This window comes from Rana temporaria, chromosome 3, assembly GCF_905171775.1.
Source record: "Rana temporaria chromosome 3, aRanTem1.1, whole genome shotgun sequence".
Classification (NCBI taxonomy): Eukaryota; Metazoa; Chordata; class Amphibia; order Anura; family Ranidae; genus Rana; species Rana temporaria.
The window spans coordinates 217,847,669-217,991,847 of record NC_053491.1 but is presented as its reverse complement, the minus strand read 5'-3'; the positions used below and the strand labels follow the sequence as shown (position 1 = coordinate 217,991,847).

The following is a 144,179-nucleotide window of genomic DNA, read 5'->3' as shown; positions in this document are numbered from 1 at the left end:
ACCAGTGATGGTGAACCTTGGCAACCCATATGTTTTGGAACTACATTTCCCATGATGCTCATGCACTCTGCAGTGATGTTGAGCATTATAGGAAATGTAGTTCCAAAACATCTGGGGTGTCGAGGTTTGCCATTACTGCCCTACACCATAAGAATGATCATAGCGGCAGATCAGCCGCTTGATCGTTCCTACCGGCGATGGGAGGCGACATCCCGTGCGATCGGGGTCCCAGAGAAAGAATCCGCCGGCGCCCCCGGAAGGAAGTCATAGAAAAGACCGAGGGACAGATGGTCCCCGGCAATCTCTATGAATCTCGGAGGCCCGGGCACGAGAATTAGGATGTCACATCCGGGCAACCGGAAGTAAACAAAGCCGAGATCTCGGCTAGAAAGCATCAGATCATTATTTTATGTTTTCCAGCCTGGAGGAGAAATGGGAGGTCTTATAGACCCCACATCTCTCCACAAAGAGGACCGATCACATACTAAAGGGAAAGTGTAAAAATAAAAAAAATGAAAGCGTCCCTGCGACCTCACACGCAGAAAAAAGTGCATACGCAAGTCGTGCCCGCATACGTAAACAAAGTTCAAACCACACATGTGAGGCATCACCGTGAACTTTAGAGTGAGAGCAATAATTCTAGCCCAAGACCTCCTCTGTAACTCTAAACATGTAACCTGTAAAAAAATGTAAATAGTTGCCTATGGAAATTTTTAAGTACTGAACTTTGGTGCCATACCACGAGTCTGAGAAATTATAAGGCATGACATGTGAGGTATCTATTTTCTCAGCGTAACATCAGCTGTCACATTATACAAACAAATTGGGCTATCTTTACTGTTTTTTTTTCATGAAAATGTTTTTCCAAAAACATTGCGTTTGAAGAATTACTGTGCAAATACCGTGTGACATAAAAAGGAGCTTACGATCGAAGGTCCCTAAACTCACATTCATCTACTAAGGCCAATTTAGACAGAAGCCAATTAACCTATCAGCATGTCTTTGCCACGAGGGAGGAAACCGGAGTACCCGGAGGAAACCCACACAGGCACAGAGAGAACATGAAAACTCCAGGCAGGTAGTGTCGTGGTTGGGATTGGAACCAGCGACCCTTTTTACTGCTAGGCAAGAGTGCTACTCACTACACCACTGTGCCACCCATATATGTGTGTCCAGTAATCAAGCATAACGAGAAAGCTAGTGTAACTGTTGGCAGACATAAGTGACTGTACAGAGTCCATACATATAGAATAAGAACACAACATCCATACAAATACAAACATCCCCTGAAATGTAGATCTGGAAAGGTCCTACCATTTGTAGAGGATCACCTTCTTCCTTGCTTGAGCTGAGCAGATTCATCCAACTCTTCTGAGGGAACATCCCACCTTCTCCTCCAGCCACTGATGAAGGAAGGTTCTATTTGGGTCCCTGGAATGTGTTCTTATCAGAGTCCCCCCTTAAATCAGGTGCCCCCTTAAATAAGATGCTCCCATCAGAGTGCCCCCTTAAATCAGGTGCTCCCATCAGAGTGCCCCCCCATAAATCAGATGCTCCCATCAGAGTGCCCCCTTAAATCAGGTCTTCTTATTAGAGTCCCCCCTAAATCAGGTGCTCCCATCAGAGTGCCCCCCCTTAAATCAGGTGCCCCCATGAGAGTGCCCCCCCTTAAAACAGGTGTTCTTATCAGAGTCCCCCTTAAATCAGGTGCCCCCATGAGAGTGCCCCCTTATATAAGATGCTCCCATTAGAGTGCCCCCTTAAAGCAGATGCTCCCATCAGAGTGCCCCCTTAAAGCAGGTCTTCTTATTAGAGTCCCCCTTAAATCAGGTGCTCCTATAAGAGTGCCCCCCCCTTAAAACAGGTGTTCTTATCAGAGTCCCCCTTAAATCAGGTTTTCTTATTAGAGCCCGCCTTAAATAAGGTGTCCCCATCAGAGTCCCCCCTTAAATCAGGTATTTTTAAAGCCCCCCAAAATCGGGTGCTCCAAGCAGTCCCCCCTTAAATCAGGTGCTTCCATCAGAGTTCTCCCTTAGATCAGGTGCTTCCATCAGAGTGCCCCTTAAATCAGGTGTCCCTATCAGAGTGCCCCCTCAAATCGGGTTTCCCCATCGGAATGTCACACAATCATTACCGGAATTCTCCTCCTCCTCGATCACTAAAAACACGGCACAGACTCCGCCCACACACAACACGTCCGTCCCCTCTCGGCTCTCCCCTCCTCTAAGATAAGAGCCGTGCGACGTACAGAAAGGGGCGGGCCAATCGTCATCGAGGAGGCGGGTTCGCTCAGAATGGACGGTTGACACTGCGCCCCGCTCTGCAGTGTTGACATTGGGTTGCTAGGTAACCGGCACGCTGTGCCTGAGGTGCCGCGCGGCGCTGAGAGGCCTGTGATTGGCCGGAACAGCCGATTTTTGCAGTCTTTCAGAAATTGGACAGCGGTGCTGCTCCTTTAGCCCGCCCTGTCCATTCAATGTACTGCGTGCCGGGGGGGGGGGGGCGGAGATTAGAGGTCAGTAGAGAGCGAAGGGGAGGAGCTTGACAAATACAGCGTCTGTAACCATGACAACAGCTTGGGGGCGTCTCTGTCACTAATCCACCCCTCGTCTAACATGTCCATTGGCACCTTTTTACCAACACCGCCTCTGCAGCGTCAGGAGTGGAGAGAAGGGTTGTGGGTGGGAGGCACAATTGAAATCTGGGATGGGGGCGCAGCCGTCCTAGATCCGCCCATGGTTTCCTCCCATCCTTTAGTAAAAATCCCGCCCCCTTTCTCTCCAAATCTCCCCTAGTTACAGTCTCCGCCCTCTGACCGGCTAAAAGGCGTTCCTCCAGGAAGACATCAAGGTGGGCGTGACGGAGAGCAGGCGAACTGTGCGGCTCCTCTAGCTGGCTAGTCGCTCTCTGCGCCTCCCTCAGAGTGACGTAGCAAGGTAACGGCCTCTCGCCGCGCGCTCGCACCTGATTGGCGCTCTCCGTAGCAGGCTCCTCCCCTTCGGTTCTGCTGTCTATCAGCTCTTGACCCGCCTCTCACCAGTAGGCGTGGCCTGTGTTTTGCATGTATTTGTACATGTCATTGATGTGCTGCAGAATGAGGAGAGGGAGGGGCGCCAGGCAGAAGAAATACACTGTGTGACGTTCCTTTCTGACCCCTCCCCCTCTCTCTTTGACCCTTCAATCACCAGTGCTGAGAGACCAGGGGGGCGGAGCTCACTGTACATACTGTCTGCTGCTGATCACTCTATGTGCAGGGAGGAGGAGGAGGAGGAGGGCTGACTTTTATTTTCCTAAGGAAAGTTTCAGGAGGATTTCTATTGTATAATTAAAGTGATCGGGGAGGGGGAGTTTACAGCCCAATCACAGATCTCTCCCATAATGGAACTCATTTCTGTATACAAACATCCCCAATCACTCAGTCCACATTATGTGACATCATTTCTGACCATTCACTGACCCCCTGTGTGTATGTGGTGATTGTACAGATCAGAGCCTGGATAACACCACAGGGTTACATGATGGTCACAGATCACCTCCCCCATCATCTGGTCTGACAGAGTGTTATCTGATCACAGCCCCCAACTCCCCCCAGATTGTATCATCCCCCGACCAGATTACATCCACCCCCCCAGATTGTATCATCCCCCGACCAGATTATATCCACCCCCCCAGATTGATCCACCCCCCCCCCCTCAGATTGTATAATTTACACAGTAATCAGTGCATTTTTATAGCACTGATCGCTGTATAAATGACAATGGTCCCAATATAGTGTTAAAAGTGTCCAATCTGTTCACCATAATGTCGCAGTCCCGATAAAAAAAAATCGCAGATCGCCGCCATTACTAGTAAAAACATAAATAATAACAATAAAAATGCCATAAATCTATCCGCTACTTTTGCGCAAACTAATCAATACTGGCCTAAACTAAGAAAAAACAAAACATTTTTATATATTTATTATAGCAAAAAGTAAAAAATATTGTTTTTTTTTTAAATTGTCCATACCACCAAAAGAAAGCTCTATTTGTGGGAAAAAAGGACATCAATTTTGTTTGGGTGCAACATCGCACGACCGCGCAATTGTCAGTTAAAGCGACGCAGTGCTGTATCGCAAAAAGTGCTCTGGTCAGGAGGGGGGTAAATTCTTCAGGGGCTGAAGTGGTTAAAGCGGTAGTTCACCCTCCTTCACCCCATTATTCCATTACTTTCGGCATCGTAGCGCGAGCTACGGTATGCCGGTCTTAAATTTTTAATCCCCGTACTCACTGTGCTATTGTTGATTGAAGAATCCGACTCCCGCGGGGAATGGGCGTGCCTATGGAGAGGGAGGATGATTGACGGCCGGCTCTGGCACGTCACGCTCCCCGAAGACAGCCGGAGTAGGTCTCGGCTATTCACAGCGCCTGCGCACAGGCTATGCGCAGGCGCCGTGAATAGCCAAGCCTATTTCGGCTATTTCCGGAGAAGCGTGACGTACCAGGGCCGGCCGTCAATCACCTTCTAGGAACGCCCATTCCCCGGATTCTTCAATCAACGATAGCACAGTGAGTACGGGGATTAAAAATTTAGGACCGGCATACCGTAGCTCGCGCTACGATGCCGAAAGTAATGGAATAATAAAAAAAAACATTTTTTTTTTTTTTAACAGGGTGAACCCCCGCTTTAAAGAGACAGTACACTACTTTCAATCTAATACTATTTAATAGTCCTTCATGAATATTGCACATTAGATATTGGCAAGCGCCACTCATATATCTCTCTCCTTATCCACTTCTTTGTCCATTCCACTTTTGGCAGCAGCCATATTATGTACTCATAGCGTGAAATGTAATACTTTATCTTGGCATAAAAATTTGCAACGCCAACCAATTAATTCTCTAGGGCCTCTTCTAAAAATATATATAATGTTTGGGGGTTCCAAGTCAAGGGGTGCCCAATCTTTTGAAGAGTGACTTGGTAACCGGTCGCAGCCCACAATGAGTGGAGCGGGTGGATGACAGGTCTGTGTCCACTCCGTATATGCAGAGCAGACATGGACACAGCCCGCTCTACTCTATGGGCCCTCCAATTCTATCTGCCGAGGTGGAATGGGACGGTTCCCTTTCTGTATTGCAGCTGTAAATGGACACAAATCTGTTTACACCTGATGCTCCATAGAGGTGAATGGAGGGTTAGATTGGGTCCGCCTGAAAAACAGACAGATGGACCTGATTGGACGGATTGTGTAAAAGGGCCTAAGGCTGCGATCACACTGATGTGTGTGGTTTACCCGCACCGCAGGTGTAGCGCAGTGCAGCTGGGGCTTTCCTGCGGGTTAGCTGCACTTTGCCATAGAATTGTATTATATCTTGCAGGTGTGGTGCACTTTATGGAAGCGTACCAAACCCGCAGGAAATAACAGAAGTCTATAGCTCAGTGCAGGTAACCCACGGGTGCACTGCACGCCACCTGCGGATCAGTTTGAAAGCAGCCCAGTGTAGCTAGTGTACCAGTGTAAAGAACAGCTATGCCAATTGATGTTTAATTAAAAACTGACCTTAATCTTCACTGGCTGGTGCTGTCCCCCCAGGTGGGTATGGCTGGCTGCTGCTGTCCCCCAGGCGGGTATGGCTGGCTGCTGCTGTCCCCCAGGCGGGTATGGCTGGCTGCTGCTGCTGTCCCCCAGGTGGGGATGGCTGGCAGCTGCTGCTGTCCCCCAGGGTGAGTATGGCTGGCGGCTGCTGTTGCCCCCAGGGCGAGAATGGCTGGCGGCTGCTGTTGCCCCCAGGGCATGTATGGCTGGTGGCTGCTGTTGCCCCCAGGGCATGTATGGCTGGTGCTGTCCCCCAGGTGGGTATAGCTGGTGGCTGGTGCTGTCCCCCAGGCGGGTATAGCTGGCGGCTGGTGCATCTCCCAGGGCGGGTATGGATGGCCGCTGGCACTGTCCCCCAGGCAGGTATAGCTGGTGGCTGATGCTGGCTGGTGCTGTCCCCCAGGCAGGTATAGCTGGTGGCTGGTGCTGTCCCCCAGGCGGGTATAGCTGGCAGTTGGTGCTGTCCCCCAGATGGGTATGGCTGCTGTCCCAGGAGGTGGAGTGCATTTGGTATCACTACACCTGTGACTGAAGCCAGCGCTATACTGGAAGTATAAACTATGCTCTCTACTGCAGCCGCATGCTTCCTCTACCACCGGCTCTATTCGTCACGCTGATGCTCTGGTATGGCGGTTTAGAAACCCACAAACTGGTCTTGCCAACCCACCATCTCAGAGCAGGAGGTCGTCGGCCACATCAGAGGGTTCCACGGGCCACAAATTGGGCACCCCTGTCTTAACCACTTGCTGACTGTATTTAGTATATATACATGGGCAAGGCGGCTCTCCAGGTCTGGGGTGCACACGCGTGCCGGCAGGGGCCCGCTCCGGCTGTTATTGGACACAGCACGAGCCAATCAGTGGGTCTGGTGGACTCCATGTCCGCCGATTGTTCCTGAGAGAAGCAGAACGGCGGTCTGCCTATGTAAACAAGGCAGATCACTGTTCTGTCAGTAGGGAAGGTTGTGATCCTGTGTTTCTGACAAGCAGGAACATGGATCCGTGCCTTCTTACAGTACAAGCACCTCCCCCACACAGTTAGTAAGCACTCCGACGGTATTAGAATGATATCCCCGTCAAAGATTCCCTTCTCCCCATAAAAGAACATCGCATCCTTGAATCGCCATAATAAGCCACACATGGGTCACGCTTACTGCTGGAACAACACACTTTAATGGCAGCTTGCTGCTGGTATATATACACAGTTTTCAAGCTAAATCCTCAATCAAGGAACAATGAAATCTCCACCCCCTTCTCACACACAGTGGGGGGCTTCCATACAGATGATAGGCAGACTTTTCGGAGTCGATCCTGAAAACACATTTTCTTTAGATAATGACATCAGTGAAGGTAATTACTAGTTGTACAGAATACATTACATTATCTAGACGGCCTGGCCCCGCACATAGAAGGGATAATTACCACAATGAAGCAATCAGAATAATTAACATGAGCCACTTAGCTAATCACAGTAAACAATAACCACAGGGCTCCTTCACACACACAATTACCCTTTGAAATAGTACTGGCTGAGGAAGGGTCATTAACATTTCAAAAGCCTGTTACACTTAACCCACACACAATATTACTTAGCAGGGAGAATTTAAACTGAAGCATCCTTCACAACTCCCTAGGAACACATTTAACCCTTTGATTGCCCCTGATATTACTGCTTCCCTGCCAGTGTCATTAATACAGTGACGGTGCATATTTTTATAGCACTGATCACTGTCTTAGTGTCACTGGTCCATAAAAAAATGTCACTTAGTGTCCTGTTTTGTCCGCCGCAATGTCTCAGTCCCGCTATAAGTCGCTGATTGCCGCCATTGCTAGTAAAAAAATGTTTTTATATAATTAATTACAATTCCATAAATATATCCCATAGTTGGTAGACACTATGGGGCAGATCCTCGTACAATTGCATTGGCGCAGCATATGTGAGATACACTACGCCGCTGTAACTTACTTTTTTAATCTTTGAATCCACAAAGAAATTGCGCCGTAAGTTACGGTGGCGTAGTGTATCTCTCGCGGCGTAACGGCGCATAATTCAAATCGGCGAGTAGGGGGCGTGTTTCATTTAAATGAAGCGCGTCCCCGCGCCGAATGAACTGCGCATGCGCCGTCCCTAAATTTCCCGCCGTGCATTGCGCTAAATGACGTCGCAAGGACGTCATTGTTTTGACGTGGACGTAAATTACGTCCAGTCCCATTCACAGACGACTTACGCAAACAAAATATTTTCAAATTCGACGCGGGAACGACGGCCATACTTAACACTGCGTACGCCACCAAATAGCAGCTTTTACTATATGCTGAAAAAAGCCAAACGGAAACGACGTAAAAGAATGCGACGGCCGCTCGTACGTTCGTGGATTGTTGGAAATAGCTAATTTGCATACTCAACGCGGAATACGACGGGAACGCCACCCAGCGGACGCCGAAGAATTGCATCTAGGATCCGAAGGCATACGCCTGTCGGATCTAACCCAGATGCCGTCGTATCTTGTTTTGAGGATTCAAAACAAAGATACGACGCAGGAAATTTGAAAGTACGCCGGCGTATCAGTAGATAGGCCAGCGTACTCTCTTTGTGGATCTGCCCCTATAACTTTTGCACAAACCAGTCAATATTTGCTTTTTATACCAAAAATATGTAGCAGAATACATATTGGGCTACATTGATGAAGAAATTTGATGTTTTAAAAAATGTTTTATTGGATGTGTTTTATAGCAAAAAGTAAATATTTTTTTTCAAAATTGTTGGCCTTTTTTTGCTTATAGCACAAAAAATAAAAATCGCAGAGATGATGAATTACCACCAAATAAAAACTCTATTTGTGGGGAAAAAAATGACATACATTTTATTTGTGTACAGCGCCACATGTCCACACAATGGTCAGTTAAGGTAACGCAGTGCCGTATCGCAAACAATGTCCAGGTCATGAAGGGGAGTGGTTAAAGTGTAAGTTCATTTTTGAAAATGTGAACTAACAGACTACACCAGGGATATGCAATTAGAGGACCTTCAGCTGTTGCAGAACTACAAGTCCCATGAGGCATAGCAAGACTCTGACAGCCACAAGCATGACACCCTGAGGCAGAGGCATGATGGGACTTGTAGTTTTCAACAGCTGGAGGTCTGCTAATTGTATGTCCCTGCTCTACACCCTCCCCCGGTCTCCACTGTACTTACCCCCGTGGGTGCTGAGCTGTCAGTGCCCACACAGCTGGTGTAGTGGTCCAGAGATGTGAAATCCCCGCTCTTCTCCCTTTTCTTTCTGTAGGACTTCCAGGATGGATTAGAGCGGTTTTCATCAATCAGAATGGCTCTGATCTATCCAGGAGGCCTACAGAAAGAAGAGGGAGAAGAGCGGGGATTTCAAACCTCTGAACCGCTACACCAGCTGTGTGGGCACTGACAGTTTATTTGGTTTTAGTTCTGCATGGCGTGTGGAAGGGTTAGAAACCCTGTCAGGTTTTTGATGCTGTCTCTTTCGCCCTCACAACTGGTCACCATGACAATTGTCTCTGGAACAGGAAGGTATGAGTTGTCACCAGAAAGAGAGGTTAGGGGAAATATCGGACACCTAAGACACTTCTCTCAATGTTGACATTTTCTTTCACTTCCTGCTGGGTTTTCATGACAGGAAGTGAAAAGAAATCTCCCTATTGGGACACAGCAGAAAAAAACTGATGGAGGAATTAACCATTTTTCATTAACCACTGGGTGACTGGCCCATTGTAGCTTTACTGCTACAGGACGGCCGCTCTGCTACAGGACGGCTGCAGAATCACGTGTGTATTTATATGAAATTCTGCTCTTCTGGTTAAAAGAGGAAGTATACCCTGATGGGTTTCCCCTGCAATGTAAAAGCATAATGGGCTAGTGTGCATCGCATACTAGCCCATTATGTGCCACTTACCTGCAGATGAAGCCTGCGCTGTCCCTGCATCCATATTTTCCCTCTTCCTTCCGGGGCCATGGACTCCGGCTCTGTGACTGGACTGAATCACATGCACGTGGGAACCATCAGTCACGCCACTTGCTAATGCAGAAATGGCACAGAGGGCCACTTCTTCACAGCGCATGCTGTGGTTGAGCTATAGCAAGTGGATCAAAGGGGTACACAAAACTCTGCTCCTCCAGTCGAAGGAATCTCAGACGAAAGGATTGCATCCCCAGACGCGCCGCCGCCCGTCAGAGCGCGGTACATTACGGCAGTGCAGCGTCTCTATAGAACGGGCGATGACTTGGAGCGCAAACGAATACATCTGCGCTCCAGATGCTGTCGCGCCGGAATACAACGTCATCAGCAATGGCCCGCTCGCCTGGCGTGCTGCTAAGGCTGTGTCAGGCGGCACACTGCAGGTCAGATATAACACAGAGACTCGGTCGCCGCCATTGTGGTGGAGACCAGGCCCTGGTGGGGGGGGGGATGTTTGTGTAAAGCCCGGAGGATAAAATTAATAAAAGAACAAAAAACGATAAAGAAAAAACAAACCAAAAATAGTATTGAATAGAATGGAGGATAGTTCTAGATTTGAATATAAAATAAAAAGAAAATACAATACAAAAAAGTATCTGTTGTTTGGATGTTTGTATTAGCACATCGTGTGGTTGTATTCTAGTGTCACATTGTAAAACAAAGGATCCTCCCTAAAGGGGAGAAGAAGATAAAAAGAAAGGGGTCATTTATAAAAAGTCTGGTCCCTGACAGATTACCTCACGTGGCCCGCAGGGGGTGCGCACCGGCACACATACATACAATTACAGGGAAATGGCTTATCACACGTAAAGTAGCGCTTCAGTAACATTTGCATTTTGAATGAAGGACAAAGTGACTGAGAACCAGCGCACTGTACAATAACAGAACTGTAACAGTATATCTGTACAAATGACTATACAGTCGTATAGCGCATGCACATGCCTACAACAGGCTAAAATGAATAAATGAATACACACACACATATATATTCATTTATTCATTTTAGCCTGTTCTGATAGCCCTTCCCTTTCACACGTAGCATGCCGGAGGTTCAGGCACAGTATTTCTAATTCGAATTTATGACCTGCGCATATGACTATTATCATCTAGTTTGGTGCAGTGCACTGCACTTAGCAGTGTAGAAGCATGTTTTAGAACAGACCTCAAATTTTCCACTCGCCTACTCGCATTTTGCGAGTGGAAAATGAGGTCTGGCGAGGAGCTGGGCTGCCTGGGAGTGGGGGGGCGAGCACTGCCGGCGGGGTTGATCGGAGCTGTTCTCCTACTGTTCACCCCGTGGCAGAGAGCATGAAGGTAGAGGAGAGCCGCGGTATCACTGAGCGATATAGCCCGCTGTAACCGCCTTTCATTGAACTTTCTTCCGCTCTGTTCGCTCTCACACACAGCCCCGCCTCCTCCTAACCCGCGCCTGTAATAGACAGAATGCGGATCCAATGCTGGGAGGTGTTCTGTCTATTACAGGCGTGGGTTAGGAGGAGGCGGGGCTGTGTGTGAGAGCGAACAGAGTGGAGGATCGTGCGACGTGGCTCCCAAACAAAATTGGCATCCTTTTTTCCCCCACAAATAGAGCTTTCTTTTGGTGGTATTTGATCACCTCTGCGGTTTTTATTTTTTGCGCTATAAACAAAAATAGAGCAAAAATTTAGAAAAAAAATCAATATTTTTTACTTTTTGCTATAATAAATATCCCCCAAAAATATACAAAAAACTTTTTTTTTTCCTCAGTTTAGGCCGATACGTATTCTTCTACCTATTTTTGGTAAAAAAAAAAAAATCTCAATAAGCGTTTATCGGTTGGTTTGCGCCAAATTTATAGCAATTACAAAATAGGGGATAGTTTTATTGCATTTTTATTATTTATTTTTTTACTACTAATGGCGGCGATCAGCGATTTTTTTCGTGACTGCGACATTATGGCAGACACTTCGGACAAATTTTTGGGACCATGACAAAAATGACAATTGCAGTTTGGTTTGGGAGTTAACCACAAGGAGCGCTGAAGGGTTTATGTATGACCTAATATGTGTGTCTAACTGTAGGGGGGTGTGGCTGTAGGTGTGACATCATCGATTGTGTATCCCTATAAAAGGGAACACACAATCGATGACAGAGCCACAGTGAAGAACGGGGAAGCTGTGTTTACACACAGCTGTCCCCGTTCTTCAGCTCCGGGGACCGATCACGGGACTCCAGCGGCGATCGGGTCCGCGGGTCCCGCGGTCCCGGAGCTACGCGACCTACGGCTGGGTACTAGCACAGGACGTACCTATACGTGCATGTGCCCAGCCGTGCCATTCTGCCGATGTAAATGTGCAGGAGGCGGTCCTTAAGTGGTTAACGCGGGGTTCCAACCACAATTAGCATTTTTTAAATGTATGTTCTTTTCATCCTGCGTTTTTATAATATAAATCCGGTCACTTACTATTTTACAATCCGCCGCCGATCCGCATAGATATTCAAAAAAGATAGTTCATAAAACTATATCTACACCGTTGTCATTTTGCTTGTGGGCATTGTGAAGCCCACAAGCACTTACTTCCTGGAAGTCTTGGATGGGGAGTGATAATTGGGTAGCGCACTGCATCCTGGGAAATGATGACACACATTTCCCAGGAGCATTAGAGGGAGATGATGTCAGAATCATAGGTGATTCCAAAGGCAGATTTTGTGCGACCGCATAGCAACAGGCATTTCCAGATAAGTAAAAAAAAAAAAAATTTTTTTCTTTTTAAGGTCTAATGAGCACAATAATGAAAAAAATTTTTTGGAATGGAAACTCCACTTTAAGGGGCGTGATTTGTCACAGCAACTGCCAATCAGCGGGTTCTGACCACAGGATGACAACCGGCACACACTGATCGGCGGGGAGACACACTGGTCGGAGTTCTATCCATGTAAACAAAGCAGAGCTCCGTCCAATCAGTGGGGATTTGCTGGGTTTTGTGTTCCTGCAAACTGAATAAAATCCAGCACACCCCTCAGTGAAAGCAGCACATAGTACACACACACACTGGTCAGGTACACATTTAACCCTTTAATAGCCCTAGATCTTTAACCCCTTCCCAGCCAGTGTCATTAGAACAGTGACAGTGCATATTATTATTACTGATCACTGTATTTGTGTCACTGGTTCCCATAGTGTGTCAAACGTGTCAGTTAGTGTCCGATTGTCTGCCGCAATATTGCAGTCCCATAGTAGGTTGCTGATTGCCACCATTACTGTATAAAAATACACAAATTCCAGTATATATACCATGGTTTGTAGATGCCATCATTTTCAAGCAAACCAATCAATATACGCTTATTGCAGCATAAATAAATTTATGAAGAAATTCGATTTTTTTTTTATAAATCTTTTGACAAAAACCATGTAGCAGAAATTAGATTTTTTTATTGGATATGTTTCATAGCAGAAAGTAAAACATATCGGCGTTCAGCAGTGAACGATAAATAAAAAGAGTGCGCCCGAGTCCATATTTTGGGTGGTAAGGAACACTGTACACATGTATATGTTTGTGATAAGCTTTACAAATGTATGAGATTACAGGACTCATGAAGAGGAAGCCCTGGTGCCAGCATAAAGCTGGACAGCCACCCTAGGGTGCCAGGATAGAGGGGGTGGTAAAATGCACATTCATCTGTGTGGGCAAGAATCCTTCCTCTGGCCCTGATCTCCATCCAGCGCTGTGCCTGAGAGCAGAGGCTCTCTCCCTTCTCATTGGCTCAGACACAGCCATGGGAGCAACTGGCTTCCGCTTCTGTCAAGGGGGGAGAGCTAAGCCGTGCTCTGTATGTCTTATGTACCCACAGAGAAGGGCTTGGCATTGAGCAGGAATGAGTGTCCCCATAGCAAGTGGCTTGTTATGGGGGCACTTGGAGAGGCGGGGGACCCAAGAAAAGGAGGATTGGGGCTGCTCTATGCAAAACTATTACACAGAGCAGGTAAGTTTAACATGTTTGTTATTTACACAAATTGTACCTTTTTAGTACCACCTTAACCACTTGCCGCCCGCCAATGACTGATTGACGTCGGCAAAGTGGTTTCAATACCCTGAGTGGACGTCATATGACATCCTCAGGATATTGAGCCGTGGCGATCGTTGTTGCAGGGTGTCAGTCTGACACCCCGCAACTCTGATCTAGGTAAAGAGTCTCTCACAGAGACTCTTTACCACGTGATCAGCCGTGTCCAATCACTGCTGATCATGATGTAAACAGGAAAAGCCGGTAATCGGCTTTTCCTCACTCGCGTCTGTCAGACGCGAGTAGAGGAGAACCGATCGGCTGCTCCGCTGACAGGGGGGGGGTTGTGCTGATCGATTATCAGCACAGCCCCCCCAAGGATGCCCACTGGACCACCAGGGATGCCCACTGGACCACCAGGGATGTAAAACAAAGGTATGCCACTAGACCACCAGGGATGTAAAACAAAGGTATGCCACCCTAGACCACCAAGGATGACACAAATAATGGATGCCAATCAGTGCCCGCAATGGATGCCAATCAGTGCCCACAATGGGCATCACTGATTGGCAGGCATTGTTTGGCACTGATTGACATCCATTAGTACAACACATAAATGCCGCCCATCAGTGCTGCATATCAGTGCCCATCTATGCCCATTCGTGCCACCTATCAGTGCCCATCCATGCCGCCTATCAGTGCCCATCCATGCCGCCTATCCGTGCCGCCTATTAGTGGCCATCATCAGTGCCCATCAATGCCACCACATCAGTGCCACCTCATTGGTGCCCATCAGTGCCACCTTATCAGTGCCCGTCAGTGCAGTACCATCAGTGCCCATCAGTGAAGGAGAAAACTTACTTATTTACAATGTTTTATAACAGAAACAAAAAAAAATGTCGGTCATTTTTTTTTGCAGAAAATAAAAATGCCAGAGGTGATCAAATACCACCAAAAGAAAGCTCTATTTATGGGTACAAAATGATGAAAATTTTGTTTGGGTAAAGTGTAGCATGACCGCACAATTGTCATTCAAAGTGCAACAGCACTGAAAGCTGAAAATTGGTCTGGGCGGGAAGGTGTATAAGTGCCCTGTATGGAAGTGGTTAAATCAGGTGTCTCCATCACAGTGCCTTAACCACTTCCAGACCTTAGGTGTTTTTCAGATTTGGTGTTTGCAAGACTAAAACAGTTTTTTCTGCTAGAAAATTACTTAAAACCCCCAAACATTATATATATTTTTTTCTAACACCCTAGAGAATAAAATAGTGGTTATTGCAATACTTTTTCTCACACCGTATTTGCGCAGCGGTCTTACAAGCGCACTTTTTTGGGGGAAAATTCACTTTTTTGAATTAAAAAATAAGACAACAATAAATTTGCCCAATTTTTTTATATATTGTGAAAGAAAATGTTACGCCGAGTAAAATGATACCCAACATGTCACGCTTAAAAATTGCGCCCGCTCGTGGCATGGCGTCAAACTTTTACCCTTAAAAATCTCTATAGGCGACGTTTAAAAAATTCTATAGGTTGCATTTTTTGAGCTACAGAGTAGCTCTAGGGCTAGAATTATTGCTCTCGCTCTAACGATCGCGGCGATACCTCACTTGTGTGATTTGAACACCGTTTTCATATGCGGGCGCTACTCGCGTATGCGTTCGCTTCTGCGCGCCGAGCTCGTCGGGACGGGGCGCTTTAAAAAAATTTTTTTTTTGTTTTCTTATTTATTTTATTACTTTTTACACTGAAATAAAAAAAAATAAAAAAAAATGATCACTTTTATTCCTATTACAAGGAATGTAAACATCCCTTGTAATAGAAAAAAGCATGACAGGTCCTCTTAAATATGAGATCTGGGGTCAAAAAGACCTCAGATCTCATAATTAGACTAAAATGCAAGAAAAAAAAAAAAAAAAAAAAATTGAAACTGTAATTTTTTCAAATGACAAAAAAAAAAATGTCTCTTTAAGACGCTGGGCGGGACTGACGTTTTGACGTCACTTCCGCCCAGCAAAGCTATGAGGACGGGTGGGGGCCATCTTGCCCTCACTCAAGTCCTCACCACTCAGGCTGCAGCATCCGATCTCCTCCGCCGCTACCGACGGCTACGGTAAGCGGCGGAGGGCGCGGAAGAGCGGCGGGAGGGGGGGGGCCCTCTCCCGCCACCGATAACGGCGATCTTGCGGTGAATCCGCCGCGGAGACCGCCGTTATCGTTTACACGGCTGCCCGCTGAAAAGATGGATATCTCAGTTGTGGCAGCAGCTGCTGCCGTTACTGAGATATCCATGTTTAAAAAGAGGACGTACATTTACAATACACGGGTCGGGAAGTGGTTAAATCAAGTGTCCACATCAGAGTCCCCCCCCTTAAATCAGGTGTCCCCATCAGAGTCCCCCCCTTAAATCAGGTGTCCCCATCAGAGTCCCCCCCCTTAAATCAGGTGTCCCCATCAGAGTCCCCCCCCTTAAATCAGGTGTCCCCATCAGAGTCCCCCCCCTTAAATCAGGTGTCCCCATCAGAGTCCCCCCCTTAAATCAGGTGTCCCCATCAGAGTCCACCCCCCTTAAGGTGGTTGTAAACCCACTTTTTTCATATTTACCTACAGGTAAGCCTATAATAAGGCCTATAATAAGGCTTACCTGTAGATATAAAGAATATCTCCTAAACCTGTACGGTTTAGGAGATATTCCCCTCGCAATGCGCCGGCGGCGCATGCGCAGGGGGAATCCACGGCGAAAGGACCGGCATCCGCGGGACCCTGCCGATTTGAAATCGTGACGTCATCGCCGCTCCAGCCAATCACAGCGCTGGAGCGGCGATACCCGGAAGACACGCTCGAGCAAGATGACATCTCGCTCGGCGTGGACCAGGTAAGTGTTCTTCACCTCGTTCCGAGGTAAGTATTTCATAATCAGCTAGTATGCGGTGCATACTAGCTGATTATGCCTTTTGCCTTGCAGGTTTGAAACAAAAAATAAAAATGTTTATGCGGTTTACATCCGCTTTAAATCGGGTGTCCCCATCAGAGTCCCCCCCTCTTAAATCAGGTGTCCCCCCCTTAAATCAGGTGTCCCCATCAGAGTCCCCCCCTTTAAATCGGGTGTCGCCATCAGAGTCCCCTCCCCCATTAAATCGGGTGTCCCCATCAGAGTCCCCCCCATTAAATCGGGTGTCCCCATCGGAATGTCTTGCAATCATTACCGGAACTCTCCTCCTTCTCGATCACTAAAAACAAGGCACAGACTCCGCCCACACACAACACGTCCGTCCTCTCTCGGGGCGGCCAATCGTCATCGAGGAGGCGGGATCGCGCAGAATGGACGGTTGACGCTGCGCGCCGCTCTGTAGTGACATTGGGTTGCTAGGTAACCGGCACGCTGTGCCTGAGGTGCCGCGCGGCGCTGAGAGGCCTGTGATTGGCCGGTACAGCCAGTTTTTGCAGTCTTTCAGAAATTGGACAGCTGGGCTGCTCCTTAAGCCCGCCCCGTCCATTCAATGTACTGCTTCCCGGGGGCGGAGATTAGAGGTCAGTAGAGAGCGTAGGGGAGGAGCTTGTCAAATACAGAGCCTGTAACCATGACAACAGCTTGGGGGCGTCTCTGTCACTAATCCACCCCTCTTCTAACATGTCCATTGGCACCTTTTTACCAACACCGCCTCCGCAGCGTCAGGAGTGGAGAGAAGGGTTGTGGGTGGGAGGCACAATTGGAATCTGGGTTGGGGGCGCAGCCGTCCTAGATCCGCCCATGGTTTCCTCCCATCCTTTAGTAAAAATCCCGCCCCCTATCTTTCTAAATCTCCCCTAGTTACAGTCTCCGCCCTCTGACCGGACAAAAGGTGTTCCTCCAGGAAGACATCAAGGTGGGCGTGACGGAGAGCAGGCGAACTGTGCGGCTCCTCTAGCTGGCTAGTCGCTCTCTGCGCCTCCCTCAGAGTGACGCTATAAGGTAACGGCCTCTCGCACCTGATTGGCGCTCTCCGTAACAGGCTCCTCCCCTTGAAATCTGCGTCTATCAGCTCGCGGTCCTCCTCTCACAAGCAGGCGTGGCCTGTGTTCTGTAAATATATGTTCATGTCAGACCTGATTGGCGCCCTCCGTCATCACTTCCGGGCTCTGCCAGTGGCTGGTAGTGATGGGAAGTTCGATTCTTTTAACTGAATCGGTTCATTTCGAGTCACTCACTGAAATGAACCGATTCAATGAATCGATTCTTCGATTCACTTGCTGAGTCTACTGACAAGCAAGTGAACCAAAGCTCTCACTCAACCTTAAATGATTAGAATCAGAAGAACGATTCTTCACAGAAGGTTTGCAGGTCCCAGGGGGACATTTACTTGTATTTAGCTCCTTGCTCAGAGCACAATCCTATTGTATCAGACCACAATTTGTCAGATTAGACAGCGTCATCAATTTTGGTGACGCACAAAAAGCTGTGTAAATTAAAAGCAGGTTTTTGTGCATGTGATGGGCCAACTTCAGTTAACATTGCTAGCCATCATATTTTTCCGTAGTCTTCACAGCGCATGCCCAGGGAAAAATTATCGCATTTTACTAGCGTGGGCGGGCAAAGTACCCACGGTAGTAAAATCCAATCGTTCGGCTCCTTTCACGCTTGTGCGACTTGAAAGTTGTGCAATTTTTGCCACAAATTTTACAGTGACTTTGATGCGATTTTGATGCGACTTGAAGAAATACGTATATAATGTTGAGGTTTCTGCCTCAAGTCACATCAAATTCGGACCAAAGTAGTGCAGTGACTACTTTGAAGTCGCTGCGACTTGAAGACACACAGATATGGATGGCACTCATTGGAAATCATGGGGTACCACTTGTCATGTGACTTTGTAGTCCCAAGTCGCACAAGTGTGAAAGGGGCCTCATTATGCACTGTAAAGACTACGGACAAATCTGATGGCTAGCCATCCTAACTGTGAAGTTGGCCCATCAGAATGCAGTTCACATGCACAAAACCCCGCTTTTCGTTTACACAGCTGTTTGTGCGTCACCGTAAGTGGCAATATTGGCTGATCCTATAGATTGCTTGATCTGACAGAACACCTGCTACCCAGGTTACTGAGCACAATCCTATACTCATATGATCATATAACAGACCCCAAAAGCAATAAAGAGAACCTGTCACTTTAAAAAAAACTATCACATAGTGCATGGATGCTCAACCTGTAGCCCTCCGGCTGTTGCAGAACTAAAAAGCCCCATGAGGCATTGCAAGGATGTCTCACAAAGGCAGAGGGATGATGGGACTGGTAGTTCAACAACAGCTGGAGGGCCACGGGTTGAGCACCCTTGACATAGGGGCTTGTTAAGTGAAAAAATAAACAAAATAACTAAAACCATCCCCACTGACCCCGATATCTACATATGAATAAACGTGCGTAGGGCATGAATGTGTACATAAACGATAATTGCTTCACACGTTAGATGTCACCACAAACATCAGAGTGACTGCAAAAATTCTAGAAATAAAATTTATGGTTAATGAATGTCCTGTACTACCTGTTATGACTACCTATATTACAAAGTGCCCCAAAGGGGTTTCTTTATTGTGTAATGAAAAAAAAAAAATCAGTTAAACAGCTACTAAATTAGACACATGTCCCAGAATGGATGTCTGTCCCTTTTAACATACACATCTCCTTTAGGATAAGCCAACTGAATACTAAAGGGTTAAAGAATGAATCTGAATGAGGAGATCTTCTTATCCTGACTCTTTGTCCTCTCTGTATTTAAAGCAGTCTGCAATGTATTTTTGCTGCCTGATCATTGATTTACTGGTGGTGACTCCTGGTATTTCAGTGTACTGTATTCTAACAACTCATATGATTCTTCAACTCAGTAACTCCTATGGTTCTTCAACTCACTCAGTAACTCGTACGGTTCTTTAACTCATATGATTCTTTAACTCGTTTGGTTCTTTAACTCGGTGTACTGTGTGTACTCATGACTGACTTGTATGCAGTTCCCGAGTGTCTCTGAGCCTTGAGCTGATTGGTTGCAGGGAGGGGCCGAGCTCTCTCACTCTAGGATCATATTACCAGGCCTGCTCTGCTATGCTTTGTATTGAGTGCAGAGAACCAATCCAAACGATTCAGTTCACTCAGATGAATCGATTCACTCAGTTCACTGAAAAGAACCGATTCAAAAGAACGATTCGTTCATGAACTGGACATCACTAGTGGCTGGGAAGTTGTAGGCTAAGCTATGTAGAGTTTATAACGCACATCCAGCGGCCTCACATGTTGGCCGTAACAAACCATGTATAGTATATAAAAAGCTGCAATTCGGCTTTCACCACTTAATTGCTGGGCACTTAAACCCCCTTCGTGCCCAAACCAATTTTCAGCTTTCAGCGCTGACGCATTTTGAATGACAATTGCGCGGTCATACAACACTGTACCTAAATTATATTGTTATCGTTTTTTCCCACAAATAGAGCTTTCTTTTGGTGGTATTTTATTTTTTGCGCTATATACAAAAAAATAAAAAAAAAAAAACACAATTTTTAACTTTTTGTTATAATAATATCCCAATTTTTTTTTAAAAAAATATTTTTTTCCTCGGTTTAGGTCAAAACGTATTCTACATATTTTTGTTAAATCGCAATAAGCATATATTGATTGGTTTGCGCAAAAGTTAAAGCGTCTACAAAATAGGGGATAGATTTATGATTTTTTTTAATTTTTTACTAGTAATGGCAGCGATCTGCGATTTTTTTTTTTTTGGTCAGGCCTGCGATATTGCGGCAGACACATCGGACACTTTTGACACAATTTTGGGACCATTCACATTTATACAGCGATCAGTGCTATAAAAATGCACTAATTACTGTATAAATGTGACTGGCAGGGAAGGGGTTAACACTAGGGGGTGAGGAAGGGGTTAAATGTATTCCCTGGGTGTGTTCTAACTGTGCCGATACGCCGGGCACAGTGTTTCCCCGCTGCGCTCCCCCAGCTGCGCGCACAGGGAATGTAAACAACAGGACGTCCACCCGGCACTTGAGAGCCGCGCTGTGGACGTCTTTCGTCTTTCCAGTACTTCCAGGTATAGAAACAAATGCATTTTTCCTGCTTTCCCACAATGCATTGCTTGCTATGGTGAGAATGCTATCACATGGGGGGCAATCCTGGCGACCTGTATTTGTATAGTCTGCAGCGGATTGGATCAGCAAGACCTACTGTAGGTGGTGAGCAGGCAGGAAGACACCTGAGTGGGTATAGAATATGTGAAGGTGGCAGAAAGGGAGATATTAAAGTGAATGGCTATAGACCGGTGTGATGGGGGAGGGAAGAAGATGGTAGAATAGATAGACTGTCTGGAGGTGATGGGCCGGCAGGAAGATGCTAGAAGTGCTACAAGCTAAAAAAAAGAAGCAGCTTTTAACCACTTCAATACCAGGAACTTAAACCGCCTTCTTGCCCAGGCCGATTTTTCAGCTTTCAGCGCTGTCGCTGTCTAAATGACAATTGCGCGGCCATAATGCACAGTAGCCAAACAGAATTTTTTATCATTTTGTTCCCACAAATAGAGCTTTCTTTTGGTGGTATTTCATCACCTCTGCGTTTTTTGTTTTTTGCTAAGCAAATAAAAAAAAAGACCGAAAATTTTGGAAAAAAATAAGTTTCCGTTTATAAAAAGTTGTAAATAAGTTTTTCTCCACCGATGGGCACTGATAAGGCCGCACTGATTGGCATTGATAAGCAGAACTGGGCACTCATGGGTAGCACTGATAGGTGACACTGGGAACTAAAAGGCTGCATTCCAGCGATGTCTCGATCTCCACTCCAGCGATGGAATCCATTCTTGCTATCCAGCGATGGGTGATCTCCACACTCCAGCGATGATGTCCAGCGAGGAACACGCACACGATCCTTACTCCACTGGACTCCACCCGTCACATGACCCCACCCCCCTCTGACGCAAGGGGAAACGCCAGGCTTTCCCAGTGAGGTGGATGGTTGACCCCACCCCCGTCTGATATAATGGGAAAGCCCAGTGTTTCCCCTTCCATCAGAGGGGGTGGGGTCACGTGACAGGTGGCCCCGCCCTCAGATACATAAGCGCTGTCACATCATCGATGGAATGTGGAGATTACCCATTGCTGGATACCAGGAATGGATTCCATCGCTGGAGTGGAGATCGAGGCATCGCTGGAATGTTTTTATTTTTAATAAAGGACTTAAAAAGCGGTGTCTGTGTCTGTTTTTAACAATTTGACTTTTTTTGTGGGGGGGCCAGGATCTGGGGGTCCCCTTTGTTAAAGGAGGCTTCCAGATTCCAATAAGCCCCCTGCCCACAGACCCCCACAACCACCAGCAAGGGTTGTGGGGATGAGGCCCTTGTCCCCATCAACATGGACCCCAAAGCATCCTCCCCATGTTGAGGGCATGTGGTCTGGTACGGTTCAGGAGGGGGCGCTCTCTCGTCGACCCCCCCTCTTTCCCTGCAGCCTGCCAGGTTGCGTGCTTGGATAAAGGGTCTGGTATGGATTTTTGGGGTGCTTAACGCCATTTTTTTTATTTTGGCGTGGAGTTCCCCTTAAAATCCATACCAGACATGAAGGGCCTGATATGGAATTAGGGGGGACCCCCACACATTTTTTCCTTTCATTTTTTTTAATTTTGGTTCCCTGCACAAAATGTCATGCTATTAATGAATTGTCGGGTCCCGGAAATACAGATAAAAGTAATTGAAAAAAATGGCAGGAATTCCCCTTAATATTCAGACCAAACCCAAAGGGCCTGGTAATGGACTGGGGGGGGGGGGGACCCCTGTCATTTTTTTTAATTACTTTTCTCTGTATTGCCGGGACCGACAATTCATGAATAGCCGCTAGTCGTTTTAAATGACTCTTTTTTCCTTCAGAAATGACACTTTGTGCAGGGACAGTTCTAAGCACGGGAAACAAGCGCTACTTTACATGCATACTTTAGACACCCCCCAGGTAGGAAATTTAAAAGGAATATTTCACTTTTATTGTTTCACTTTAAGCATTATTATACTGCTTCCAAAAAAACTGCAGTTTTTAAAACTTTTTTTGCATTGATACATGTCCCCAGGGGCAGGACCTCGGTCTCCAAACACTTTTTAGGACCTGTGTGAAGTTGGCACCCCATGTTTGTAAAACCTGAATAAAAATATACCATTCGTTTGTGCTGGTTCTGTTTCTGAGGTATTAAACATTCAATGCAATGCAAGCCCCACCCACTTTGCACCCCATGTTGCTGAATTTTAAAAACAAATGAGACATTCGTTTGTGCTGCAAAAATAAACGCTTGTGCCGCATTGGTTGCAGAGATATTGTGCGTTAAAGTTGCTGAAACCCTGTGACCAGAGGATCTCACTGCACAGATAGCAACTTTGATCCCCATGCTTTCCCAGCTCAATGCGGAGGGGGCATCCAGAGGAGCAGAGTGGCTGCAGTATCAGCTCTCATCTGTCCTGTGAGATTGAGCCTCTGGGTCAGGGACAGGGGGGCAGGAGTCCGTAAGAGCTTGGAAGTCTTAGCCCCTGGTGCGCTTCTCTCCGGACTCCTGCCCCAGAGCTCGTGTCACATCGGGAGTCCCGTGCAGGGCCCTTCAGGACCACCTGCAAAGCGATCGGGTGTATACACGGGTTGCGCACCTGGAAGGAATCCCCTTTATCGGCGGGCGGGGTTTCTGCGTCTCAGGAACAGGCGGACTCCTCCCCGGTGATAAGTCAGCAGGGGCAGAGCCTCGGCAGGGGAATCGTGCTGCTACATCCGCCAGGTCCTCTGATACCAGCAGCGAGCACGGTGACCTGGAAATAGGTGGGCAGAGCCGGTGAAAGGAGGCCGGGCCAGCATCCGCACGGGTCCTCCACATCCAGGGCCACTACTCCTGGGGTCCTGCCGGAGAGGGAAGACATGGAGAGATCGGAGGGTGAGTCGCATGGACGCCCTACATCGATGGAATCAGGACCTGTGGCTGGTGGGATCCTTCCTAGGCAGCCTGGTAAGTCTACTACTTCTTCTAACACGTCTGTGTTTTCTGCTGTTGATGATAATGTGTGTCTAGGGGGGAGGGCCCTGTCCTGCACAGTTGGTTGGAGTTGGTGGCTCCGCGGTCTGATTTGCCTGCGCTTTCTGCCCCTTCTAGTGCGCGCCGTGGTCACGCCATATCTAGGTCAGATGAGGGGTTGCAGGGGTTCCTTTTATGTTTGAGGGAGCTGGGCTAACCATTTGAACCAGGAACAAGTGCCCAAGCCATGCCGTCGTCGGCATGGATCCCGCTGGTGAGTGAGTCAGTGGCGAGAAGCCTGGCTTCGATGTCCGGGGTTGACCCCACTGCGGCCGTGGCAATCGCAGTGCCGGCCAGTCTGCTGTGGGGCACAAGTTGGCATAGAGGGACAAGGCTGATTAATCGGGGAGGCCGTTACCAAACAGGATTCAGTCAGATTGGCTGACTGCGAAATGTGAGGTTTACGTTTGTTTTGAGGGGCCTCTGGGTGCGCACCTGAAGCTGTAAAATCCACAAAATGATTTGGAAGGGTGAGTATGTGGAGATATTCTCTCTGCTACCCCTGGAAAATGTAGATATGGTCAAGCCAGAGGAGAGCAAAAAGTAGGATTAAGAAATACAAATGGTACAGGCTTATCCCACGGACTTTCCCCAAGACCCCTTTCACACTGGGGCGGTTTGCAGGCTCTATTGCGCTAAAAATAGCGCCTGCAAACAGACCTTAAACAGCAGCTGCTGTTTCTCCAATGTGAAAGCCCGAGCAGGACTGCTCCAAAAGTCCTGCTAGCTGCATCTAAAACCGCACCGCTAGTGGCCAAATACTGCCGCAATTTCTATGGTAAAGCACCACTAAAAATAGCGGCGCTTTACCGCACCTCCCGCCCTAGTATGAAAGGGACCTAATTGGCTGCAGACTTTTGCCATTATGGCAATTGTAGTTGGAGTGAAGAATCCAGAACACTGTTCAGCGCTCTTCTGTTATCTTGATGCCATTGGTGAGGCCTACAGGGTCTACGGGGGATCCACATGGTTGAGGTACGACGATCAGTTCCAGCAGCAGAGATCTATCCGCTTGTCCTTGCAGTGGGACCACAAGGACATTAGTTTGTAGATGCGACTTATGACCTTGGTGCGGCCCCTAATTAGTTTTTTCTGGGGGGGGGGGGGGGGGGTCGGTTGCACATCTACCCCCAGACTACCGGCCTCAAAGAAGAGGGGTGTCTGCTTGCAGTATAATGAGGGCTCCTGCAAGTTTGGGGGGCTTACAGTTACCAGCACAAGTGTTTCGGCTGGCACAGGCAGAGTATTTTGTCAATGGCTGTCGGCAAGTACGGCCGGGGGCAAATCACCCACTCAACTTTACACGGATGCGGCCAGGTCGACTGTTTATGGGGCACTCTTTCATGGTCGAATTTGTGGAAAGAAGCAGGTTTTCTCCAAAATTTGGTGCTCCTGAAATTGTTTCCGGTGGTGCTGGCCATGGAGGTCTGGGGAGAGTCTTTCAGGGACCTAAAAGTACGTTTTCATGGTGACAATCTTGGGTGGTAGAAGATTTTCACCGCTCCAGGTGAGCCCTATACACAATCAGGGACGGTCGGATTACCAAGGTGCTGGCAATGCACGTAGCAATAGCAATAGGAGGAAGGAGATGGACAGCCGCACTCCGAAATAACTTTTCAAAAAAGTTGTCTTTTATTTTCAAGCAGGAACAGGCATAATCACCACAGCTGTCCTGGTTTATGGTTGTGGTGATCATGCATGTTCCTGCTTGAAAATAAAAGACAACTTTTTTGAAAAGTTATTTCGGAGTGCGGCTGTCCATCTCCTTCCTCCTATTGCTAATCTTGGGGTGGTACTGGTCATCAACCATGTCACAGCCTTGTCGCCATTTGTTAGACTTCTTCAGCACCTAGTGTTATGTTGTCTACAGTTAAATGTTTTTCTTTATGCTGTTCACCTCCCGGGAGTTGCGAACAGATTATATGACGCATTATCTCGCTTTCAGTGGGGCAGGTTCTGGGAGTTGGCACCGACAGTGGAGCAACACTGGGTCCCTTGTCCCGAATGGCTGTGGAGGATTGTCTTGGGGTCATCTGACACGACGTGGGTGGCCTATAATAAAGTATGGCAGGAGTGGTTGTGTTTTCTGCAGCAGGCTGAGGTGGAGCAAGAGGGCCCAGAGGTGAGGTTGCTGGTCCTTTACTTTATTTTGCAGAATCCTGAGGAGGTGTCGAGGTCAGTCGTGGAGCGGAAATTGGCAGGATTAGCATTGCGCCCAGTTTTATTTGATATTCTACAAAATGTTTTAACCCAGTTGGTTTCCCTGTGTTTCTCAGCCTGAGGTCTCTGTTTAAAATGGCCTTCTCTCTACTAACCACCGATTACTCTTTGAATAGTGCTTTGCATTGGAATGTACATGCAACATTAAATCCTGGCCAATAGTGTTCAACATTCCAAGTATGTGTGGATTTTTTTTTTTTTGGGGGCTTTTCGGATTTGCGAACAAGTCAGCCCTTCCAAAAGGTTCAATGGGGGCATGTTGGATTGGGAGGTCACCTGTGGGGAAGACAGGGTATCCTTGCTTTTGCAATGGTCCAAAACAGATCAGGCTGGCAGGGCCAGAAAGGCGTTTAGATTTTTGCTGTGCCGATTCACCCAAAGTATTCTCCTCGCACTCATTCCGAATTAAGGTTCAAAGAAGCCACCAGGTGTGGGTTGGATGACGAAGCAGTCAAGCGGTGTCCGATTGGGGGGGGGGGGGTAGGTCATTTGTGACTGTTCTGTGTTGGTAAGCTTGTGTTTGCATGCTTGTTTGGTGTTATTGGTGGTGTTCGGGACCCATCAGTGGTATCAGTCCCTCTGGTGTATTCCAGGTAACGGTGGTTTAGCTGGAATTGGTTAATGGGTGCACTGCGGTTAGTGGGTTGTCTCCAAGTCAGTGTGTCGGCTGGAGGCCTAGTATAGTAAAAGGCACCGCAGTGCATTCTTGAACATATGATAGTTTGGGGTTCCTGCAAAGATCAATGCGATTAGTTGCAGATGAGTTTTTGGTTTAACAAATGTTTTCTACGGTTTATGTTCATTTAAGTTTATTTGTTAATAAAGAGGCTGCCAAGGCCAATTTTTTACTTAATTTATGGTGTGGCCTCCATTAATGTTACGGATAGGATGGAGTTGGTCTGGCGGTTATTGGCTAAGGATGGAACATCTGTTCAATGGTCATGCCTTTTCCAGGGTACAGTATAAAATGCAGTATCCGGTACAGTGGGAGGCGCATTACATTAAGGAAACCCAAGCTGAGTATAAGTTCTGTATGTAAAATTTAATAACGAGGTGTAAAGTCAGTGAGGTTTGCCAACATACAACGCACAATATATCCGCAACCAAAGTAGCTCAAACGTTTATTTTTGCGGCACAAACGAATGGCACGTTTATTTTCAAAATTCAGCAACATGGGGTGCAAAGTGGGCAGGGCTTAGATTGAATGTTTAATATCTCAGAAACCGAACCGGCACAAAATGCTCATTTTTGCAGCACAAACCAGCACAAATTAATGGTATATTTTTATTCAGGTTTTACAAACATGGGGTGCCAACTTCACACAGCTAGGGTTGCTGGATTATTAGAACTATGTACATAAAACGGATACATCTTCTGCATTGTTTCCACACTACCAAATTCCATTTTACAATAAACATACAGGATTTAAGACTTTTGAGATAGTAGAAATAATTGAACATGACAGACACTTAAATGATTAGCAGGTTTATGAAAAACTCCAGTAAGGTATAAAAATAGAATACATTTTACAGTTATTGGTCATTGTTATTTACAAATCAATTTCTATGCATATTATAGTGCAGACATGGCCAGCTGAATTCCCAACAAGTGCAGAATTACTATTGATGGTATGAACATTTTTGTGTACATCTAATGTGAATTACAGGCATTTCTTTTTTTAGGTTTGGATAGAATGGGAATGGTCAGATTTTTGTATTTATTTTTTATTGCTGACAGCAGGCTCCTCTTGGTCTTCCCCTTATCTTTTACAGCCATTTACACTGTCACTGGGACAGACAGTAAGTGTGAGGAAATCTACCCAATTGGAACACAAACAGCAGTCCAAAACCACTTGTGTGCTAAACCCAGGGGGTATACTTTCCAACATGCTCATCAAGGGTGCCACCCTCCTTCCGACCAGGAAATACTTAGAACCAACTGCAAAAAAAAAAAAAAAAAAAAAAAACACACAGGAGTTTGTGACCACCTTATGCATTATCATAGCCAAATTTAATTCACGTAGACAAATGGATACGCACATGCAAGTTTAATCATCAAGCAACACAAATCTGCTCATGCTGAAACGTAACACAGTTCGTTCTGGGAACCATTCCCAGGACAAACTGTATTGCGCTCCAGTGGGAGCAGATATGCGTTGCTTGATGATTTAACTTGCATGTGGGTATCCATTTGTCTATATGGATCAAATAATATAGTAAATGCACAAGGGGGTCTTCCCCGCCTGTGTTTTTTGCAGTTGGACACAGACAGCAATATGACTACTTACTCTGCTAAAAGTGTAAGCTCAAACTTCTAACACTAGGACAGACAGTGAGGGGGGGGGAAGAATCTCCCACCGAGCTGGATGGCAGTAAAACCTGACAGGGGTTCTAAACCTTCCCTACTCTACCAAAAAATAAAAAAATAGATATGTCTGGACACTACACATCTTAATATTCTTAACTGCTTTAGAAAGATTTCCCTTTTAATTCCTGTCAAGTGACCAGAAGTCATTCCGGCTGGGTATATGGGCACCAAAGAAGTTCTAACCATTCCCCACACTTGGCATATATTTTGGGCAAGTTAATGTTCAACATGAACCTGGCAACTGAAACTGAGCATATGAAAGAAAATTCTAAAGGAGGTGGTTGACCTAATAGAAGTAAAAAAATTATACTCACCTAGGTGGATGCAGCATCAATCAGATGCTGCATCTCCCCCCCCCCCCCCCACCAGCTATGCACTGAGCAGTCTTACACCTCTGATTGCTGAGTTCTCACCCTGTGACAGTCAGTCTCCGGCTCCCTGCTCTGCCTCTTCAGTGCTCACTGGAGTGCTGGGCTGTGGTGGGAGCAGGTGGCTCAGCAACTCGCAGAGAGGCCGAGCCAGCTGCAGGCATCTGGGCCTTTCCTGAGCCTGTACTGGGACAATGACGTCAGCCAACAGTGGACTTCAGCCCGCTGTTGGCTGAAACCGGGACACAGGAGTGCAGAACGAACTGCACTCCTGAGACCTACAGGAGAAGTACAGCCAAAATAGCTTTCTCCTTTAACCACTTAAGGACCCCTTCACACCGATTTACGTCGGCAGAATGTCACAGCTGGGCACATCAACGTATATGTACGTTGCCCTTTAAGCCCAGCCGTGGGGGCACGTGCACGCGACCTGGTCCGAAGCGCCGTGGAACTCGCAGACCCGATCGCCGCTGGAGTCCCGCGATCGGTCGCTGAAGGAAGGGGAGAGCCGTGTGTAAACACAGCTTCCCCGTTCTTCACTGTGGCGCCGTGATCGATCGTGTGTTCCCTTATATAGGGAATCACAATCGATGATGTCACACCTACAGCCACACCCCCCTACAGTTAGAAACAGACATGGAGGTCACACATAACCCCATCAGCGCCCCATTGTGGTTAACTCTCAAACTGCAATTGTCATTTTCGCAGTAAACAATGCATTTTAAATGCATTTTTTTGCTGTGAAAATGACAATGGTCCCAAAAATGTGTCAAAATTGTCCGCCATAATGTTGGTCACGAAAAAAAAAAAGTCGCTGATCGCCGCCATTAGTAGTAAAAAAAAAAAAAATATTAATAAAAATGCAATAAAACTATCCCATATTTTGTAAACGCTATAAATTTTGTGCAAACCAACCGATAAACGCTTATTGTGATTTTTTTACCAAAAATAGGTAGAAGAATACGTATCAGCCTATACTCAGGGAATTTTTTTTTTTTATATATATATTTTTGGGGGATATATTTATTCTAGCAAAAAGTAAAAAATATTGATTTTTTTTTCAAAATTGTCGCTATATTTTTGCTTATAGCGCAAAAAATAAGAACCGCAGAGGTGATCAAATACCACCAAATAAAAAAAGCTCTAATTGTGGGAAAAAGGACGCCAATTTTGTTTGGGAGCCACGTTGCACGACCGCGCAATTGTCAGTTAAAACTACGCAGTGCCCAATCGCAAAAACTGGCCGGGTCCTTTAGCTGCCTAAAGGTCCGGGTCTTAAGCGGTTAAGGTAAAACACGCAGTAATAAGGGCGGCTGAATTCACATAAAAATCAACTAGTAAATATTGTATTATGCTCCATCACCATCTAAGTAAAAGAAAATCAATTTTTTGGGGTTGTCACCAGAACCAAAAGTAGAGAGAAAATCTTCCAATGGTGACACTAGTTCTGGTGAAAACCAGGAAGTCCCTCAGTTTGGAGGCATTTCTCACTTTCTGTTTTGGCTCTGGGAAATCTCCCCAGTTGACCTATGGGCAAAAAAAACAAGCTGACAGGCTTTATAACTCTCCCTTGCGAATGAAATATATATATTTTGCCATTAGCACTACTTTAGGAATGATTAGATACAAATCACAGCATATTTTAGAACCAAGAATATTTTCTTTGATTGATAAAGCAGATTTAACCCTGTATTCAATAAAGAGTGTCAATTATTAAGAGCAGTATCCCATAGAAACCACTCAGAATTCATCCTGCTGAAGTCATATCAGGACAAGATGAATTCAGACTGGCTGCAATACTTTAGTTGCACTTAGAAATTGGCATTTTAAGGAAATAAGGTCAAAACAAGCTATCATTTGATAATAAAACATATAAAACTAACAAAAAAGTGTCACATGAAGATGGCCCTCCACAAGGAGCCCTAGAAACCAACAATCACTGTTTGCACATAGCAAAGTGGTCTGCTTGAGCTGCCAATACCAAAATAAACACAAATACATTTCTTCATATTATATATCATTTCCCATAGAATGAACAAATAATGACTTGCATCTAAATATTATCCACATGCACTTTTTTTAAACTTGGATTTAGTGTGTTGTCAGGAGAGATTCTTTTAAAAGTAAGTCCATTGTGGTTATTTAATATTCAAGCATCACAAAGCTACAATATTGTGTTGTACAAGTTGTTAAGCAAATGAAACTGCAAAGAGATACAAAGAGGAGTCATTTGTTTTCTGCCTGTGTAGCTCCGGCCTTGCACGATCCACTATGTAAAGCTATTAAGAATCACACATATGAATCATCTCTATTGAGTTATTGTTTCACGGTACACTTAGTTACCCGGATTAGGTTGCCTGTCCACTTGCAGGCAGAAAAAATGTAAACACTGGAGTGGGGTCATTTTAGAGTACTCAGAGTGAATAAACATGAAAACCTGTATCGGGCATCAAGCGTGGCCTTCACCAATGACTCATTAATCAATGTATCCAATTTTTTCTCATTTCAAAGAAAATATCTAAAATTGTATGGTGCTGAAATAGACACAGTATACGCTTCATATGACCAGACCTCAGGGAATCACATTGGCTTTAGCATAAGTGTTTAAGGAGGTCTGCAGCACATAAGGAAAATAAAACATTTGTAGGTGGATCCATTTTAGTGCCTGTTCACACTACCGCAACTTGGGATCTGACTTGTGTCGTCCCAAGTCGTGCGACATGAGAAATTACATTAAAGTGAATGAGAACCGTCTTAATGCACACTACTGAAGTCGCTCCGACTTCAGAAAAGTTTCCTGTACTACTTCAAGGTAACCTGTACCCATTGATTTCAATGGAAGTTGCGTCCAAAGTCGGATCTGTGTCTTAACTGAAGCAACTTTACAGAAAGAGAAAATAATTTTCTCAGGCAAACCCCTCCCTCCCTCCCACAGAGCTGATTGTTTGATTGGCCACTGGCAAAGTTGCCTGTCCTGGAGGCGACTTGAAGTTGCCTCAAGTTGGCTCGCAAAGTCGTGCCAACTTTCATGTCGCTGTAGTGTGAACCGGCACTCAGCATTACAGTATTATTTATTGTCTTTTGTCAAAAGTACTCAAAGATGTGCCGCTACATAAACAAAATACCCATTTGATTGAGCCTAGGTTCACATTGGCGCGATTGGTGGCAATCTCTGAATTAGTGCGACGCCGCACCGATTCCCAAAAGTAGTAGTAGTAGTACACCGATTCTGTACTACTTTTGGTGACTTCGGATGCGATTTCCATAGACAGCTGTGCAGCAAGCCGCACAGATGTCTCTGAAATTGCCCCCGAAGTCGGGACGGACATGCGGGAATGAAATTGTGCGAGTTCATTCCCACTGTCAGTGTGAACCTGGGCTCAAAGTAATAAGCGCAGATATAGGATCATATAGTTGTCATGCAAAGAAAAATGGGCACAAGTGTTAATTTTTGGGTATTGTTTTCAGAAAGGAGAGGTTAAAAAAAAAAAAAATATTTGCTGCATCATCTCTTCAAAATGATAAACAGGACTACAAATATTAGGGGGGGGGAAGCTCTTCCATATGCTCCAGGAAAGGTCACTGTCATTTATACCCTATTCATGTTCTATATGTAAACATGCGTTCCTTATTGATAAGGCTATTTAAAAAAAAAAAAAAAAAAAGCACATCCAAAATTTGCACTTAGGGTTTATTGGGCAGTAAGGAAGCAGGGCCATCAAGTACACACATATTGATGGTGGACAGCACTTCGTATTGTGTATATATCGATCAATACTAGGAGCTCACAAGGCATACGTCCTATACACATGAAAAGACCAAAACATAAGAGATGATGAATTGTGGGCATATCACACCTATTGTGTGCATAGCTACATTTCATTCCATGGATAAAATAATCCATGAGCGCCTGGAATCTTTTCATGCATAGCAGCCTTCTAGTTAGTCTACCTCTGAATAGAATGTGTACAGTGCTGATACCCTGAAGCTATGGGAAGGCTGCGCAGTACCAGCTGAGCACCATTCCCCCTGTGAGGAGCAATACTCAGATCAAACCACAAACATGGTATCCAAGCATAAAATGATTATGGCATTAACTGATCATAAATGAACTATTGATAAGGCTAGACTTGCTGGGATCATTTTGTGTGACTTACATTAGTCTAATTCAATTGTTCTGCTGACCCCACCAGATATACAATACAGACCGTCACAACTGGTATACAATCTCTTATATTGATAATTGAAAATTACCATCAGCATAAAAAAAAAAAAAAAAGAAAGTGTTTCAGCCTTGAGAATGTATAGAAGGATTGCAGAGATGCTGTTTAAGCTTCAGATTCTAGCCCTTCTTCACATGGTTGAATTTCCTCACTGTCTTCTGACTGGACATTCAGAAGAACGAACTTGCCATCATTCGATAGGGGAACTGACGACATTAGTTGTGCCAATGCTTCTGGGTCCTACCAAGAAAATATTGTTAAACCACAACTTATACAAACTAAAAACAGAAATTAGATTCATAACACAAATAGTAAGCTCCTTCCTGTATATGTAGTTTGTACAGTTATGCAAAACTGTGTAAAAAGCACAAACAGAGCATTAGCTATTGTGAACTGTAGTCCAATAGTCACACTGTAATAGCATATGCATATTCCACAGTCAGAAGTAGAATGGAGCTTTGCTTGTACCACATGCGTTTCCAAATCTGTCAGCCACACATTTCAATACTTGACCACATAAAACCAAATGCTCTTGGCATCTTATGATCTCAAATCCAGTCACACTGTTTGTTTACAGTTGTCCTGCACTGTAACATATGGAATTTACAGGCAAGTCAAAATTCCTCTGATCTTAATCATACACTACAGGACACAGGCAGCTTCTTCATGCACCATGGGATTTTCCCAAGTAATCAATACAAGGGTGGGCAAATGTAACTATGCCAACAGGCTCAAACAACAACAGGGATCCAGTTTAGAGTGTGGTTGCAAGAACCTTGTGGCCAAAAGCTGCATCTGCAATGGACTTGACATCCACCTGGTAATTTTTTTTTAAAGGGTATGAACAGAAGACCATTTGGCAGCCATACAGAGTTGGTGCCTAAAAATGTCCAGGATGCTCCAACAGATCTCCTGCAGTGGGTGCATAATAGCACAAGAGGAGGTTTTTGTTGTTGAGCATAAGCTGTTGTATTCAAATTCCTTATTCACTGTGCAATGGGGTTTTATGAAGCAGGGGTCTGCGGGTGTGAGGTACTGAGGAAAGAAAAACAGGGATAACGTCCAATGGAAATTGTGGCTCTTATCTACACTCTAATGGTTCTAACTACATCCAGCGCACAAGGATGGCTGGACAATGTCCTCACTGAGATGGAACATTAAAGCCAGCTTCAGAAGACAGGATGTTCTAGAGCATAATACAATCTTGTCGCTGTGAAGTATGAGGAAGGTCTCTTTACAGAAAAGGACCACCAGAGACACATCTGACAGAGTTACTGGTGGCCACCAGAAAGGCCATTTTACTGGCAAGAATCTTAAAGGGGATATGCCTAATGGGTTCAAAAGGTGGTTTCTGCAAGAGCTATATTCTGGTCATGACCTGTTTGTAGGAAGGCCAGAATGCGGGGCACAAAGGAATGAATGACTGCCTTTACACCAGGTAAAGTAAGAATTCCAGGTATGATAATACATCTTCCTGGAAAACGCTTTTCTAATTTCAGAAAAGGTATGAATCACAGACTCAGGGACCCCTGTTATCCCTTAAGACCTGGGTTTCAAAAGCAATGCGGTTAAAGCCGCAGATTGTGAAGCAGGGTGGAATAGAGGGCCTGAGACAGCAGATGTGGCCTAAAGGGGAGAGGCCAGAGGTCTTCTGCAAAAAGTCGGAGTATGTTTGTGTACCAGATTCTTCTGGACCAGTTCTGTGCCAGAAGAATCACCATCTTGCCATTTTGTGGAGAAGGCGAGGCAGAATGCTCAGTGGAGGGAAGGCATAGATTAGCCTGAACTGAGAGCAGGGGATGCCTAAAGCATCCAAGGCCAAAGCTAGAGGAACCTTGGTCCTTGATACAGAGGGAGTTTGGATGTTGGCATCCTATCCTTCAGATATAACAAAGTTCCCCATTTTTTATAGAACAGATCCAACTCATCTAAATGAAGAGACCAGCCCCCAGGTCCAAACAGTGACATATGAGATCATATGTTTGCCGTTTGTCCACTCCTGAGATATAGACTGCAGAAATTGCTGGACAGCGAGTTTATTTCCACAAGAGAATCAGATTTGCTTCCTTGCATGCAGCCAGGCTCCCCTTCCCCCATTGATTGTTGATATATGCGTCTGTGGTGGCATTGTCTGACTGCACCTAAACTAGGTTCCTTTTAGAAGGGGGTCCAGTACTGGAGAAACAACCAGACAAGCTCTGAGCTCCAAGACATAGATGGAGTGTTTTGGCCTGTGGTATTGACCATGTTCCCTGAACCGTCAAGGATTGGAAGACTCCTCCCCAACCAAAGAGACTTGAATCTGTTGCAAGAACATTTCGATTATAGGGAAGGAAAAATTTTTCCTTCGTTAGAAGTGAAATGGTGATCCAACAGAACAAGGAATTTCCTGTTCGGGAAGATAAAAATATGGGTACATCCATGGAAAAAAGCCTGTTTTTTCCATGCTGACAGAATGTTTAGTTGTAGTTCTAGAAAGGAATTGTCTGAAATGTACTGCCTCGAAAGAGGTCACCATTAGACCCAGAACTCATTGCAACCCTCACTGTGGGATTTTTTTTCTCCATAGAACGGACCTTTGCCTGGGATGGACCTTTGCCTGTGATGTACTAGATTGTAAGCTCTAACGAGCAGGGCCCTCTGATCCCTCCTGTATTGATTGTATTGTGACTGTACTGTCTTCCCTGATGTAAAGCGCTGCGCAAACTGTATAATAATGTATCTAGGATCAGAGAAGACTGGAGAGCAGATTGAAGCAGATTACTCAACTAAAAGCTTGAAGCAGCTGAATTGTCTTTTGGTATTTGCTGAGAGTCACAGGGGAGGAGAAGGTCACCTAGATAGCCTGTCATCTGAATGCCCCGAGGTCTGAGAATCTTTTTATGGTGTAGGAGCACTGATCCTTATTGTTATATGTTGTTATAATGTGAGCGTTCACCAGCAAGTGTGGTGTCTTGCTGGGCCCATGGCACAAATTAAAGTGCATGGGAGCAGCACAAAGTTTTTCTCTTGCAACAACCAGCTCAGCAGGGCCCCCTTTCATCAGGGCTAAAAAAAAAAGGGGGGGGGGGAAAGGATCATGCAAGCACCTGGTTTGAAACAGTTGAGGCCGAGTTCTGAGTATGCAAGGATGCAATGAACTTTGTGATCACATGGGAGCAGAGGACGGGCCAAAGGGCAAAGTGATATACTGGAAGTCGTCGTTTGCCACTGGAAAGCGTAGAACTTTGCTAAAGAGATAGATAAATGGGTACAGGAAGATGGTCATGTTGGATGTCCAAGGTTACTATGTGTTCCCCCTTGCCTCGGAAAGGTAATTGCTGACTTTTCAGATTCCATATAAAGTTTTGGAATGTGAAAGAATTTGTAAAGGAATTTTAGGTCCAGGATAGCACAGATACCTCTGTTGAGATTTAGTATCATGAACAGGTTTGAGTAGAACCTTTTGAACAACCTGTCTTGGGACAAGAAGTGGTTCAGGGCCTTTTGCAAATCTGACTGACCTTGGACAATTTTAAGTTGATTTGAAAGAAGAAAGCGTGAGAGGGTAGAATTTTGAACTCTATCTTGTACTTATTTTTTAAACCACCTACAGGTATGGGATGTCTGCGATTTTTTTTTTGTTGGGGGGGGGGGGGTTTCTGTGTGTTGTGTGGAGAGTGGGGGCGCTGTTTGCAGACTCGGATCTCCCTTGGGATGATCGAGCATTAGTTACTGGTATATGCCGTTCTCTGAGTGGGTATCCAGGGGGACTATTTCTGGGTAGGTCCACTACATTATAGGGGACCTGAGTTTTTATACCTGATATACATGTGTTTTTTCCTTTTGATACTGTGATATTTATTCTAATACATTTTTGTAGTTAAACTCTTAAGGGTGTGCAGCAGTCTATTTTGTTTTTTGTTTTTTATTTTTGTATTACATTGTACCTTGGATTGCACCCCCCAATAATATCGGTGAGTACTACTATACTCAATATTAGGTGGGAATCCCATATTCTCTCCCCTCTTTTCACTATATGTCTGTGATCCAGAGAGATGCAAACTTTAACCCGTTTGATGATCTGGTCACATGCCTCAAATACATATCTTCATTGAAAGGACAGACAGCGTCCTGCTGTCCTAGCCTGTAGCCACCGGATTTTGTGCATATGAATGCAGATTAGGGTCATTATTGATATTTGTCTCAAAGCTGTCCAGGCCATCTACACTGAAAACAAGAGTAAAAAGGAAGCTGTAATTGCTCTGCAACAGCACAATCCTAAAAGACACGGTCATGTTGGTTAGTCATTGACCTAGTCCAGTTAAATGCAGTTTGACATACAGAAATAGTGACAACAGCTGGTTGCAGGGCTGGGCCTGCTAGGTTATAGAGAGCTTTTAAGACTAAAATTTTCAGTCAGCAGAATCTTTAAAAAACGAAACATCTTCATTAAGTAAACCGAGATCTTTGTTTAGGACAGAGACAGCAGGGTCAACCACAGGATTTGCTCACTTTTTTGGAAAACTTTCCACTGGGTAGGGTTCAACAAATATTTTTGAGGGGGTGAGCATCCTTTCAGGAGTGACTCCATCAGAGTGCATATTCTATCTCTATGAGAAGGGAATTGATTTGTAAGTTTTAGTAGGTTTCTTTGTGCCCAAAGGGGTATGAGAAGACAGAGGTGAGCCAACCTGCACAATGCCTCGGCTTTTATGGACAGAAAAAAATAGCTTTCAAACATTAGCAAGCATGTTTGAAAAATGTATTGACATTGTGGGGGGAGAGAAATCATCTGCAGCTACCTCCAATGCCCTCCTTCATTCCCCTCTGATTCAGCATCCTCTAGGACCCATATATCAGGATCTGACACTTGTTGACAAACTTGAGTAGAAGAGTTTTTGGACTGGGCAAAGATGGCTGAATAAAGGCAGCAATTTGTTCTAGAAATTGTGACATGGATGCAGAGAATTCTGCTTCTTTTAGGTAGATCGCTTGTTGCGTGAGCTAAAATAAGATGCTGGGACTGGCATAAAGCGGGTTCCAGCTCTGGTGCAAGGGTTTCATCATGTGCGGTTGAGCAGACCTTCAGCAGAGTGAATGTTCACCTGCTGTTTAGAAGTGGCTCCCTTTCACCTAGTCTCAAACATAGATACAAGGTTATTACCCTGTGGGCTACTCACAGAGTAGAGTTTGGAAGATAGGATAAGCATGTCTGCTAGGAGTACACTGTAACCCACGTGTAGAGCATCCTGAAATGAATCCTTGTGCCCAAGCTTAAGAGGAAGCGCCTGTGTACTTTAATGCCACTGCCACCTGGTGACCTTATAAAGTGTGCAACCAGTGGTGTGATGCAACACCTAGTCATCCCCCTGAGACTGAGCGGTTGAATTTTAGTGCCAAGTTTGAAAAGTTTACACTGCAAAGTGAATACATACCTATGTTTTTTAGAACACAACAGCTCAGCGGGGGAGATCGCTGTACTAATGTCGTATGGCTAGTACAATCGGAGCTGTCAGGCTTTTTTTTGTGCAACCCAGCTGAAACACATTAAAATTGTTATGCCGCGTACACACGGTCGTTTTTTGTGATGAAAAAAAACAAAGTTTTTCAAACATTTAAAAAAACGACGGAGCATACACACCATCGTTTTTTCAACAAGCTCTAGCAAAGCGCGGTTACGTTCAGCACCTACGGCAGCACTCTGTTCTATTCAAGCTCGCGTCCTAACTTACTTCTGAGCATGCGCGGGTTTAAAAACGTTGTTTTAGCTACACACAGTCATTTTTTATGACACAAAAAACGACGTTTTGAAAAACGACATAAAAAATTGAAGCATGCTCAAATTTTTTTTTTTGTCGTTTTTCAGAAGACATAAAACAACGTTTTCCCCCACACACGGTCATTTTAAATGACGTTTTTAAAAATGTCGTTTTTTTTTCATCACAAAAAATGACCGTATGTACGCAGCATTTGTGTGTACCTGGCTTTAGACTTCAGAACTACTTTATAGTATCGTTCCGATCTTAATCCTAAAGCTAATCTTAATCCATGTAGTTAAAAAAAAGCAATCTTACCTTTTCTGCAGCAGCAATTTCTTTTCCAAAACTGATTGAGAAACAAATCTGTGGAAAACAAACATATATTATAACCCTAACCTTTTTTTTTTTCCCTGTAGCTGGGTGTCGGCAATTGCAATCGGTCAATTTAAATGCGATTTATTTTTTCTTCAGAAATTACATTTTTGTTGCAGCATGTTCTATGCATGCTACATATGCACCACTTTACAGGCAGACTAAGGGGACCCCCCCCCCCCCCCCCCCAGGCACTATATTTAAAGGAATTTTTAATTTTTAATTTTTGCATTTTAAGCATCAATAAAATCACTCCTCCTGAAAAAATGGTTAAAAAAAAATAAAAAATTTGCATTGATACACGTCCCCCAGAGCAGTACCCAGAACCCCCATACCCCTTTTATGGCCAATTACTTGTATATGAGCCTTCAAAATAAGCACTTTTTAATTTTTCCTGTCTGGCTCCCAAAGACTTCAATGGGGTTTGCCGTTCGGGTTAGAACTTTTCCCCTGTTAGGAAGTTCTCCTGCAAACTGAACAGGGGGGTGTTCGTCCCATCGCTACTGATCACATGTGCAGCACCATGGCAACTGCAGATTAAACAGAGGTTAAGATGTCAGCTTCCTTGACTGCAAAGCATAGGAGGGTTTAATTCAATTTTCAAACATTTGAAAAGTTCAAGTAAAAAAAAAAAAAAAAAAAAATCAGTGGGGAAAAAAAATAATAATAATGGGAAGGAGGGAGTGAAGTCGATTAAACAAATTTGGGTTTACTAGGCGTTAATAAAAGATAAAATATAAAAAGTGGTTCTTTTAAACACAACTGTAATTCATGATTGAATAATACAATAGTAGTATTCATAAATGGATTCAGAGCAGGACCATAGCTGTGAAACGGATAGCTCAGTCTTGCAGATTACACAGGGAGAACGCACCTCTCACTGTGTAATCAGAGCTCCATGACAGCTGGGTGATGTGCTCTGTGCAATCTTAAAACCGAGCGGACAATTGTCAAAATGACAGTGGCGCAGAGTGCCGCTGGTTACACAGGGAGAGTTCTGACCTTCCAGTGTAATCTACAGAGCTGAGCTGTCTGTTTAACAGCCGAGCCCTGCACAGTGCAAGAGATCCCCGAGTAATGCAGAGGCTCACAGCTGTATCCCCCACAGCTCTGCGCCCAAGCCAAATTCACCTTCTGCTTTGGCCAGGCCCTGCTGTAAAATCAATGATACAGATTCAGACAGCCTGTCAATGACGAGATGACAGATTACGGAAATCTAAGTTGAGCTTAGTTGCAAATAATATTCAAATGATTCTGACTGAGAAATGCAAAGTCTGTGCTATTATTCAAAGTATCTTTCTTATTCCAGCAATGGTTAACATTTAAGTAACCACAATGCAGCAGAACTCTTATAAACACTAAAAGGGATTTGAGATCTCAGGATATGTCAATGAATAACAGGCCTAAGATTAATTCTTAGTCTATGAAAATGTTCTCTTCCGAAAAATTCCTGTACAAAAAAAAAAAGTTGGACCTCTTGGTTCTTCCGATATATGCCGACTTGTCTTAAAGCGGGGGTTCCGCGGATGTCACATGACCCGCCAGACGTCACGTGACCCGCGAGATATCGCGGGATTTCGACACTGCGCGTCTCCTGGAATTCTCAGGAGACGCTCCCAGGAGGGAGCGCTGATGGGGGATATTCGAAGACCACGCCCACTCCCGCGGGGAATAGTGAGTGACAGCTCACAAAAGGGCCTTGTTTAAGGTAAGGAGGCCAATTAAAAAAATTAAATAAAACGAACACATTGTGTACCATGGCAGACGTTTTTAACAAGCAGAACTTGTAAATTAGGGTGAACCACCGCTTTAAGCTGGCCATAAATAGTAGATTGTCAAACTAATACACACAGTCTCATCAGTACTTTCAATGACATTACAAATGTTCGAAAAGTACTTAAAACAACTGTTGCTTTTAACAGTCAAGTTTGAAGTCAATGGCAACGCCATTCCAAAATACCATGAATGCTTTCCACCATTTTAACAATACTTTTCACGCATTTGGAGTGTGGTAGTCTCTCTAGCCATATATAGATGGCTACGCAAAAGGTTGCAGTGCTTCAACCCCATTCCCACACAAATAAGAGTATCAGATGCCTGTGCCCAGAGACACTCTGTACATACTCTGTCCATAAATTCAATAAAATATAGAAGACCAGCACTAAAGTACAAATTGCAGACTTTATTTTAATCTGTCAAAATATAAAATGGAGTCAACTCCTACAAAAGATTGATGCTTTTCAGCCACCTGTATGGGTCTTATGATTAAGGCAAATTAAAATAAGACAGATTAAAATAAAGTCTGTATTTTTTTACTTTTGCTCTGGTGTAAGGTTTCTATTTTTTTACATATATCAATACCTACTGACCCACAAAACATTGGGCCAGATTCACAGCCAGCGGGCGCAACGTAACTTTTCTGATTTAAGTTACACCGCCGCAAATTACACAAGTTAGTGCCCGATCCACAAAGCACTTACCTGGAAATTTGCAGCGGTGTAACTTAAATCCGTCCGGAGCAAGGCGGGCCCAATTGAATGGGGCGAGTCCCATTTAAATTAGGCGCGCTCCCGCGCCGGACGTACTGTGCATGCTCCCGACGCTATTTTCCCGACGTGCTTTGCGCGAAGTTACGTTGCGCCGAGTTTTGTGAATCGCGACGGGTAAAAAAGAGTTGCGGCGGGAAAAATAAAAGATTTAAAAAAAAAATTCAAAACCGACGCGGGAACGACGGGTATACTTTTGCATGGTAGAGTACCTTTACACTTTTGTAAAGGTACCCTATCTTTGCGACGGCAAACTAACACTTACGGAGACTTAACGAAGGGAAAAAGCTTTGTGGATCTCCGTAAGTGCCAATTTGCATACCCGACGCTGGATTACGACGAGAAATGCCCCCAGCGGCGTCCGCGGTACTGCATCCTAAGATCCGAGAGCGTAAGTCCATTACACCTGTCAGATCTTAGGACTAGCTATGCGTAACTGATTCTATGAATTAGCCGCATAGTTAGAAACAGAGATAGGACGGCGTATCAGTAGATACGCCGTCGTATCAGTAGATACGCCGTCGTATCAGTAGATACGCCGTCGTATCTCTTTTGTGAATCTGGCCCATTGTCCTTGGCTAGCTACCGTTCTCCATGGCAACTTAGCAGACTTATTGGTAGCATGGCAGTCTCCTGGCAACTTCCAGCTAGCTCTGATAAATTCTAGCTTGTTTGCCAATCTATCTGATAAAATGGTAGACCTTTCTGATATCATTAATAATAAGGAATAGGGTGGGACTTTAATTGAGGCATGCACCCCGGGATTTGGACAGGTAAGTGATCCAGCAGAACCGAGCAAATAACATGAAAGCATTGCACAAAAACAATAAACAGTCACTGGAAAGCGTCTCCATGATAAATGAATATTGATACGTTGGTACACTCCACTGGTGTAAAGGGAAAATTAATTGGTGATAGATATCATATATAAAAACCAGAGGGGCTTCTAATGGCTCCTAACAGTATATGTTAATGCATACTATAAACATTGAATGAGATCAAATTCGTTGGAATAACTCCATAGTAGTAGTGACCATAGTCGATCATATAATCGATATGTATGATAATAATTAGTACATTAGCAACGGGCATGGGGGGGGGGGGCATCTGGTGGCTCCTCCATAGTAATGACACCCATAGTTGAAAAGTATATATAATACAATCGGTATGTAAAACGTTGGTAAGGGTACAATGGCAACGAATGAGAGGGGGGGCATCTATTGGCTCAATGCGTTTTGTGGCTAGTGCCACTCCTCAGGAGCAGAGTGTGAGGTAGATGTGGGTGTGTAAAAACCAAGGGTACAGACTAGGAGGGCAGAAACGTAGCCGGGAAGGTAACAGTCCACGGGAGCGGAGGTGGGCCAACCCCACCACAAGGATGGAAACAATCCAGTAAATAGCTAGGTGCCAAGGTCCTTACGGCGGTGTGTCCCGTGGTCCTGGTCGTTCCTTAGCACTACCCTATTCACCTTCAGACCATCATAATTATGCAAGATACACTAACCTCCGTGTATCCATGAGGCCGCCATCTTGGACACCTAGCTATTTACTGGATCGTTTCCATCCTTGTGGTGGGGTTGGCCCACCTCAGCTCCCGTGGACTGTTACCTTCCCGGCTACATTTCTGCCCTCCTAGTCTGTACCCTTGGTTTTTACACACCCACATCTACCTCACACTCTGCTCCTGAGAAGTGGCACTAGCCACGAAACGCGCTGAGCCAATAGATGCCCCCCCTCTCATTCGTTGCCATTGTACCTTTACCAACGTTTTACATACCGATTGTATTATATATACTTTTCAACTATGGGTGTCATTACTATGGAGGAGCCACCAGATGCCCCCCCCCCCCCCATGCCCGTTGCTAATGTACTAATTATTATCATACATATCGATTATATGATCGACTATGGTCACTACTACTATGGAGTTATTCCAACGAATTTGATCTCTTTATACTATGCATTAACATATACTGTTAGGAGCCATTAGAAGCCCCTCTGGTTTTTATATATGATATCCATCACCAATTAATTTTCCCTTTATACCAGTGGAGTGTACCAACGTATCAATATTAATTTATCATGGAGACACTTTCCAGTGATTTGGCCTCTCTTGATATCGTTTCCAGCATGAACCTATTATATTTATTTATTTTATCATTGTTACTATGAACTGTTGAAATGTATGCAATTTTCACTGATTATTGTAACAGATCTACCATGCCACTATTGTATCTATTGTATATATCATTTTTATACTATTAAATAACTGACTGTTTATTGTTTTCGTGCAATGCTTTCATGTTATTTGCTCGGTTCTGCTGGATCACTTACCTGTCCAAATCCCACTGTTATTGTTGCTCTCCCGGGGTGCATGCCTCAATTAAAGTCCCACCCTATTCCTTAATTGTTCAAAATACCGGGGATGGAAGCACTTGGCCCTATGCCTTGCACCTCATTTAAAGTCCCACCCGTTTACTTTCTGATATCATAGCATGGTAACATGTGACACTATATGTAATATGGTGGCAACCTGCAAACAAACCTGCTCTTAAAATTTACCAGCTGCAGGTAGAACTATTTAAAGCAGAACTCCAGGAATTTGGTAACTTTTTAAAATGTGCTAGGTTATAATGGGTTGGGTCCAAATAGGTATAGGCTACTTCATGGACTACAATTTACAGTTTTACTGGGTGTCAGGAGTACATCTATTGCTATACTCTTGGGGTTCCGACAGGTGTGATGCTGCATTCCCGCACAGCTGCTTCTCTTTCCGCCCATCCCCTTCACTGTCCATTGCTGCTTCTCTGCCTGCCCATCCTTCACTGTCCATTCACAGAAGGCTTTGTATTTTGTGAATAGGTTCACATAATACATAGCGTTCCATGATTGGGCAAGAGGAGAGGCGGGCAGAGTGGCTGCACACGGCTCTGCAGCTGCAAGACCTGAGACCCGAATGTTCAGTGTCAGACTGCCAGAAGTATAGCAATAGCTATACTCCCTGTGCTCAGTAAAAAAAGTCAATCGTAAATAAAAGAGATAAGTCCATGAGGTGGTATGCAAAAGGCATCAATGTTCAAAACATGTGATACCTCAATGCAGTATGGGAGTTAGCGCAAAATGAATAGGGTAAATGGGCTCTTAATTGGCTTTCACATTTGCTTCCTTATTTCCTGCCAGCTACAAAGCAAATAAAATGTAGTTACACGTAAAAATTCTTATATAATTGCATACTTCCTGTGTACTTGTAGTACACAAAAGTTATCCAAACAGCAGGTTATGTCTAATTGGCACACCCAGCTCCTAATACAAGTGAATGCAAATGATATATTCCAAGTCCCAACAAAAGCACACACGTTAAAACAGAGTTAGGACCTTTTCACCCTCGGTGTTACTCTCCAGGACGTATGCGCTCAGCGACTCCCCTCCAGATGCTTCAGGGGTACAAACCACAAACCCCACCAGGCGCTTGTTCTCTTGATGGGCAGCAAATTGTGTGATGTTTTCAAGGTCGAACTGTAAAAGCCACATATTTTCATTATCAACCTATTTGACCCAACTCATACAGTAATGTTGGTACATTATATAAAATGATACACTACAACCAATTTTGTTATGGTTGGAAGAATATTAGGATTCCCAATCATACAGACCCTTTTTCAGCTGTTAAAAAAAAATAAAGTGTGCGTGTGCCCCCCCCACAGAGAATAGTGCACAAATACAAGAAGGAGCAACTTTTAAATCTTACAAGGCTATATACACACACACATACATACATACTTTGGATGACCTGCATGCATGGATAGTCTATGCCAGTGATGGCGAACCTTGGCACCCCAGATGTTTTGCAACTACAATTCCCATGATGCTCAACTACACTGCAGAGTGCATGAGAATCATGGGAAATGTAGTTCCAAAACATCTGGGGTGCCAAGGTTCGCCATCACTGGTCTATGCCAAGAGGTACATCTACACCAACAAAGAGCTATAGCTATGGTGTGGCTATAAGAAAAGCACTAAAAGACCAGAAGAAAACTTTTGTGATCTAAAGCTGATCTTTATGGAGCTATAAAATATATAAATTAATTCAACTCTGTATGCATTCATAAATCATAAAAATTATATTTATACATGCAAGCAGTGTTAGCAAGTTATCTAAGCACCGCTTGGGGCAGGGACAAGACCTAGTTGTATTACTTAAAGTGGTATTAAACTCAAATTTTAAAGTCTGCCCTACAGGTAAGCTTATGATAAGTCTTACCCTTAGGTACCTTGAAAAAAAAAAAAAAAAAAAAAAAAAAAAAACCGCCTAAACTGGCCCGGTTTAGTAGATATTCACATCAACTCCAGCCGATGATGTTACTGGCGCATGCGCACTATGCTCTGCATTCATGATTACAGAGAGTGCCATGCTGAGATGGAGAGTGACCAGTAGCAGTTATGGCTCTGTTTTACATGCAAGTCTGTCATATTGTGCCAGTATGCGGTGCATACTAGTACGCTATAGTATAAACCTGCAGAGGGCCCATTTTAAAAATACAATTTTTGTAAAGTTTAATACCACTCTTAACTGCAGCAGAAAAAAAGTCCGGTCCCTTGCACTGCTGTGTGGCAGAAATACAAACCTTTTGGCCAGTAAAAGAGCAATCCATTTCAGAAATCAAGCAAACTATTAGTGACAGCGTGATTTGACTAAACAAAGTCCCATTATATTTTAGAGCCCTTTCTATTCAAATAATGCACCAGAGACGTTTATAATTAAAACAGCTGGCGATACGGTTTTATACTGCTGTGCATGTGCAAAATCAGATGACTGATCATTCTGACTGTACAATACGGACTCTACAAAGAAATTACAACCCGTTAGAAAACCTCAAATACATTTTTTTCCCCCCACTTTCCCATACAATCTAACATCCTGGTGCAGCAAGAGTCCTAAATCTCCTTAGTGGAAAAAAAACACCTATGGGATTCCTTGTAAAGGTTGCAGCAGGTGATAGTTTTATACTTACACTTATTCTTGTAACTTGTGTTTGTGGATCTATGAATCTAGAGGTAAAAAGAGAATTATCAGTTAAACCTTACAATTTAAAAAAATAACACAAATTTCATGATTACACAAGCTCTTGATAAACCTCATAGATCCGTTTTCTTGTTTCTAAATTATAAAATGTGTGTACAATACACTGCTGTATTTAACTCTGCACAACACACAACTGTCCACGATACCTTTTTTTGCACTAACAGCTAAATTTTCAGGACGTGCTTCAGAACAAACTTTTAGGGCGTTCTTTGTTCAAACAGTACTGATAAACAAAGTTTTAGCAAAATGTTAAAGTGTTTGTTACCCCAGAATTTCATATTTCTATGTGCCTGCTGTACTATGTACTTGTATGAAAAAGCATCCTGTTCTCTTTGCATTGCTTCCGTTATGTGAAATCCCTGGTGTTCTTGCTATTAAAAACTGACCACACTAAGAGGGGGAGAAAACACTGGGGTCAGTTGTGCTGGGAACTCAGCCTGCTCTTCTCCAACGATCAGATTTGCCCTGATACACCCACCCTGCACAGCCTTTCACTGGGAAGACCAGTGTACTGCTGCTCCTCCTTCCCCAGCTCCTATGCAGCTAAGAGCAGAGGGAACAGGGTGATCACTTACAAAAAAGGGTATTATTTTTATATCTATACACACATGTTTTGCCCGATAGGTAATCCGGGCAAAAAAATCTTTTGGTTGGGGCACCAATGATGGTTTACCCACATTCTCCAACATTGGAGGCAAAGTTAAGCACGGTGTGAGGTACATGTATAGTAGGCTCAACAGACACCAATGCCAATGATCACAAACGGTGTTAAAATTTCTTTAAAAATGTTATTTTAAATAATGAGCAAAAAAAAAAACATTGTAAGATACAACACGGGAGATGCAAAGCCGTATTCTCCCACAATCAAAAGGCACTACAGAAAATGGAAAACAACAAAAGTCATTCATGTTACATATCTTCCAAAAATACTGCTATAGTAAAAGTCAGCTGGATCAATCAGGTAGCCACAATGACTCCTTTATTATACATCTAAAAGACAACAGGAGTAGAATATCATAGCGATTAGTGAGGGAATCAGCTAAAAGGCTCAGCTCACATACTATACTCAAGCTCCCTCACGAGAACCACTCAGAGGAGGGAGGCCTTGCAACCCCAATAAAGGGAGTGAATGTCCAATGCAATGTGGGGATGTCCCAACACAAAATTTGAGCTAAATGCGAAGAAAAGAGGAATACGGTATACAGCCACTTGCCAACCCTCCAATCCGGGAATGCTGCCTAAAAAGGAATTATCCCAGGAATCATCCATCAGGTATTTAAATCCAGTGGTTCCAGGATTTCTCAAAAAGTTTACCTTTGTCATTCAGTATTGCTAAGACACTAATTTACTATGAACCATGACAGTTTAGTCTTGACCAAGTCAAATGGTATCGTGGCAGACATCCAAGATCTGGCTTTGGCTATTTTTGCTGTTACCAAAATGAAATGAATCAGTCTTCTCAGACCGATTTCACATTTTACAGCATTTTATGAAAGGAGGTTGATAAACTTGCCAAGGTAACACCCACAAAGATGTTTCAGGAACCATTATTCTTTGCTATGGTTGAGCAGCTCTTGAACCACCCGTTGAAGGTGTGCAGGTGTCAAAGAATCTATTGATGCCTGCAATTAATATTTTTTAATAATTAGAGATTACAGAATCCATCTATCAAATTAGAAATTTTACTCAAATCTGACAAAGGTGCACAGGTGGATATCCATAAGCTTAAGTTATCTTCTGGTTGATTGGCCAAGCCCAACCTGTCAAACAACATGGAGTCTCCCACACATAATATGGAGCCAGAAAAGTAAGAGACTACTAATGGACCACAAGCTGGTAGCGAGGTAGATAAGAACACAACGACGAAACATGGAGTCTCCCACACATAGAGCCGGAATAGTAAGGGACTGATGGACCACAAGTTGGTGGAGTGGCAGACGGGAACCCAGTGGTTCAGGCCAATTATTCGAGGTGTTGATTTCTAACCATTCTTTAACCTATGCTACTTATTGTCTATTACTTTTTACAGTGAGGTTGTTGAGAAGATTCTGCCTGATCCATTTTATACAAAACCGCAATTCATGTGTGGTACAGAAGCTGCTCAGTGATCGCGAACAAACAACACATTAAATCAGTGAAAATCCAACATATTCAAAGTTGGGTAGCAGATTATAGCACGTGTAGAAAAAAATAAATAAAAAAAAGAGACACACACTATACCTAATGCTTTTACTGGTTACCATCAAGTGAGATTCTGTCATCCGGAATATATTATGAATAGCTCGAGCCGCTAACACTTGTCGCATGGCCTCAAATATGACCTTGTTGGTGTGATCCGATTTTACCGCCATTGATCCTAAGAAGCGAACTACAAACATCTGTTGCAGAAGTAATCCTGAAAAATAATACAATTATTAACAAGGAAAAAAAAAACCCTGCCCCAAAAAATTCCTTCATAATCAAGAGGTTAGCTGGATAGTTATTAAATGATCCTTACCATCCTAACAATATACAAAACCCAAATTAAATTCCACATAGTTACCCAGCAATTGTACCTCTAGAAACAGGAAAGCATTTGCTTTATTGTATCACTATGTAGTAAAACTTTGGCCAAATTGCTCTGCATAACTATGGCCACACAGAACATCTGTGTATTCCTAGGATGACATTTTTTTCTGTTTCAATTGTTATTAATGGTTTTGAAAAAACAAAAAGATAAGGATCATTTGGCAGAACAATCCTTGCACGCTCCAGACATGTAACAAGAGAGGCTAGGATGACATTTTTTACAAAATATTATAAAGAATTTAAAGTTCACCTGGTCATCGACAACCTGAGCACTCCACCTGCCCTTTCCCAAACATGGCGCTTAGCCAATATCCAATTCCAAGAGAACTAAGAAACACGTTTTTCTAACCCTGGCAGGGCTACATGTGATGTCTTCCCAAAAAAGGCCCTCCAGTTGAGTAACTCTACCCCAAAGCCCCACACACTTGAGGTCTGGCAAAGGTTTACACAACAGTGGCTCAGCGATTACCTCATAAACAAAGACAAGCTGTGCTTCTCTCTATATGGAAGCACAGTTGAAACATACTAGGCCAGGTACTGGAATGCATACCTACAACCCTAAGTTGCCGACTTGCCCATAAAAATTGTATAACACCAACACTATAAGTACTTCAAGGTGTAAAACATAAAAAAAAAAAAAAAGGAATTTGAACGAAATTTACAATAGAAGTTGTATAACAAGTTGTAGACTCATACTACATCAACATAAAGATGATGATATACAATTGCAGTAAAAACTCGACAAAAAATACAATAGTCCTTGACCATGGCAGAATATATTTGTGAAGATGTTGCACTGCATAATAAAAGCAGTGAGAGTAAACAGCCAGTAAAGCGTTATGGACCAGGTGGAAAATGAGGCTCCAAAAACCAACTCCACACGGAATTAGGCAGGCTGTCCAGCTGCATGTGTGGTTTTCACTGTATATATTACCTGGACCATGGGATCACTTCGTATCACAAGGAACTTTATATTCGAGCACTGTGCTCCACTTCATCATCTCTTATGCATTCACAGTTTATTTTTCAGTTTTATTTCTTGTTGCTTTTGGAGATTGGCAACTTTTTTAGCCACTTCTGTCGCCCCAGTTCTATTTTTCATCTACACTAGGTGACACCTTATTAATTATACTATTAGCCAGATTCAGGAAACTTACGACGGGCGTATCAGGAGATACGCCATTGTAACTCAGAGTCTGCGCCGTCGTACATTTAAGTGCATTCTAAAATTGAGATAAGCTTAAATGTAGCCAAGATACAACCTCCTACGCCGTCGTATCTTAGCTGCCTATTTACGCTGGCCGATAGGGGCGTGTACGCTGATTTAGGGGCGTGTACGCTGATTTATGCCTAGAATGCGTAAAACAGCGTGATACGCCTATTCACGAATGTACGCTTGCCCGTCGCAGTAAAGCTACGCCGTTTACGTAAGGCGTTTTCAGGCGTAAAGATATTCCACCAAAAAGATGGCGCAGCCAATGTTATGTATGGACGTCGGTCCCGCATCAAATTTTTAAATTTTTACGTTGTTTGCGCAAGTCGTCCGTGAATGGGGCTGGGCGTAATTTACGATCACGTCGAAACCAATGAGTCTTTGCAGCGTAATTTGGAGCATGCGCACTGGGATACATCAATGGACGGCGCATGCGCCGTTCGTTAAAAACTTAATTTACGTGGGGTCACGCTTTATTTACATAAAACACGCCCACCTCTTCACAATTTGAATTAGGCGCGCTTACGCCGGCACATTTACGCTACACCGCCGTAACTTAGAGAGGCAAGTGCTGTATTCACAAAGCACTTGCGTCCTAACTTATGTCGGCGTAGCGTATATGAGATACGCTATACCTGCCTAACGTTAGGCAGGTCTACTTGAATCTGGATAGATAGATAGATAGATAGATAGATAGCTAGATAGATAGAATAGATAGATATCTTGGTGTTTCTATGGTCCTTATAAACAAGGGCTATACTCCATCACTTTGTGTTGGCAGCAATGGATCTGTCACATTTATACACATTAATTTACTTTAAAGAGTTTTTCTTTTTGAAGTCAACATGCGGCCCCATTATCTAACACTCAGGGCAACCTGTATGCTGCTGGGGATAGCTTTGTGTGCACCCGATGCTCCCATGGACCTCTGTGACCTCTGCTCCCAGGACAGACATTTTTGGTGGCCCCTTTGCTCCAGTATTGCATAGGCTGAACTTGATATTGCATGTGAGTCACTGCTGGTTGGAAAACCATTTTCCTCACGATTTTTTTTTATCATTTGGTTTGATTACAATGTCAATATGCATTTTTTCAGATCTGCTCAGCATACACTCCTGATGAGTGGAATATATCCACAAAAATGCATTGAGCTCTATAGGATGCAGTTTTGATCCCCTACAGGGTTTCAACAATATATGTACAAGTTTTGACTCTAATATGTGATTATACCTCAGACAGGAGGCTCATATCTTATGCATTATCTTTCTTTAATAATGCCCATAGCAGAAATACAGTAAACATTTATTGTAACTTAAAAAGAAAAAATTCAAAGAACTACCCTTCCCAGCAGTCCCTGGGCCAGCGTAGCCCCTCCCAGACCGTAATCTATATAAGGGACTGTCTGAGGTAACCTATTCCTCTTTCTTTCTGCTCATGGCAGAGCACACAAGATAGGTATTTCATGTACCTTTATTATTTACAAGATAGGTGTTTCATGTACCTTTATTGTTTGATTGTATATATGGTCTCTGATACCATGTGCCCCGGTGTCGGGTGATTTTATTCAGTCTTGACTGATATGTTTGAGGTATTGTGGAACATGGGGAGTTTCCCTGGAATTCCTCCCTGATACCGAATGCCCCGGTGTCAGGTATTTTGTCGGAATTGATTGTTCTGTAGTTTTTGGAAGATGTGGAATACTGGGGGTTCTCCCTGCTATCCCCCGTTTCTGCGCTTTATTTCTGTCTGCCTGACACCGGAGCGGTGTCAGGCAGATATGTTTGAGAGGCCACGTTTGTTTGTTTCCAATTCTTTGATTCTTTGCTGGGGTTTTTTCCCTTTCTTTGACGCCGGAGCACTGCGGCGTCCGTGCGGGATCCGCGCTGTTTTTCATTCGCTCCCTCGGCGGGCGCCATGCCTGGGCAACTGTCACCCCCCCGCCCCCTCCCTCGCTCGCTCAGGTGGGGGGCGGGGTCTCCGCCGCGGCCGCTCCTCTCCTCCCTTTCAGTGCCTCTCTCGGTATCGAGAACGAGACGGGGGAGAACGGTTCTCATCGACCGTTCCGTCCCTCACAACCTCGGACCAATAAGAACTCCAGAGGCCGTAGTCTCGCGAGACTTCGCCTCTGGAGTTAGAATCTCGTCAGGCTCCCCTCACACCGCAGGATGTCCTTCCCAGCGGTGTCGTAGCCAGGAACCTGCTGCTGTTTCACCATGCTTTCAACCACTAGATGGCAGTACATCTTTTCAGATAGATATATATATAAATATATATATTTCATTCCAATGAATCAATATCTAATAAATAAATAAATAAATAAATTAAATAATTTAAATAACCGAATCTACAATAAATAATTCAATATATACTCAAATTATATTTCTGGGGAATTTATTCCCTAGAACATATACCTTATTTATCCTAATAAATAAATAATCAATATGTAGATAGATCAATAAATTAAATAAAGAAATTATAGCATGTTTATCTCCGGGGAATTTATTCCCTACAACATACTCCTAATAAATAATGTATTAAATAACTATCTAAGGATTGAATGAATAAATACATTTATTATTAATGATATTATTATTAATATATATTATTACTTATAATATATAACTAAATCCATTATTCAATTTTACAAATAATAAATTATAGATGGATTATACAAATTATATATTCTTTATATAAATAAATTATACAAATATGTATAAAAGGCCTAGTTAGACTTACCGGTGACGGTATTTCTAAGAGCCTTTCAGGACAACCTTGGAGAGAGCGCAGCTCCGCCTCTTCTGTAGGAAACACCCACAGGCTTTAAATCCCTCCTCTTCCACCATGGCTTCAGTTATTGTGTGGCCTCCGGCACTGGAAAACAAAGCACAGAGAACCACAACACCATGATAGATATATACTTTACTTTTTTATACACATTTAGGGAGGGAAATAGCGGTTGTCCTGAAAGGCTCTTAGAAATACCGTCACCGGTAAGTCTAACTAGGCCTTTCTCAAATCGCCTTTCAGGACAACCTTGGAGAGGATAACCAAGTAACTTACCCTAGGGTGGGACTACTGCCTGCAGTACCTTCCTGCCGAAGGCTTGATCTGCGGCCGACAGCAAGTCCAACCTGTAGTGCCGAATAAAAGTTGAGAAACTGGACCAAGTAGCAGCCTTACAGATCTGATCAGGCGTAGCACCGGCCCTTTCGGCCCAGGAAACTGCGGTTGACCTTGTCGAGTGAGCAGCGATCCCAGAAGGAGGAACTTCTCCTTTTGCTTGATAGGCTTCAGAAATTGCTTGTCTAAGCCACCTACCGAGCGTACTCTTAGAAGCTTTTTCCCCTTTTCGGGGACCGGAGAAAACCACAAAAAGAGCGTTTGATTTCCTGAACTCCTTGGTGACGGAAAGGAATTGTAACAGACATCTCCTTACATCCAGTGTATGGAAAGCTTCTTCTCCTGCATTAGCCGGAACTGAGGAAAATGTTGGTAGAATTATTTCTTGCGACCGATGGAAAGTTGAGGCCACTTTCGGTAGGAAGGCTGGATCCGTTTGAAGGACCACTCGGTCTGGCAAAACTCTAAGGAAGGGTTCCTTAATTGCTAGAGCTTGGAGCTCACTGATTCTCCTTGCTGATGTAATGGCCACTAAAAAAATTGTTTTGAGAACTAAATTTTTTAACGATGCACTCTGTAAAGGTTCAAACGGAGCTCCCGTGAGACCTTGCAAAACAATAGATAAGTCCCAACAAGGGAAAACTTTGAGGGCTATCGGTCTATTTCGAGCCAGAGCCCTAAAAAATCTAGAAATTAAAGTTTCTTTGGATAAAGATCTTTCAAGATAAACTGAGAGAGCCGCTACCTGTGTTTTCAGGGTGCTGGCGGCTAGACCTTTCTCCATTCCTTCATGGAGAAATTCCAGAACTGAAATAGTACTCTTGATTTCGAAACTTTTGGAAGAACACCAAGAGTTAAATTTCTTCCATACCTTGAGGTAGATGGACCTAGTTACCTCTTTTCTACTTGATAGTAGAGTTTTAACTACTTTATCAGAAAGTCCTTTAGATTTTAGAAGGTCTTCTTCAGAAACCAAGCAGTTAGATGTAGCCTGCTTGCTTCCGGATGGCACACAGAGCCCTGTGTCAATAGATCCTTCCTGTATGGTAATCTCCAGGGAGGTTTTGAGGCCAGGTTCAAAAGTGTTGCAAACCAAGGCCTTTTTGGCCAAAAAGGAGCGATCAGGAGCAAGTTGGTGTTCTCCTCCCTGAATTTCCTTAGGACCAGAGGGATTAGTGGAAAAGGGGGAAAGGCGTAACACAGCCGGTAATTCCATGGGTGTGCCAGGGCATCTATCCCCACTGCCTGATCCATTCTGTGAATTGAAAAGAATTCCTGGACCTTCGCATTTTGTTGACTTGAAAATAGGTCCACTTGGGGATGTCCCCATTCCTCCGATATTATATCGAACACCTCCTGGTTCAGACTCCATTCTGCTTCCACCACTCTTTTTCTGCTTAGCAGATCTGCTAGGAGATTTTGTGATCCCTTCAGGTGGACTGCCGATAGGGAGGCCACATTTATTTCCGCCCATGACAGAAGTTGATTGGCCAAGTCCATGAGCCCTTGGCTCCTGGTTCCCCCTTGCTTTAGCACATAGATCACTGCTGTCGTATTGTCTGACAGAATCTGTACATGATGTCCTTTGACCTCCTGTTGAAAAGCTATCAGACCCAAATGAATGGCTTTCAGTTCTCGCCAATTTGACGATTTTCTTGCCTCTATTTTTGACCACTTGCCTTGAGCGGTTTGACCCTCCAGGTGGGCTCCCCAACCCCAGGAGCTTGCGTCGGTTGTTAGACGCTTGTCCAGGGGAAAAAACCATGGGAGACCCTTCGTTAGATTGGAAGGGTCCCTCCACCACCATAGTGCTCGTTTCACTTTCGCAGAAAGTCTGAAACGCCTCTCGAACGGCACCTGGTGTGACCAGACCTGCAAGATGTTTTTCTGAAGTGGTCTGGAGTGCAGTCTTGCCCACTGGACTGCCGGAATTGTAGCTGTAAGAAGGCCCAGAACTGACATAACTGTTCTGACTGGTACTGAAAGGTTCGTCTGGATCTGACCCACTGCTGAAAAGATTTTGTCTATCTTTTCCTGAGGCAGGAACACTTTTTGCACTACTGAGTTTAGGGTGTAGCCCAGAAACCTCATTTCCCGAGAGGGATCTAGATGCGATTTTTCTAAGTTCAAAATCCAACCTAGATTTTTGAGATGAGTCTGTGACGTTTGGAGGTTCGTCACAAGCTGATCCCTGGAATCTGCGAAGAATAATAGGTCGTCCAGGTATGGCACGACCGAGATCCCCCTCAGTTTTAGAGGCTCCAGGGCTTCCGCCATAATCTTTGTGAAAACTCTGGGGGAAGATGACAGGCCAAATGGTAGGGCCCTGAATTGGAGATGCCATACTGATGTTCCCAGATTGATGGCTAGGCGAAGGAATTTTTGTGAGGCTGGTGCTATTGGCACATGTAAATAAGCATCCCTTAGGTCCAGGGATGCCATGAAGCAACCTGGAGACAACAGTTTTGTGATGGAGTAAATTGTGTCCATACGGAAGTGTTTGTACCGTATTGATCTGTTCAGGATCTTTAGATTCAGAATCAACCGGTATTTGCCTGAAGGTTTTTTTACAAGAAATATATGGGAATAAAACCCCCGACCCTCCTGCTGTTTCGGGACCTGGATAATGACTTCTTGTTGAATCAGATCCTGTAAAAGGTTCATCATGGCCGAAGCCTTTTCTTGGTCTCTTGGAAGGGCTGTAATGTAAAACCTGCTTGGCGGACATTCCGAGAATTCCAGTTTGTAACCTTGTGAAATGATGTTCTTCACGAAAGGACTTGTGGATATTTGACTCCACTGAGGGAGAAAGGATGACAGTCTTCCCCCTACTGGAGTAGTTACGTCATTTGTCTTTAGGGTTTTGATCTGGAGGAGATCTGAAGAGAACCCCACCTCTTCCCCTACCCTTTTGAGGAAACCAACGTTTTTTGTTGACATCTTCTCTATTTTTGTAGGGTTGTTGAACAGCACGAAAATTCTTTTTAAACGTCTGTTTCTTCTTGGCTGGGAAAGCCTTCTTTTTATCGGCCGTTCTATCTAAGACTGTTTCCAGGTCTGGCCCAAAAAGAAAATCCCCTGAAAAAGGGATGCCACAAAGTTTAATCTTTGAGGCTGTATCCCCTGACCACGTTTTTAGCCAGACTGCACGCCTAGCTGAATTGACAAGTGCTGAGGATCTGGCTGCCATTTTAATTGATTCGGCTGATGCGTCAGCCATGTATTTAATTGCATTAAGGATTAGAGGAAAGGAGTCTAAAAGGTCTTTCCTATGGGTGCCTGCTTCAATGTGGCCCTTCAGTTTCTCTACCCAGCATTCCAGGTTTCTTGCTACCACCGTGGAAGCCATGGCTGGTTTAAGGCTGGCGGATGCGGAGTCCCAAGCTTTTTTAAGGAGAGCATCTGCTCTTTTGTCCATCGCATCTTTCAAGACCCCCATGTCTTCAAAGGCCAGATCTGTCCTTCTAGAAACCTGTGAAAAGGCAGCATCCACTCTGGGTTTCTTATTCCAAACCTCAGTTTCTTTGTTTTCAAAGGGAAATCTTCTCTTAAGAGATTTAGGAAGGAAGGGACCTTTTTCCGGGTCTTTCCATTCTTTCTTAACTGTGTCAGATAACACTTTATGGACAGGAAAAACTCTATGTTTGGAGTCATCCATACCCTGGTACATTTTATCATGGACTGATAGTTGTACTCTTTCCTCCTGAATGTCAAGGGTAGTGTAGATTGCACCTAAAAGTTCATCCACATCCTCCAGGGATAATTTATATTTAGAGGTTCTGCATGCATCCTCTTCTTCCTCTTCCTCAGAGTCTACAAGTGAGGGAAGAGTACTTGTCCCCTCATCCCCAGAGTCCACCACTACCGGCCTGGAGGTGGAAGCTCTTGGGCTTGCTGGTGGTTGCTGGGGCTCAGTATGGACCGCACTCTGCACTAGCATGGATTTCACTGAACTAAGTGAGTCCGAGAGTTCCTTGACAGATGAAAATAATTCTTTAATTTGTTGAGAAGATTCCTCTTCAACTAGGTCTTTAATACATGATCTACACATGGCTTTCTGCCAAGAGTCTCTCAAAGGGTTTTTACAGGAAGGACATTTCCTTTGGCTTGGTGGATTTGCTGGTTTAGATTTACTAGCAGTTTTCTCCTGAAACGAGAAATTAAACTGACTTAAATCAAAGCTCTCTTAGCTAAGCAAGGGAAACCACCACCGTGCTAATACCACCAGAGTGAAAGAATGTCCCCTTTAAGAAGAAAGATAGAACATAGCAACCACCAGAGTTTCTGCTAGATGGCCCAGCATAGGCTTCCATCAGAGCAGAGCAGGCTCCCATAAGGAGGAAAAAACAACCAAACACAATAGAAAGCCCATAAGGATAAGAATAAAGGCACCATTGTACCCCTCTTACCTGGGCCTGACCGGTGCTGACGGCGCCTGCATCCGCCATCGCTGTAACTCTTTCCTCCATTGCAGAGAGACAGCTGTAGAGGAAAACGCTGGGCTTTTGAATTTCCCGGGCTCCGCGTCATCAATAGGAGCCGGAAACGGAAGCGCCGGTCAGAGAACCCGCCCTCTAGTCCCTGCGTTCCAGGCGCCAGGAGCCACGAGCGCCACGCCTCCACAGGAAACGCCGCGTCGCCGGCGTGACGTCACCCGCCAGACCGGGACCCGGAACCGACATGCAGGACATGTTTCTTGAAAGAAACGGTACCTGCCCGACCACCGGGGTCAAAACCTGCGGACTCCGGGCACCAGACGCAGCGTCCCCTATGGATCCTAAAGCTCCCGTGAGCAGGCGAGACCAGAGGACTCCGGAGCATCCCCCCTTAAAGGTACAGCGGAGGAGCTGGGATGGTTCAGTCACCACCTAAAAGGTAAATCAATGAGGGAAAAGCCTGTCTCCAGCCTTGGAGAGAACGCAGCTCCCTGGCTCCAACCTGATGCTTCCACCATGGCGGAGGAAACACAATAACTGAAGCCATGGTGGAAGAGGAGGGATTTAAAGCCTGTGGGTGTTTCCTACAGAAGAGGCGGAGCTGCGCTCTCTCCAAGGTTGTCCTGAAAGGCGATTTGAGAAAAATTGTATTGAATTGTACAAAGATTCTACAATTTAATGAATATCATGGCATTGTTCATGCCGGTACCCCGGATAGGGTGGACACAGTCCTAGGAGGCCAAATCTCAACAGTGTTACACAGTTGCCAAAACTGATCGGTAAACCAATCTTTACGACCATGGCGTCGGTTACCCCCGCCTGCACACCATATGCCCCGACCATCCGGCAACGGTCTACCGCCCCTGAGAAGGGCTGGGCGTTCCAAAACGCTGCCACGTTTCTGTGGCCCTTGACTCTCCGACAGGGGAAGTAAATAATATGTCCCAGGCAGTACCCTACCCGGACTGCCGACCCACTGCCCTCCCAGACTCCGACCTACCCCCGAGCCTCGGGGAGATGCAGAGGCAGCGATCCGTTAGACGGACTAAGCCAGACCCATTCGTGGACTCTTCCAGAGTTGTCCGCGGAGTCTGAGGCGGCTAACACCTTGAGTCTGAGGTTGTAGATGATGAGAATGATGATGAGTGTTAGGGCAGTGGGCACATGGCGCTCTATGACGACGCCAACCCTGTTCCCAGGGTGACACTCTATGGATTCTCGTAGAGAGCCATTATAGATCCGGGGGCGATATGCCATCCACACTCCGATGACTGGGCACCTCCGCCCAAAATGATCCAATATATCACATAATGGACCCGGAGATCGGTCGAAAAACTCACCGAATCATTTTCAGGGCGTAACCCCCTTCCTTTACCATTTATGGCTGTGCACACTCCCAAGGTGAACCCCATACCCTGGGGGTATCCCACCATACACGGGAAATCTCCCAAGCTGGGAATAGAGAGGTCCTTTGGATCATACAGACCAGGGCCACGCCGCTGAACAGCCGACTGACCTGTCCCAAATCGGGGCTGGGCCCAACGGGCGGTCGCCTCCTGGGATGCGTGGACACTACGGGTCCGACTGGACACCGCCGCTCGAATCTTAACGTGACTTGTTCCCCAGCTGTCTCACCTAGCCGAATCAGACCCCGGTCCGACCACCGAGGGCAGGCTAGTTGGGATCACGCTGATTAAAATATTCCAAGACGGTAGGGCTCTATTCCATCCCGGATGAGCCCAAACGTCATCAAAGTCTAACACGGTACAGTGCCGGTCTATCAGGATTATAGGACCGGAGATGGACCTAGTCCCTCTTTCCTCGGTCTTCAGACCTGAACACCGCCCTAATAGACAACGAATTGCAGGGCCTCTGGTTCACCCAAACGATAGTGGAGACGGACCCGCTCTCCCCGGGTTTCCCCAACAACTTCTTCCTGGTCAGGAAAGGAGGGCGGTTATCGCCCGATAGTAACTTGAGAAATCTCTCGTAATTACTGTATACAGTGACGACATTCTGCGACACAAAGGGTGAGGTTGATTATCTACTTGGACGACCTACTCTTAATGGCTCGTACCCCTGGCCTGGCGAACGAACACGCCTCCGGGACAGTTCCCCATAGATCACGGGGAATCTATCCTCTCCCCATCTCAGGAGGTAGAGTTTTAGGGTTCTTGGTGGACACCAACCTAGTGATCCTTCAGCTACCCATGACCACTTGGCCGCCATCTGCACGAGGTCAGTATCGTGCTGGGCTAACGACGGGTATCCTTACGCGGACTGGCTCGCCTGGTCAGCCTGTTTCCGGCGTTAATCCAGGCCATTTGTCCAGCTTCTTTTCACTATCGAGACCTTCAGAGTCTCAGTCCCTACGTCTTTGCCAGGGGCTTCACTGTGCAGACGTCGTCACTCTGGACACGGAAGCCATAATTGAACTACGGTGGTGGCTACGTCAGGTCGACAGACGGCACGGCAGGTCCACCTGCAACTCCACGACGGATTCATCTTGGAATAGGTTGCCAACCACCTCGGTTGGGGTACTCGATGCGGTCCCTCGTCCACAGGAGGGGCGTGGCCCACAGCGGAGTCTCTGCTGCACGTTCACACGTGGAAATCCTGACGACCGTCTTGCCATCAGGACTCTAATGCCACACACGTCCACCTACGGTGTGTTCTTGCGTATGGACACCGTATCCGCGGTCCAGTACGACCTTCGCTTGGGGGGTCCTTGACCCAAAATCCTAACGGATCTAGCAAGATCTCTGACATTTCTGCCTGGAACGCGACATCGTTCCAGCTGCAAAATGTACCCCAGGCACTTCCGCTATGGTGTTAGATTGGAATTCTCGTTACCCGCCCAATTCCATCGACTGACGACTGCACCGGTCAGTGTTCCTGGCCCTTGCTCCCTTATGGGATCCTTTCTCTCCCCAGTCTGTACGGGGATCTGCACCCTCTATTCACGACGCACGTCCTACTTCTCTTCGCATGGTTGGGTTTTCGGGGTGTCGCTCACGGACAGCGACCTTTTCTTTTATAACGGGGGTTCCACTTGCCTTGATCTAGGCCTTGGGACTAGATATACATTTCGATCATCCGGAGGACTCTGGGTTAGTTGGTGATCAACGACAAGTTAACCTCATGAAGGTGTTCGTCTGAGATGACCAACTACCTGGTGGACTCGTTTGAGTCCGGGAGGACCTATAGCTCCCCTGCGCCTTCCGCGCTGCGAACTCGGACTACCGCTCCCTTGTAGACTTACTACCGGTGGGATAACACCCATGGTGTACCGACTTAGTAAGCGTTAAGTTTCAACGCCCATCACACCCAGGGTATCAACGCTCTTGGGAGGTGATCAGTGGTCCTGACCACGCGCCAGGACTGGGGGGACAATCTCACTCTGTCGGAGGTTATTGTCGTTTGAGCTACTGCCCCCGCGTGTCTGATTCCGTCAGACGCATATCGGGTGTCACGATGTTGGCCATTCCAGGCGTCGGATCCCGCCTCGGAGAGTCTGGGTTTTTCCGTCGTGCGTAGGACAGCGGCGGGACTTCATCGGTTTTTTCTACCCGTTCTTCCCCGCACATCGTACTCCGTTGTCTACGGATTTCTTAGTCCTTCACGGTCCCACTGCGATCTTCGCATCTCTTCCTACTCCTCATTCCTACGCTAAACCTCAGTTTCCGGTTTCCTCAGCTACGCTAGCCAGAGGGGTACGATCAATCATGGAAATGGCAGGGTCTTACGTAACCCCGTTGGGCGCCCACCCCTCCAGAGGAGCGGTGGCTCCTAGGTCATCACCCCGGGCGGCTCCCTATAGGATTTACGGCTAGCGGCGGACTGGTAACCACGATTGCTTTCCGCCAATTCTGCTTGGATCGGAGGAACACATATCTTTATCAATTTTGTAGTTGTTTCATTTGTTATCATCTATATATGCATTGTTATAGCTTTGAACTTGCATAAGATATGAGCCTCCTGTCTGAGGTATAATTCGAGATTTTCCTAGCTTGTGACGGAAAATATTGATTATATGAAGACAGGAGGCGAGTATCTTCCCTCCCGACCCAACCCTGTCACGAGGTTGTCTCTCTCTCGTTCTAGACTGTTGAACCACACACCCTGCAAGTCGGAGGCTGGTACGCCCCGGGAGTTCGTTTTCACTAACCCCGTCGGGATTGCTGTTCCGTTTCGATCCATGGGTCTAGTTCACCGCAGATGGAGGCTCCTACTACGTTCCGGAGTCGGGATGCCGTTGACTAAATCCGTTGGTCCATGTTCCTGAAGACGACTGACCGGTCGGCTCCGAATGGTTTTGGTTTTCCTATAGTCCCCGTTGGGATGAAGTTGGTCCGTGTTGGCCTTGTCCTTTCGTTTCCTCCAGATTCAGATGTTGTGTTCCGGTCGGAAGGTTCCCGGCAGCCGAGATGTCTAATTGGACTTTCGGTTCCTGTTTACACTAATTCGCATGAAGAAAGAGGAATAGGTTACCTCAGACAGTCCCTTATATAGATTACGGTCTGGGAGGGGCTACGCTGGCACAGGGACTGCTGGGAAGGGTAGTTCTTTGAATTTTTTCTTTTAAGTTACAATAAATGTTTACTGTATTTCTGCTATGGGCATTATTAAAGAAAGATAATGCATAAGATACTCGCCTCCTGTCTTCATATAATCAATATTTTCCGTCACAAGCTAGGAAAATCTCGAATTTGATCATGTTGTGTACAAGGTTTATTACATTTCAGACCTCGTGATACGTTACCAATTACTCTATGAGGCGCAAACCTCATAAAAACAAAGAAAGAACGTAATTTACCTTCCTTGACCGAGCAAAACTCTTCATGATTTGTGTATAACATGTTCCTTCTCCCAGACACTGTAGCTCACAGTTGAGTGGGGGGGATGTGTTAACAACAGAGACCAATGCTGTCAAACCAGGAAGCAGTTGTCAGGACTATGAGTGGCCAGGTGATGATTGATAGGCTAGAGCAGTGATGGAGAACCTCGGCACCCCAGATGTTTTGGAACTACTTCTCCCATGATGCTCAACTACACTGCAGAGTGCATGAGCATCATGGGAAATTTAGTTCCAAAACATCTGGGGTGCCAAGGTTCACCATCACTGGGCTAGAGGCTTGTGAATCAGCAGTAACAATGCTGATCGCTACGCTTCCTACAACATTTTCATTTATTTCATCCCACTGTAGTGCAAGTGTCTACACGACAGTAGTAATTCTGTCAATTCAGGAGCAATGCAGCATAGTTGCCACACCATCACAGGAAGCTGCAATAGGTGGACATTACTGGCACATATTTGTGGGACAAAAGGAAATAAGAGAAAACTAAGTGCAGATGCACATATAGCACAATTAGTTCTTTTAATGGGAAGCCATAGTTCTACTACATTAATACTCCCATTACAGAGCATTGTTGAACTCCAAACAGAAAAGCCAAGTGGCTCAATACAATTGTCCTGGATAACCTTTCAGTCTCTGCAGCATACCGCCACTCCCAGAGACTCCGGTGCAGCCATTATATAACAACTGGCAATGTCTAAAGATGCCATAATACCACCAATTATAATTTAAGAATATTAAAATACATACACAGAAGTGGATCTGTTTATAAAGGTTTTTTGCAAAAAGAGTCCCAAAATGGGGACATATTTTCTAATTGGATGCAATTGGAAAAACTGTTTGAATCTTGGATAAAAAACAACTATAAAGAGACCCATGGACATGTACACAGGAAAGCAACGCAATTGGAAGCTTCTTGGGGAGTTGAGACACCATCAAATCTGTGTTCTGTCAATGCTTCTTAAGCTAGAAAAAAAATTACTCAATACTTCAGCTTTACTTTAGCATTTTGTAAGCTGGTTTCTGACCTGGTCTATTAATATTGATAATGTACATGTATTACCTTCCTCTGCCGGGTTTTCACCGGTGTCTTCAGATTCTCCAAATGGATTTGTGCGCCTGAAATTACAACAATTTGTACAATTTGTACTACACAGCACTTCTATTATGGAGGCTTTATTGTATACTTCATGAAACACTTTAAGTAAATTGTCGCTGCATGATATTGTACCAACTTTACTGTATTATCATGAAGATTTTCTGCATCACTGACCTGTAAAAATGTCTAGACAATTTATAAACTATAAATGGCATGCCTCTCTCAAATGAAAATTTAGCACTTAAAGTAGAACACTGAAAAGAGGGAAACCCACAGAGTGCCTCTAATTTTTTTTCTGTAAGAAAAATGAAATTGAAGCACCACTCCACTGCTTAGGGGTCCAGATACAACTTTACCGCCAATAAAAGTGAGGGGGACGATTCAAAGAGTAGCCAACCAGCTGCCGACAAGGCCTTTACTTGTAATCACATTGGAAAGAATATTAAAAGTTCTAGTTCACCTCTAGTCTATTCTCACTGTTTTCAATGACCCGACGAAGGGGGTATTTTTGGATCCTCAAATGCATTGGCAACTTATGGATAGTCCGTCTGTCTTTATTGGGAATAAAGTTAAATCTGAACCTCCAAGCAGGAATGTGGCACTCTAACTTATTTTATTACATTACACTACAAGCCAAGAAGACCGTTGAGCTCCCCTGGGATATAGAAGCCACCTGCCCCGGAAACCAGATTATTTGCATCAACATCAATTATGATAGCAATAACAATTTAACCTTACTGGTCCAGTGCTATTTTTTCCACTTTGCGCATCTAACTTTTATTCTTGCATACATGACATTTACCCTGCTGTCCCACTATTACTGATAGTACTATTCGCTTTCTGTATTGACTTAAATCTGAGTCTGTATAAATGACAACCAGCGTTACCTAGTTTAATCACTACCTTTTCTTTGAGCCTACTCTAGTCTTGTCCACCCTCACCAAAGTAATTTCCCAATATAGATGGAGTAGAGTTTTTCTTCTGAAATTACAGTTCTCATCTAGAAGTTAAACTGTTAAGTAGAGAAAGGTGCACAGTTGTGACAGTGACAATTTATACCGGTTTCCTCTGTTTTGGTCCTGGAATTCAGTGGCTGGCAGAACAATGTCAAACTGAATAGGTGTGCCCGGAACTATTAACTGCTCTGGTTGCAGTTCCTCTGTGCCATCTTCAGTCACATGGTTAGTAGGCTCTCTTTGTGGTACATCCTGTCTTAAGCTTTCACTGCACAGATAAAATGAACAAGCACAAGTCATCAAATACTGTATATTTAAAGTCAGACTCCAGTCTTTTCTAAAGTTTTGAAAAGACTTGAAAAAGGTAAATACTTCTGCCGAATTATTATTGCGGTACATTATCCCTTGGAGAGATATTACCTCTCTCCTATTACCTCTCTGTAAGGAGCAATCGTCAAGGGGGCAAGAAGTCACAGACTATAATAATAACGTGACAAACGTTCTAATTACCGTATTTATCGGCGTATACCGTGCACTTTTTTGCCCTGAAAATCAGGGCAAAATCTTGGGTGCGCGATATACGCCGATACCCGCGCCGAGTTTGAACACTGCGCCGGCATATACCGAGCGCAGTACACTCGTGTATAGTCGGGCAGGCTCGGCTCCTCTCGCGCTCACGTCCTGTACGTCCAGGACGTGAGCGCGAGAGGAGCTGAGCCTGCCCGACTATACACGAGTGTACTGCGCTCGGTATATCCCCGGCTGCGGGGATCGAGCGGGGAGGACACCGCAGAAGGACGCCGGACCCGACGAGGCCGCCATGCAAGACACTAAAACTGTAAGTACTAAAATGTTTTTTTTTTTTACAGGAATGCGGGTCCACTTTAGGGGTGCGCGCTATACGCCGGAGTGCGCAATACCACGATAAATACGGTATTCCCCATTTTACTATAAAATTTAGTTATGTAAAAGTCTGTATTGACACTGGGAAGATTTACCCTTGCCTTCTTTCCCAACAAGTAGTGAGGGGAAATATCCCAAATGGGGACATCGACCACAATAAAAAAAGATAGACATTCTGTGTCTTCCCCACTCTGTCCAAAACTAAAAATAGGGGGAAAATAGAAGATACACACTGAGCAAAATTAGCAAAAATGCAACACTTTTGTGTTTGCCCCCTATTTACCATGAGCTGAAATCAAAGATCTAGACTTTTTCTATGTACACAAAAGGCCCATTTCTCTCAAACATTGTTCACATTTCTGTCTAAATCTGTGTAAGTGAGCACTTCTTCTTTGCCAAGATAATCCATCCACCCCACATATGTGGCATATCAAGATGCCGATTAGACAGCATGTTTATTGCACAGGTGTGCCTTAGGCTGGCCACAATAAAAGACCACTTTAAAAATGTGCAGTTTTACCATATTGGGGGGGTCCAAACAGTCAGTATTTGGTGTGACCACCATTTGCCTTATGCAGTGCAGCACATCTCAGTCACAGAGTTGATCAGGTTGTCAATTGTGGCCTGTGGAATGTTGGTTTATTCCTCTTCAATAGCTGTGCGAAGTTGTTGGAAATTAGCAGGAATTGGAACACGCCGTAGTATATGCCGATCCAGAGAATCCCAAACATGCTTAATGGGTGACATGTCCAGTGAGTATGCTGGCAATGCAAGAACTGGGATGTTCTCAGCTTCTAGGAATTGTGTACAGATCCTTGCAACATGGGGCCATGCATTATCATACTGCTACATGAGATGATGGTCAAGGGTGAATGGCACAACAATGGGCCTCAATATCTCATCACGGTATCTCTGTGCATTCAAAATGCCATCAATAAAATGCACCTGTGTTCGATGTCCACAGCATATGCCTGCTAACCCCACTGCCACCATGGGCCACTCGATCCACAACGTTGACATCAGCAAACCACTCACCCACACAAGGCCATACATGCTGTCTGCCATCTACCCTGTATAGTGAAAACCAATTCATCCGTGAAGAAAAGACCTCTCCAAAATGTCAGACGCCATTGAGTGTGAGCATTTGGCCACTCAAGTTGGTTACGATGACGAACTGCAGTCAGGTCAAGACCCTGATGAGGAGGATAAGCATGCAGATGAGCTTCCCTGAGACGGTTTCTGACAGTTTGTGCAGAAATTCTTTAATCTTGGAGGTGAAGATGCTGGATGTGGAAGTCCTGGGCTGGTGGGGTCAGCGGTTGTGAGGCCAGTTGGATATACTGCTGAATCCTTCGAAACGCCTTTGGAGATGGCTTATGGTAGAGAAATGAACATTCAAATCAAGGGCAACAGCTCTGGTGGACATTCCTGCAGCCATCATGTCAATTGCACTCTCCCTCCAAACTTGCAACATCTGTGGCATTGTGCTGTGTGATAAAACTGCACATTTTACTCTATAGTGGCCTTTCACTGTGGCCAGCCTAAAGCACATCTGTGCAATAATCATGCTGTCTAAATAGCGTCTTGATATGCCACACCTGTGAGGTGGATGGATTATCTGGGCAAAAAATGCTCACCAACACAGATTGAGCCCTGGTTCACATTGATGCTACCTTAAAATTGCGCGATTTCAGGTGCTACTTGATAGACATCTGTGTGGCTTCATACACAGATGTCTATTGAAGTTGTACCTGAAATCAGCAAAAGTAGTGCAGGAACTACTTTTGCAATTCGGTGTGGCGGCGCAAAATCAGTGTTGCACCGATTGGAACAGTGCCATTGCCGCCTACGGCTGCGTCTTTTCATGCGATTTGATCTCTTAAATCACATGACAAATCACTTCAATGTGAACCTAGGCTTAGACAGATTTGTGAACAATATTTGAGAGAAATATGCCTTTTGTGTACGTAGAAAAAGTCATAGATCTTTTAGTTCAGCTCATGATAAATAGGGGTAAACACAAAAAAGCATTAAGACTGTTGGAATGTAACAAATACAATGCATATAAAAAGGGTTTTACCTGTTCTGTGTATTTTCAAGTCTCTTGTCAAAACTGGTGATGGGAGTAACTGCCTCTTGAGCCGTCTGGTTTAACCTGATAGCTACAGCCTAATAGAGAAATTGATAACAGTCAGACCATTAAGGCGAACTCACAGCGCCACCAGAATATTCCCTCATGAATGAATTACCTCTGGATTATCTGTCAAGTAGATCTGTCTTGAAATGTTATTGATAGCACAAATCCACTAAACCAAAAGAAAAAAAATATATAAATATAAATATATGCAGGTGGTCTAATAACTCAAGCATACATCTCTCCAACTACGTCCAGTTATTTTGAATGCAATTCAAGATACAATAAAGGCATTTTCAGTATACCATGGTTGGGGATCCCAGGGCACTCTGGAATGTATAAAAACATATGAGCTGGCATCTTGAATAATCTGCTTTATATTACAAAGAATAGCGCAGCGCTAAATATCACAATTAATACATCTACTAATCCAATATATTAATACACAAATATATAGTCATCGGAAAGGAAAAAAATCATAAAAAGTTCATATAGAAATCAGGATTCCAAAAAGTGACACTGGGGGTTATTTACGAAAGGCAAATCCACTTTGCACTACAAGTGCACTTGGAAGTGCAGTCTCTGTAGATCTGAGTGGAAGATCTGAAATAAGGGGAAGCTCTGCTGATTTTATCATCCAATCATGTGCAAGCTAAAAGTTTTTTTTTCTCCCTTGCATGTCCCCCTCAGATCTACAGCAACTGCACTTCCAAGTGCACTTTCAGTGCAAAGTTGATTTGCCTTTCGTTAATAACACCCAATGTGCATCAACGAAGACTGAAAATTGGTGCCAGAAGTTTGACCTCTGCCATAAGACACGCTTTGCCGCTCACCTCAGTTATAGGACTGTAAACGGTCATTGCGGCTCCAGCCAGTTACACAGCCAGAGTCCGTGGTGAAGATGAAAGCGGTCTCCAGTGGTGACATTGCATCACTAGAATGCTTCGTTTTAAGGCAAGTTTCACATAATGCAATGTACACCAGCACATGTTGCCTTTACACGTAAAAAAAAAAAAAAAAACGAAAAAAAAAAAAAAACACCTTCCTCAGCGGTTTACAACCGCTTTAAGAAACCTGCTAGCAGCTTCTTTAAGTGACACTCATTTCTGTGTTTACCCCAAATTAGAGGCCGAAGACTGTTTTGCATTTCCTGTTTATAATTCAGATAAATTATATTTTTGTAAATAAAAAGGTAAGGGAAGAAAGTTGTTGAGAATGACAGCCAGCAGCAACTTACCTCTTCATATTCCCTCTTCTTCTGCTTGGAGGATGATGCTCCTAGAAAAGTACACAGAACAGCGATTCTTTAAAGGAATATGTCACAAAGCGAACACCTGTGTGAAAAGGCTTTGATGCAACTAAGCCACATCCAACTTGCGTCTCAACATTAGTTCTAGCCACTGGACCCAAACCACCAGAGAATCACTGCCTGGAGCTAGCAAGTGGTACATAAACTGAAAATAACGGCTTCCATCAGAATCTTCTCAAGCATGACAGTCCTAATTACCATACCCATGTACGACAAGCAACATATCTAAACCAGAAGCAGATGACATGCTCTGTTTGTTGGGTAGAACTTGAAAGAGCTCTTTCCACGGGACACCTAGGCTTGAAATAACTGTCAAGCTATACAGAATTACACAACATTTTCCAATTTCGTGACCAGTGATAGGCTTTGACAAGCATGACATACCCATTCGGAACACACCACTAGTTATTACAAACTTGAATGAAAGACGATCGCACCCATTTTTTTTTAAGTGTATTTTGTGCATGTACTCGAGAGAGGAGCCGACTGCAGAGTTGGGAGTAGGCAGGCCTCCCCCAGAGGCAATCTGCCACCTTTCTCCAAGCCCCAGGTGGCAATGTTGGGTGTGTGAGGGGGTCCTCCCACATAGCCGCCCCTCCTACCTGCTCCACTTTGAAGCCCAACGGGGCAGAGGGACTCCCTATAAGGGAGTGAGAGGATCTAGCCCGCTCAACCAGCCCCTTTAGTCCATTCGCCTCGCTTTTAGAGACTGCGTGGTCAAAGTGCGTGCATGTTAACCCAATTTCGAGTGCGTGTAAGTGTGGTGGTTTTTGTGGGAGGGGGGGTGGGCGTACTAAGCGCAGGCTTACCTCGCATAGCACACGATCGCACCTATTTAAAAAAGTATAATTTTGGCAAAAAGCAAACTTTTTTTTCTTCCTCTCAGGCGATAGTAAAAAACGTGCCCACAGCCCAAAAATTACACAGGATATGTCAAAGTCATGTGATGGAACTACAACCACAGCTGTTCACTTTACTGAATGCAGTATAACCGTCTTACCCACTATAGTCATGTAGTACATTTTTCTAATTTTTATGGAAAATATTAAAGAAAATCTGCAGAGAATCACATAATTAATGAAATACGATTATCTGGAATACCTCAGTTATGTGATTCTCTAGAGATCAGACAGATCTAGTTCAAAATATTTTGGAAGTATAAAAAAATTCAAAAAGCACACTTTCTCAAGCCCCACTAAAATACAATCACATTTCTCAACTGTGAGCAAAACCAGACATCTCTGTAAGTAGACCAAAGGCTCAATTCAATCATTTATAATGCATGTGGCATTTGCTGTAATTTTCAGCCATGTGACAGTCGCAGTCTACTGTCTGACACAACAAAGAAGCATCAGCGATGTGCATACCGGGATATTTAATATAGTGTTCATTTACAGTAAAAGATATCTATCATTACAAATTCACCCTTTCCATTATTACTGGGACAGAAAGCGATTCTAGATCAAATTTTTTTCACCAGAAGAAGAGGTAAGGGACACCAGTTCCAATGGTATTGTATAAGTGGGGAATTCCCATCACCAGAAATCACCTCTTATTTTTGTTGCGTGAAACGTGAGAAACGTCTCAATAGAACAGATTGCAAAAAAAATAATTAAATTTACACAGGTTTTAGCTCTTCCCTACTCCATCCACAATAAAAAAAATAAAAAAGTTTCGGATATATACACATACACACACACACACACACACACACACACACACACACACTTTCATTTATGCCACATTGTGTATTTCTTGGAAAAGTGAGAATATTTTTGGGGTTTGTCCACTCAAGTTAATTACACGATTCTATTACTCACGTCTTGCCACTGGGAGCAGTGATCTGGAAGCAGTATCGCCTATCCTCACAGTCCACTGCCATGACAGAACAATTGTCCAAGTCTTGAATAAGGCCCCCAGCCACCTCACCTCGGTGCTGACACATTAGGTTTCCGCCTTGTGTAAAGAAATATAGTCTCTCCCAAGTTGTGGTGACCAGGCCTGTTTTACTGAAATGTTTAAAAATTGTGATTAATTTACAAGTGGAAATTACAGAAAATAAACAGCACTAGGTTGAGGTAAACGGCATCTCGAAGTCTAGCTTAAATGAGAAAGCAGGGCCAAAGCTCTCTTTTTGTTCTACTTCTCCTGTGGGTCACAGGAGTGCACTTAGTTATGCGTGTCACTTTGCCGGACCAAACTTTTGAGGAGATCCCGACCTCAATGTCAGATCTCCACAGATGCCTGGACCATTAGCTGGCTCAGACTCTCAGCACACAACTGAGAGCCTGAGCCAGCTGCTCCTGCCGTTGCGAGAGAAACAGGAAGCAGCGCCTTCTAAGCGTAGCAGATGAGAAGCTTTATTTAAAAAAATGGTAAAAGTACAAAAGAACTACTCACAAGACGAGCGTTAGATAAGACATAGAGTCGTTTTTAAATAGCATCCGCGGAGGTCCTGGTGGGAGCGGTCATCACTCTAGCAGGTGTGTGGTGGTCTCCTTGCCACAAGCGGCGGCGACAGCTGGGAACCGAACGCCCTCGGAACCGACAAGAAGGGGACAGGTATCCACAATGTACTGCGTGTATGATGTCACATCCGGGCGCGGGACGGTGCGCGCGTTCAGGACATTTGTGTCCTTTCATCAGACATTCGTTCACAGTTCTCGGCTCACTGAAGACTGAGAACGGAGCGATCAGCGGTCATTGATCGCTCAGCTCTCAGTCTTAGAGGCAGCAGGGAACAGATGCAGCATCAGACCAATGCTGCATCCACCTAGGTGAGTATGTAGGCTTGTTTTTTTAATTCCCATACTTCTCTTTTAACCATTCTTTCATCTACCAAAACTGCTGTCAATTAGAATTTGGTTTCATTACTAAAACTTGCTTTAAATTAAACACAATGGAGAATACCAAATGGCAGCACTAAATATTACGCTCATTTATTATCAGAAGTCCTACAATAAGACGTGGATAAAATTGCAGTCTCAAATTCAAACCACCTGAAAAACGATCTAGATAGATTTGGAAAAACGGCCAGATGCTTGGCATAATTCAGTCAACATCTGAAAAACCCTGGACAGACATGTAATGCATTTGACAAGAAACATCTCCTTGCTAATTCTGGAACATTTAGCATACTATGACATACAAGTAGTGACGGTTAAAGGGGTTTGTAAAGGAAATTTATTTTTTCCCTAAATAGCTTCCTTTACCTTAGTGCAGTCCTCCTTTCACTTACCTTATCCTTCCATTTTGCTTTTAAATGTCCTTATTTCTTCTGAGAAATCCTCACTTCCTGTTCTTCTGTCTGTAACTCACCACCGCAACGCGAGGCTTTCTTCCTGGTGTGGAGAAAGCCTCTTGAGGGAGGAGGGGGCGAGCAGGCAAGTCAGGACACTCTCTACTTTGCAGATAGAGAAAGGAGCTGTGTGTTAGTGGGCGTCCTGACACTCCTGCTCGCCCCCTCCCCCCTCAAGAGGCTTTCTTTACACCAGGGAAAAAGCCTTGCATTACTGTGTGTAGTTACAGACAGAAGAAATAAGGACATTTAGAGACTATATATATTTATTGAGTGAGATTTATATATATATATATATATATATATATATATAAAAATCTCACACACATACAATAGTGTGTGTGTGCGCAAGATTATTTAGTATATATATATATATATATATATATATATATATATATATATATATATATATATATTATATATATATATATATATATATATATACACATACATACATACACACACATATATTTTGTATTGCCAATTTAAAACTGGTTTATCTATATTACATTTTTTGAACAATTGACCAGCAGCAGCAGCTCCTACTGCTTTTGTTTCTCTGCAAACACAGTGTTAAAGATCTGGGTCATGTGACAACTATTTATTAATTAGAAGAAAAAAAAATGTACTTTGATTTATTTCTTTATTATTAAATTACAGCACCATCAGCCACATACAGAAATAAAAGGAACAATGTAAATTAAACAGTGTGTGTTTAGAATCACTTTCATTTATTTCTCCAGAGAAAACACCACATTACCTCCTCATGTTGAGATAACCAGCCTTTTGAATCAGGTTTCGGTTGATGATCGGTGACGTAACATCATAATCTGGAGTATACATGGCATCATTACCAGACAGAAGTTCTTGCTGAGAAATCCTCATGGCATCTGCTTCTGTTTCTAGTTCTCCTTGTATCCTGCAAGGTGGGTCACATTACTTCAAATAGGACTTTTAGTAAATGACAAATCGTTTTAATACCGACACCATGGGGTGTTAGTCTGCTTTTATTTTACCTTCCTTGGTTCTTTCCATATTACTCTGTTACTCTATGCAATACAGGCAGACTGTGGCTGGTAGCAGGGACCATCAGGATGCTGTACATAGCTTCCTGAAAACATGACAGCACCCTGCCTTAGTACTCCTATAAAAAAGCCCTTAGCCCCGATAGATAGTCAACTCTTGAAAGGAGTTATGCAAATAATAAATTGCCTTGATGAGTGGGTGTTAACCTGGGGGATTGGGCATTCCTAGGCAGGCTGCATTTTCCTGCAGACCAGTCTAGGTAATGCCTGCATTTAAAGCTGCACCTCCATAATTGAAAGAACTGAAATCTTATGAATAAAAGAGTGCGCCAAGAAGAGTCAGACTGAGACAGAATGGGCTATTTCAGGGTTTACCAACCTCATTTGTTAAGTATTCCTAATGGACCATGTTCTGGGAATTTCCCATGAAAAAAACCTTAGTTAGACTTACCGGTAACGGTATTTCTATGAGTCTTTCAGGACAGCACCTGGAGAGAGCGCAGCTCCACCCACTTCCCAGGAAACACTGCAGTCAATGCTATAACTTCCGCCCCCTTCCACCATGGCCTCAGTTGTTCACGAGTACCTCCGGCCACGCTGAAATTAGAGAAGCAGAACATAGAAACTACACACATTAGCATATATATTATCTTTAATAATAAAAGGGCGGGTTATCGGTGCTGTCCTGAAAGACTCATAGAAATACCGTTACCGGTAAGTCTAACTAAGGTTTTCTCACCTCGTCTTTCAGGACAGCACCTGGAGATGATAACCGAGTACTTACTCTAGGGTGGGACCACCGCTTGCAGGACCTTCCTGCCAAAAGACTGCTCTGACACCGAGAGCAAATCCATCCTATAATGACGAGCAAAGGTGGAAAAGCTCGTCCACGTTGCCGCTTTACAGATGTGTTCTGGTGAAGCTCCAGCCCGTTCTGCCCAGGAAGTTGCCACCGCCCTAGTAGAATGGGCCATTACTCCCGGAGGGGGATCCAAACCTTAGCTTTGTATGCCTCATGGATAGCCATGCGTACCATCTAGCCAGAGTACTTTTGGAAGCCCCATGCCCCTTGCGGGATCCTGAAAACAGAACGAAAAGCGAATTCGCCTTTCTGAACTCGCTAGAGACCTCTAGATAGCGTCTAATGCATCTCCTAACATCTAAGGAATGGAATTCCCTCTCCTTCTGACAAGAAGGAGTTGGACAAAAGGTAGGTAACACTATTTCCTGCGTCCTATGAAATACTGACACTACCTTCGGAAGAAAACTCGGATCAGTTCTTAATACTACCCTATCAGGGAAGATTGACAAAAAAGGCTCCAAAACGGAAAGCGCCTGAAGCTCGCTAACCCTCCTCGCTGAGGTGACCGCTACCAAAAGCACCAATTTTAAGTCAGAAACTTTATAGGAGCGTCTACCAGTGGTTCGAAGGGTTTTTTAGTCAAACCCCCCAGGACCACTGATAAATCCCACTTGGGGAAAAATTTAAACGGGGAAGGCCTAGCCCTGGCTAAGGCCTTAAAAAATCTGATGACGTAGGGCTCTAGAGATAAACGTCTCTCTAGAAACACTGACAAAGCCGCCACCTGCGCCTTCAAGGTGCTGGCTGCCAGACCCTTATCCATACCGTCTTGTAAAAACTCCAAAACGGAACAAGTATTCAAAGGAGAATAATTTTTACCTTCACACCAAGAATTGAAAACCTTCCAAGTCTTGAAATAGATGGCCCTTGTGACCTCTTTCCTGCTACTAAGTAGCGTATCTACCAAACGTTTGGACAAACCCTTCCTGCTAAGAATTAGCTCTTCAGTAACCAGGCCGTGAGTCTTAACCGACTCACGTCTGGATGAAGTAGAGGGCCCTGAAAAAGTAAATCTCTTCTGACTGGCAGAACCCAGGATCTTCTACTGTCAGTTCCAACAGACTCGAAAACCAAGGCCTCTTGGGCCAGTACGGGGCTATCAGGATCAGAGTAGGTCTTCTCCTCCTGAAGCTTCCGTAACACTAAAGGGAATGATCTGAACTGGGGGGAAGGGCATAGCACAGGCGGAAGGGCCAGCGTTGAACTAACGCATCTAGACCCTCTGCCTGGTCCCATTCTGTTTAGAGAAAAATAAGCCGGAACCTTGGCATTGGACTGGGCCGCGAACAGGTCTATCTGAGGGGTTCCCCACCTGTTTACTAGCTCTTGGAAGACCTCCGGGCATAAACACCATTCCGATTCCAGAACCCTCGTCCGACTTAAAAAGTCTGCCAGCAGGTTTAGGCTGCCTTTTAGGTGTACTGCCGATAGGGAAGCCAAGTTCACCTCTGCCCAGGACAGAGTCTGTAAGGCCAGATTGAGGAGTACCTTGCTTCTCGTGCCCCCCTGTCTGGAAACAATACGCCACCGCTTGGCGTTGTCCTGACAGAATCTGGACATGTTGGTCCAGAATCAGCTCCTGAAGGCCCTTAGCCCTAACTCAAATGGCCCTGAGTTCCCTCCAATTGAGGACCTTCTGGACTCTTCCCTCGTCCAAGATCCCTGTGCCATCTGCCCGTTCAGGTGAGCACCCCATCCCCACGAACTCGCGTCCGTAGTTAGGACCCTTGTAGTGGGGAAGGACCAAGACAGACCTAGGCGCAGATTTGCCTGGCCTCTCCACCACCAAAGTTTCCTCTTCACTGAAGACGGAACTCTGAAATCTCTTCTCTAGGGATTCCCCATGGGTCCAATTTCTGAAGGATCACCTGTTGTAGGTCCCTGAATGGAGACGAGCCCACTGCACCGCCGGAATGGCGGCCGTGAGTAAGCCCATTTGTGGGACATGGCTGAGCGCACAGAAATCGGCACATTCGTCTGAATTGTCTTCACCGCAGCCCTGAACTTTCTCTATCTTTTCTTCTGGTAGAAAGATCTTCCCCTGAACAGAGTCTATAGCGTATCCTAGAAAGACTATCCTCTGGGAGGGCACTAGAGTTGATTTTTCTTGGTTCAGGATCCAACCCGAGCCCTTCCAAATGAGCCTGGGTCCTCCTCAGGTCCAGGAGAAGCTGCTCCTCCGACTTGGCGAACACCAGGAAGTCGTCCAGTATGGAATTATAGAAATCCCCTGAGCCTTAGGGGTGCTAAGGCCTCTGCCACCACCTTTGAAAAGACTCTGGGAGAGGAGGAAAGGCCGAATGGGAGGGCTCTGAATTGAAAATGTCTCACTCCGCTCTCTGTTCTGACGGCTAGGCGCAGATAGCGCTGGGAGGAAGTCCTGATCGGGACGTGCAAATATGCATCCCTTAAATCTATTGATGCTAGAAAGCACCCCAAGGGAAGAAGCTTTCTCACCGAGTATATAGAATCCATGCGGAATCTCTTGTACCGGATAGCTAGATTCAGGACTTTTAGGTTTAAAATTAACCTGAATTTGCCCGACGGCTTCCTTACTAGAAAAATATGGGAATAACAGCCCTCCCCCTGTTCTCTCTGGGGTACTGGCGTAATCACCCTCTGTTGGAGAAAATCCTCCACTAATGCCAGCATAGCCCGAGACTTCTCTTGCTCCCTGGGCAATTGGGTCACATAAAACCGCGACGGTGGTTTTCTCCCCCGAGAACTCCAGTGCGTATCCCTCTGCAATCAGTTTGAGGACCTACAGACTGGACGTCGCCTCTACCCACTGTGGAAGGAAGGCTTGGAGCCGACCTCCAACAGCTGGGAGACCGTCACTGGGGCTTAGCGGGCTGGCTGGGGGAGCGAAATAACACCCCAGGCTTCCCGCGGCCCCTCTGGGACCGCCAGGGTCTACCACCCTGGCCTCTTTGCGCCTCCTTAGGACCCTTGGTTTGGAAAAAAGGACGGAAATTTTTCTTGGGCCCCGAATCTAACCTTTTTTAAGGAAGAGCCTTCTTTCTATCCGCCGTCCTATCCAGGACGGTGTCTAGCCCTGTGCCAAACACCAAGTCTCCTTCAAACGGTAACACCTCTCAGGTTTCAGCTTAGGAGGGCTGTGTCCCCCTGCCAGGTCTTAACCCATAAGGCCCTTCTGGTTGAATTTATCAACGCCGAGGGATCTGGCGGAGAGCTTCAACGGATTCAGCAGAAGCATCTGCTATATAGCCTACCGCTTTCATAAGGGACTGGAAAGGACTCCAAAAGCTCTCTACGAGAGGTACCAGCCTCGATGTGACCCTTAAGCTGATCCAGCCAATGTTCAAGGGGTTTCTGGCCACCACAGTGGGATGCCATAGCTGCTTGAGATTAATCAAGGAGGTATCCCAGGCTTTTTTGAGCAGGCTATCTGCTCTCTTATCCAGGGGGATCCTTAAGGGCACCTGTATCCTCAAAAGCTAGGTCCGTATTGCGAGAAACCTTGAGAATGCTGCATCCAGCTTAGGCCTTTTATTCCAGGCCTGCGTTGGATCCTCATCGAAAGGAAATCTCCTTTTCAGAGATTTAGAAAAGAAGGGTGCCTTCTCTGGGTCCTTCCATTCTCTTTTAATAGTTTCGGACAATACTTTATGTACCGGGAAGGTACGATGTTTTACCTCATCCAAACCCTGGTACATCGTTCATGCAAGGACACAGCTGAGGTCGCATCTTCCTTAATGTTTAGGGTAGAATGAATTGTCCTTATAGGTCATCAACCTCCTCTATGGACAGTTTATAGCGTGAGGAAGAAGTATCCCTTTCTTCTTCATCCTCCGCCTCTGATCCTGAAAAAACTTTTTCAGGTTCCTCCTCCTCGGACTCACTGTCTAACCTTCTAGATGTTGAGGGGGTACTGGCCCTGGGCCTTAGATCCCTTAGTCGGACCCCTTGTCCAGGAAGGGAGCGAAAAGACTGGAAAGTCTGGTGCAACACCTCCCTAAATGAAGAGAGCAACTCCCCCGTTCCCTTGACGGTGGGCTGCTCAGAGGCCGAACTAGTAGAGGCTTCCCCCCTGACAATCTCCGCAATAACAAGTTTTGCATAAAGGTTTGGTCCAGGTTCCCTTTAAGGGAAGCTTTACAAGTAGCACACCGCTTCTTGGAAGGAGGGAGGTTCTACCACTTTATGTTTTTCTTTAACTTTCTGAAACGACACAAAGGACAACAACGCTATGTTTAACCTTTGTGTGCCAGACCAGCAAATCAACAAGTGCACACAGCTAGTGATCAAATAAAAAACCAGAACCCTTCACCGCTGTACCAGAAAACTACACACACCCACAGAAGTGACTAGGGTGAGTGAGGCAGGCTCCCCTCCCCCCGAAGGGGCAGAAAAGAGGGACATAACACCCAGGTACATTGACCACCCGCTGGGTCTCCTACCTGTGCCGGGCTGGTGCTTGTGGCTCCCTGCTCTCCGCCACCTCCCTGCGTCTTCTGGCTCCATGGTCCCCAGAACGCTGCGGGCGTGCGACAGCTTTTTAAATTTCCCGGGTTCCTCTCGCCGCTGCAGACCCGGAAATAGCACCGCCGAGGCTCACTCCTCCTCTCTGCGTTCCAGGGCGCCGTAACCGGAAGCCGCCGGAAGTCCCGCCTCCACCCGGAAAGGACGTCACTACGCCCTCCGCTCCGGAGCCTCGTAATGCCGAAGAACGGCACCTGACCGCCCCCCCCGCAAGCTACGATGCCCGGACTAAGGGAGCGGGACCTCCCAGCAGCCTCTGTCCTCGCCGGACCGAAGAGGAGAAGTACCCAACCTTCACCCGCGCGTCAGGGGGAGAAGTCGAGTCAGCCTCCTAGAGGATCACCTCCTAAAACCTAAAAACACCGGTATGTCAAACAAAAACCACCTTCCCCGCCTGGGGAGAGAACAGCACACCCCTGGTTCCCTGCAGCGCTTCCACCATGGCCGGAGGAAACACTAAAACTGAGGCCATGGTGGAAGGGGGCGGAAGTTATAGCATTGACTGCAGTGTTTCCTGGGAAGTGGGTGGAGCTGCGCTCTCTCCAGGTGCTGTCCTGAAAGACGAGGTGAGAAAAGTAGTGGCCAAGCCCTTGACTGATTTAGAGGACCCACACAAGGTAAAGGAAATCCTGAAAACATTAATTGTTAGTGGTACTCAATGACTGAGGTAGGGAACCATGGAGCTAGATGATGCTGGACATTCTCCAGTCTGGTAATGGGATCTCCATCTTGCTGCAGCTTCTAATGCACACTGTGAGAAGGTCACTGTGTGTTGTAAAATCAGGGTAAGCAATATCAGTACAGTGGAGGAGTCTATACAACTGTGCAAGACTGAAGGTCAAGTTGGGATCACCTATAAATCTGATTCATTCAGAAAGTCATATTTTAGTCTCAGAATCTTCATGCTAAATACAGAACTGTAAATTCTCTTCTGCATACAGGATAACACCTATTCCCACCTACAGAAACAAGAGATGGCACACATGGGTATTCTGAAGAACAAAGCACCATCTGCACTAAACCATGTGTGCATTACAGTACAATAATTAAATATTTACTATGCAAGACATAATAAAAAGGGACCTTTATATCAGACATACTACAAAAAGGAAAGGTGTACATCAACCTATGCAAACCAACCATTGAGATATCAGCTGTGTGCTCTGTAGTGCATGCGATTTAATAGAATACCATGTCTGACTTTTTGAAAAACAATACTGTGCTTTTTCATGTGCAGTATTTCCTAATTAACGGAGATTTGAGCTTCATGATAAATGGCTACATGTGCATAGGACAATTGTCTTTGTGGACTATGATTGTGGACTAGATTCACAAAGCACTTACGCCGACGTATAACAAGATACGCCAACATAAGTGCAAATGTGAACCGTCGTATCTGTGTGCCAGACCCACAAACAGATATGCGCCTAAAACCAGGCTACACCCCGCCGACGCAGCTTGCTTACGCCGGCGTAGGGTGGGGCGCACATTTAGGGCTGGGTGCATGGTGCCGCTCCCATTGATTACCATTCAAACATGCAAATGAGGGAAATATGGCGATTCACGAACCTGCGTGCGCCCGACGCAGGCTACGAGAGGTGCGCGTAAGTTGTACGTCCGGTGTAAAGTTATTCCCCATAAAGGAGGTGCAACCCAGCAGCAGACATGCAAAGGTCTGCACCAGGGAACACAAGCCGGCTATTTTACTTGGACGTGGTGTCTGGCTGGGCGTAGGTTACATTCACGCCATACGCAGTGATCCGGCGTAGTTTAGGCAGTTGTTCCGACGTGGTTGTGAGCAGGCGCAGGGGGATGCGTCCACGTCATGGCGCATGCGCAGTTCGTGATCCGTATCTGTCTGGCGCTCGGCCCATCATTTGCATGGGTCACGCCCACTTCCACCTACGGCGGCGTACGCCTTTGAATCCCACGCCATGCTGGCGCAGCGTTGGGAGCACTGGCTTGCTGAATTCAATGCTTGCCTCTCTGCGCTATGCTGGCGTGGCGTACTGCGTTTGCGCTACAGCGGCGTAATGTGCGCCCACACTCTGAATCTGGGCCTATGTATATATTGGAACCTGAAATTTAGTTTTGACTGTGTAGAATGCCAGAAGACCTGTTTTTTTCTGATCAGTTTCCCGGTCTCGTGCCACAAAATAGGCTAAAGTACAGAGATACTCTTTCTGACTCTTTGATGGCAGCCTTCGGGGAACAATACAGTAACTGAACCCAAGCAATATATTCCTCTCCTATAACAAATTTGTGGAGGATTTTCTGATCAGTTTAGATTGATGGGAAAGTATAGAGAAGAGAAAATACATAGGTGTATAAAGAAAAACAAAAAAGGAAGAAGATGATAATGAGCCAAATAATTCAGGCCAAGTTTTTCAAAGCAATGAGTCACAGACCATCTTGGGCTCAACAGTAACAGTTATTGCCGCATAACTTACCTCTGAATCATGTTTGTTACAGATGACAGAAATCCGTCCATTTTTTTGGAAAACATTTCAAATCCTTTTTTAAAAAAGTTAATCTGCAAAACATTGTTCAAGAGAAACACCAGTCACATATGAGATAAGCACAGAACCTCACATCACATCACATAATTTTTGCAATAAAAAAAAAAAAAAAAAAAAAAAAGATGCCAACTATGTTCTGGACATTATCCAACACCATAGTGCAGCCTTTTTGCAACCAGGGTACCCAGGCACTCCGGGGCACCTTGAGGCTTCGGGGGGTGCCTTGGCAAAATGCCTAAAAATTGCCCAAAAATTGTATACAAGCCAGCGAGTGGAACAAGCCTGCCTTTTAGTTACACAAAGTCAGATTTTTATTGTGCACCATTACGACCTTCTAGCTGCCGGAGTCCTAACAACCAATGACATCAGTTAATAAGGGGGATGATAATTGCTGGTGCAGAATCCTTGTTTGACCCTTTCCTGCCCCTCCCAATTAGCATTGGGGTCACATTAGCTGAGTGATGGAGAAAAATTGAAGGAGAAGAAAAACATTGGGCTACTAGTCAGTACCAGTGTGCAAAAGTGTATTTGCATTGAGAAGTTGAGAAACACTGCCATAGTGTATAGGGCAATGGCTGACATGACCAATCTCAAAATTAGCTGCCAGTCCATTTATTTACTGAAAGCTTGTCTAATTTGTAAGTAAAGGTAAATAAAAAAATTCACTCTAATATAGAGTAAGCCCTAAAGTGTAAGGGTTCTTTCACACAGGCGTTCCCGTATGTCTGTTTTTCCTCTATCCATTGGCTGATGAAAAACAGACACACATGTATGTCTATGGGCTAGCGGACATTGGTAGATGATCATCCGCCTCCATTAAGTTCTGTTTTTTGAGACGGAAGAAAACCCTATTTATCAGAACAGATGGAAAACAGATGTTAGCGGACTATACAGGACCAGCTTTGCAGGGGCAACCCAAATTCTGATGATCTTGACAAAGATTATATGGGTTTTATGGACAATTATAACTGCAATAAAAATAAAAAAATAAAAAAACAGCATAAATGTTTACACTGACAGCATAAAAACCTGTCCTCCGAACGTTTAATGAAATTTGATAGGTTAATAGAAATGAAAACAATAAAAACATAACATGTACCTGTCCTTGGGTGTAGCCAAGTATAGGATCCAGCATTGCTGTCCTCTTTCTGTATTGGAGGGCATTTAATGCACAGTAGTACTGCAAGGATGAAAGGTGCTGCTTTCTTCTAGCCCCAGCAACTTCCTTAGCAACCTCAGCCTTTAGCTACAGAAAAGACACACTTTGGTTGATATTTTTAAGCCAGTTGAATACGAACACAATCATTTACTGATGTTTATACTCAGAAAAAGAAAAATCCTGGAGTAAAATGTTCTGTAAGCCTAGGTTCACATCTGTGTGGGTGGTTCCCACTGTGGGTCTGTACCCGTAGCCATAGCCGCAACTACCCGCACAAAAAACACGCTAGAAGCATGCGGGTACCATGAATTGCACTGGCACACCACATGCACTACACTTGCTGTTCCTGCGTGGGCTGCGATTTCTAAGGCCCTGTACACCTAAGCGGCACAAAGTGATGCCGCCGCATCACTTTTTTTGCAGGAATTTGTGGTGTATTTTTGAAACGGCACCATTTTGAATGGGCCTTCCTCCGCTTCCTAAGATGCGCAAAAGAAACGCATGCATCAAATTTTGGCGTGGTTTGTGCGGCAATTTTGGCACATTTTGACGCAAGACAATCATGGCAAAAATCGCACTGTGTTAGGGGTGCCATTAAGAAATAATGGTACCAAAAACACATCCCAAATTTTGTTACAATTTTTGGAATTGCAGGCAGAATCGTGTGATTCCAGTACACTCAGGTGTAAACGGGGCCTAAAATGCTGCAGGGACCTTTTCTCTGTGTTTCAGGGAGGCACAGCAGCTCATTCAATTGAATAAAATAAGTTGCCGTGCAAACGCAAAAAATGCAGCTCAAAGAGCAGCATCTTGGCCTTAAAGGGATATTAAAGTCACACTTTTTTTTTTTTTAACAAACATGTTATACTTAACTGCTCCATGCAGTGGTTTTGCACAGAGCAGCCCCCGATCTTCCTCTTCTTTGGTCCCCCACTGGTGCTCCTGGCCCCTCCCCCTTGCCAAGTGCCCCCATAGCCAGCCACTTGCTATGGTGGCACTCATGTGTGCTCACTCCTGAGCCACCTCTGTGTGTCCATAAGACATTTTTCCTATACTCACCGGGGATGTGGAAGTGTTAGACTGTCTGTAGATACTGTATATTTTATATACAGGATCTGTTAAAATATCAACAGTTTTGTACATGCAGGATGTATATACCAGTTTGTTTAATGACACTTTAACCCTTAGTACTGTAATATTGTTGGCCTTGCCAACAAGATGGGGGTACCATGCTACATATTTTCTGGACATGCCCTAGTATCTGCCCCTTTATGAGACTCGATTCATGATCTAGTTTTCAAGTTGACTGATATACGCTTGGAGAACAGGCCAGAAATGTGACGACTTCGCTCTCACGGCATAGATACAAGAGATCTATTTTGATACACCTACTGAATGCAGCAAAAATCTGCATCCCTCAAAAATGGAAATGTTCAGATCCCCCGACGGTGGGCCAGTGGATCGCTGTAGTGAACAAAATAGCCAAAATGGAAGGTTTAGCCCAGGTTCACACTGGGTACGATTTGAGACGCGATTTCACATGTCAAATCGGTGGCATTTGCCGGCAATGGCACCGTCCTAAATCAGTGCGACGCCGCATCTGCGGCGCTGCACCGATTTCAAAAAGTAGTTCCTGTACTACTTTTTGCGATTTCGGGCCGCGATTTACATTGAACCCTGCACAGATGTCTCTTAAATCGCGGCACAACCGCAGCCGCGAAATCGCAGTAAAATCACGATTTTACCGCGATTTTGAATTCGCAGCAGTGTGAACCTAGCCTTAACTGCAGTTATGAGACAGAAGGAGCCGCAGCAACAGCACAGAAAAACACTATTCCAGAGACTACAACACCTATGTGTCCTCTGCGCTTATTTAGATCATTCTACCGGAGAACGAACATCAATAGAGATGCTGGAGTGGATTTGTGTAGGTCATGAAGCGATGGCCCGGCTTCTAGTGTCCCAGCTAAATTAATATATTTAATCTCTGTGTTCCCCACACCCCTCATCTCCCATTTTTCTCTATTCTGTTATTCCTACTGGCTAATATTTATGCATATAATGTAGGACATGCTATCTGATGTGTGTCAGTTGACAAATATTCTGATAGTAATTCAGATCACTATTGTAGTACTACGGACTTGTGTTCTTTGTTGGGTTTTTCTTTCCATTTTCTTCTTATACATTTAAGTTCTACCCTGGAAAATACCAAGTACATAAGAAAGGTCCTGCTTAAGAGGTATCGAAATCTTATGTCTACATCCTTGAAAAATGCCTATGGCAGGCATTTACATTAAAGGGATTCCCCCCCCCCCCCCCCCCCAATAGGTAGATATTTTCGGTCCCATTGCTACACTTGTATTGTTAGGCCTCGTACAGACGAGCGGACCTGTCCGATGAAAACGGTCCGCGGACCGTTTTCATCGGACATGACTGCTAGCAGATTTTGGTCGGATGCTTGTACACACCATCAAACCAAAATCCCCGCAAACAGAATACGCGGTGACGTGGCGGCGACGTGCGCGAACCCGGAAGTTCAATGCTTCCACGCATGCGTCGAATCACTTCGACGTCATGCGCCGGTTCTCGGGCCAGCGAACATGTCCGATGAGTCGTACTGACCATCGGACATGTCCGGCGGACAGGCTTCCAGCGTACATGTTTCTTAGCATGCTAAGAAACATTTGTCCGCTGGAAACCTGTCCGGTCGGCCGGAAAATTGTCCGGTCGGCCCTACACACGACCGAACGGACCAGTTTCAGCGGACATGTTCGGTCGTGTGTACGAGGCCTCAAACTTGTTAGTTAAAGGCGACACCTCTGAGTATTGTATCATTAATCCCTTTTTGTTAGATTTCTTGTCTTGCTGAAGTACACAATAAAAATGTAACTTGGAAAAAAAAAACTGGGAGTAGTAGTGTACTGAAAAAAACAATAATTTTTTTTTTTTTATTGATTTGTTTTGCATTTTCTTTTGTCAGAAAAAACATAGTCAAAAACAAAAATAATTATAAATTGCATTTACAACAAAAACAGGAGGATGAAATGCGTGCATACGCTGAGGATGGTAAATAAAATAATTACCTTTTTTTTCTAGTAGATGAGACCAGGACAAAATGTTTTACACTGACAACATGACAAGAGATAATTTTGTAACTAACAATTTTCAGGGTCATGACCATTCCATTTTGTAGAACATTACATGCTCAAAGTAAGTGGTAACTGACCATTATACTTAAAAACACATTTACAAAGTTCATTCCACACCCTTCAAATCACATCCACATTCCGGATGGGCATTGGGTTACTAATCAGTAAATATTACCAAAGCCTACAGATTTTCACAACATAAAATCTACTATCCATTTGCTTTCCAGTCCTCATAGCCTTCATAATCACCCACAGTACTCAACCTAGGGTGCTTGAGGCATATTTTTTCTTATTAGTAATAATCCCAAGAACTGATTTAACCAAATATTAGTTACTAGATTTTCATATTATACCCATACTGATGCCATTTAACCATGGTAAATCCATGCTATACCCCTGTTCTGCAAAATTATACCAAAGTCTCTTAATTTGCATGCCAATCTCAATTTCCGAAAAAACAAGGTCTAAAAAGATTTTGCTAGATGTGGAAAAGCGAAGTAACAAGAACAGTATCCATCGCCAGAGGCATTATTTTCTATGGTAGGCGCAATTTTTACAGTGAAGCAGGAGGTCTCAATTGTTGTATTGCTTACCTTTTCATTTTCTCTCTTTTTTGGCAGTCTGCTGTACTTTGCCATTGATAAATCATGTTCTAAAAAGACACAAAAAAGGCTTTTAAATAATGTATGGCTATAAAATGTCTCAAGCATATGATGTCAGGTCATATATACAGAACAGCATAACCGTGAGAGGGATTTAGTACAAGAGCAAACATACCATTTGCTAGAAAGTAGGAAAAAGATCTTTTAACGTGCTTACTTCTGCAAAACAAAAAAAAGGTATAAAATTAAATGGGAATTAAAAATAAAAATAAATAATGCCAACGCATAAAAATGTAATTTGACCAAAAAGTGTCTTTAGAAAAAAGCAGGTACTTCTGGGACAGTGGGGGTCGAGTCAGCAGTAAGGAGGATACTGAAAGTATGTCAATGGAACTGGGAACTATGGAAGTTGAAGAGTAGACACCAAAATGTATTCAGGTTATTAGCAGGGACATGTCATGGGGCCCAAGCCAAGTGGAGGTAGAGCCGGGGACATGACAGATGGAATAGGACTTTGTTGTCAGGGATTGTTTAAAAAAAAAAAAAGGAAACAGGTCAATGGAGCAGAGATTCCCACTTGACTAGAGTCAGTGGAGATGAGACAGATATTTGGCATGGTGCACTTAAATAAATGTGAGGGATTATCACACATGCACTGGAGATGGGGGCTGAGGGGCTAAAGCACACGTGGTAGGCACAAAAGGATTTTTACCTGCAGTATGTACCGTGTGAGTGTGTAAATGCAGACTGAGAAGGTGGACAACCTGAGACGTGTGAGCTGGAGAAGGAATACAATGGAAAAAGCAATGCGTGTGTGTGGTAGGATCTCACTGGGGAAAGACAAATATGTATGCTGAAGAGGTGATGTCACTTGGAAAGGACCAGGGATAGGCACATTTCCACAGGGTCAAACTGAAAGTAGAACTTAGAAACGATTAAGCGCATTCTGCGTGAAACACACCAACAACTTTCCTGTCCTCTTGTTACCTGAAACTGATGTCATTGAGACATGCAATATGTGCAATCTGTCCTTCCTCTGTCTATCATTCCTGTTGCGCGCCCCCCCCAACAGCAGCAGTAAATCTTGAGGCCGTCAGCTGATCAACCTCTAGTATGTCATTGATTTTCAACACTGTCCCGAGAATACAGGACAACTGAGGCTGTGCAGAGCAGGCCGAGACCGGGTCTTACTGGATTTTACACAATATAGACAATTATTTTTAGTGTTTTACCTGCAAAAGGGGGCAGCCTGGTAATCTATCAGAACTTCTGACTAAAGTTCCACTTTAAACAATTATATCACTTTAACTGCTGACAGGTAAAAAGTGCATACCTGCCGCAGCTTTCAATGCCTCTATTCTAACAGATTGCTGGGGCAGTTTTGATTGAGCAGTTCTCATCCCCATACATTCTATTGTTCTATAACTGACATTTCATACACTTCATGTTTTTTTTTACTAAAGTGACATTCACTTTTAGTAAACCAGCAAGGGGTATCACAGGGGTTTTAAATATTCTACACTGATTGATGGCAAAACACAGTAATGCACTCTGTTACTAGCTTATGTAAAATATGTTGGTATAACTATACCAATGTACAGTATAATGGCAGTGTTTGATTCCACAAAACAAAACAAAAAAAAAAAAAAATGGTAAAGATCTCAGGAGAAGACCATGGCTATATAGACACCTCCAGATCTCAGATAATCATAGTTCCCTTAGCAACGAAATCCAACCTCTACAGAAGAGTGCTTGTGAGGCAATGCTGCATCAGTTCACTATAGCATACCTCCCAACCATCCCGGTTTCTGCGGGACAGTCCCACGATCACAGCGTATTCCCGGGTTCCCGCAAAAACTGGCTTTGTCCTGCTCTCCAATGTCCAACATTGGCAGCAGCTTCAAGTCCAGTGCAATGACTCTATACTGGACATGCAGCTGCGCTGTGGAACAGAAGCCAGATCTCCCTCACTGCCCCGGGTAACAAGAGATCTTTGCCTGGGAAATTTCCACACAGGGCTAGTGCGCTTCAGCCAATCAGCTTTTCGTATCAGTTTCTCAGGAAGTAGAATGGGGGGGGGGGGACTGTGGGCAGAAGGGGTGGAGGGGGATGGTGGCCAATGTGTATAGGGGTAAGATTTGCAGGAGGGGGGTAATGTGTGTACAAGTAGGGAGTAATGTGTGCAGGAGGGGGCTGTGTGTAGAGGGAGCAGTGTATGGAAAGAGGGGGGATAAGGTGCAGTGGAGGGGGGGCAGTGTGTACAGGGAGGGACATACCTCCCAACTGTCCAGAATTTAGCAGGAATGTCCCAATAATTTAACTAAATCTCAGCATCCCACGAATCGCAGAGCCCATTGCCAGAACAGGGGCCCAGAACACCTGCCATGCCCCACCAATTTAAATGAAGTTCTTAAGGTAGGCTCAAACAAAGTGTTAGCTCTCTGTCTTACTTCAGTGTACACAAAATCATCTGTAAAGGGAGCGATTTTTTTTTAAATTATCATTGTGCTGGGGTTGGTATGTGTCTGAGACTCTTACCCGTGGTACAGCAATCGATGTATATGTTATAGGTACAAGAAGCCCAGGTGTTATTTAACCTTGCCTCTCAAACCAATCCCACCGCTAACAGTTTGGCTACACCCATTTTTGCCGCATTGCACGCCGTGCCAAGTGTCCCTCATTCTCAAGTTCTAAAGTTGAGAGGTATGCTATGGCTACAGGTTTCAGTACTACAATTCAGTAATTATAACCTTTTAAAAGTTCCTTGCCATCAACACTGCAAACATTGAATCCCTCCCCCTTAACATACCCCATCACACACTGCAATACCTGTCTCTAATGTTCCCATATTCCTCAAAATCCTCCTCTCTAAAATATGTAGGAGTTAAAGAGGAACTGCATTCTGCTCACATAATCTGTAATAAAAACATCTTTGCCATTCTGAAGCTTCCCTCTAACCACTTTGCATATTAATTTATATATAAATGTTTTTCTGTACTAGCCCTCCACCAAGTCTGGCTGAAAACATTTTAACTGTGGGCAGCTGAAGCTGTGGCCTGTTAACTTCCTGGGTTTATACACACACCTCCAGCTCTCATTGACCCTCTTAAGACTCACCCCCCTCCCTTCCCGGCAAACTCCTGCGAGAAAGAGAAAAAAAAAAGGAGAGGAAAAAAGGAGGAGGAAAAAAAGAGAGGAAAAAGAGGAAAAAAGAGAGAAAAAAGGAGAGAAAAAAAAGGGAGGAAAAAAAGGAGAAAAAAAAAAAAGAGAAAAAAAAAAAAAAAAAAAAAAAAGAGAGAAAGTGCTGTCCAGGCATGATGTCATAAGCTAAGGCTTTTTTTTTTTTTACCAGAGAAGAAACAGGAAGTGGCCTGTATAAAAGGGTATTTACTGGCAGAAAAAAAAAATTTGATCCAAAGTTAAAAACAAGGGCAGAAGATTTAATAGATGGAAAACAAATAACTGAAGTTCCGCTATCATTTAACTCCTACCTACAATACGCTTTATAAAGGAAGACTTCCATCCACTGTACCGTATTATTGGAAAGATAAGGCTTTGGTCAATTGGTGGATGTTAGAACCAGAGTATTACATTAAGTCCCGGAACTTCAAGAAGCTTATGATCTTCCTAAACAGACTTTCTTCAGTTACGTACAAAATTTGCCACTATGCACAATCTCCCATAAATTTTATACATTTATGGCATTTGAAAGAACCAATGACATCTATCCTCCTAAACAAGACCCACCCAGACATACATATATGAAAAAAATGGGAGCAGATCCTGGAGGAAGAATTACCTCTGAATATATAGCAAATTATATGGTCACAAGCCTCCCAAAGCTCAATTGGCACATTGTATAACGGAAAATAAGTAAAAAATCCTTTTCCACTGGTACCAAATCCTAGAACTGCTCCACTCTATATAGGCATTTTCTGATAGGCGTTGCAAGGAGGAGTTGGGAACGTTGTGCCAATCAATTGCAGCCTCACTGTGCTCATCATATGCAGCATCACTGTGCCTGTCACAGTAGGCCAATCACATCCACATTCCAAGTAAAAGAAAAGAACCACTTAACATAAGGTGTCCTCAGAGCCCCCTTTTAGGCCCCTTTCACACGACAAGCCTGCGGTCTCATTTTTCAGACGGGTCTGAGCGGGCCATCCATTGACTTCTATGGGCAGGTGGATGTCAGCAGAGATGTGCCGCTGACATCCGATCAGCTAAAAAATCTGACGTATGGCCATCCATCTGGCGGATCGGATGAGATCTGATGAAAACAGACATACTATCCGTATTCGTCTGATCTCCCCATAGGAATCAGCGGGGCTCCAACAGGCCCCTTCCTGCCCAATGAGAAGAAACGGACCTGTCATCCACCGACTCAGCGGAGTTCTCCCTGGGAGCTGGCGTACTCCGCTAAACAGATCCGCCCCGCGTGGAAGGGGCCTTACATCAGATGTCCCAATCAGAGCCCCCTTTACATCAGGTGCCCCCATCAGAGTCCCCCTTTACATTAGATGTCCCCTCTCACTCACAGCAAGTCGCCTATCATCCACCTTCGGACCAGCCGAGATAAGTCAGAGAAACCGGAAGTGAATGCACATGACCAGCCAATCACACACACACACACACACACACACACACCAGGGAACAATGCTATACAAACTTATAGGAGGGAGTGTTCAGGGGACTTTCTAAAGGAAGCCAATAGAGCATCTTGTTGGTAATCATGAGATTGCCAACACGTCATGCTTGCCATAGCAGTTGGGTGTCCGGCTGCCTGCACACACTTAGAGGGCTAATATTTTTTCCCCCCATTGATTTCAGCACGTCATGCTTCCCATACACCTGTGTGTCCGGCATCCTGCAAACACTAAGGCCCCGTACACACGGTCGGTTTGGTCCGATGAGAATGAACCGAAGTTCATTTTCATCGGACCAAACCGACCGTGTGCATAGGCTATCGGTCTGTTTTCCTTCGGTCCAAAATTTTAAAACCTGCTTCAAAACCAAACCGATGGACCGCTGCCCCATCGGACCAAACCAATGGTTAGTACAGAAAAGCATCGGTTCAAAACCCGCACATGCTCAGAATCAAGTCGACGCATGCTTGGAAGCATTGAACTTCGTTTTATTCAGCACGTCGTGTGTTTTACGTCACCGCGTTCTGACCCGATCGGATTTTGAACTGATGGCGTGTACACACATCAGGCCGTACGGCCACTTCAGAGGTGAACCGATGAAAACGGTCCGTCGGACCATTCTCATCGGTTTTATCCGACCGTGTGTACGGGGGCCTTAAAGGGCAAGCATTTTTTTTTTGTATGATGAGTAGCTTTGGGGGGGGGGGGGGGGGAGCTACTTATGGTAATTACCCAATTACTAACAGTTCTTCTGCCGTTATGCCACTTTTCAGTGCCCCATGTCTCGCAATCTATGTACCCATTGCTCTACAGCTGCACTGCATTTTCTTTTATTAAAAGTAATAAAATATCAGTTTTTGAAGAAAAAATAAATACAAATAAAAAAAAAAAAACGGAAGAAGGTCCTTGCCAACATAAAGTTAAATATGTACCTGGTTAGGGATCTAAGGATATCTCTTTAGCCACTTTACCCTTTAGCTCAGCCACAGAGATGCTGCACACATTCAGTCAAGATCTCCAGAAACAAATGAGTATTAAAATATACCGGTTAAATGAGAGCCTACACACATTTTTTCAACAAACTTTTAGATCTGTGTTTTTATATAAAAGAAAGTAAAAATAATTGCGTTGCCTGTGGTCCTATTATAAATGACTAGGGGTCTCTCTCTTTTTTTTTTTTATCAACCAGCTGGGTTGGACGAAAAAAAAAAAAATGACCGTTCAGAGCCAAGCTGCTGTACTAACAACCCAATGTTAGTACATCGATCTCCCTTGCTGAGCTATTGTGTTCTGACAGCGAGGCGGCCTCCTGCCAGAACACTGGTCAGCGATCTTGCCATTGGCTGAGAGCACAGATTGGGAGGCGGTCGACAGAACTTTTCAGTCATGAGCCTTCAACAAAAGCTTCTGTCGGACTGGCTGCCATACACACAGGCCAAATGTCAGATGCGTTCTTTTGAACCGGCCGACATTTGGCCCTTGTGTACTAGGCTTTATACAGACAATTGTCATGTGTAACATTAGCATTTGTTTTAGAAAATATACAAAAAAAGTATTACGTTGGTAAAGAGGCTGTAAAAAAAAAAAAAAAAGGAAAAGTCATCAGCTACAAATTCTGTAGCTGCAGATTTAATAAAAAGGACACCTGTCCAGGAATCCAGCACTGTCCTCACCCAGGCCAGTTCTTGACTAGTCTTTAGGTCCCCGGCATTGGCATGATAACGATGGGAATCCGGTTGTGACCTTCTGCAGCTTTACAGCCAGCTTCTCACTGCACTTTGTGAATGGACCTGCAGGCTTCTGGGACTGGTGACTTGTCCCAGAAGGCTGTGGGTAAAAGGGGTGAAAACTTCTGCTTGGATCACCTAGGCAAAAGTGAGAGCGAGTTCCTTTCAGAACCAGGTGCCCGCACCCAGACCCCCCCCCCCCCCCCCCAAAAAAAAATGTGTCCAAACATTATGGAGGGGAGGCGGAAAAGTGGAACTTCCCCTTTTGGGTGAAATCCTGCTTTAAGGTCATACATCTTTATTACGATTTACCTTACCTGTAAGGTCCTTTTCACGGAACTGAATTAAGGGCAGGACCATTGTATCTGCCAGCTGCTTTGCCAGTTCTGTATGAAGTACATTAAGCTGCAAAAAGAATGAAAGTGAATATTTCAGGTGAGGTGATTATAAATGTACAATTACTTGAGTGAGGTCTTTGTGTGATTTGTGCCATTTTTCAAAATTCTGCCATTTTGGAGGTTTCATTAGCATTTAATTTCTTTAAAAACACACAATGCTTGTGCGTCAATTTAATACTTTGTTTATAAGTTTTTAGTAAATGTTTGTTATGCTTTGGTATACTATCATGTTTTACGAATATATACGGGACATTTAATATATGACAAAATGATTCACAGTGAGTGAGTGAGAAACTTATATAGCGCAACACATGCGAACTGAATCGCCTCTGGGCATGCAATGCCATTTGTGGTGCCACCTGCTGCCATTGGCTGGAACAGTTCACTAGGCTGTTAATTACAAAGCCTGGACCACTCACCTCTCTAACCTCACTCAAAGCCTGCCACTGGCATTTGGTACTTTGTGGAAAGAGCTTGCATGCAAGTTTACAGCAATACCCTGCATTTCTAAAAGTACAGGGTTTGGGACTGATCAGAGGTCTAAAGAGCATGCATTGGGGCTGATGCAGCGGTCTAAAGGGCATGCATTGGAGCTGATCCAGTGGTCTAAAGGGCATGCATTGGAGCCGATCCAGTGGTCTAAAGGGCATGCATTGGAGCCGATCCAGTGGTCTAAAGGGCATGCATTGGAGCTGATCCAGTGGTCTAAAGGGCATGCATTGGCGCTGAACCAACGATCTAAAGGGTATGCATTGGGGCTGAACCAACGATCTAAAGGGCATGCATTGGGGCTGAACCAACGATCTAAAGGGTATGCATTGGGGCTGAACCAACGATCTGAAGTACATGCATTGGGGCTGGTCCAGTGGTCTGAAGTGCATGCATTGGGGCTGAACCAACGATCTGAAGTGCATGCATTGGGGCTGGTCCAGTGGTCTGAAGTGCATGCATTGGGGCTGAACCAATGATCTAAACTGCATGCATTGGGACTAAACATGTTTTATGTGTGCAACAGTTAATCAATTTTTACACTTCTAGTTTTGCTACTAAGGGCAAGGTAAACTATTATATAGTTCATGAGTTTAACTTGCCATTAGTGGTACATCTAGGAGTGTAAAAAAAATAACAAAACCTAGATTACTGGTACGCCAATTGTCTATTGCTTGTGGAACATAATTGGCCGAACAAGATGGACTTGTGCCTTATTTCAACCTGACTAACTAACTAACTGTACCCAAGACGCTTAATGGTCTATCTAGAAATGTTTTCACATGAAATTAAACACAACTTACTTGTAGAATTAACTTTGTAAATCTTGATTGAAAATTGTGCGATTCTTGTGTGAAAACATTTATAAATAGACCATTTCATGTGGAAAAGGTTGCTTACCCCCTGATCTAAATGTATTTTATTGGGATTTTATGTGATAGACCAACACAAAGTGGCACAACGTGAAACGAAAATGATAAATGGTTTGCAATTTTTTTTACAAATATGTGAAAATGTTGACGTCAAAACTGTAGAACCATCTTTCGCTGCAAATACAGCTGCCAGTCTTTTTGGGTATGTCTGTACCAGCTTTGCACATTTAGAGAGACATTTTTGCCCATTCTGCTATGCAAAATAGCTCAAATTCTGTCAGATTGGATGGAGGGCGTCTGTGGCGTCTGTGAACAGCAATTTTCAAGTCTTGCCACAGATTCTCAATTGGATTTAGGTCTGGACTTTGACTGGGCCATTCTAACACATTAATAAGCTTTGATCGAAACCATTCCATTGCAGCTCTGGCTGTATGTTTAGGGTCGTCCCACTGGAAAATGGGTGCTCAACCTGTGGCCCTCCAGTTGTTGCGGAACTACAAGTCCCATAAGGCATTGCAAGCTGACAGTTACAAGCTTGACTCCCAAAGTCAGAGGCATGATGGGAATTGTAGTTTTGCAACAGCTGGAGGGCCACAGGTTGAGCACCCATGCACTGGAAGGTGAACCTCCACCCCAGTCTCAAGTCTTTTGCAGACTTATGCCCCGTACACACGATCAGGCTTTTGTCCGACCAAACTCACATCGGAATTCCATCGGAGGAAAAGAGAACATGTTCTCTACGTAAACTCCGATGGAATTCCTCGGAATATACGATGGAAAAACTCTGATGGGCATACACACGGCTCGGAATTTCCGATGGAAAAAGTCAGTCGGACTTTTTCCTTCTGAAATTTTGATCGTGTGTACAAGGCATAACAGGTTTTCTTTTAAGATTGCCCTGTATTTGGCTCCATCCATCTTCCCATCAACTCTGACCAGAGCACCTTCTTTCACGTTTGCTGTGTCCCCCACATTGCTTCTCACAAACAGAAAACAGGACTTCTTCCAGCAATGACTTTCTTCCTGCCACTCTTCCATAAAGGGCAGATTTGTTGAGCACACGACTAATAGTTGTCCTCTGGACAGATTCTCCCACCTGACCTTTGGATCTCTGCAACTCTTCCGAAGTTTCCATAGGCCTCTTGGCTGCTTCTCCAATTAATGTTCTCCTTGCCCGGCCTGTCAGTTTAGGTGGACGGCCATGTCTTGGTAGGTTTGAAGTTGTGCCATACTCTTTCCATTTTCGGATAATGGTTCGAGCAGTGCTCCGTGAGATGTTCAAAGCTTGGGATTTTTTTTTTTTTTTTTTTTTTTTTATTATTATTATATATAACCCAACCCTGCATTGAACTTCTCCAAAACGTTATCCCTGACCTGTCTGGTGTGTTCCTTGGTCTTCATGGTGCGTTTGTTCACTAAGGTTCTCTAACAAACCTCTGAGGGCTTCACAGAACAGCTGTATTTATATGGAGATTAAAAGGGGTTGTAAAGGTTTATTTTTTATTTTCTAAATAGGTTCCTTTAAGCTAGTGCATTGTTGGTTCACTTACCTTTTCCTTTGATTTCCCTTCTAAATGTTTTTTATCCCTTTGCATGAATGTCTCACTTCCTGTTTCTCCTCAGTAAACTTGCCCCCATCTGAGCCGTTCTGGCTGGGGGTTAGTCAGCCAGAACAGCTTACTGAGGAGGAACAGGAGGTGAGAAATTGAAGGAAAAAGGTAAGTGAACCAACAATGCACTAGCTTAACTGCTTGCCGACCAGCCGCCAGTTATACGGCGGCAGGTCGGCTCTGCTGGGTGAGATCACGTAGCTATACGTCATCTCGCCAAGCAGCCAGTGGCATTTTTATAGTAATCAATGCATTTTTATAGCACTGATCGCTATAAAAATGCCAATGGTCCCAAAAATGTGTCAAAAGTGTCCGAAATGTCCGCCATGTCGCAGTACTGATAAAAATCACTGATCGCCGCCATTACTAGTTAAAAAAATATATATTAATAAAAATGCCATTAAACTATCCCCTATTTTGTAAACGCTATAACTTTTGCGCAAACCAATCAATAAATGCTTATTGCGTTTTTTTTTGTTTTTTTTTTACGAAAAATATGTAGAAGAATACGTATCGGCCTAAACCGAGGAAAATTTTAATTTTTTTTCTATTTTTTGGAGGGATATATTATTATAGCAAAAAGTAAAAAAAAAAATCATTTTTTTCAAAATTGTTGCTCTATTTTTGTTTATAGCGCAAAAACTAAAAACCGCAGAGGTGATCAAATACCACCAAAAGAAAGCTCTATTTGTGGGGAAAAAAAGGACGCCAATTTTATTTGGGAGTCATGTCGCACGACCAGGCAAATTGTCAGTTAAAGCCACGCAGTGCCGAATCGCAAAAAGTGGCCTGGTCTTTGACCAGCAATATGGTCCGGGGCTTAAGTGGTTAAAGGAACCTATTTAGAAAATAAAAAACAAACCTTTACAACCCCTTTAAAAATTACACACAGACGAACTCCATTTACTAATTAGGTGACTTCTGAAGGCAATTGGTTCCACTAGATTTTAGTTAGGGGTATCAGAGTAAAGGGGGCCGAATACAAATGCACACCACACTTTTCAGATATTTATTTGTAAAAGATTTTGAAAACAATTTATAATTTTCCTTCCTCTTCACAATTATGTGCCACGGTGTGTTGGTCTATCACATAAAATACATTTACATTTTTGGTTGTAACATGATAAAATTTGGAAAAATTCAAGAGGTATGAATACTTAGGCATTGTACAAACACTGTAGCTGCTGACATTTTCTATTAGGGCACCTACCTGTCCAGGGATCTCGCAGTGTCCTCACCCAAGCAGATTCTCGAATCAGCTATTGGGTGCTGGCACTGCCAACTTGGGTAAAGGAAATCTGCCTTCCAGCTTCACAGTCAGTTTCCTACTGCGCAAATCACGCTGCACTTCCTCAATGTCCCAGCTGTGGCGGGGGCCAAACTTCCAACGGAGTTCGCCATGGTGACCTCAGCAGGAAGTGGGAGTGGGTACTTGTCAAAACCAGGTACCAGCTCCCCACCACAAGGTGCCAAATGTGGCACTGGAGGGGGGAGAAGGCAGACAAGCGGAGCTTCCCCTTTTGGGTGAAGCTTTGCTTTAAGGCCTGCTTTTGCTGACTGAAACCTTGGACTGATCCGTCCAATAAACTGAGTCAGTTCTCTGGCTCATTGACTTTTCAGCTTAGATTATGGAGTTCTGTATGAAGATATTCTTGGGGGGGGGATGGATAGAAGAATACATGGACTGCACATGCAACATTTCATGTTAACTATCAGCGTTTCATTAACCACTTCTTCAATACCAGGCACGTGCGCACCTTTCTGCCCAAGCCAATTTTCAGCGCTGTGACACTTTGAATGACAATTGCGCAGCTATGCTACACTGTACCCCAACAATTCTTTTATAATTTTGTTCCCACAAATAGAGCTTTCTTCTGGTGGTATTTGATCACCTCTGCAATTTTTTTTGCGCAACAACTAAAAAAAAAAAAAAAAAAAAAAAAAAAAAAATTTTGAAAATAAATTACGTTTATTTTTTTCTGTTATTTTTTTGTAAATAAGTAAGTTTTCTTCTGCAATTACGGGCACTGATATGGCAGCACTGATGGGCACCGGTATGCGGCACTGATATGCGCCACTGATGGGTGGCACAGATGGGCACTGATGGACACTGAGGGGGTGGCACTAATGGCATTGCTGGGCATCACTTGTTTATTTACTCATTTATGCCAGTCAGTGCCCATGTTGCCAGTCAGTGCCTCAGAGGGGGGGCTGCGCTGATAAACAATCAGCGCAAACCCCCCCCCCCCCCCAGTCAGGAGAGCCACCGATCGGCTCTCCTCTACTCGCGCCTGTCAGACGCGAGTGAGGAAGAGCCGATCAACGGCTCTTCCTGTTTACATCGTGATCAGCCGTGATCGGACACGGCTGATCACATGGTAAAGAGCCTCCGGAAGCTCTTTACCGTGATCGGAGATGCAGGGTGTCAGACTGACACCCCACATCACCGATCGCCGCACTGCGTGCCGGCATGTTATCCTGCTGGACGTCAGGGGATTTCTCTGACGTTGCAAAGATTATCAGGAAATGAAGAGACCTCAGTTTAATAGTAAATTGACGTCCGGGAAGTGGTTGTGTTATCCTGACTTGACGTCAAGTCAGGATAACACAACCACTTCCCGGACGTCAATTTACTATTAAACAGAGGTCTCTTCATTTCCTGATAATCTTTGCAACGTCAGAGAAATCCCCTCTTAGACAGTTGTCACAGAACCAAGTGTCCCAACGTTGGAAGATTTCCACTTTATTCCTGTTCTGGTGGCAACTCAAAATTTTGGCTTTACCCTCACTTTCATTGGCGATAAGAACATTTAGGGTGAGTGAATCTCCTCCATGGAGCATAACAACAATCCCATAGGATTTCTATCCTCTCACCACATCCATAATAAAGCTTTGACTTTAGTTAAACTTTAAGAAAAACACCTAATAGCGGAGTTTGGAAGCAATTTTCACCTTAAGTATTGAGAATTGATCATAATATTGTACTCTGTGGGTGTGATTGCACAGCAGGCTCCATGCTCAAAGCCTGCATTTTTCTAATCTATAATATTGATTAACAGGTCATCCTAAAATCACAGGTGCTCATTTCATCCATTTCACAGTTTTTCTGAGATTTTCAGCTTGGACAACGATGCTTTGAAAGTCAGCTTGAGGTTGCCAGAATACAAGGGCTCACATATACAGTAGGTTGCGTCATACCAGCATCCACAATGTTTTATAGTTTTGATTAAGTTGTTAAATAAGATGTAAATACATTAAACCATTCTATAGTACTATACTTCTATGAACACAAAGCCAATGTCCCAATTTCAGACAAGGGGCAAAATAGAAGTGATAAATCCAGCAGAAATAAACAGTCCCAATAGAAAAGTGGTTAGCACGTTTATTTTTGTATGGTGCTGCCCATATAATAAAAGTATATGCTGCACAACCTAACAATATAATTGCCAGAATACAAACAGAACTGTGTCATTCGTTTAGTCATTGATTTCTTTTAAAGGCTGACATATCCACCAGATACTAGTTGGATGAGGTGTAAACTGCAATTTTACATTTACCACCAAACATGCTGTTAAGGTCGTTTTTTTAGTTTATACCTTGTCTGCCCTTGCCCATTACATAAAACTATACACACGATAAACTCCAAGCCTATGTAAGAAGGTCAGGCATTTGAAATCATGTACACACCTATACATGTACTTCATATTAGGTATTTAAATAACTAATTTTGCTTTCTAAAGATTGTACCAATTAAAAGAAAAGTTTAAAGAGAACCTGAAGAAACTAGACCATTTGTTTCGACGACAAACTTCCCATATATAAAAGATTATGTGAATTCATCATATTTTTTGCCTATTTACCTGTAAAAGCCTCCCTTGTGCAGACATCCAAAAATCCCGATACTGCTGCTGGATGCCATCATCTTGGATGCAATGTCAGCAGCCCCAGCAGACTTACATCTGTAACCTATAGCAGGGATCGACAAATCCCGGGCGCCAGGTCGCAATGGCGACTAGAAATAGTGTCCTGGCGACTTGGCTTGGAAGGTGGGCAAATTATTTTTTTTCTTTTTGTGAGCTGGTGCCATCTGGTGGTGAGCCGTTGGTATTACAAGTTATTACCACCAGATGTGAGCTGGCGCCATTACAAGTTAAACAGCAATTCTAATGTAATTTTTCACTATTTTCACTGCCATCTTCTTCCCTCTAATTAGAACCCCCAAACATTATATATATTTTTTATCCTAACACCCTAGAGAATAAAATGGCGATTGTTGCAATACTTTCTGTCACGCCGTATTTGCGCAGCGGTCTTACAAGCGCACTTTTTTGGGAAAAAATTACACTTTTTTTAATTAAAAAAATAAGACAACGGTAAAGTTAGCCCGATTTTTTTTTAATATTATGAAAGATAATGTTACGCCGAGTAAATTCATACCCAACATGTCATGCTTCAAAATTGCGTTTGAACACCGTTTACAAATGCGGGCGCTGCTCACGTATGTGTTCGCTTCTGCGCGCAAGCTCGTCGGGACGGGGTGCGTTTTCTGGCTCCTAACTTTTTTAGCTGGCTCCTAGATTCCGAACAAATTTGTCAACCCCTGACCTATAGTCTTTCCCTTACTTCTTCCCTTAGCGGACACATAAAACCTTACGTAGGAAGATAAAAGGAAAAATTGGCGGAGCTGACCAACACAGGGTAACTAGACACTGCCAGAAGAGCGGAAGTGTTTTAGGAAATGTACTTTTCCTAATGTAGTTACATTTTCTATCAAGTTCAGAGTCACACCGCAAGTCAATGCAAAAACTAGTTTATGGGAAAGTGCTGCAAACACAAATTTAATACACATAATGTGCTTTAACCTGAATTTTTTTTAAAGTAGTGAGCAGGGTCCCTGTAACCCAGAAGTGAGGGAGACCGATAATAAAGCGATCTATAGACAGGTAGACCAGTGGGCTGGATGAACAAAAAAAAAAAAAACACACATCACATATAGACTTGGAGCGCCACTGGAGGTGTCCCTACTGGTATTCAGAAAGTGGAAGCAGGCGTTGGGAACTAATTCAGAAACATGGACATATGTGGGATAAGACGCCGCTCAAAACCGACCCACTGCTTCAGATGTGGATATAGTTGTATATGGCTTCAGCCAGTGCTGCTTCAGCCACGCCCCCTGACACATTTTGTTCCTCTGTGACCAAGCCCCGGTAGGCAGGGTGAAACATGTGACCGGAGCAGTGATGGCTGAGGCCATACTAGAAGATATGTGATAAAAAAAAAAAAAAAAAAAAAAAAAAAAACTAGAATATAATGAAATTACACACATACACAGCCCTCAAAACTCTTCACTTGCCTGCTCGAATTTGGCGAGTGCAAATAAGTTTAGGGTAAGCATAGAGCACGGCTACCATATCATTCGTTATGGATGGCTGCTGCCTGTAAAAAAATATGGCTGCGGGCAGGCTTTGGAACTGAATGTGGAGATATTACATGAGCGCTGGCTACAGCCTCAGAGCCCTAAACGGTGTGCCCGGAGGAGGACGAGTACAGGGAGGGCAGGGAGCGTAGAGCAAGAGAGCGGAGACTGGAAACTGGGTGGATGTGCTACAGCTGTCCTCTCCACCAGAGGGCAAGACTAGCCAGGGAGAGGGAGCGCCACAAGTCCCAGAGGACCCTGCGTGTGGAGCAGTGCCAAGGCATGCTGGGAATTGTAGGTCACCAATAATGTCCAATCAGAGTGTCTGCAGGAGCTGTGCTTCTATCCCCTGCTTTTGAAGGGCTGGGAGTTATAGTTCCACATCTGCATGCTGATAGGAGGAGAGAGAGAGAGATCAGATGGCCAAACACTGTACAATCTGATAGCAAATGGTCCTACGCTGTCCAATCTGATTGCAAGTGGCTAAACACTATCCAATCAGATTGTACAATCTCCTGTAAGATGGCCATACACTGTACAATCTCCTTTAAAGTGGATCTTCAGTCCTGCTCTGGACAGTCTCCTGCCCCTCCAGTGCCAAGTAGATGTGCCATAGTAGAGCCAGTTGGCACATCTACCCACACACAAGGACTGGAAAGTATTCAGGCATGAGGGTAACTCTGCAGACCCCAACACAATAGGGCAATACTGTTGAGAGCAGGCTCTGATGCAAAGGGAAACGCCGCAGACCATAATGTTAGGGACAACTTTGTGGACTGTGATGTAAAGGAGAACTTTGAAGTCTGATGCTTTGTTAACATTGTTGTTGTTGTAGTAAAACTTAATTCTGCATGAAACATTTAACAGTGTCACTTCATGAGACAATTTACAAGGGCGTGTTTAGGGGCAGGGCATGGTAGGGGTTGGGTGGGACAACTGGTGGCGAGTAACTTTTAGGGCCTGGCTAGTAGCTCAGGACTTAAAATTTTAAGCCCTGTATAATAATTTTATATATATATATATATATATATATATATATATATATATATATATATATATATATATATATATATATATATATATATATATATATATATATATATATACACACATATATACATATATACACACGCACACACACACACACACACATATCTCTAGATCTCACACACACACACACACACACATTATATAAAATTACACACACACACACTTTCATTTCTATTTTAAACCAAATTAGTGTTTTACAGGGTCAGGGTTTACATATATTTTATTGACACAATATGCATTTTAAAAATCTCCAGTCAGAAAACACATCGCTAATTGTTTCTTTACCGAAGAACTTAAATGCTAAATTCAGCAAGCTATAGCAAATGTTTGCAGAAAATAGGAATTGTAAAAGGTAAAATGACAATGGTTATTACATAGAGAATTGAGCCCTTAGAGATTAGTTGTTCAGAGTTTGGGCCCAGGATTTCATTCCCACCAATAACACCCTTTGCATGAAGTCTGTATTTTCTGCCAGTGTTTGTATGGGTTCCCTCCCAAACTGCAAACATGCCGGAAGGGTTATTGGCAGACATCCATATTGGCCCTAGTGAGCATGTATGAATGTGGTAAGAAATTAAACAAAGTATCTCACCCTAGGATTTATGTATTCGACAACACCGAACATGTCGGTATACTATAAAAGAATATACCAATTCTTTTATAGTATATACCTCCATTCCCACCTGGGAATGGAGGTATATAGTAGCCTTGGAGTGGCTGGTGGTTCATTTGCTTGTACTCAACCACTAGGAACAACACATCTGATCCTGCACACAGGTCACCCTCCCTTGTTGGGAGCTTAGTCACCAATTTATGGTATGTTTTTTCTTCCCCTGTCTGGCTCTCCTCTTTGCACACTTTCCCATGCATCCCCTTATGGGAACACATTGTTATTTCCTTACCTCTTCTTTACAAATATTTTTTATTTACTTTTTTATTTTTGATACATTGTTTTAGGTACACTATGCACTTTACGTGCACACATAACATTTTGGATCAGGCTGTGACCACCGTGTCTTACTCCGGGCACTGTTCCTCGTTCTCATGGGTTCCCCGTTTCAACCCCGGGGGAGACATCCTGCCCGGACCCCCCTTCTTTCCTTGGCAGATACCGGACCGGGTCTTGTGGTGGCATAGTAAGTTTCCCAACTATTTCCATTCTGTTGGACAGTCCCTGTACTTCCCCATTTTTCATGCATCATCAATTATTTCTGTTTATTCTCATTTCCAGTATACTGTCCTAAAAACACTCCTGATGATTGGCTGAAATGCCAGGAAACGCGTAGAGTGCCCCCAGATGCCAACAATCACCTGTTCATATTCCACATACTTACCGATTTTATTACATATATCTGTCATGTCTGATTTTATTTCTGTATTGCATGCTATGTAGCAGGATATCTAGAGTAAGCCTTGTGACTACCTATTTATTTAATACAAAATATTTGACATGTATATAAGATTGTAAAAATAAATCATGTACTGTAATTTACTTTTTATGGTATTTCTTTTTACATGGCGCTCCCTCATTTAAAGTCCCACAAACTCCTCTCTTCTATATAAAAGAATATACCAAGTGTGCTTCTCTCACCTTCTACTTTAGTCCTTAAAAAGTGTATGCAAACCCGAACAATGAACTTCTATTTTCTCTTTCGTTCATAGACGGACACAGCATCCTTTGACCTTCGGGTTATGTTCTTCCTACCAGGAGATTTTAGGCAGAATTCCCACAGCACTCAAGGTGTTAAAACTTTCCCTCATGCCGCTCCTCCCAGGGGGCGTGGCTCCCCCAGGCATAACCCACACCCTGCTCCAGCAGCTTCAGCTTCAGTTTGTTTCTGCCTAACCGTCAGGAGAGTCAGGCTCTCTCTGGAGTCCTGGACTCTGGAGTTTTTTCTTGCAAATTTTTTTGCATTTTGCGAGTTTTTTCCTCGCTTTTTTATTCTATTTTTATTTTTGAATCCTGCGATTCTTCTATCAACAGCCGACTGGGTGACAGGCTGGGTCCTCGACCCTTGTAGTCCCCCCAGGTTCGGCCTTCGAGCGTGTGCCGGCCCTCAGCTCCGCTTTGGGACGTCCACGACAGGCCCCATTGCTCCAGGGGCGGCCGGGGAACTTCGGTTCTAGGGCACACATATGACCGGTCTCTATGGCCTTGTCACAGTGTGTCTGGCTGACAGCCATGCCGTTCGCGGACGTTGGTTCTGTCTGGGATACCTCCAGCCGGGTAGTCGCAGGACAGGTAAGTAGTGGCCCCTTACTCAGGTAAGTGGTCTGGCTGGAATGTTTTCCCTTGGGAGGTCGACTGAGGGTTTTCCCCTGCTTTCCTCTCTCCCTTATTCCTCTCCCTCCTTCCCCCTTTGGGTGACGGCTGTGCAGGGGGTTTTTTCCCTGGGGCTCATATTTTTTTCACTCGGGTATGGCTGGGGCTGTTCTGTGTCACTGCAGGGGACTGTGGTGGACATTCTGGGCATTTTTGTGTGTGCTGTGTGCTGTTTTGGTGTACTGTCATTTTTGGGTACACTGTCTTTTTAAAACTGCGCAACGGCGGCCATTTTGCCGGAGCCGCACTTGTATTATTCGGCGGCCATTTTCTTGTGGCCGGCGCCGTTTTCAGCACTAGTTCGGCCTCTAGTGGCCGTTTCGGCGGGGAAAAAAGACCGCAAATCATCTGAGGGGACAGACGCAGCGCTGCAGCTTCTCCTCAGCACACACTTGTCCTTCACAGACCGCGCTGTACCAGGGGGGTGGTGAGTCTCAGGGGGCCCGAGACTGTGCTCTAGCGGCCGGGAGGTGACCTGTGGGGGACTTTTTTCCTGCCATTGGCAGTGGGGGTGACACGGCAGCTGCAATATGGAGCCTGAATCAGGCCCCTCATTCCTCACAATGCCGGAATTAACCCTTAGCGCCCCTCCCCCTGCCACATCTGTTGAATCGGTGTCGGCTGTCCTGGAGTCTTTTCTCACCAGGTTTGAAGCTGCCAGTGCTCGGTTGGGGGGTAAAAAAGCGCCCCCCCCCAGAGGCTGTTTCTGGGGATATCTCTGACGCAGAATCGGATAACGCTGTTGCTGCTTCTGGTTCTGTCATGTCAGAGGATGCGGGCTTAACCCACATGGACAGCGAGGATGACTCTGCTGCGGAGTCTGCTGACAAGGAATTTGTTGGAGCTCTTATTACTGCGGTACGTGAGACTCTTCATTTAGAGGATGTGGCGGAGACACCAGCGGTGTCAGTCCCTTTTGGATTCCGCAAACCACCGCGTACCGCTAAGGTATTCCCCTGTGTTCCTTATTTGGACAATTTGTTGTATAAGGAATGGGATACACCGCAAAAGGCTTTTACTGTTCCTAAAAGCTTTGCTACCCGTTACCCCCTGGAGGAGGACTTTTTAAAAAAGTGGGTCACTCCTCCGTCGGTGGACCCTCCTGTGTCCAGACTGAGTAAGGCTACTACGTTGCCTGTGGAGGGGGCTCCTGCTTTCAAGGACCCCGCTGATAGGAGAGTGGAGGCCGTGGCCCGCTCCCTGTTCTCGGTGGTGGGTTCGGCGGTAAGGCCGGCTCTGGCCGGCGCCCTGGTTGCTCAGACGCTAACTGAAAGGGCGAAGCTCCTGCTGCAGGATCTGGAGGTCCAGGGTGCTTCCGAGTCCTCTAGGGACCTGGCTGAGCAGTTGATTCAGGGTCAGAAGTTTCTCTGTGAGGCGGCTATGGATTCGATTCCTTTGCTTTCCAGGGCTTCTGTCTACGCAGTGGTTCTGCGCCGCCTTATATGGCTGAAGTGCTGGTCGGCTGACCAGTCCTCGAAAAAGGCCTTGGTGGATTTGCCCTTTAAGGGCGGACGGCTCTTTGGGGCATCCCTGGATGACATCATTAAGGATGCCACTGGAGGTAAGAGCACCTTGCTCCCTCAGTCGGGGAAGGGTAAGGAACCTCGCCGCAAGCAAGGTCCTACTTTTACTACCCCTAAGCGTTTTTTTCGTGCGCCCAGCGCGGCTGGAAAAGGTCCGCAAGGGGCAAAAGCCCCTGCTGCCGGGCGTAAGCGCCCCTGGTTTAACAAACCAAACAAGCCTGCGGACAAGCCTGCTTCCGCATGAAGGTCTGCCCCCGCCCGGGTCTCGGGTGGGGGGACGGCTTCACGACTTCGCGGATCGGTGGAACTCTCTTCTGACCGACCGTTGGGTTTGCGAGGTGGTCGCCTCGGGGTACAAGATAGAGTTCCTCTCTTGTCCCCCAAACAGATTTTTTCCATCCAACCTCCAGCTTCCTCAGGATCGGCGGCTAGCCCTATCCGGGGCTGTCCAGGATCTTCTGGACAGAGGGGTGGTTGTGCCGGTTCCCTCGCTGGAACGGTTTCGGGGGTTCTACTCCAATCTGTTCGTGGTTCCCAAGAAGGGAGGGGTTCGCCCTGTCCTGGACCTAAAGGCCCTCAACTCCTTTGTCAAGGTGCAGCGATTCAGGATGGAGTCGGTCCGTTCTATCATAGCGGCCCTCCACCAGGGGGACTTCATGGCGTCCTTGGACATCATGGACGCATACCTGCATGTCCCCGTTTTCACAAGCCACCAAAGATATCTGCGTTTTGCGATCGGGGAGGACCACTATCAATTCGTGGCCCTCCCGTTCGGGCTGGCGTCGGCACCACGGGTGTTCACCAAGGTGCTCGCCCCGATCCTGGCCTTGCTAAGGCAGCGAGGGATCGCTATCGTGGGATACCTGGACGACCTTCTCCTGAGAGCTTCTTCAAGCTCAGAGTTAGAGGAGGACGTGTCCATCACGTGTCGGACTCTGCAGGAGTTCGGCTGGCTTCTGAATCTCAAAAAATCAGTGTTGGTTCCGTCCCAGAGGCTGGAACACCTGGGGCTGGTTTTGGATTCGGGGGAGGCAAAAGTGTTCCTCCCATCGGAAAAACTGCGGACCCTGCAATCTGCAGTGAGACAGTTGTCGACCCAGAAGTGGTCGTCTCTTCGATTCTGCATGCGGGTTCTGGGTCTGATGGTGGCCTCCTTCGAGGCGGTTCCGTATGCCCAATTCCACACCAGGGTACTACAGAAGGAGGTTCTGTCACGATGGGACAGGGTCCCATCTTCTCTGGATCGCCAGATTCGGTTGAGCCATCTGGCCAAGTCTTCCCTGGCATGGTGGCTGACGTCTCCGGTGCTTCGGTCCGGGAAGTCTTTTCTTCCGTGCCGCTGGACAGTGGTCACGACGGATGCCAGCCTCTTCGGCTGGGGGGGCGTCTGGGGCACCCAGTCAGCCCAGGGGCGCTGGACTCAGGAGGAGTCCCGCCTGCCGATCAATATCCTGGAGCTCCGAGCGATCAAGCTGTGCCTTGTCAGGTGGTCCGTGGCGTACGTCAATCATCAGGGCGGCACAAGGAGCTCGGCCGCGGCGACGGAGGTCGCTCACATACTTCGGTGGGCCGAAAGGTCCGTTCCGGCCCTGTCAGCGGTATACATTCCGGGAGTTCTGAATTGGCAAGCCGACTTCCTAAGTCGCACGACTCTGGATCAAGGGGAGTGGTCTCTCCACCCGGAGGTTTTTCAGATCCTGTGCCAAAAATGGGGCACTCCAGACGTGGACCTTCTGGCGTCCCGTCTCAATCGGAAGGTACCACGGTTTGTGGCCAGGTCAAGGGACCCGTGGGCAGACGCGTCAGACGCGTTAGTGGCTCCCTGGGGTCAATATCACCTGATTTACGCCTTCCCTCCTCTAAGGCTCCTACCCCGCCTGCTGCGCAGGGTGGAAGCCGAAGGGATTCCAACGATCCTGATCGCCCCAGATTGGCCGCGTCGCTCTTGGTACGCGGACCTGGTACGTCTGGTGGCAGACGCCCCCTGGCGCCTGCCTCTGAGGGAAGATCTCCTGTCTCAGGGCCCGATCTTCCATCCTGCTTTACGGTCACTGGCTTTAACGGCGTGGCTGTTGAGAACCAGGTACTGAAGGACCGGGGCCTGTCGGGCCCGGTAATCTCTACCATGATGCGTGCACGGAAGTCCACTTCTCGAAAAATTTATCATCGTACATGGAAAGCATACATCTCTATGTGTGAGGAGATGAAGTGGCACCCCCGTACTTACGTGGTGTCCCGGATCCTGCTGTTCCTACAGCGGGGAGTGGACCAGGCTCTTGCCTTGAGCACGATCAAGAGTCAGATTTCTGCTCTGGCTGTTTATTTTCAGCGTCCCGTGGCAGCGCACTCTTTGGTTCGCACGTTTGTGCAGGGGGTCCGGCATGTGGCCCCCCCGGTGCGCCCTCCGCTACCTTCTTGGGACTTGAACTTGGTCCTCTCGGCGCTTCAGCGTGCCCCCTTTGAGGACATTCGGGAGATCCCCTTGCTGACTTTGTCGCAGAAGGTGGTCTTTCTGGTAGCTATTACCTCTATCAGACGAGTGTCTGAACTGGCGGCCTTGTCTTGCAAGGCCCCCTACTTGGTCATCCATCAGGATAAGGCGGTGCTGCGCCCGCGACCTTCTTTTCTTCCGAAGGTCGTTTCGGCCTTTCACATTAACGAATGGTTCTGAATGGTTCTTAAACGGTTTTATATGGGCCCGTGCACACGGTGGATAAAAATCAGTAAAATTGCACTGCACTCAGATCTGTAAAATTCAAAATTGAAAACTGAATGTATGGGGTCAGTAATTTACACGTATACATGCGTAAACGCATGGAAATGCGCACAATTTAAATCTCAATTTGAAAAAAATAAAATAAAAAAAAAAAGGTAAAATTTTATGTGTAGAAAATGCAAATGCATGTTGACGCTCCTGTATGCATTTAAATACATGCACAGGGTCTGTCAGCAAGATCCTGCATTTATGATCAGATCAGGAATGGTATGAAGGCTGTGGACATGAAACCTTAAAATAACCTTGTACTACGAAAACATGAAAGGCGACATGACAAAACTATAATGCTGTATGTTCAGGATGTAGATCAGGAGCTCTGACTTTACTCTGTTTCCCTAGTGCTTGTTCCAGGTCAGTAACTCAAAAGGTCCTGTGATAGCCAGGCAGATCGCATTTTCAAAAATTGTCAGTGGTGTCCAGCAACACACAGTAGCCAATCAGAAAAATACTATTGATTACTATGCCCAATTGCTCTTAACCTAAAAGGACCACTGTGCAGAAGATCCTCAGTCAATGGCTTGCTCTCTACCAGAGACTTTCATAGGTAAAATAGAGTTGCAATCACTTTCAAACATTTGCTAAGCTAAGTGTTTCTAATATGCATAGAGATGCAAAAAGGAAGTTTCACTTTGCATACACATTTTAAATAGGAAACAAAAAAACGATGATAAACTAACCTCATCTACTACATTTGCAAAGCACTGTAAAGTTGATATGACTTCTTCATCTCCTTTTCCCAGGGCAAAATTCTAGAAACAAATGATGGAAACAGATTAGGTTACAATGACCAGCTGGAGCAAAAGATACAAAATAAACAGAATATGTTCAACATAAGCTTGCTACACGCCACTAGCTTTTTCTGACAACTCAGCCGCTGTACTAACAATATGATGTTAGTGCAGCGATCTCCACTGCTGTGTAATTGTGCTTTTTACAGGGCCCCGCCCAGCCAGAAAAACGCTGGTGAACACTCTCAGCCATTGGCTAATTGGGATCCGGTTGGCTGCTGGTTTTTCAGCATGCACGGCTGGCTTCTGCTAGAGCTGCTGCCATACACATGGTCCGAATTTCAGATGGTCTTTATGATGTCACCCGACATTGGACCCATGTGTACTAGGCTATAACCAAAATAGAAGACATTAGAATGATAAAAGATGTTATGTATACAGCATTTTAAAACCTAAAAATGTACTCCTCACATGACTCAACGAGGCACAAGTCGTCATGACCAAATCTATTGTTATTTAGAGTTGAATTCTAGGGAGATATACAGTAAATTACACAAACTAATTGAGCTCAGTATTCATTGATACATCATTACAATTTATTTTCAGGCAAGCAAGGCAAGTACCTGAATTTGACCTAGGATCAGCATCTTTCAGTGCCTGTCCTGCAGGACTAGAGTGCAAGTGGAAGAAGCAACACAAGGACCAGCTGAGCTGACAAAGAGAATGCTGATAGGAGGATAAAGCAGGGAGAAAAAGCAATGAGCCAATAACCATGCTGCTTCTTCTTTACTTTTTAGTTATAGGTTGGTGTAGGGTTTATGATGGCCTGGGCTCAGAGGAAGTGGGTTGAATGATGCAGGTTGTCATTTAACCTTGAAGGCTATAGACATCTAGTGGCAGAAAAGAAGTACTGCAGCAGACAGCTCTGTACAGAAGGTGTGAATAAGTAGCTGAATAGACTTTTTTCATTTTAGATTTTAAAGGATATAATTTTTCTAAAATTCCTCTTTTTTTCTTTTTTTTAAGAAAAACACACACCACACACACACACACACACTGAACTGAAATTCCATGAATTATTTACAAAATAGACCTATTATAATAAGACTAGCAATAAGATAACATGAACAGCAAAGCACAACCATTTCACCAACCTGAACATGTAAAGGGCAAGAAAAAGTATGTGAACCCATTGGAATTAACTGTTTTTCTGCAGTAATTTGCCATAAAATATGTCATCTGATCTTCAGCAAAGATACAAAAAACAAACACATTGTGCAGCCGATAACACACAAACAATTCAAATTTCTTGTGTCTTTTATTTCTTGCGTCTACACCCATTAACCACTTCAGCTCTAAAAGGTTTTTTTTTTTTTTTTTTACAATTTCTTTATTTTCAAAAAAATAAATAAAAAACATTTTATACAAAACATTAAAGAAAAATTAACAATCATCTAACACAAATAAATAAATAAATCCTGGTTCATTCCAATGGACATATTTCAACACTATCTCTCTATCCGATCGTCTCCAGAAGGAACAAAAGCCAAAAAAAAAAAAAAGGAAAATTTTAAGTTAAGCAAGAGAGAGAAAGAAGAAACCGGAACTAATCCATATTGTTCATACCATCGGGGTCCTCTCCTTTCCTCCCTTAATTCCCGTCCTCCCACTATTACACATCAGGAGCATAGCCCCTTCTCTACCGTTATTGGTTCATAACAAAAGGGAGGGAAGGCCTTATAGGGGGTAGAATTCAATAAACCAGAACTTCAAATTTCCTAATGTTTGGACATGGGAGGACGCTATCCCATGCCTTCCCATTTCATTATAGCCCACTCCCCGTGCCCTCTCCCCCCCATGTTTCCTATAGTTCCTTTTCGTTTCTTATCTTAATATGCATTCCTAGATTTTCCCTCCCGAGCCTTCTCTAATAACAAAAAAAAAAAAACAATCCCCACATATCTCTCCCCCTCCCCCTCCCCCTCCCTCCACCCTACTCCCCCTCCAACAACTCCCGCTCTCCCTCAGACTGAATCCAGTCATTCCATGGTGTCCAAACTTTACAGTATACTTCCCTTCTTTTCCTATTTGTCCAAATCAGATCCTCCATTCTATTCACCTCTTCCACTTTCTTAATCCACCTGCTCAATGTTGGGGGTTGTGTTTGTTTCCATTTCAACGGTATACATGCTTTAGCAGCATTCAACAGGTGGTGCAATAATGGGTTCCCTTTTATTCCCCAGGGAGTGTCTGACAGATGCAGCAGGAAGAAAGCTGGGTCCTCTGGTATAGTCATTTTACTAAATTCTTGTATAATCCTCCGGATACCTGCCCAGAACCCCCTAATTCTCGGGCAAGTCCAAAAGATATGTACCATCGTACCATTTTCTGCCTTACATCTCCAGCATTCACTTTTTATGTTTGGGTAGTATCTGTGTAGCTTATCTGGAGTCCTGTACCATTGAGCCATTATTTTGTAATTACATTCCTGCATTTTGGTACAGGTTGCTGTCTTAAATATGGCTTGTATCATTTTAGTTTTTTGTTTTTCCTCAAAAATCCTACCCAAATCTGATTCCCAGCTCTAAAAGGTTTTACCCCCGTCATGACAAGGCCACTTTTTGCGATAAGGCACTGTGTTGCTTTAACTGACAATTGCGCAGTTAAATGTAAAAAAAAAAAAAAAAAAAAAAACAAATTTCTTGATCAATTTAGGCCAATATGTATTCTGCTACATATTTTTGGTAAAAAAAATCCCCAATAAGCGTATATTGGATTGATTGTCGCAAAAGTTATAGCATCTACAAACTATGGGATAGCTTTATGACTCCATGCAATGCATGGAGCGCGACTTTTCAGATGGCCAAGTCGCCCGACAGGTTGCCCTTGTGTGAAGAACAAGCACTTAGTGTTTATGCATCCATCAGTTGACAGAAAAATTGTCTATAAATGGAGACAGTTTAGTACTGTGGCTACTCTTCCTAGACGCGGGCTCCCAGGCAAGACGACTCCTAAGGCACAATGCAGAAACTGCCATAAGGTAAAGAAGAACCCATGAGTGACAGTTAAAGGCTTGAAGACATCACTGGAACTGGCAAACTTTCCTGTTTAAAGGAGTTGTAAAGGAATTTTTTTTTTTGCTGAAATTACCATTTACAGGGTATAGAGACATAATAGTTAACCGATTCCTTTTAAAAATGATTAAAAATAGATAAAAACCAATCATATAATGTACCTACAGTTTCAGTTTCGTTTTTGCTGTTTCCTGGTTCTCTGATGTACAGAGCCAGAGAGCCAATAGAGGGCAGTGATGGTTTGTAAAACGAAACTGGATTGGTGCTGTGTGTCTAAAACCCCTCAGTAATCACACCTCCTTGATTAGTCATCACAGTGAGAAATCTCCCAGTACTGTGGTGATCAGCAAACAGACAACCAGGAAGTGTCTAGAACAGAGAGGAATTACAGCAACATCAGAGCAAAAACGAACAATGAGGACATGAAACCAGGACTGCAGTAAGGTAAAGGAAGCTATTTAGCTAAAAAAATTCCTTTAGTGACCCTTTCAGGCCCCGTACACACGACCAAACATGTATGCTGAAACTGGTCCGCGGACCAGTTTCAGCATACATGTTTGGTCGTGTGTAGGCACGAGCGGGCAGATTTCCAGCAAACATTTGCCCGCCGGGCCTTTTCCCAGCAGACAAATATTCCTGGACGTGTTTTAAAACCGTCCGCTGGAATCCTGCCCGCTCGGACATGTACGGTCGTCAGTACAGACCTACCGTACATGTCCGAGCGCCCGCCGTCCCTCGCATGCGTCGAATGAGTTTGACGCATGCGTGGAAGCATTTAAATGGCAGGCCCGCCCACGTCGCCGTGTCATTGTCGCGGCCACGCCCCGCGTATTGTTTACGCGCGTACTTCTGTACGATGGTTAGTACAGCCATCGTACAGAAGCCCTCGGGCAGACATGTACGGTGAAAACGGTCCGACGGACCGGTTTCATCGTACATGTTTGCTCGTTAGTACCCGGCCTAAGAGTCTCTCATGAACAATCAGCTGCTACTCTCTAAAAAAACATTGCTGAGTGCTTGAAGTTTGCCAAAAAGAGTGCCCTGGTAAACCACAACTGGGGAAATGTTTTGTGGAATAAAAACAAAAGCTGAATAGCCGCTAGCAATAATTACTGTGTTCTCCCAGTAGGGATGGCTCCCCTCGCTTCCCCTGCTGGGAGAACACAATACTGACTGTGGTTGCAGGAAAGAAAATAGCACCATCTATGGGCAGCTTAAGGTGGTTCCACTATATGACGTTCCCACGGCAAAACGGTTTGGTTTGTCAAACTGGTGTCAGTTGATGAAGTCAGAGGCAATCAAAGTAAATCAACAAGAGTGTAGGTGAAAAACTAACAAAAGTCTGAGCAGATGTAGCTCAGGCAGTGGTGACACACACACAGCGGACACCCAGAGGACAGACCGGGTAATAACCAGAATGATAATCGTGGATAACTAAACAGATACCAAAACTAGTACAAAAAAACAATCAAACCTTTTGCTAGCAAAAGAGAAATGCTATAGAAATGGGGGCGTGTGCGCGTTTTTAACCTCTCGGTTACCAGTGACTCAGTCACCAGCAACAGGATTGCTATAGTGACATAGGCCTAACTGAGCAGACTAGTTTTGCCTACCGAGTAAAGAATCCTCCTGGCCAATGACAATATACAGACTGGATTAGAAATAGAATGGCAGGATTATTGAACATTAAAAAACAGAATTGAAAAAAGCTAATGCATTTTCTAGAACGACAGTAAAACCCCCAAAAAAGGCCAACTTAAAATTACATCACAGCGATTCTCTGCCTTACCATTTGCTTTCAGACCAAAAAAAAAAAAAAAAAATTATTAGGACCACTAACTAAAACCTTTTGGCCATATTGTCATTGTACTCTTATTTCACATTAATGACTGTACAAATCGCATTATCCTATTTTTGTTCCATTATCAAATAAATACACACAGCGTCATCTGGAAAATATTTGTACCTGTTTTTCATATGCGAGAAGTTGGCTGGACAGTTGCTGGGTTGCTAGACACATTTCATTCTACGAAAAAGAACACAAATATCAAAGTCAGCAAATACCTGCACAATTTCAACATACAAGGAATAAACTCCCTGAAAAGAAAAGGTCACTCTATAAATATTCTGTTCTTCTTTTAACTCCGATACTTTTGTCTCCTTTACTATCAAACATATAATAAGGGCAGTCTGAAAGAAGACAACATTCCAAGAGCTGAAATTGTAAAGTTGATCAGTAAAATAAATAAAAAAGTCTAGCCCATTCCTGACATAAACACAATTGCCCTGGGCAATGTCCTGTCAACTGCAGCCGAGATAACAATGGCATTGGTCTTTGGCTGGAAAGTGCAGTGTGGGAGTCTGACAACATTAGAGATTGCAATGAGTCTTGCTTTCGATCAGACACACCTGATCAGTGAGCTCAGATGATCAACAGGAAACAGAGCCAGTTCATGTATGAGAAAACATGGCTGCCCACATGTACAAATATAAAATTAAAAAGCTATACAAAAAAAAAAATTTTAAACACACTTTGGCAAGTGTGTCTACGAGTCTCTGGGCCATCCAAGACGCTCCCTCCTGATTGGCTGATACACAGCAACAGCTGTCAAAGTCAGTAAGGGCCCTTTCACACGGAGCGGATCCGTATTGATCCGCCCCGTGTGTGTCCGACGGCTCAGCTGGGGTCATCCGTAAATCCCCGCTGAGCTGTCGGCGGACAGGGCGGTCCCCGCACACTATGCAGAGACCGCCCTGTCTTTCCTCTGCTCTCCCCTATGGGGAATCGGATGAATACGGACCATGTGTCCGTATTCATCTGATCCGTTCCGCCGGACGGAAGAAAAATAGGGTTTTCTTCTGTCCGCAAAAGCGGATCTTTGCGGATGCATCATCCGCTAACGTCTGCAATCCCATAGGGATACATTACAAGTCCGTAAACGAACTTGTAAAAAACGGACCGTTTGTCCGTACGTGTGGAAGGGCCCTTAATCAAGAGAGATAGAGGGAGCGGGGCCTAACGGCAGCTCTGTGCCTAAATGGACACACAGAGCTGCAGCTCAGGTGCCCCCATAGCAAGCTGCTTGCTGTGGGGGCACTTGACAGGAGGGAAGGGCCAGAAGCAGCGAAAAAGGGACCCAAGAAGAGGCGAATCCAGGCTGCTCTGTGCAAATTCACTGCAATAGAGGAGGCTAGTATAACATGCTTGTAATTAATTTTTTAAAACAAGACTTTATAATCACTTTAAGTAGAGAAGAGTTACAAAAATCAGATATGAATGAGTCACAATATCTGCTGATCCTGGTGACAACTGTCAGGGCCGAGAGTGATGGAAATACAACATTTTCAGAACAGAACATGAGGGAACAACATTTTCAGAACAGAACATGAGGGAAAAGGAGTCTGTCTTTATAAAACATCAGCTCTGATGTCAGTTATTTTCAAATGTCGCCAGCCTTGAACCAGCCAATAACAACAACATGAATAACAAACATTTCTGGCAGTCAGAAACACTTTGCGCTTCAAGAGAGTTAAGGAGATTCTAGACAGACTTCCGTTTCCGGGGGAGGTGAAGTGAGCATGGAGGAGTGAGCGCAGAGAAGGAGAGTCTAGCGGTGGTCCGTGGTGCACCTGGATAGGAGAGCGGCAAATATGCCTGTATTCCCCCGTCCTCTCTGATCTACAGTAGGGAGCGTACCCCCAGCAGTGGACACAGCGGACGCTGCCTCCGATGTCACGGAGAGGAAAGAGCACTGCAAGAAGTGCGGGAGGGTATGCGCCTAGCCACTCATATATCACCCGGTATATGACGGTGAAGAGGAGTGACGCGAAGCAGGAGGACGCACGAGGAGGACACGCTCCGAGGAGGGAGTCGCTAACAGAAAGCATCCGGCAAGACACTGCAGAGAGACAAGCGTTGGATAGCTCAGCTACAGCCACAGCTACAGCGGGGACAGGAAAGGTGAGCGGTGGACAACAGCCGTTAGTAGGAACCAGCCTGACGGCAGCATCTGCCCCAATAGACAAAGCGGGAGGGGGTGTACCTATGCTGGAGGCCCAGGACGGGGCAGGAAGCATTTTTACATCCCTCGAGGGCCAGAGGACAGCAAAGCTGACGGAGTGGACGAGTGGGTCCCCCCAACTCGCAGCAGAGGTATTGTCGGCTTTATCTATATTTCCTAATATACCAGAAGCATCAAGGCTGTCAGGGGAACTTATAATAGAACCTACAGAGACATCTGCAGAGCCATTAACAGCAAAGACACTAACACTAACAGAGACACTTCCTGTAGTAATTACACCTGCTGCATCACCTATCTTAGTAGTTAAGGGGGGTAATAGCATTACAGGTTTTGCAATGGCTAAAGTAAATGCATACCCACGAGAGGAGGAGGGAGGGCAGCCTGATATACAGACCCTCGGTGACACAAGGAATATACATGGGATAGAAGCGACACCGGATATTAGTCAGCTAAGCAGGCTCATCCAGGCTCTCCCAACTAAGGAAGACATTCAGAAAATGTTATCGGTTATCACTAGTACTTTGAAGGAAGAGATGGAGGAGGTCCGTGCAAAAGTGGTGATGGGAGAACATAAAATGTGTATCTTGGAGAGTCAGCAAGGGGTGGTGGATGGCAGGTTGGCAGCCCTTGTGGAAAAATTTGGCAAGCAGCAACAACAACTGGTCAGATTACAGTTAAAAGCTGAAGAGGCGGATAACAGAAGTAGGAGGAATAATGTACGTATAAAAGGGATCCCTGAAAGCTTTGAGGGCATGGCCCTTAGGGAAGCTGTCTTATCTATCCTCAATAAAATCTTAAAAAAAAATCCAGAATCCCCAATGGAGCTGGATAGGATTCATAGGGTCCCTACATTTCGGAACCCAGAACAGACTAGCCCCCGTGATGTACTATGTCGGATACATTTCTTCAGAATAAAAGAAGAAATTCTTAGGGAGGCATGGAAAGAAGGAACGGTGTTATGGGAGGGGGTGAGCATACAGCTATTCCCTGACCTGTGCTGGCAAACCAAAGCAAGACGTCGTTTGCTAAGACCATTACTGGAATATATACGAAGTCAAGATGCGGTATACAGATGGGGCCATCCGTTATCCTTAAATATAAAGAGGGAAGGAAGAAGTTTTAATTTAAGAGAGCCCTATCAGCTCCCAGCACTGTTTGAATTTTTGGGATCAATACCAATAGATGTTCCTAATTGGTTGGAGCTACCAGGTCCAGGAGAAAGACGTTAGATAAACAGATGGAAGAGATGGACAGAAGGTGGACATAGGCCTAAGAGATATAGTGACTGGCAAAAAAAAAAAAAAAAAGAGAAGAGAATTTTTTTTTTTTTGGGCAACATGGTAGATCGCCCCCCTTAATTTCTAGAAGAGAGAGAATGTGTATTATCAATAGCCCCCAGGCAGGAGGGAGTCCCTTATATTAACTCATAAACCATATCCTAAAAAAGGGAAAAAAAAGGGATATGTCTCTTTCTCCTCTTCTCTTTTTTGGCGCCCTTTTGTTTTTTCTGGGCCCCTGTGTTTTTGGTATTTTTTCTTTTTTTTTTTTGCTGTTTTTTGAGAAGAACTCCTTTTCAGACTTGGGTTAATAAACTTCCAGGGGCTGTTACTGGTGTAAGGTGCCAAAAGTATTACTCCCCTTTTTTTTTTTTTTTTTTTAGGCCCTTTTTTGGGGAAGTTCAAATGTTTACATGTCGATATAGGTCTATATATATATATATATATATTTTCCGTATTCTTGGTATTTAATCTGTTATATATATATATATATATATATATATATATATATATATATATATATATATATATATATATATATGAAGGGCTTGATGCTAGATAGAATTTCCAATGATCAGATACCTGCCCCCATTATAGGGAGGGATAGGATATGTTTTTTTTTTTCTCTTGGGGGGGTTTGTTTGAAGACTTGGGGGGGGTTAGTGGGTTTGTGGGTGACTCTGGGGGGGTTGGTCACTATGGTAATATTATAACAATTAATGAGGAAATAATAAATAGAGAATTAATACAGTAAGGGGGGGGGGGGAGGGAAGGGGTTTTTGAATTGGGAGTCTAGTGTTTGATGTTTTGTTTATTGGGGAGGATATATAAGAATAGTGGAACACAATGTATCACTTGATTTAATGACTAGTTAAAGTCACTTAATAGTATAATAAGATATGCACTAAGAGATAACACATATAGGTGTATACAGGTTTAATTAGGTATACTAAGGGAAGGTTAAGTCTAGCGGGTGACACGGGAGGGAGGGGTAGAGGACGGGAGAAGGATAGGGGGGGGGGGGTAAAGGGGGAAGGGGTGGGGAGGGTGAAAGGGGAGGGGGGAGGGGTTTCCCCTTTTCTGAGGGGGGGTGGGAAGAGTTCTAGCAGAGTTCTAGCAGGCAGCCCGGAATGATAAGGAATGATAAGGTACAGGGAAAATTCAGATTAAAAGTGCAGGGGTTAAGGAAGTAATGGGAGTTTAATAAACCAGTATTATAAAGAGGGAGAAAGGGGATACAGGTAGGGGGGGGATAGGGGGGATGATAGAAATGATGTGTGAAAGATCTGGTAGCCGGTTTTCGGAGATAATACACAGAAATTACCTCTGCCTGCCTGTTTATATATGGTAGGAGAAGGGGGAGAGAGGAGGGAAGGGGAACTGAGGGGAAGGAAGAGGTAATCCTTGCCCTCTATATGAACTCCTTGAGCCCTCTGTTTTTGTAAATAACCCAGAGAAAAGATCTAAATTGATGGCAGAATTATGGAGATCAAAGGCGCATGTAGTATTCCTCCAGCAGACACACTTCAAAAAAAATAAAATTCCAAAGTTAGGAAATCACAGATTCCCAACTGTGTATCATAGTTCCTCATTGACAACAAAAACAAAGGGGGTATCAATTATGTTTTCAAAAATGATAATATGGAAAGAGTCAAGTGTAATGAGGGATGAGGAAGGACGCCTTCTTATTGTAAAAGGATACATAAATGATCAGAAGGTCACTCTGGTAAATGTTTATTTGCCTAACGAGGGACAGATTGCAGCGTTGAAGAAATATACAGACAGGGTGCATCAGAATATGGAAGGTATCGTAATAATGGCAGGAGATTTAAATATTGCTTTAGACCCTATATTAGATACATCTAAGGGAAGCTCGCACATAGCATATAGCAAACTAAGCAAAGCAAACAAACTGTTACAAGAGATACAGGTGGTAGATTGCTGGAGGACTACCCATCCACACGAGCGGGACTACACTTTCTTTTCAGCTAAATATAGAACCTATTCCAGAATAGATTATATATTTATATCCCGAAATCTGGTACAGGGTATAGTAGAGGCTTCTATTGGGTCTTTCTCATTATCGGATCACGCACCGATAAACTGCGTATTGGAATTGGGGAAACCCGTAGCACGTGAGTGGCATTGGAAAATCAACGAGTCCCTTCTAAAAGACCCAGAGTATGAGGGAAAGATAACACAGGAGTTGGAGATGTTTTTTTCTAATAATGAGGTGGGGGAGGTGACCCCAACTTGTATTTGGGAAACACATAAGTGTTATATCAGGGGAGTACTAATCTCATTGGGAGCATATAGGAAACGCCAGATAGGAGCACAGATAGAAGGGTTGATGGGAGAAATCCGCAGACTGGAAAAAATACACAAAAAGTCATTGGCAATACAGGCAGAGGAGAAGCTGAAGAAGGTCCGAGATGAATTGAACTTGCTATTAACCGACAAAGCAAAAGCTGCATTAAGAAGAAGAAGCAAACGTGCTTTTTACGAATATGGCAATAAGCCAAGCAGGATGCTAGCGAGAGCACTAGGAGAAACAAAGGGCCCACAACCACATAGAGGGAATTAAAACAACAGGAGACAGGATAGTTAAGTCTTCACGAGAAATTGCGAAAATATTTAGAAATTACTATGTGAGTCTGTACCAATTAAGGGAGGAACAGAATATAGCAAAGATACAGATGAAGGAGGAAAGGTCGAAAAAGTATATAGAGGAATCAGGAATGCTGAAATTACCTGAGGAAATAGGGAGAAGCTTAGAAGACCCAATCACAGCAGAAGAATTTACAAATACTCTCAAATTGTTAAAACCAGGTAAAGCTCCTGGTCCTGACGGATTTACCCTTCTCTATTATAAGACCTATTCAGATAAGTTGATGCCAAGATTTTTGGATGCATATAATTCGATACGAGAAGGGCGGGAGATGCCAGAAGAAGCCCTTATGGCACACATAGCGGTTATACAAAAGGAGGGGAAAGATCCAGCGCAGTGCGCAAATTATCGCCCAATATCTTTATTGAATACAGATCTAAAAATGTTCACAAAAATCTCGGCAAATAGACTACTACCATATATTCCAGGTTTGATACACCAAGACCAGGTAGGATTCATTCCAGGAAGAGAAGGTAGAGAAAATACGCAGCGGGTGATAAATGCAATTCACCTAGCGCAGTCTAACAAAAAGCCTTTAGTACTGATATCTACCGACGCCGAAAAAGCGTTCGATAGGGTGGATTGGAAGTTCTTAAAAACAATCATACAACATATTGGACTGCGAGAGGGGATGCAAAGATGGATTATGAGCTTGTACTCCCGACCGAAAGCGAAAATTAAGATAAACGGTATTATGTCAGACCCCCTTGATATATGCAATGGGACGCGTCAAGGATGCCCATTATCTCCACTTATTTTCGTCTTAACGCTAGAGCCTAAGGATGAGAACAGATATTAGAGGTATTGGCGTGAAAGGGGGGGAACACAAGCTTGCAGCATTCGCTGACGATTTGATGTTTTTTGTAACTGAGCCGGCATTATCTCTGCCCCCATTGTTAGCAGAGATAGATAAGGATGGTGCACTCTCAAACTTTAAAGTGAATTATGATAAATCAGAGGCAATGGGGGTAGAGATGAGCATGGTACAACAACAACAACAACTGACCATTTTTTTCTCATTTAAGTGGACAAACTCACATATAGGATATCTGGGGACTAAAATTCCGAAGAAATTAAATAGAATTTTAGAATTAAACCTGGCCCCACTTGCAAGACAAATTAAAAGAGACCTACTGAAGTGGGATAAGGAGGTATTCACTTGGTTCGGGAGGATCAATATCATAAAAATGAATGCAATGCCAAGGTTACTATATATATTGCAGACACTCCCAACCAGAATACCTCAGGGATTCCTGAAAGAAATTAGAGCAAAATTTGCGGGATTCATCTGGGCTGGGAAACCTGCCAGAGTGAGAAGAGATATACTAACACTACCAAAAGAAAAAGGGGGGGGGGTGGGTTTCCCAGACCCACTGACCTACTATGAGGCAGTGCACTTGTCAAGAGCATTAGATTGGTGCAGGGCCCCGAAGGACAAACCTTGGATTCTTTTAGAACAGGCAATGTCGGAGATCCCATTGGAGGGCCTAATTTGGCTCTCTAAATCGGTGCTACCACAGACAGTCAAGAGACATCCAACGATAGGGACGACAATTAGCATAGTCCAAAAAATATTCAGAAATTCAGAAGGGGAAACAGAAGTGAACCCGATGACACCAATTTTGGGGAATCCAGCGTTTGTCCCGGGCCTGAGGGACTCGGCTTTTAGGAATTTAAAAAACCAGGGCAAAACCAGAGTGATACATTTCTCGAGAGAGAACCGAGTAATGTCAAATGAAGAAATAGAAAGAGAACTGTCCGAGGCTCTAGACCCATATAGGAGAAGACAGTTAAAGGGGTTTCTCCGATTAATCAAAGGACAAACAAGGGTGAGAGTAACATTGTCGGAATTTGAGAAATTGTGTCTTAAGGGAGAACCGGTTAGACACTCGCTCTCACTGTTCTATTCCTTAATAAATGAATTAAAAGCCCCACAAGAGATAAGTTTCATTCAGGCGTGGGAAAGAGACCTAGGGGTAACTTTTACGGAAAACCAGAAGAAAAAAATATTTCAATTTAATCATAAAGCATCATTGGCATCTAAATTTCAGGAGGGAGGATACAAGATCTTGAGTAGGTGGTATAGGACACCGGAAGTCTTAAACCAGATTTTCCCAGAAGTGACCAATCTCTGTTGGCGTTGTCAAAAAGAAGAGGGAACCCTGTTACACATTTTTTGGAACTGTGAGAGAGTTAAAGATTTTTGGAAAATGATATCTGAAGTTATAGAAGAAATAACTGAGATGTCTCTAGGTGAGGATCCGGCGACGTATCTGCTGTTGGACATTCCGATATCAATAGAGAAGTATAAAAAATCCCTAGTAAGGCATTTATTGGTTACAGCTAGAGCATGTATCCCAGCCCTCTGGAAGAGCACTTGCCCCCCAGGCAGACCACAATGGTTGGCAAAAATTGCAGAAATGCAACATATGGAGAATCTTACAGCGGCTCTGAGGGAACAAGAAGAAGAGGTGAGGGAGATATGGGCACAATATGTTAGATATAGGGAAAGAGAGGAATAGGATGGGGGTGAAGGAGTGTGGGGGGGGGGGGAAGGGAATCCTCTTTTTTTTTTTTTTTCTAGATGCTGTTTTTAATAGCAGGATGGAAAGTTGGGAGGGTGGGAATGAAAGAGAGGTATTTGAGGAATAACTGGGGTATTAATGTCTCAAATGAAAAGAGCACACGTCCAATGCGTGGGATGTAAAAAGGAAGAAAGTCTAGATCCATTAGTATCGACTGAGGACTGTAAATAAAGGTAAAGATGTATAGGATTAAGAGTTGGTTTTGACAAGAGATTGAAAAATGTCCTATGTAAACTATGAAGTTGACTGATGTGTAGGATGTGATACTAACTTTTGTTTGAGGCAATGTGAAGTGTTGGAAAAAAAAAAAATGGGAAAAAAAATAAAGAATTTATAAAAAAAAAAAAAAAAGAGAGTTAAGGAGAGCCATGGTTATCGCCTACGGCCACATCACCCTGAAAGCGCCCGATCTCGTCTGATCTCAGAGGCTAAGCAGGGTCGGGCCTGGTAAGTACCTGGATGGGAGACCGCCTGGGAATACCAGGTGCTGTAGGCTTTTTTTTTTTAGTTGTGTGGTGGAGTCCTTGAATCTTTTTTTTCCCCCCGAGTCTTTCTTCCATAAAGGAAGGGAGAAAAGAAAAAAAAAAGAAAAAAAGAAAAACTTTGCCATTGTCTTTAAAAGTAGTCCTAAAAACTTTAATTAATTCAAATTTTTTTGGTGAAAAAAACCTTCTAGTGACCGGCCCCCGTAGCCCACCTGTTTTAGTCACCTGAGCCCAGGAATTTCCCACGGCGGAGACGCGCTCTCTGCCCAGGGTTCTCTGCTCCCGATTGGATAGATTGATAGCAGCGCAGCCATTGGCTTCCGTTGCTGTCAATAAAATCCAACGACGGGGGAGATCGCTTCTCATAGGGGGCTATACGATGCGTGGAGGAGCCGTGAGCGCCACAGAGGGACCCCAGAAGTCGAGGATCGGGGCAAAACAAACTGCACAGTAGAGGCAAGTAGGACAGGTTTGTTATTCAATCCTCATTTGAATACCACATCAGATGATTAAATTATAGGTTTGGGAGCTTTGGGGGTAATCCACAAAAGGGATACGCCGGCGTATCTACTGATACGCCGTCGTATCCCTGTTTCTATCTATGGAACTGATCCACAGAATCAGTTTACCATAGATAGACAAAAGAATCGACATGTGTAATTGAATTACACTGTCGGATCTTAAGGATGCAATTCTAGGCCGGCCGCTAGGTGGCGAGGCCATTGCGGCCGGCCTAGAATATGCAAATGAACACTTACGGCGATCCACGAACGTTCCGACGGGCCCGTTGCACTAAATCTACGTCGAGTTACGCCGCGTAAAAATAGGGCTGAGTCCTATTTGACCAAGCCCTATTAAGTATGGCCGTCGTTCCCGCGTCGAAATTTTCAACTCTACGTCGTTTGCGTAAGACGTTCGTGAATGGCGCTGGACGCCATTTATGTTAATGTCTAAGCAAATGACGTTGGAGCGACGTCAGTTAGCACAATGCATGTCGGGTAAGTTACCCGACGGAGCATGCGCAGTATGTCCGGCGCGGGAGCGTGCCTAATTTAAATGGGAATCGCCCATTTGTATTAGGAACGCCTTGCGCCGGACGGAGTTAAGTTACACCGCCGCAAATTTCCAGGTAAGTGCTTTGTGGATCGGCACCTAACTTGGGAGATTTGCGGCAGTGTAACTTAACTCTGAAAAGTTAAGTTGCGCTCGGCGGCTGTGGATCTGGCCCTATATAGTCACCCGTAAATCATTTAGTAGCCAAATATTACAACCCTTTATATAGCTTAGCTCCTTGTTCTGCACATTGGCCTACCTGTGCCCCATAGACTCGTTGCATTGTTTGAAGCAGCTGATTTGTATAGTCGGTTAGTGTTCCGGCATCTTCCTCAAATACGCTCAACAGAGATCTCGTCTACATTAGGAAAAACACAAAATACTGATTAATATAGAATTCACTCAAACTCCAGGAAATATCTTTGCATAGTTACATTGGTCCTGCTTGGCAGAATGTAAGAAAACATCACATATGATGGGCTACCACAATCTTCCAGGTCCTGCGTGAAGTTGAGTGTGGGGGGGGGGGGGGGTGCTGGTTGCTCCCTTGGCACCGCCGCCATTCATGGAATGCCTTGAATTTGTGTTTTCAATTAACACAAGGCACTTCATGACTGGAAGCTGTGGAGATTGTGGATGTCCCCATAGACTTCTATGAGTGGAGTCCTTTTTCTAAAAGCGCACCAAAGATGCAGTATGCAGGGCTTTTGGTGCCCTTTCAGAAAATGCACCAAAATACAGGTCTATGGGAAAGCGCAGGAAACCCACAAAAACTGGAGCATACAATGCCATACAATGGAGGATACAGTGTGGCAGCTCCCTAAAGAGAATCAAATTCTACAGCAGTATATAAAACTTACAAAACAGCTAATATAACACGTATTTATGCAAGATATAAATATTAACTACCCATGCTTAACTTCATAATAGAAACATGTTTTGCCATTGTCTTAAAATAGGAGTTTCTTTTTTCGGTTTAAAATACAGATATATTCGGAGGGGCTCAGTTCCTGATTTTTATTGGCTACCTTGAGTCATTAGAAGTAGATGCCATCTAAACCATCTAATTGCTGATAATAACAAGCCCATGTTTGATGCAGCTTCTTTTAAAGTGAATTTATAAGCTACATTCTTGTTTATGCCACATCTGAACTCTCATAATACCAAAATGTCACCACAACTCAGTATAAACAGGTTGTACCCAGAATGTTTGAGGCAAACATACTACTAATAAAAAGGCTAGGCCACAAGAGGCAACGTCACTGCAGCACCTGGAGGAAAACAAACGATGATGAAATACTGTACATGTGTGCACTGTACACAGTGGATGGAAATGCACATAAATGACAAGACGTTACGAAACAAAAAGCTATTCATACATGCCAGAATCAAGCCTGCCCAATTTTTAACCAAATTCAGCCGTTGGCACACAACAAAGCTTGAACCAAGGAAAATGCCATCGCTCTTTAGTGCCCACCATCCCATTACCAATATACTAGATGGATCTTAACCACTTAAGCCCCGGACCTTTAGGCAGTTAAATGCCCAGGCCAGGTTTTGCGATTCGGCACTGCGTCGCTTTAACAGACAATTGCGTGGTCGTGCGACGTGGCTCCCAAACAAAATTGGCGTCCTTTTTTCCCCACAAATAGAGCTTTCTTTTGGTGGTATTTGATCACCTTTGCGGTTTTTATTTTTTGCGCTATAAACAAAAATAAAGCGACAATTTTTTACTTTTTGCTATAATAAATATCCCCTAAAACATATAAACATTTTTTTTCCCTCAGTTTAGGCCGATACGTATTCTTCTACCCATTTTCGGTAAAAAAAATAAAAATAAAAATAAAAATAAAAATCGCAATAAGTGTTTATCGATTCGTTTGCGCACAATTTATAGCGTTTACAAAATAGGGGATAGTTTTATTGCATTTTTATAAATTTTTTTTTTTTTACTACTATTGGCGGCGATCAGCGATTTTTTTCGTGACTGCGACATTATGGCGGACACTTCGAACAATTTTGACACATTTTTGGGACCATTGTCATTTTCACAGCAAAAAATGCATTTAAATTGCATTGTTTATTGTGAAAATGACAGTTGCAGTTTGGGAGTTAACCACAGGGGGCGCTGTAGGAGTTAGGGTTCACCTAGTGTGTGTTTACAACTGTAGGGGGGTGTGGCTGTAGGTCTGACGTCATTGATCGAGTCTCCCTATAAAAGGGATCACTCAATCGATACGCCGCCACAGTGAAGCATGGGGAAGCCGTGTTTACATACTGCGACATAATGGCGGACACATTTGACACCATTCACATTTACACAGCGAACAGTGTTATAAATATGCACTGATTACTGTATAAATGTGACTGGCAGGGAAGGGGGTTAAACACTAGGGGGCGAGGAAGGGGTTAAAGGTGTACCCTGCAAGGGGATTCTTACTGTGGGGGGTGACCGATCTGTGTGCCTATGTACAAGGGACACAGCATCGGTCTCCTCTCCCTGACAGGACGTGGACCTGTGTTTACACACAGAGATCCACGGTCCTGCTTAGTTACTGGACAATCGCAGCCGCCGGGCATGTGCATCGTGTTCCCTAGTGGCTCTAAAAGACAGAACAATAGAGCTATCGTGCCGCGGTGAATGTCCTTGCATTACTTAATCAGAGCCCAGATTAAATGCCCATTGACAATCTGTGGAATGCAGGAAAAAGAAATCTCGCGCCAAATGAATTACACTAAATTATATACTTGATAAATCAAGTGACTAACTGAGTGAAGCTGCTCCCAAATAAAATCAGGTGACTGACTTGCATATATTGTATAGTGAGGTGAGGGGCGCTATATCAAAATAGTGGATGCGTGTCACAATGTGCGTTTGAGTAGTACACAGTGTAACTGTGTACCCAAATCTATGTGAAAAACCAAACAGATTATAGTCTAAACTCTATAAGTACAATAGTGCCAAATGCTGTGGAAAATAAATAAAATATATATAAAAAAAAAAAAATTTAAAAGAATGTCCAGCAAATAAATGGTTAAGTGCAAAATGGATCCAGTGTTGTATCAAGTCCAGGTGCAAAATGCAAATAATCCAATCCCAAATTGCAGGGAAAAGTGCAAATGCTAAAGTGCTTGTGAATCTTCAAAATAGCCAAAGTGCGAGAAAGAAGTGATCCGCCTTCACCTATAGGTCACCAGAATAATAATGGATGGCTCCTTACCACACGGTGTTGACCAGATTACTTAAAATATGGTCAATCAGGCTTGTTTTAAATGAGGATCAGCAGGGTCTCATTGGATTCCAATGTCAGCGATTGCAGCAAATGGTGTACCAAGAAAGGAGAAGAGATACCACCATAGTGTAAAACCATTTAATATACAAAAGTTAAAATTACAATGCCAAATGGCCTCTTACTGTTGCTGGTGCCCGTTCCCGGCACTGAGGCTGTAGGTGGTGGGGATAGTAAGACAAGATAAGAGATGGCCGCGTCCTGGTCCACTAGCGTGCGTTCCACCGCTAGTTGTCCATCAACCAGTGAGACCGGAAGTGCGTGGCTATGCGTGTGCGCTCGGATACCGCCTCGACGTTACGTTTCAGTTAAACCGTCTTCAGACGCTTCCTGAAGACGGTTTAACTGAAACGTGACGTCGAGGCGGTATCCGAGCGCACACGCATAGCCACGCACTTCCGGTCTCACTGGTTGATGGACAACTAGCGGTGGAACGCACGCTAGTGGACCAGGACGCGGCCATCTCTTATCTTGTCTTACTATCCCCACCACCTACAGCCTCAGTGCCGGGAACGGGCACCAGCAACAGTAAAGGCTCATACACACGGTAGGACATCCAACAAAATTTCCCTTGGATTTTTGTCCTAATTGATTTGTCCGATCACACCCATAGCATACACACGCTCGGACTTTTCTGCAAACTTTTCTAACACTTTCCCAACATCACGTGGTTTTACTTGCTCTTTACCGCCACCCTTTGGTTAACTTCTGCTATTGTTGGTTGAGTTTAACATTGGTTCTGAGCATGCGCATTTGTACTTTGTCCAAAAGTCCGATGGTTTGCTGTACACACGGTCGCACTTTGCACAAATCGGACTTTTCGGAACAGAAAGTTGGTCCGTTCACAGACCCAACTTTTTGTCCGATTGAAGCCAAAAAAGTTGGTCCGATGGAACGTACACACGGTCGGACAAATACGAAAAGTGCCGGATTTTGAAGTTGGTTGGGCAAAAGTCCGACCGTGTGTACGGGGCTTTAGAGGCCATTTGGCATTGTAATTTTAACTTTTGTATATTAAATGGTTTTACACTATGGTGGTATCTCTTCTCCTTTCTTGGTACACCATTTGCTGCAATCGCTGAAATTGGAATCCAATGAGACCCTGCTGATCCTCATTTAAAACAAGCCTGATCGACCATATTTTAAGTAATCTGGTCAACACCGTGTGGTAAGGAGCCATCCATTATTATTCTGGTGACCTATAGGTGAAGGCGGATCACTTCTTTCTCGCACTTTGGCTATTTTGAAGATTCACAAGCACTTTAGCATTTGCACTTTTCCCTGCGATTTGGGATTGGATTATTTGCATTTTGCACCTGGACTTGATACAACACTGGATCCATTTTGCACTTAACCATTTATTTGCTGGACATTCTTTTAAAATTTTTTTTTTTTTTTTTTTTTATATATTTTATTTATTTTCCACAGCATTTGGCACTATTGTACTTATAGAGTTTAGACTATAATCTGTTTGGTTTTTCACATAGATTTGGGTACACAGTTACACTGTGTACTACTCAAACGCACATTGTGACACGCATCCACTATTTTGATATAGCGCCCCTCACCTCACTATACAATCTGTGGAATGACTTGAAGACTGCAGTCCAACAGTCAGCATCAAATCTAACGGAATTTGAGCAGTTCTGCAAAGAAGAGTGGGCAACTATTGCAAAGTAGATATACAAAGTTAGTAGAGACATATCCCAGCAGACTAAAGGCTGTAATTTAAAGCGGGGGTTCACCCTTAGAGGGCACTTTTCCCCCTTAGATTCCTGCTCGTTATTACTAGGGGAATCGGCTATTTATTTTAAAATATGTGCAGTACTTACCCGTTTACGAGACGCATCCTCTCCGTCGCTTCCGGGTATGGGCTTCGGGAATGGGCGTTCCTTCTTGATTGACAGGTTTCCGAGAGGCTTCCGACGGTCGCATCCATCGCGTCACGATTTTCCGAAAGAAGCCGAACGTCGGTGCGCAGGCGCAGTATAGAGCCGCACCGACGTTCGGCTTCTTTCGGCTACGAGTGACGCGATGGATGCGACCGTCGGAAGCCTCTCGGAAGAATGTCAATCAAGAAGGAACGCCCGCTCCCGAAGACCCATACCCGGAAGCGACGGAAGAAGATGCAGCTCGAAAACGGGTAAGTACTGCACATATTTTAATATAAATAGCCGATTCCCCTAGACCCAACGAGCAGGAAGCTAAGGGGAGATTTTATTTTTTTTTTTAAATGGGTGAACTCCCGCTTTAAGCAAAAGGTGGTATAACAAAATACTGGCACAAAGGGGTAATACTTTTTCCAACTCAGCGATTCTGCTTTTCCTTTTTTTTTCTAACATGTTGGTGATAAACCTTTCACTTGGATGTTATCAGTTGCACTAGTAAATACAGCTGGATAATCCTCCTGTAAAAAATAAAATAAAAATACAGCTGGATAAAAACAAAAACTGTCTCTGTCTTCATTTCAGGCTGTGAAGCAACATAATGTGATTATTTTAAAAATGGGGTGGTTCTTTTCTATACCCACTGTATATGTGAAAATCAATCGGTTTTTCCTCAGGGTCCGTCGATCCGGTGCCCTTCTTTATTACACTCTATGCAGGTCTGGAATACGTCCTGTAGGTCTGTGCCTCTGCGGTCCTCACACACTCCGGTGGCCCCTCTGTTCCACAACCCGGTGTTCCCACCTGGTCTATGTCTACGAGATTTCCAGTGGTGGATTGATAAGGGCCTGTATAGAATTAGCGATTTCCTTGACCACAAAGGAATCTGTCTGGTATCCTACTTTGTGCAGCGGTTGAAGGTGCCTCCGTCTGAGCATTTCCATTTGCAGCAGATCCTACACTTTTTGCGGCCTTTGTAGAGATCTACAGCTGATATTACCAAGTGCGCTGCTTTTGAATCTAGATGTCTCCGGGGGGAGACCCAGAGGGGGGCATTTTAATGCTGTACAAATTTGTGTTTATCTGTCTGCAAAGTTACCTCATATGCAGGCTTGGAAGTGGAACTTAGGGGAGGAGACTGATGGAAGTGGTCTCCTTGTACATACAAGGGTATCGTGAACACAGACCTGGCTTTCGAGATGGTACCTGGTACCATACCACCTCTCGAAAACGTACCAGGGGGTTTCCTCCCTGTGCTTTCGGGGATGTGGTCAACCGTGTATGATGTTCCACATATAGTGGACCTGTGCAAAGGTGCGCCATTTTGGATTTGAGTTCATTCCCTGATTAATTTGGTGACAATGGTGAATGTAGTTAAAAACCTTAAGGTGGCTCTTCTCAACTAACCTATCCTTAATGCCCCCTATAATGTTCAAACTTTAATTCATTTCATGTGACCGCTTAGAAGAAACCAGTGATAGATCTAGCCCTTAAGAATAAGCGGACATGGATCATGCTCAACAAAAAGCTGGTCAGTATCTTGCAGGATAAGACTGCTAGGTTTGACCGTGACTGGGATCCTTGGATTAAGTATCTCCAACTTCCAACTGACTATGGAATGGAGGCAATCGATCGGACAGTCCTTTTGCTTTGTCGCTTTCCGCTCCCCCTTTTTCTTTTATGTTGAAACTCTGTTCTATACGACACACCCTTGTGTCGGAAATAATTGGTGATACAATATGCGATTTCTTTCTTATACCTGTTCCTAAGGTTTTGATATGCTCCACCTGCGTTGTGGACCATCTTTTTGGAAAAAAATAATCAATAAAAATATTGAAACAGAAAATCAATCAATCAGTCTTGATGTACTGAAGGCCCATCTCATTTCTTGAAGGCCCAAAAAATGTCAGGATAGTACAAATATCCCCAAAATGACCCCTTTTTGTAAAGTGGACAGTCCAAGGTATTTAGTATAAGGTATGGCGAGCTTTTTTAAAAAGTGTTACTAAAGGCAATTTTTTTATTTATTTTTTATTAAAATAACAAACATATTATACTTAACTGCTCTGTGCAGTGGTATTGCTCAGAGCGGCCTGAACCTCTTCTGCTCAGGACCCCGATGGCGATCTCGGCTTTCTCTTCTTCTTGGCACTACCATAGCCAGCCATTGGCTACGGGGAGAGTGTAGTTTGCGTGCTGCCAACCTGTGTCTCTACCAAGGATGAGCTCCAGCGTGTTCGCATAGTACATGTGCAGAGCCCGCCAGGAAGTCTGCACGGCGCTGCACTAATCACAGCCAGGGAGACATTGTCCCGATGCTCAGCGGCAGAGATCGGGAAATGTCTCCCTGCCAGTGATTAGCGCAGCGTGGTGCAGACTTCCTGGCGGGCTCTGCACGTGTACTATGCGAACACGCTGGAGCTCATCCTTAGTCTCTACGGAGCCACGTTCCATAGACTTACACAGCTAGACTTAGGCCCAACCCCCCCCCCGCCCACTTCCTCCTCACTGCATTGGATTAACAGCAGCAAGAGCCAATGGCTCCTGCTGCTGCTCGAGTGCTGTGTAAAGAGGAAGCAAGGGGAGAAATGATGCAGCCATGCACAGCGCTAATCACTTCTCCCCATCTCTTCCCTTTCACACAGGAAAGGGAGGCACAACAATTGCAAATTGTTAAAAATGTTTCTTACCTTAATGCAAACAATGCATTAAAGGGGTGTTCCACCTTTTTTAAGTTTATTAAAAGTCAGCAGCTACAAAAAGTGTAGCTGCTGGCTTTTAATAAACAGACACTTACCTGCTCCATGGCTCCAGCGACGCGACGGCCGGGGCTCTGCTCCTCGCCCCCCCCCCTCGCCGGCCGGCGTCTTCATCCTTAGTGTGGGCACCCAGCAGTGACAGCTTTCAGCTTCACGGCCGGGCACCCACTGTGCATGCGCGAGCGGCAGTGCGCATGCGCGAGCGGCGCCGTCCGATTGGACAGGCGCTCGCCTACAGGGAGGGGCTCTGAAAAGGCGATTAAGCAAATCGCCTTTCCAGCCCCTCGGCGGAAGGAGGAAGTGGGACAGGAAGTCCCCTTCTCCTGAAGCCCCCACTCCCCCCCCAAAAAAATTACATGCCAAATGTGGCATGTAAGGGGGCGAGGAGTGGGTTAAGCGGAAGTTCCATTTTTAGGTGGAACTCCCCTTTAAGGTAAAAACGTTTTTAGATTTAGTAACTCTACATTTTTTTTTTTTCACAATTGAATTTTTTTTTTACATACTGTCATTAGTGCAGTACAGCCTCATCATATAACTGGGGTGGCGTTGATCAGGGACACCCTTTCCTTTTTTTTTCTTACATACAGTGACCAGAGCAATACAGTTACCATAGTACCACTGTACTACCCTGAGGAGGTAATCAGGATTTTTTTTTTTTTTTTACATACTAGGATTGCTTAAAAACTAAATTTTACAGTTATAAGCAACCATTTTTGATGAAATAAAAACTATTCATTGTTTACTATTGTGATTGGCCACAGCTAATAACATGGTACAGATGAGCTGTAGAAATGGGGCAGATCGCTGCTCCAGGCGAGTACAATAATCTACCAGAAAGGAAGGGCAGGTGCTAGCTCCGGCTTGCAACCATGAACATGTAGACCAAGTGATTAAAATTAGCTGCACACCAACATCTGTCTAACAGGTTTATTAAAAGATTGCCACCAGGACTAAAACAACAGACCAAGCAATCTTTCAATAAAAACAGTTGGACGGATGTTGGGGTGCAGCTAATTTTTCTCACTTGGGCTACAGATGGGCCGCAATTGGCCCTGTCTGTACCATGTGATCAATGTGGCCAATCACTCATCACAATAGTACACAGTGGAATGCATGAATCAAAGCCATTCATTGTGTACAATTGTCATGCGATTGGCCACAGTGGTCATATGGTTCTGGCAGCGTGCCGGTACAGTGATCTGTGTGTGTGTTTGTCATTGGCTGTGTCAGTGGTCATGGCAGGTGACAGATTACGCTGGAGCGCAGCCCATAGGGCATGATTCTGGGAGGATGACATGACAGGATCCGGTTGGCAGACTTTTTGCAGGCGTGACCATATAAACAGAAGCCGGCCAAACTGTTGACTTCTGTTGGACCAGCTGCTGTACACACGGGAATGTCAGTTAGTTTCTACTGAACCGGTTGATGCCTCCTTCCCGACATGCAGCCCATGCATACTAGGCTTAAAGTGATTGTTATTTAAAAAAAAAAAAACACACACACACACACACAAGACTTTGCAAACATGTTATACTTACCTCCTCTGTGCATTTGCTTTTGCGCAGGGCAGCCTGGATCCTCCTACTTTCGGGTCTCTCTTCACTGCTCCTGGCCACTCTCTCCTGTTGAGTGCCCCCACAGCAAGCAGCTTGCTATGGGGGCACACAAGCCAGATCACAGCTCCGTGTGTCCATTCAGACACGGAGCCCGACCTGGCCCTGGCTAACTGACTTTGATTGACAGCCACGGGAGCCAATGGTATTGCTGCTATGTCTCAGCCAATCAGGAGGAGAGTCCCCGACCGCTAAGACACTTGTGGACATCGCTGGACAGAGATGGGGCTCAGGTAAGTAATTAGGAGGTGCTGGAGAAGCTTCTACACACAGAAGTTTTTTTTTTTTAATCTTAATGCATACAGATAAAAAAACAAAAAAAAAAAAAAACATGTAGAACACATATGAATTATACAGGTAAGGCACTAAGTGAGTCCAATTACCACCGTAATCAGCCACAGAACCTGTATAATTAATATGTGTTTGCTTTTAAAGGGATGAGGTGGCAACCCTATGTCCAGGTTGCATTTTGTAAACGATTATAAAATAAACACATCAAGACCTGTCCTCTTGGTGAGTTTATCTCACATGATGTTTTGCTACGTAAACCTATGGCTGCTAGGAGATGAGGGTTCCAGTAGTAATGTGCTTTTTCTCCCCTCCGTGATGTGATCTAACCCCCCCCCTCCTCTAGTGATAGCAGGCTGAGCTGATCCTCGTGAAGCTTATCCTGTGTGTTGTAGGCCTGTGTGTTGGCTGTCAAAGAAGCAGTGCTGGGCCCCTGTGTGTGGAGGGGGGGGCCGTGTGTGTGTGGAGGGGGGACCCTGTGTGTGTGTGTGGAGGGGGGACCCTGTGTGTGTGGGTGTGGAGGGGGGACTGTGTGTGTGTGTGTGGGCATCCTGTGTGTAATGTGGGGGCACCCTGTGTGTGTGTGCGGAGGGGGGGCACCCTATGTGTGTGTGCAGGGCTGTCTTAATGAGAGGGAACACCTGGGCACTGCCCAGGGGCCCCAGCTGCATGGGGGGGCCCCTGCACTTTGCTCAAAGCAGCTGGTCCTTGAGCCCACCCTGCCCCGAAATTGGGGGCCCCATGATAGCACTGAGAGTGATAGAAGCACAGGGGAGGCAGTCTGCCTCCTACCTACTTGGTGTCTGTTTACCTGCACTGTCATCATTGTAGGGGCCCCAGAGCCTTACTTTGCCCAGGGGCAGAAGATGCTATTAAGACATCCCTGTGTGTGTGGGCACCCTGTGGTTGCACGATGCGGGGGCCTGTGTGGGGGCATCCTGTGTGTGTGCGGGGGCACCCTGTGTGTGTGGTGTGTGTGTGTGTGTGTGTTGGGTGGCACCGGGTGTGTGTGTGTGTGTGTGTGTGTGTGTTGGGGGGCACCTTGTGTGTGCGGGGGGGGGGGGGGCCCTGTGTGTGTGTGTGTTTGTGTGTGTTGGGGGGCACTGTGTGTGTGTGTGTGTGTGTGTGTGTGTGTGTGTGTGTGTGTGTGTGTGTGTGTTGGGGGGCACCCTGTGTGTGTGCGGGGGGGGGGGGCTGTGTGTGTTTGTGTGTGTTGGGGGGCACCGTGTGTGTGTGTGTTTGTTGGGGGGGGGGGCCCTGTGTGTGTTTGTTGGGGGGGGCCCTGTGTGTGTTTGTTGGGGAGGGGGGGGGGCCCTGTGTGTGTTTGTTGGGGGGGGGGGGGCCTGTGTGTGAGGTCCCCTGTGTCAGATCCCAGCACTCCCAACACACAAGTCTATGAAGTCTATGACAACAAAGCAAACTTTCCCAGCAGCATCCGGGTCTGTCCTCGTCCTCCTCCTCCAGCATTAACCTGTACAGTGCTGGTACCCCTGGAGATAATAGGATGCCCCCCTCCCTCCCGCTCCCACACGAAGGTGACCCCCCCCAATCCAGGAACACACCCCGGAAAGCTCAGCTCCTACCAGAAGCCAAGCCTCACCCTGCAATCTGTGCACCATTCACCCCCTCCCTGGGACTGTCTTATATAAGGCTGCTCTTACCTGGGGGCTGTCTAACAGAGCCTCCTCCAACAGCAGCTTATCCACAGCAGGCATGTTGTCCTCCACAGACAGGGCAGGTACTAAATAATTTAGCTGGATTCAATTAGCACCCCCTCCTCCTCCTCTTCTTCTTCCAGCTCACTCAGTGCTCACACGTACTGATCCGTCACTGCAGCTTGTGGCCGCTAGTGGTCAGCAGAGAGCTCCCAGTCAGGATCAGGAGTCAGGACAGCATGCCTGTGCTGATTGCTGACATATGACACACTTATCACTCGGTGTCATTGTATTAGTGGGCGAGCTCAGCCTCTCCTCTGATTTATCTGCCATACTGTGCTTCATGCAAAGACTTCAAGGCTTCTCCTAATGGGTTTTAACCACTTAATGACCGCAAGGATTTCTCCCCTTAAAGACCAGGCCATTTTTTCTGATACGGCACTACGTCGCTTTAACTGACAATTGTGCAGTCGTGCGGCGATGTAAAACAAAATGTATGTCTTTTTTTCCCCACAAATAGAGCTTTCTTTTGGTGGTATTTGATATTTGATTTTTGCGCTATAAACAAAAAAAGGCAAACAATTTTGAAATAAAAGCTAAAGATCCCCCAAAAAATTTCAAAAAACAAATGTCTTCATCATTTTAGGCCAATATGTATTCTTCTAAATATTTTTGGTAAAAAAAAAAATCGCAATAAGCGTATATTGATTGGTTTGCACAAAAGTTATAGCGTCTACAAAATAGGGAATAGATTTATGTCATTTTTATTGTCATTATATTTTTTTTATTAGTAATGCCGGTGATCTGCGATTTTTTGCGGGACATTGCAGCGGACAGATCGGACACTTTTTTGGGACCATTTTTTACAGCGATCAGTGCTACAAAAATTCACTGATTACTGTAAAAATATCACTGGCAGGGATGGGGTTAAATGTGTTCCTTGAGAGGTGTTTCTAACTGTGGGGGGAGGGGACTGACTGGGAGCAGAGAGAGATTGCTGTTCCTGATCACTAGGAACAAAAGATCTCTCTCTTCCCCTGTCAGAATGGGGATCTGTCTGTGTACATTGACAGATCCCAAATCTGGCTCTCTGTGGAGCGATCGCAGGTGGCCGGCGTACATCGCGGCGGCGGCCATCCACACGCATCGGCACCGGTGGCGCGTGTGCGCCTCCAATAGCTCTTAAATCACCTGACGTACAATAACGGCGGTTCGTACAGCCGTGCCAACCTGCCACAGTACAACTGCGGCAGCTGTTCGGCAAGTAGTTAATGGCACTCCTGCACTGTAAGGGTTAAATCCTGGTTATGTGTGGGGAGGGGGGATTAGTAGAGGAAATAGCATTGTTACCTACCTCCAGGGTTGTCAACCTCCCGAAGCGAAATTTACTGACAGAGTCAAGTTTTTACTGACACATAGTTAATCTGGTTGAAAAAAGACAAGTACATCTAGCTCAACCAACACAGACAAAAACACACACAAATAGAAAACCTCCAATTATACACTGCTATACCCACATTTGATCCAGAGGAAGGCAACACAAACCCCAAAAAAGCATGATCCAATTAGCTCCAGCTGGGAAAAAAAATCCTTCCTAATCCCCCAACAGGCAATTGGATATTTCCTGGATCAACTTTACCTATATTAGTATGCAGTTCCAGTACCCATGTTCAGTGCAAATATGACTATTTAAGCTACAAATATGTAGCTAGTGCTATTTGCAATGTGTTAAGGGAATAACAAAAGGTAAAAAAAAAAAAAATATCAGAATCTGTAGGATTCCCCCTTACAGTGCGAAGGGGAACTCTGGACCCTGATGTAAAAGGGATCACTGTGGACTCTGATATAAAGGAGGACTCTGTGGTGTAAAGGAAAACTCTCGATGTAAGGTGGTCTCTGTTCACCAGAGCCTCCCCTTACACAAGAATGCACAGAGTTCTGCCTTACATCAGAGTCTGCAGGATTCCTCCATACAGTGCAAGGGGGAATTCTGTGGATCCTACAGTAAAGGGGAATGCTACAGACCTCGATGTAAGGGGGGAAATCTGCAGACTCTGGTGTAAAGGGGAACTCTGATGTAAGGTGGTCTCTAGTCACCAGAGCCCCTCTTACATCAGAGTCCACAGCATTATTTTTACATATTGCATAAGATTTCCCACTTACATCAGGGTCTGCAGCATTGCCCTTTACATCAGTGTTCCCTTGTACGTTAGGATCCACAGATTTCCCCTTTACATCAGGGTCCACAGAGTTCCCCCTTGTACTGTAAGGCTGGCCATAGGTGTTACAATTTTCTTTTTTTTTCTTCCACCACAAGTGAAAGGAAAGAAAATTCACACCATCAATTCCACCATCAACACAGTGTTGATGTGGGAATGCCTCCGGCAGTTTTAAATGACATTTTTTTCCTTTACAAATGTAATTTTGCTGCAGCCTTACATAGTGTGGAGCGTGGACTCAGGGCGGATCCTAGGGTCACAGGCGCCTGGGTGCAGAAATATTTCTGGCGCCCCCACATGGGCGTTGTCATTTTACTAACATCTCCCCTTTACATCTCATACATCACATCTGTAGATGGACTAGGCGCAGGAATGGGCAGGGGCTGTGTATCCTATGCAATCTATCATGCCATAAAACATCTAGAGCAGGGGCAGCCCAGAGCACATGTAAAGGGATGCTGGGGATGCCATCCCCCAGCACACTGAACACTGTGACTCACCTTGATTCTCTCTCTGTGCAGCCTGAGATAGAGATGGGAGTGGGAGGCATTCCAACTGGAGTTGGTGGAGACAGTGCGGGATCCAAGACTCGCAGTGTGAGGAATTCATTCCTGCACATCAGCACTCAGCAGCCACTGAAAACTAGAACTCTCATGTCAGGAAGAGGAGTGGCCCCTCCCCCGAGCACTGCCAGGCTGGACGGGCTGCCCTATGCTCACACATCAGTTCTGGACGGACACATAACTATGCTCAGAACACTAGTTCTGGATGGACACAAACAAGGAGAGGAGGAAGGGGAGAACTCTGGCACTTCCGCGCCCCCACCTCTGCAGGCGCCTGGGTGCAATGCACCCTGTGCACCCTGCCTAGGATCGGCCCTGCGTGGACTCAGCTCCCTGAGCCAAGATAGGCCAAAGGCACCTTGCCTTTGGCCTATCATGGCTCTCACAGCAGAGCGCGCTATGATTGGCCAAAGCATGCAGGTCAGGTGCATCACGCAGTGCATTGACGGTCTCACTGTTCATTACGGCGTGTTCGTGGGAAAATTGAGCACCCACAGAACGCTCCATAATGTTCGATATTCAGCAAACGGGCGAACACCCGATGTTTGAGTCCAACTTACATTCAACTCGAACATCGTGCTCATCCCTAATAGCATGTGTAGCACTGCCCCTGGAGGAGCTGCTGGTTGTTTTGGGTCTACGCTCTGTGATTAACCCCTTAAAGTGGCTCAAAACCCTCCCTTGACACACCTGGTAATATGGGAGTTGTGGGGAAGCACAATATCCCGTTACACTACAACAGATTTTGCAAACAAAAGGGGTTACCTTAAATGCAAGGGATCTTTCAATATGAAAGATAGGCTGCACACAAACTTCAAGATAACCAAAGTAATGCTTCTAATGCTTTACTTAAAGAAGGAACAACAGAACATGAATAAAACAACGTTACTCTATTTGCAGGCAATGCTGTATCCTGGCCTAGGCCAACAAGGCCCAGGCCTAGGGCAGCACTTTGCAGGGGGGCAGCACGGACAGTGTTCCCGCCGGCTTGCGCTACACTGTTAGGAAAATTAGTTTAGCGCCCCCATAAATCGGCCGCACTGCTTCCAGTATGTGGGCGGTTGGCATTCTGCAACTGTGGGGGGGGGGGGGGCCTTGCTTCTAATTTTTTACCATCCCTGTCCCATTGCAGAGATTTCCCTTCACTTCCTGTCCCATAGCCAAACAGGAAGTGAGAGGAAATCTATGCAAACCAGGAAGTGAAGCGCTCCGGCTTCACTGCCCGGTTCCCTACGGCACATTCGCGAGTCGCGCTATGCCTGCCAATTGGCTCCTGCTGGGGGACGGGAAGTGATGTCCTGCCCGCAGTCTACCCGCAGACTGTGTGGGCAGAAGTGGGTACAAATACCTGTCTTTACACAGGTATCTGCGCCCCCCTCCCCCTGTTAGGTGTCAAATGTGACACCCGAGGGGGGGAGGGTTCCGATCAGCGGGAGTTGCGCTTTAGTGTCCGCACTTGAAAATTTCAGGGTGGGTCTTAAACCGCAAGGGGTGTGGCCTTGACAGCAAGGGGTAGGTCATATTTAAATTAAGGGGTGCACGAGTTTAGTCAGGCCTAGGGCAGCACAAAACCTAAATACACCCCTGTTTGCAGGTCCCTGCAATATGAATAGCAATATTAAGGCTTTTTGTGTGAACCTCCGCTTTAAGTGTGAGCTAGGGCTGGGCTACCTCCAGTCACCTGCTCCTACCGAGGAGAGATAAAATGCAATGTTATAGTTAGGACTGCAGTATACAAAGCGCCTTGACGGGGCCTGCAGCTTACACATGCATTTAAAAATGTGTGCAACTAAACCTCTGTTTTTAATGCACACAGTTAGACAGGTGAATTTGGTTGGTTGCTGCTTGGTCGGTAAGTTTGAGCCTGGATATTCTATGTTTTTGTATGTATATGCGCCCATTCCCGCGCTCCTTATTGTATAGACCAGTCATAGGTAGGGGCAGTGACTTTTGTTTGTTGTATTTATGTCATTGTGGTCAGGCAGCACACTGACACCTTTGCTTTCCATGTGCTGAGTGTGCAGTGTGCTCCTGCCCCTTACCTATCCATTAGCAGTCATGTGTTCCTACTGAGGAGATATAAAATACAATGTTATAGTTAGGACTGCAGTATACAGAGTGCCTTGACAGGGTCTGCAGCTTACACATGCATTTGCAAATGCGTGCAACTAAACCTCTGTTTTTAACGCACACAGTTAGACAGGTGAATTTGGTTGGTTGCTGATTGGTCAGTAAGTTTGAGCCTGGATATTCTATGTTTTTGTATGTATATAAGCCCATTCCAGCGCTCCTTATTGTATAGACCAGTCATAGGTAGGGGCAGTGACTTTTGTTTGTTGTATTTATGTCATTGTGGTCAGGCAGCACACTGACACCTTTGCTTCCATGTGCTGAGTGTGCAGTGTGCTCCTGCCCCTTTAATGAGGGCTGGGCTACCTCCAGTCACCTGCCCCTTATGTATCCGTCAGCAGTCATGTGCTCCTACTGAGGAGACATAAAATGCAATGTTATAGTTAGGACTGCAGTATACAGAGCGCCTTGACGGGGCCTGCAGCTTACACATGCATTTGCAAATGCGTGCAACTAAACCTCTGTTTTTAACGCACACAGTTAGACAGGTGAATTTGGTTGGTTGCTGATTGGTCGGTAAGTTTGAGCCTGGATATTCTATGTTTTTGTATCTTCTTGCTCAGACACATAGAGTTCAGCTTCTTCCTCTGGAACTTCTTTTTCTCTTGGAGCATCTTCCTCTGGAACAGTTTCCTCTAGAACGTCTTCCTCTGGAACAGCTTCCTCTGGAACATCTTCCTCTGGAGCATCTTCCTCTGGAGCATCTTCCTCTGGAACATCTTCCTCTGGGACTCTTTCTTCTGTGGATTCCTATTAGGTTTGAACCATTGTTGGACCTGGTGTGCATTGATCTCCCGCCTCCTGGCAGCTTGCGTCATGGGAGGAGAAATATTTGACTGCCCAGAGATGACAACAGGGGCGACGCTGCCTTCTTTTTTTAGAGAATGTCTTGGAGTCAACTCCTTCACCGGGGCCCTCTGAAGTTTTCCGCCGGCTGGCGGTACTGAGCTGCGGCCTTCTCAGGACTTGGGCATACTTCGATGATATGTCCGACTTCTCCACAGTTGAAGCAAATTGGCAACTTCCAGTGTTTCCTTATGGAATCGGTGTTGGAACTGGTAGGTTTTCTTGATTCTGATGAAGCATCCCTACTCGGGGTCTTAGTTGTTTGACTTGTCAAGGCAGTCACCAATTCTATTAGCTGAGACACTTGGACCTTCCAAAGTTCCACCTGATTGTTCCCTTCTTCGGCACCGATGGTTCTGACTTTAAAAGTGGGTTCAGGCTTCTGGGGCTCCCTCTTATTGTCCAGCATAATTTTTTCTTCTCTAACTAGCCGGATCAGATCAGGATATTCCAAGACATTTCCCGCTGGGCGGGTTCGCAGAACAAGGACGATGGGGTCTAAAGGCTGAGCACCCCATATAACTTGTTCTGTACGGACCTCATCGACCTTTTTCAGGTCCATTCCCTTCTTTAGTAAGATCTGGTATATGATCCAGTCCAACCGTCTTATGAACTCCGACATTTTCTCCCCCTCCCTCTGGAAACAGTGTTCAAACTGATAGAGGAGTTTGTTGGCCTTATCAGTCCGACCGTACACATCTTGAAGTGCGCTCAGGTAATCTCGGGCTGTACAGTTTTTCTTACTGAGCTTGAGATTTCGTATGATCTCTAAAGCAGGGCCCCTTAAAGCGGATGTGCCACGGGAAATATATATTAAAAGCCAGCAGCTACAAATACTGCAGCTGCTGACTTTTAATATAAGGACACTTACCTGTCCTGGAGTCCAGCGCCGATCGCAGCAGATGACGAGCCGATCGCTCGTCACCCTGCTGCTCCCCCCTCCATCCTCGGTGAGGGAACCAGGAAGTGAAGCGCTCCGGCTTCACTGCCCGGTTCCCTACGGCGCATGCGCGAGTCGCGCTGCGCCCGCCGATTGGCTCCCGCTGTGTGCTGGGAGCTGAGTGTTCCCAGCATACAACGGGGGACGGACGGGAAGGAAGGAAAAAACCCGTCCTTTGCCCGTATCGTAGGGCCGGAAGTGGGTGCAGATACCTGTCTGTAGACAGGTATCTGCACCCCCCTCCCCCCTGAAAGGTGTCAAATGTGACACCGGAGGGGGGGAGGGTTCCGATCAGCGGGACTCCACTTTAGAGTGGAGATCCGCTTTAAGCTCTCAGTGAGCCTTTGTTTCTTCTGGGCTTCAGGAACTTCCCATTCTTCCAAAGCCTGGGTGGCACAGTCTAACCACTCCTCGAACCCATCTCCCACTGAGGGTACTGGTTGTCTACCTGAGAAGACCCTAAGCTTCCGGTACCCAGCCATCACATAGTCCGCTGGATCTTTCTTGCACTTGGCAATAATTTCCCCAAGGACAGCACACAGTTCTGGGTTAAGTGAGGCCAAAGATGGGGATTTTGATCCCTCACTTGAACTGGGAGTGGCTTGGCTAGTAGATGTAGGACCCCCTCCGGATAGATCTGGACGTATAAGCAAAAGTTCAGTCTGATCAGCTGCTTTTACACTCAGACCCTTAAATTGGTCGGGAATCCCTTTCTTCCATTCACACAAGGCATAGGTGTGTGGGACGTGAGGATTTGTCTTTACATCGATCACCCAGGGCTTTCTATCTGAGGACAGCGTTTTCAGGACTGAGGTCAGCTCTTCCTCATTCCAAACTTTCCCTTTTATCTCCACCACCAGACAGGCATCAGGAGAGGCATTCTCCTCCTTACTAGTGTTGAGCAGAATACGCCATATTCGATTTCGCGATATATCACGAATATATAGCCGAATATTCAAGAAATATTCGCTAAATTCGAATATTCGTGATATTTTATCGAAATGAAATTTTTGCGAAATTTCGCTA

General features: G+C 44.8%; 1 protein-coding gene, 1 long non-coding RNA gene and 1 other non-coding gene across 3 annotated transcripts; 2 read left to right on the top strand and 1 right to left on the bottom strand.

The window, feature by feature from the left end:
• Positions 1 to 32,238: 32,238 nt before the first annotated feature.
• APPL2 (adaptor protein, phosphotyrosine interacting with PH domain and leucine zipper 2) lies at positions 32,239 to 136,649 on the bottom strand. Its single transcript, XM_040344243.1, is given in 22 exon segments — positions 32,239 to 33,029; positions 38,846 to 38,893; positions 44,824 to 44,964; positions 46,461 to 46,497; positions 48,752 to 48,926; positions 63,788 to 63,843; positions 64,883 to 65,047; positions 67,763 to 67,851; positions 67,932 to 67,988; positions 69,054 to 69,072; positions 69,074 to 69,094; positions 70,946 to 71,134; positions 73,184 to 73,342; positions 81,264 to 81,346; positions 82,432 to 82,578; positions 86,234 to 86,312; positions 86,404 to 86,461; positions 92,933 to 93,020; positions 109,750 to 109,821; positions 114,841 to 114,900; positions 125,224 to 125,322; positions 136,462 to 136,649. Coding segments are annotated over 22 exon segments (2,031 nt in total). The 5' UTR covers positions 136,516 to 136,649; the 3' UTR covers positions 32,239 to 32,894.
• LOC120932107 lies at positions 103,189 to 103,796 on the top strand. The gene is made up of 3 exons (XR_005747926.1): positions 103,189 to 103,266; positions 103,408 to 103,586; positions 103,682 to 103,796. It is a non-coding gene; the product is annotated as an uncharacterized LOC120932107 (long non-coding RNA).
• LOC120933878 lies at positions 123,804 to 123,922 on the top strand. The gene has a single exon (XR_005748142.1). It is a non-coding gene; the product is annotated as a 5S ribosomal RNA (ribosomal RNA).
• Positions 136,650 to 144,179: the final 7,530 nt, after the last annotated feature.